The sequence below is a fragment of the Phyllostomus discolor genome, chromosome 3 (assembly GCF_004126475.2).
Source record: "Phyllostomus discolor isolate MPI-MPIP mPhyDis1 chromosome 3, mPhyDis1.pri.v3, whole genome shotgun sequence".
NCBI lineage: Eukaryota > Metazoa > Chordata > Mammalia > Chiroptera > Phyllostomidae > Phyllostomus > Phyllostomus discolor.
Window position 1 is genome coordinate 106411499 of NC_040905.2, and position 144179 is coordinate 106555677.

The 144179-nt window shown below is 38.5% G+C and overlaps 2 protein-coding genes and 1 non-coding gene across 4 annotated transcripts; all 3 read right to left on the minus strand.

Moving 5' to 3' along the window:
* Positions 1 to 6386: 6386 nt before the first annotated feature.
* On the minus strand, positions 6387 to 86448 carry ATF7IP2 (activating transcription factor 7 interacting protein 2). Of its 2 annotated transcripts, XM_028515716.2 has the most exons (11): positions 86252 to 86448; positions 57991 to 58829; positions 56691 to 56815; positions 52657 to 52791; positions 51543 to 51641; positions 45067 to 45227; positions 20384 to 20454; positions 18266 to 18330; positions 17751 to 17820; positions 9079 to 9164; positions 6387 to 7910 (listed from the first exon to the last, which is right to left on the minus strand). In XM_028515716.2, the coding sequence occupies exons 2-11, from the start codon at positions 58817 to 58819 to the stop codon at positions 7497 to 7499; spliced, it is 2055 nt and encodes a 684-aa protein (XP_028371517.1). In that variant the 5' UTR covers positions 58820 to 58829; positions 86252 to 86448; the 3' UTR covers positions 6387 to 7496. The 2 variants fall into 2 exon arrangements, with proteins under 2 accessions (XP_028371517.1, XP_035876829.1); XM_036020936.1 differs by lacking the exon at positions 52657 to 52791 and having other exon boundaries at positions 6900 to 7910.
* On the minus strand, positions 73751 to 73857 carry LOC114513800. Its single transcript, XR_003685874.1, has one exon. It is a non-coding gene; the product is annotated as a U6 spliceosomal RNA (small nuclear RNA).
* A 53693-nt stretch (positions 86449 to 140141) lies between the features above and the next one.
* LOC114502336 (plasminogen activator inhibitor 1 RNA-binding protein-like) lies at positions 140142 to 142050 on the minus strand. Its single transcript, XM_036020087.1, is given in 1 exon segment — positions 140142 to 142050. A coding segment is annotated over 1 exon segment (1200 nt). The 3' UTR covers positions 140142 to 140850.
* Between the last annotated feature and the right edge of the window lie 2129 nt (positions 142051 to 144179).

Sequence of the window (144179 nt, forward strand, 5' to 3'; positions counted from 1 at the left end):
GCTCTCCTCTAAGGATCCTGTGACAGGTGCTGGGCCAGGGGCCACAGCAGCCTTGGTTCCCCTGTGCAGGTCCTAGGAACATAACTGCCCCAATGCAATCTCCTTACCATCTGTTTTGTCAATGTCCTCTACAGTTTTGGCCTCCAAACCTTATATAAGCTGGGATTCCATTGACTGTTCATTCTGTTCCTCAGAAGATTGGCTAGGTTTTCCAGCTGAGTGAAGGGGGAAGTGGGCTTGGCTCCCACCTACCTCGCCACCATCTTTAACCTCTTAAATTCCATTTTAAACCAACCTTTCCTATAAGGAGAAGGAAAATGTAGGTAAGGGGTTTGGAATTCAGTGGAAAAGTTAATCAGATAAAGAGCTGCAGCATTCTTTTAGCTGTGCCCTGAGTGGTGGTCTTTATCTGTGTCCTGGGAGGGGGACATCTCACCCTGGAGCACAGTGGCTCAGGTACCATCTCGATGTCTTGCAGTGCTCCTGAGGCACAACGGTGGAACTGCTTATGGCCTCCTGAGTGGAAATGAGTCATATCTTCAGTTCCTGAAATAATAGCTTTTTACATACATTGATTACAAAGCTTAATACCTATTACCTGAAATTAAAACTTTTCCAACATTAGAGTTCCCCATCAGCCTTAGCCTAATTTGAATTATGGTAAGTATTGTAAATGAGTGCTCTAGGCAGGCACCTGTTAGAATGATACTCCCTGCGTCTCATTGTTTCTGAGTTGCCTAGCAAGGATTTTCGTGCTGTGTATGCTGTGCTCTTCCTCAACTACCTGTAAAGCACCCATTTTCATTTCTAATATCTAATAACCCATTCTCCTCCTTTCTCCTTTGTCCAGAAATTTCTTATATACTCAACACTGCCTGTGTTTGGAATTTTCATGCCCTGTGGCTTCTCCATTGCATGTATTAAAACCTTGATTTTTCTTCTGTTACACTGTCTCTGTTAATTTGATTTTTGTTCCAGCTAGAAGAACTTAGGAGGTAGAAGAAAAAGTACTCATTGTTTTTGGCCCCCATAATAGGTAAAGCCACCTCCTAGCCAATGTGTCAAGGAGCACTTAGGAGGAATCACCTCCATATCATAATGGGTAAGGACCCAGTGTCTTTGTTTTGAACAGATGGTTGTCTCCAGTGGCTGTATTTGTTCTTGTAGGGCTACTGTAACAAATTTTCACAAAAGTGGTGGCTTAAAACAACAGAAATGTACTTTCTTACAGTTCCAGAGGCTAGAAGTCAGTCCTCAAGATATCAGCAAGGCTGTGTTCCCTCCAAAGGTTCTATGGGAAGAGGATCTTTTCTTATCTCTCCCAGCTTCTAGTCACTACCATGTTCTTCGGCTTGTGGCTGCATCACTCCAACCTCTGGCTCTATCTTCATACTGGGAATATGTTCACATGTGATTTTTAAAATAATTTTCTTCTGTGTCCATGGCCTCCTCTGAGTGACATACCATCTTCTACTAACCCTCTTGCTCCAGTAAATTACCAGCTGCCCAGGAAAAATGGTATTTCTAATTCCCCATCCCTTAGCAAAGTTTTTATTATTATTATTATTATTATTATTTTCTGTCTGATGTTGCTAAGGGAAATTGCATTCTTTCATGCAGTTGCAAGAAAAGTGTTCTGGGAGATCCATGTATGGGAGGATGTGGACTAGTGGTAAAATTTATTTGGGTCGAAATAGAAGGCTGCCCTCAGGTTCCCAATGTCTCATCTCCATTTGTCCCTCTGTGAAAAAAGTTCAGTCTTGTTCTCAGCAGGCTCAGAAATAGGGCCAGTGTCCAGATACTTTGTGCCATTGGTTCAGTCCATGTCTCTGTTTTTGGCACCATGTGGTCAGCTGTGTTCCCAGCTATGCGCTGCCTGGCTGTGTACCAAGGCCTGCATGGTCTACCACAGGCTCCAGGTGGCTGCTAGGACCACATGGCTCTGTGTCCTGGGAGGTGGACATCTCACCATCTCTATGGAGAGAAAATGCACAAGCAGACGGCCAGCATGTGTTACCAAGTGACGCACACACACACACAGTGGGGAGGGAAGGAGAAAGGGAGAGAGAGTCGGGGAGAGACACACACACATGTACACAAACACAAATTCTTTGTTAAACTGAGATTATATTATCTTGGGTTTGGGAGGGAAAGATGGAGAGAAGGGTGAAAGACACACACACACACACACACACACACACACACACATTATCTGTTAAACTGGTATTATGTTATCTTGGTTTTGGGAGGGCCAGGCTCTCCTTCAAACTAACCAACCAACTTCCCAAGGTTTTGTGGGCTGGCACTGGATCCTCCCACTCACTAATTCATTTCTTAGATCTTCTGGGGTTCTGTGTCCCTTATCCAATCCAATCCTTTTCTCATGCTAGACTGACAGGTCTTTACAGTCACCATTTTGGTTCCTACCATGCATGCTTTATAGTCGAAGCACCTCCTCCTGTGCTGTGCCATCGTGACTTCTACAGGCATGCACCCAGCAGAGAAATTTCCCCTGCTGTTTTTATTCCTTCCCACTAGTGACTGGTAAAGATGGTATTCCTGCTCACCTGGGGGATTAGGTCTGGAGGGTGGAGGATGTCCTGAGCGTGTGGAGCTGTGGCTTCCTAGTAGATTAGGTTTCTTAATGTCTTATTCTCTTTGCTTCCTTCTCTGATTAATATCTAGCCACATACACTATCATTTACTAATAAGGGCTTGCTTTGTCCCAATATGTTATCTTATTAATTCCTTATGATGACCCTATTGCTGCCAAAAACAGCACCAGAATGTTACCAGCATTTGAAACTCGGTTCAGCGACCTTGGTACTTGACTGAGTTCTGGCTAAGTAAGAATTTAGAACCAAGACTCAAACTATAAGAGAAAGGTTATTTAGAAAGTCACAGAGGTTGAAGATGTGAGCCATGAAACAAACTAGGTGAGGTGTGTGGGCTTGTGGAACAAGTCACAGATGCAGAAGAAGGGCTGTTGGAACTTAGGAGAAAGAGAGAAATGCCCCTGGGGGAAGAAGGTGGGAAAAGGTGTGGGCATGCCCCATAGAGAGTGCTGTGCTGGGTCCCCCATCCTAAGGGCTTTTAAAGGTGGGGATTTTTAGGGGTGGTCCCAGGGAAGAATATCAACAGAATAATCATCAGCTTTCCAGGTGTTTTCTTTCAGGATCGTGGTCTCCACCAGACTGGTCAGCACCAGGGGGCTCCTTTTAATCCCTTGAAAAGGGTTAATTGCTTTCTTCTTTCAGCAGACCTATTGGGACCTGTCTTGTCATCTCTTGCCCCTGTGTGGAAGTCGGATGGGACTTTTCTCCAGCTCCCTTGTTTTTTCTCCAAGCAGGGGGAATCTACCACATGATTAGGTACATGCCAGGGGAGAAAAGGTCAGGGGGAAGACCTACCCTGCATGACTGCAGACAATCTAGGGGAGGAAAGGGTGCCTCAGGAGTGAGGTCTTAATGATACTTATTTCTAATACTTGCTCTCCTAGTTCTGCCCATTGCTAGGTATCTGTTGCAAGGTATCTGCCCTATTGTCCTGCTCTGCTCATGCCTGTCTGACTGTCTACCATAGTCCTATCTCTATCAGGGTTCTTGGTCTCACACAGTAGAACCAGTTAAGAAAGAGAAAGGGAGGGAGGGAGGCTATTAGAAAATGTAGGAGTCAACCAAAGGAGGCACAGAGAGATGAAATGGGTTGCCCAAATCACAGTTAATAAGTGTTGGAAGTGGCTTTCAGACACTGTTTGTGAAGTTCATACTGATTACAGAGGATTGAGTCCCTGTTGGGGACTCGAGCCCCAAGCTAAGAAGGTGATTGGCTCCATGCAAGAAAGAATTCAAGAAGAAGCCACGGCCCTGGCTGGGTAACTGAGTTGGTTAGAGCATCATCCCGATACGCCATGATTGCAGGTGTGATCTCAGTCAGGGCACATACAAGAAGCAACCAATGATGTATAAATAAGTGGAACAACAAATTGATGTTTCTCTCTCTCCCCCTTCCTCTCTTTCTAAACATCATTTCTAAAAAAGTAAATGACAACAAAAATGAACCTTGGAGTGACATGAGGTAGCAAGTTTATTGAGCAAAGTGGACAAGTAAGAAAAGCCACTCCACAGAGTTGTGGTCTTGCCTCGCCAGTAAAGAGAGAGGAGAGACCCCACCCCAACTTTTCTAGAGATTGAGCTTGTATCTGTTTGTAATTTCTATTAAAAATTACTGGTATGGAGAAATAGAGAGTGGAAAAAAATGTTGGGCTTAACTTTTATTTTTATCCTCACCTGAGGTCATTTTTTCCCATTATTTTTAGAGAGGGAGGGAAACATTAATGCAAGAGAAACATCTACTGGTTGCCTCCAGTACATACCAGGACTGGGGACTGGACTCACAACCTGGGTACATGCCCTGATTGGGGATCGAAACTTCAACCTTTTGTTTACAGGACAATGCTCCAACTGAGCCACACCAACCACGGCAACTTTAAATTTTAAAAGGTACATTTTGTGGTCCATTTTATTTTGTGGTATTAGTAAACATTTATGGTATGAACAAGCTACTGATAGTAATCTTTACAAGAATTTTTTAAGTTCCTTGTGATTTGATTTGATTAACCAAGTCTATACCTGGTGGCATGTAGCAGGCTCTAACATGACTTTACTTTGGTCTATTTGTTTAGTTCTCATGCCCCTCCCCTATATTAATACTCTGTGAGAACCATGTATGAAACATGTTACTTTGGTGGGTCAGTTGGACAAGTTAGGGCCCTACTCAAATCTCCAGAGTGAGCATACCACACAGTCTCAGTGATGGAGCCATCGAAGCTACAGAACAAGGAATTTATTATATGGCTACACTTGGCCCAATGTGACAGAGCAAATGACTATGCAACCTGTTCCCTGAATCTAGTATTGAGCCTGGAATCACTAGAGGTCAGGTAGGTGGCAGTGGTGAAGAATGGATGTGGTAACAGCAAGTACACACAAATTCGAAGTGCTTCTGTATATCATGACATTCACCCTTGAAGCCATGGGAATCACAGGACTGTAGGAAAAGCACAGAGCAACCCACATATGTGCCCTGCACTTAGACAGGTGGAAGGAGGCTCTTGCTGAAGCTGCAGGATCTGGAGGTCCATGGTGCAGCAGTTCAACTACACCCAGCTGATGTGTTCTGATGTCCTGTACCCACCTTCAGAACGTAACACACAACTGTTATTTCACTTCTGCTTCTGAATTTCATGCAATGTCTCATGGCTGACACTAATCTTTAGCTAGCCAGGGAAGGACCTCTTGGGAAAGGTAGTTTCAGCTTAGTGACAATGGACACAATACAAAGCTACCACACTTGCCTTGAGTGTCAAGGGCAGCACAGTGCACCCCTCATTGACCAAATATGCCAGATGTTGGCTTTCTTGTTCACTTTGCAGTTTCCATGTCTGCCTGGGGGAAGCCAATCAGATGCATGGTTTTCATCCTGAGCCACATAGCAGCAATGACAGTAGTGAATTTTTCCACTTGTCCAGTTTCCATGAGGCAGTAAGTATAGTGTGGTGTATATAGCAGGAACACAGGACCATGGTGCTGGGTTTGAATGGGCTGGGTCTGTGATTTTTGCAAACCATCTAAGCTCATTGGGCCTTTTTCTCCATCTTTAAAATCAACAAATGTCTTAACACATTACTTGGTAGAATATGAAGTGCATAAACTGTCCCAGGTTTGAAACTTTATGGATTTGTTGCAAAGTATTTTTTTTTTCTGTTCTCCAAGCCCAAGTCTCTCAGTTCCCTGGTGATTCCATACACTACCCCATAGCCATTTTTCAATTTAGCTCATCAGAGTTCAGTCCTGTTGCTTAAAGGAGGCATAAAGATTTCCCACCAAAAGTACATAGTGTTTCACAGAGTGGGGTGGTGGTTGTTCTCTGTACCATGTACTGGATCGTGTCCTTAGGCTCTCTCTCTTTTGGTGTCACTAATAGGTAAGTGGAGAATCTGGCCCTTCCAAAAGTCAAGAAACATTGCCTTTTGAGCTACCAGTCCTAAGATACTTGCTGTCAGCTTTCCTCCCTCGTCCTATTACCATGAAAGCTCTTTTGCCGAAGACTGTGTCTATCAACACTGCAGATTTGCTGGTTGGGGACGTAGCTTCACTTTGGTGAAGCGCACCAAATTCTTGTTTATGGTATTAAGTTTTTTGGCTCAATGAGTGAATATCAGTTTACATCAACCCAAGGGTACAATCCTCCCCCAAGTGAAGCCCTTGTCCTGTACCTCACTGCTCTGAGCCCAAAATGGGACCTCACAGAGGGCAGATCATCTCATCAAACTTAGTTCAGAATCTGGCTCTTTCAGTTGTAATATTTTAGAAGGGCACAGAGACTGAAAAGTAACAGCTTTATTTATGACTGAAGATGTTAAGGCATTTATAAAATGCCAAGGAAAACTATTTCCTGTTCATTTAAAAAAAAAAAAGCTCAGCACCTCTGAGGCCTATACTTTCACCATGTAAATGAAAGAGTACCTTTTTTGAATAGACTATCTTTCACAGTTTTGTTTTTTCAGCATCCCAGATTTGTCCAATTGGGCCCTGACTTACTATACTTATCAAGTTTGTTCACTTGTTGAGTTCGATGGGCTGCTTGTGCTAGCCATAGCTTCACCTCAGTGCTCCTTCAGGTAGGGGTATGCACAGTACACATCTATTGGAGTCATTTAATGTTATGTTCTTCCTTCAACTAATAATAGCAGCCAGAAAATGAGCGAGGGGTAGCATTAGGGAATTAGCAAATTAAAGCCTTAAATCTAAGGCAGATAATTCCATTTTCCTCAACTGAAATAGCAGGTTAGATAATGCTTTTTATAAAAGAGAATGTGTGTTTTATGTACAAAGCACACAATGCTTAACTAATTTTATTTTATATATAAGAATAGAAATGGATTTAGGGAAAACTTCCAAGCTTTTCTCCAAATGATTGACATAGCAACAACAAAAGAGGAGGTAGGGGCACAAATAGCCCTTAGAATTTCAACAGAACAGGAAGACGTTTATTTCCATAAAATCTTGGAGACGAACCCCAGGGATGATTTGTCCTCAGTGAAGAGCTGATTTTTCCTGCACTTATAGTGACAACAAGCAGATCATCAAAAGTTGACTGTTACTAGAAAAGAAGGTGGCTGCCTGTATTCTAAGGCTTCTGATAGCAGCAGCAGCTCCACAGTGATCAAAAGTATTGTACACAATACAGCTCACCAACATGGATCCAAGATAGTGCATGTTTTGGAATATATCCATGGGAAGTACTTATTGAGTAAGAAATTCATGACAATAGAGACCACCATAACATAGGGAAGATGACTGTCCCTATATAAAGGGTTCACAATCTTAATTGGCCCTGTAAGATAGCGAATAGTGTTAGAATAATATTGTAAACAAACAAATATAAAACAAAACAAAATGTAGTACAATATATAATTAATGAAGTTTGTTCTTTTAGGTAAGAGTTTCAGAAAACCCAGGGATGGATTTTATATCACAAAATGGTCCATATCGTCCAAAAATGTCTTTTGACTGGACAGTAAAATAATATTTGTTGGAAGCTAAAAATTGTGATAAAGTACAGGCCATTGGGAGTGGTAAAGCTTTAATTTCTCCAATTTTCTTCCAAATCAACTTATTAGTAGGGTTCTCGTGGCACAGGAAAAGGTGGTAGCTTTCCACTGGAGCACACTTGGGATTGATTTTGGTGATGTTCCAAGTCAGGGCAATGCCCTTGGGTCTCAGCACCCGTTTCACTTTGAGCTCAGGCTTCTGGGGAGGCAGTGTGTCTCGAATTTTTTCTATCAGTTCAGGCAGTAGGGGTGGTGGTGCTGGGAGAGGTGGCAGATGCTCAAAAGACTCAAGAACCTAAAACAGATTTATAAAAAGTTTAGTGAGCTGAATTGGTGGGCTCTAATTATTTTAAAGTAGTCAACTGCAGTTCTACAATACATTGTTTCCTCAATCCATTTATCAAAATCATACTGGGTTGGCTAAAAAGCTTGTTTAGTTTTTTCTGTAAGATGGCTCTAAGTAGCGCTTAGTTATCTTTAACTTTGTTTGAAACAGTTTTGTTAGATTGTATTGTGACAGCTGTCATATCAGTATACATTAAAAATAAAAAATTATCAAAACTGGTGAATTTTTGTGCAGCCATTTTAATATTGAGGATGGAAGAAAATACACAACATTTTTGGCATATTATGATTTATTACTTCAATAAAGGGAAAAATGCAACTGAAATGCAAAAAAAGATTTGTGCAGTGTATGGAGAAAGTGCTGTGACTGATAGAACATGTCCAAAGTGGTTTGCAAAGTTTCATATTGGAGATTTCTCACTGGACGGTGCTCCACGGTTGGGTAGACCAGTTAAAGATGACAATGATCAAATCAAGACATTACTTGAAAGCAATCAACATTATACCATGCGGGAGATAGTCGATACACTTAAAATATCCACATCGATAAAGTGTTTGGTGAAGATGAAAAATGTGTCTTTTATTTTATAGAAAAAACTAAAAGGACTTTATAGCCAACCCAATAAGAACAAAGGGATGTTTCAAGAATATGTAAGGCAGAACCCTGTCTTTTCAAGCTTAGGCTTCTTTTGGAGTTAAACAGCCTAATTTCTACATTCTGGAATATCGCTAATCCATAATGGGTTAGGGCCCAGACATTTTGGGTAATATTCTATCTTCTATCTCATATCTAAACTGTGTTCCCCAAAACTGTGCTAATTTACACGAAAAGTGAATGCCCATTTCCCTCCATTTCATCAAAATGGCTGTTACTACTCAAAATCTTTTCCAATTTGTTGAGTAAAAAATCATATTTATTTTAATTTCTGTAGCTTCTGGAAAATTCAATTAAGTTATTTTAATTGTTTAAGTAGACTCACAATAGCAATTTCAAAAACACATTAAAGTGCTTTTTAAGCTAAAATGTAACCCAAGTATTTCTTCATGAGTGAAAAGGGCACTTCCATTTCCACTCAATTTAGAATGACTAATCCTTACAGGGCATTTCCTATCAGTACCTGGGCTGCATTTTGTGTCACTGGGGTTGTCTCTTTTGAGATTGAAACAGATTTCATAGATGACTCCAGCATGGATACTGGATTTTCTGTAAAGAAATAAGGTTTAAGAAGTTAAATTTATCTGCAATAATGGATCCCTTAGCCTTTTAGCAAAGAATAGTTTATACTGTGTGTGCTAATTAAATGTGAACTAAAATTATAAAGCTGTGAAGATAAACTTTTGATAGAAGTTCAAGATACAGAGTTAGCAAATATAGAGAATTTTCCTTTAATGTGATAAATTCCCTACTTAAGGTAAACACTTAAGTCATTGTGTAACTTGGAACCAGACAAATTACACATGGGAGAGGGCTCTCTCTGCTCAGTGGTCTTAGAGGGGGATTCTGCTCTGTAGGCCAATAAGGATATCTGCAAACACAGAGCTATTTACAGTCCTGTTTAAATATGTGACACACACAGTCCTGGGAATTTAAGCTAAAAATCATGCAGGCTGGGGTTGAAGGACTCTCTGCTGTTGAGGTGTATGTTAGTCTTGAGGGAATTAGATTGATGGAAATTGTGGACGGGGGAAGAAGGAGGACAGAAGGGACAGTGGAAGAGAGATGGTGAGAGGAAGAAAGAAAAGGGGGAAAATGTGTGTGTGAGGAAGAGAAAGAGAGTTTAGTAGGTGCAAGAATGGTTTGAGCCCTAGTTGGTGTGGTTCTATGGATTGAGTGCGAGCCTGCAAACCAACGGGTCTCTTGTTCGATTCCCAGTAAGGGCTCATGCCTGGATCATAGGCCAGGTCCCCAGTAGGGGGTGTGCGAGAGTCAACCACACATTGATGTTTCCCTCTTTCTCCCGCCCTTCCCCTCTCTCTAAAAGTAAATAAATTAATTAATAAATTTTTTTTTAAAGAATGGTTTGAAAACAACTAGGGAGAGTATATATGGGGATGGTAAGTAAAGGGGCTTCATGTTGGAGAGGTGTAGGGGCTGGACAGAATGCTAATTTCTAACCATTTCAAAATTTGAACATTTCTAATAAGCAATAAAACTATTTTAGATCAATTGTGACTGCAGTGATATAACTGTAATATTCTTTATGAATCTCTCCAAATGAAATATTTTATTTGTATTTTTCTTTTGACAGACAAGGATAATTAAGAGTCCACATTGTGATTTATTTATTAACCACATTATTTACTGGTGTTAAAAAAATCTTTTTGGAAGAGGTAGTGACTATAATTATAAGAGTCTGTACAGCCTTTTTAAACTGCTTTAATTAATTAGAACTAGATTTTTGAAATCATAATCTGTAGGTTAAACATCACACAAGAGCTGACACAAATAACTTAAAATTTCAAGTGTACAGTTTCATACAAAAAATTCTAACAAATACGACTTTCCATAACATTCCTTCTATCAGCAGTTTGTAGAAATAAAGCTAGAGAAGTTTTCAGGGTCTGAGTCATTAATGATTTGTATATTTTATTATTAGGAGTTTAGATTTTTATACTAAAGATAAAAACATTAACTAGACTTATATATAAGAAATAATATTTTAGTGGCAGCTTGGAAGATTCATTAAAAACAGTAAGTTAGGGCAAAAATATTAGTTAATAAGTTATGGTAATATAGGAGGCTAAAGGTGCTAAAATTCTGAAATAAGGAGACAGAACCAATAGGCTTGAAAACTGACTAGATAGTGGAATGAGGCAGTTCTAAGAGTCAAAAGTGACTCCTTCACTTCTGGCTTGGGAAACTGGGTGAGTTGGTGAAAATATTCACCAAGACTGGGAACATGGGAAATGGTTCAAGTGTGATGTGACTCTTAATCAGAACTGGACACTCTGTAAAACAGACTCACAACTCCATGAGTTAGCATCATGAATTAGCATGATTTATCTTTCCAAACTGAAGTCCCCAAATAAAAGGGATGACTCACTTTATTAAGCAAATTAATATGCATTCTTACTTTTTATTTTACTCTATCTCAGATCCTATACCATGTAGTTTAGAAACAATTGAGTAATAATTAAAAAGTAACTGATTCTGGTCAACATGGTGACACAGGCAGACACAGCTCCCTCTTTGCACCACCACATCAATATTACAACTAAAATATAGAATAACCATCAATCAGGAATGTCAGAAATTGAGTTGAATGAAAGTCCAACAACTATGGAACTGAAGAAATAACATCCATTCAGACTGGTGGGAGGAGCATGGATGCAGAATGGGCTGGCCCCACACCCACATGGATAAACATTCGGGAGGGATGTCTTGGGAGCCAGGAGTCCCAGACTCACACCAGGCCCCCAAGCCCAGGATTCTAATGCCAGGAAGATAAGTACCCACAACTTCTGGCTGAGAAAACCAGTGGGACTGTCGATGGAGGAGGCTGCTGGAACCCTAAGTAGTTCCTCCTGGGGAACCCACAAATGGACTCACCTACTTAGACTTGCTCCCTCTGAGCTCCATTACCGACGTGGCAGCTTGAAGGGCACCAGTAGAAGACTGGGAAAGGCCAAAGTGTTTGGCATAAAAGTCACTGTCCCTTTGCTGAGCCCTCCCTGCACAGAGCTGGTAGGCTAGTGCCACACATATCTGAGACTCCATCACCCTGGCTAACACTGTGTGACCCACCTTGGAGATCCACAGAAGCTCTACCCTACCCAACTTATGGGTGCACCCAAGTTGCTTTTCCATAGGAATAACTGGTCTTGGCTCCTAAATCTTGTCAAACAAGCAACACTGGTTTCAGTGAACCTTAAAGGCACCCAGCCTAGATTTACAGCTTGGCTTTACCTGGGAATCTCCAAGCCCAGCACAAAAAGCAGCCATCCCAAATTACTTTACAGGGTGCACTGGGCAAAACACAGGTTGGGGCTGACCATGGGCTGCACAACTCGGGAACCCCCAGAGCCTGCCCACCAGTGGACAGCTACAGACCATGTTGGAGTACCAGTACCCTGCCCCTGAACAGCTGATCCTCCATGGAGGGTAGAGGGAGGTGCTCAGTGGTTACAGCCAGTCCTTGCAGCTGAATTGCTTGGGTAAATCCCTTCTATTGATCTGCCAACAGCAATTGAGGCTCAACTACAAGAGGGTGTACTCAGCCCACATAAAGGGTACACTCTGAGTACCCAACTCTGGTGATAGGGGAGGCTGTGTCACTGGACCTTACCAGGACACCTACTACATTAGGCCACATTACTAAGATATGGAGGCAAAGCAGCTCTATCTAATACACAGAAACAAACATAGGGAGGCTGCCAACTGAGGAGACAAAGACCCATCAAAAAGAACAAGTAAGAAACAAACAAAATATTAATTGTGCCCTAGCTGGTGTGGCTCAGTGTTTTGAGTGCTGGCCTACAAACGAAAGGGTCGCTGGTTTGATTCCCAGTCAGGGCACATGCCTGGGTTGCACGCCAGGTCCCCAGTCAGTATGGGGCATGTGAGAGGCAACCACACATTAATGTTTCTCTCCCTCTCTTTCTCTCTCCCTTCCCCTATAAAAATAAATAAATAAAACCTTTTAAATAAAAGAAATGAAGGATACACTAATTGAAATAATGAGCAATTTACATGGAAACAATAGTAGCTGAGAATCAAATTAATTATTTGGAACATAAGCAACAACAAAAAAAAACAACCATGGGGAACAAGAAGAAAACAGAATCCCCCCCAAATGAGGATAGTATAAACAGCCTCTGGGACAACTATAAGAGATCCAACATTCCCCCTAATAGGGTGCCAGAAGGGGAAGAGAAAGAGCTAGAGATTGGAAATCGACCTAAAAAAATAGTGAAAGACAACTTCCCTAATTTGGTGAAAGAAATAGACATGCAAGTCCAGGAAGTGCTGAGAATCCTAATTATGATGGATGCAAAGAGGCCCACTCCAGGACACATCATAATTAAATTGCCAAAGGTTAAAGACAACAAGAGACTCTTAGAAGCAAGAGAAAAGAACTTAGTTACTGGAAGGTTGCCAGATGGGAGTGAAGAGGGGCAGAATGGATCAAGAGGTAAGGGGATTAAGTATAAATAGGTAGTTACAGAATAGCCACAGGGATGTGAAATACAGTATAGGAAATGGAGTAGCCACAGAACTTATATGCATGACCCATGGACATGAACAATGGTGGGGGGATAATTGCCTGAGGGAGTGGGGGGTACAGTGGGGGAAAAACCAGGATAACTGTAATAGCATAATCAACAGAATATAATTTTAAAAAAGCAACTGATAACCTCATAATGGACTCAAATTCATTTTCCTTTTTAATTATAATTTATTGATTATGCTATTACAGTGTTTCCAATGTTTCCCCTTTTGCCCCCCTCCAATCCAGCACTGCCCACACCACTGTTCATGTCTATGGGTCATGTATATAAGTTCTTTGGCTGCTCTATTTCCTACACTGTACTTTACATCCCCATGGCTATTCTGTAACTACCTATTCATACTTCTTAATCCCCTCACTTCTTCACCCATTCTCCCACACCCCACCTCCCATCTGTTCTTCATATCCATGATTCTGTGTCAGTTCCTGTTGTTTGCTTAGTTTGTGTTTTAGATTTAATTGTTGACAGATTTGTAATTTTTCCCACTTTTATTGTTCATAGTTTTGACTTTTTTCTTAAATAAGTCCCTTTAACATTTCATATAATAATGGTTTGGTGATGATGAACCCTTTAGTTTTTTCTTGTCTGGTGAGCTCTTTATCTGCCTTAATTCTAAATGGTACTTTTTTTGAGATACAGCAATCTCGACTGTAGGACCCTGCTTTTCATGACTTTGAATATTTCTTGCCAATCCTTTCTAGCCTATAAAGTTTCTTTTGAGATATCAGCTGACAGTCTAATGGGAATTCCACTGTATGTAACTAACTGTTTTTCTCTTCTTTTCTCTGCTTTTAAGATTCTCTCTTTACCTTTAACCTTTGGTAATTTAATTACAATGTGTCTTGGAGTGGGCCTCTTTGCATCCATCTTTTTACTTGCATGTCTACTTCCTTCACCATTTTAAGCAAGTTTTCTTTTACTACTTTTTCAAATAGATTTCCAATCTCTCTTGCTCTTTCTCTTCTTCTACAACCCCTATGATGGGAATGTTGGACCTCTTAAAAGTTGTCCCAGAGATTGTTTATACTATCCTCATTTTAGGGGGTTCTTTTTTCTTCTTGTTGTTCTGCATCGTTGTTGTTGTTTTTTTTGTTCCTTATGTTCTAAATCAAGGATTTGATTTTTGGCTTCATTCACTCTACTGTGTTTCACTGTAAATTGTTCATTATTTCAATTAGTGAATCCTTTGTTTCTGATTGGATCTTTTTTTACACTGTCGAGGTCCTCACTAAGTTCCTTGAGTGTCCTTATAAACAGTGTTTTGAACTCTGCATCTGATAGATTGTTTGTCTCCAATTTGTTTAGCTCTTTTTCTGGAGTTTTGATCTTTCTTTCATTTGGGCCATGTTTCTTTGTCTCTTCATTTGGGCAGCCTCCCTGTGTGTTTTACTATGTATTCACTATAGCTCCTATGACTCTGTGTCTTGGTAGAATGGCTTAGCATAGTAAGTGTCCTGTAGGGTGCAGTGGCACAGCCTCTCCTATCACCCAAGCTGTGAGTACTTGAGGTGTGCCCTTTGTGTGGGCTGAGTACACCCACCTCTTGTAGTTGAGCCTTGACTGCTCTTGACAGGTCAATGGAAGTGATTTACCCAGGCTAGTCAGCTCCAAGGACTGGCTATGACCACTGACCACCAACCTCTATACTCCATGGATAATCACCTGTGTGGGGGAAGGGTAGTGGTACTCTGATGTAGTCTGTAGCTGTCCACTGGGTGTGCTGGCCCCGAGGTTATCCAGGTGGTACAGGCCAAGGTCAGCCCCAACCTGTTTTCTGCCTGGAGCCCCCCTGCATGAGCTATACAGCAATCTGGGATGGCTGCTACTTGTGCTGGCCTTGGACATTCCCAGGTGAAGCCAAGCTGTGAATCCAGGCTGGCTGTTGCTAGTGCCAGGCCTGTGGCCTCTTAGCAAGTGGTATGGACATTGGGGTGTTACTGAGGCTGGCTGTTGCTTGTCTGAGAGCATTTAGGAAGATGTGAAGCATGAGCCAAAACCAGCCATTCATACGGAAAAGTCACGGTTAACAGTTTGGGTAGGCCCATAAGTTTTGTGGGATAGAGTCTCAGGGGATCTCCAGGGTGGGGCAAATAGTGTTAGCCAGGTTGATGGAGTCTCAGATACAGGACCTGCCTGTTGGCTCTGCAGCTTTGTTAGCGGAGGGCTCAGAAAAGGGACAGTGTACCTGCCCACATTTGTCCGGGAGAGAGCTGTCTCCCCACTCCCACTTTGAAACCAGATGCTTCACTTCCTCTCTGTATGCCACTGGTGCCTTTCAAGCTGCTATGGAGGTGCTGGAGCTCAAAGGGAGTGAGTTTGAGTAAGTTCATTTGTGGATTCTTCAAGGGGAACTGCTTGGGACTCCAGCAGAAGTTTCTTCCACTGACTGAATCCCTGCTAGTGTTTGCAGTGAAAAATTATGGGAACTTATCTTCCTGGCACTGGAACCCTGGGCTGGGGGGCCTGCTGTAGGGCTGGGACTCCTCACTCCTGAGATATTCCTCCTGAATTTTTACCCACCACACATGAATGTGGGACCAGCCTGTTCTACATCTCTACCCCTTGATGGATGTGGTTTAATTCCATAATTGTCAGACTTCTGTTCAACATTTATGAAATAATAAAAAATTATTTATTAAAAATAAACAATAAAATAAAATCTGAAAAAATTTCCCATTTTAAAGTTTTTTTTCCAGATTTTATTTATTTATTTTTAGAGAGAGGGGAAGGGGGAGAAAAAGAGAGGGAGGGAAACATCTATGTGTGGTTGTCCCTCATGTGCCCCCTACTGGGGACCTGGCCTGGCCTGTTACCTAGGCATGTGCCCTGACTGGGATTTGAACCAGCAACTTTTGGCTTCACAGTCTGGTGCTCAATCCACTGAGCTACACCAGCCAGGGCTCAACTCAATTTCTGATGGTTGCTTTAGTTGTAATTTCAATGTGGTTATGTGAGGAGGTGAGCCGTGTTCACCTATGCAGCCACCTTGACAGGAAGATTCTCCAATTCATTTTTTAAATCTTCATTTTTAAACCAGAAATTGAAGGGTTTTACAATCTATCATGAGATACCTGGAGACTCTAATGGTTCCAACTTTTGTTGGATTCACAGTTGAAAAAAGAAAAGGAACTGAACCGTACACTCCCTATATTAACTTCCATTTTAAAAAAAATTACATAATTTACTCATGCTAATAAGTAGAATTCAAACATTTCATGAAAAAGTACCATAAACATTCAAATATAGTTATAAAGAGATGAAACTGTGTAATTGATTACCAGCCTCCAAAGCCTGTACTTTATTTCTTCTTGTTTAAATCTGAGAAATAGGCACTGCTGTCACTCTCTCTACACTTCCATGATATGCCTGTGAACGCCAAGAAGGAATTCATCTACTGAGAGGGACTCAGATTCCCTCCCTACAATAAAGTGGTCCTAACTTCAAAATTAACAATCTAGATGTTTACTGACAGGGCCCTCCATGAACCACAAGCTGAACTCTTGGTTTCCCCTGTGTGTTTACCCTGCTGCCTGAGTCAGTCACTGCCGAGAAGTTCTTTGTTCAGTTATTGCCAAGTTACCATCCAACCAATAGTCCATGGCCTGCCCCAACCAATCAGAATTGTACAAAATCTACCCTTATTTAAATATATACCATCCCCACAGGGGTGGCTGGGGTGGGAGGAAAAGGCAGATAACTGTACTTGAACAATAATAAAATACAAAAGATGCAAAAAGAAACCCCGAAAGGTATACCGAACAATCTAAATTGTAAATTTGGAAACCTCATTTACATGAAGCAGATTAAAATGGGAACTATGGATTGGAGGTTTACCACACACAAAAAAAATGGCCTCTTCTTTATCTCAGGAGAGCACACTTTGTTTGTAATCAAGGCCTTGTTTTCCAGGTTTGCAAACTGTTATTTCAATAAAGTCTCTCCTTTTTTCTCCAGTGCCTTTTGTTGGATTTATTTACATGCTCTAGTGTAGTCTCACAACTGCCATTGTTATGATTGAGGAAATAAACTTGTGTGTCACAGGTAAAAAAAAAAAAGATATTCATAATAGCCTTAAACAACCTAGATATCTTTCAATGAGTGAATGCATAAACTATGATGCATAAACAGTTGTACATGCATATCATGGAATACTACTGGGCAACAGAAAATAACACTACTAATACACCCAACAACTTAAATGACCCTCACAGGGAATTATGCTAAGTGAAAGACGCCAATCTCAGAAGGATACACACTATATCATCACATTTATATAAAATCATCAAATAACATAAGTATAAAGGTAAAAACAGATTCATGGTTGTCCTGGTTAAGGGACTGAGGGCAGAAAATAGGTGTGCCTATAAAATGGTAAGCATGAGGGAATCCTATAGTGAGAGCACAGCTGTGTAATTTGATTGTGCTGACAAATAAATGAGTCTATACATGTGACTAAATTGCATAGAGCTATAAAAGACACGCACACAAAAACAAACTTAACAAACAAGCCAAACACATTTTGAGTTGTTATTCTTCCCTCTTTAAAAGACAAATCCTTTACCTGTGTTGCAGTTTGATAGGCCTTCTTTTGTCAGATCAATCACAGAACCAAGTTTCTTTTTCTCTATAGCCTGAAAAGTTAGATTTAAAAAATTAGATTTTTGCCTCAATAATAAAAATGGTTTTTAAAAATAAAATTCATCATTTTAAACTACTATACAGAAGCTAGAGACTGAACATTTTTTTTTAAGTTTTTATGGTTTAACTTAACTCTCCTGTGACAAAGAAACTCATGAAATACTGTATAGTTTCTGAGAATATGACTAGGCAGAATCCAAATAAATTAATTTGGTATGCATGACTGTAAAATATGTTTATCATTAGCTGTTTGCTTTTTAAATGTTTAAGCTAGACTGGAACCTGGTTATACCAACTAGTCAGACAGAAATATCTTAGAGAACAAATCTCTCAAAGAATGAATAACAAAGCTAAACCATCCAACATGCAGCAAACTAAAGTTCCTAGAACTAACATATTCAAATAAACAACATTTCAAGGACAGTATGTATTACCTACCATAATAACTTCAGTATCAGCATTAGGTAAATTATTAGAATTTCCTGATGTAACTTTTCCAGAGCCTGAAAGAAAATTATTAAAATGTGATCATTTGACAAGTTCATTAAAATATTAAATATTTATGGACTTCATTATATATGAATTCTGAAACACAATAAAGGAGTGCTAATTATCAATTTATTATACAATCATAAAAAGTAACTCAATTGACTTTATTCTGAAGACTGACGAGCAAGTACAAAACAAAATCCAATTTTGGTTCAAAAGATGTTATCCTTCTGTAACTTTACAACTGTATTAGTAACTCTTAAAAGAGTCAAATCCTAATAAATAGGATTTGAGAAATAAACTTGGAAATGTACATATTTTCTATTCAGTATCTTTGGATTAGGCTATCTGAGATGGCTAAGCATTCTTCACAGAACCACTAAGAAAGCCTCAGATAAATGTTTACTGTTCCTTAAGCTATTTTATTCACAATCTTTAAAAATTATTTTTCTTTTATTGATTCCAAAGAGAGGGGAAGAAACAGAAAAAGAGAGGGAAAGAAATACTGATGTGAGAGAGAAACATCAATCAGTTGCCTCTTCCATGTGCTCCAACCAGGTATTGAACCCACAACCTGGGCATGTACCCTAATTGGAAATTGAATCCACAGCTTTTCGGTTTGTGGGATAACACTCAACCAACTAAGCCACACAAGCCAGGGCTTTATTCATAATCTTAACTGCCCATACCAAAGGGACAATTAAGTAGCTATATAAGCACAGGCAAAAATTTCTGAAATTAAGATGCAAATATTCTAATATATCACAAAAAATGAAAAGAAAATGGAGAACTTTGAATGAAAAATTATGGGCCAACAAAAGAGTTTTTGATGAGTAGGAGCTCCTTCTTTCTTTCTGCTGCATAGTATTCCGTTGTGTAAATGTACCATAATTTTTGATACATTAATTTACTGATGGGCGCTTAGGTTGCTTCCAACATTTGGCTAGCATAAATTGTACTGCTATGAACATTGGGGTGCACAGGTTCTTTTGAATTGGTATTTCAGGATTCTTAGGGTGTAATTCCAGCAGTGGAATTGCTGGGTCAAAAGGCAGTTCCATTTTTAGTTTTTTTCAGGAAATTCCATACTGTTTCCCACATTGGCTGCACCAGTGGGCATTCCCACCAACAGTGCACTAGGGTTCCCCTTTCTCCACAACCTCTCTAGCACTTGTTTGTTGATTTGGTTATGATGGCCATTATGACTGGTGTGAAGTGATATGTCATGGATGGAGCTGGAGAGTAGAATGCTAAGTGAAATAAGTCAGGTGGTGAAAGACAAATACCATATGATCTCACCTGTAAGTGGAACCGGATTAACAAAACAAACAAGCTAGCAAAATATAAACAGACATTGAAATAAAGAATAGACTGACGGTAACCAGAGGGGAGTGGGGAGGGGGATAATGAGGGAAAGAAGGGGAAAGGTCATCAAGGAACATGTATAAAGGACCCATGGACACAGCCAAAGGGAGGTAGGACTGAGGGTGGGGAGTGGGAGATGGGGGAAAATGGAGACAACTGTATTTGAAAAACAATAAAATAAATAAAAAATAAAACGTTATTTTGAGAGGAAACTTACTGGAAATTTAAGGTTAAAGATTTTTTATATAAGTGTAACAATAAGTGTAACTGTAAAGAGCAACAACAGTATTATAAAAACACTGAAAATTAAAAAAGTAATTAAAGATACTGAGGAATAGCCAAACTATAAACCTTAGGTAGACTATGAGATAACTTTAATAGTCAAGACAAAAAACCACCAACACAGGCTAGAACAAACAAGTAAAAATAATGTATATAAAAGGTAAGTAGTTTTATAACTTACAAAGCCATTAAACAAACAGTACAGAAAGAAAAGGCCACACATTGATAAATACAAGTTTAAAAAGAAACCCCAATTATATTAAGAGGTCACTTATTTACTTAAGTAATATAAATCAAATATAACTTAAAATATTTTTGAGAGAATTTTATTTTATTGAAAGATGATATTCAATTATCTAAACAAATGCTGATTTGAAGCTCTCTAATTTGATAGACTATATTTTAATCAATTTAAGATACCTGTTAGATTTGATGTGACTGGTGTTTTCAAACTAGGGCTTTCCACAGAAATCAACATAACATCATCGTTACTAAAATGAAAAAAAAAATTAAAAATGAAAATGAACTAAACATGCATTATTAGGCTTAAACATACAATCGATGGTTACAATTCTTTTAACATAACCTTTTACAACTGATCATCATAATCTCATAATCGTGTGTGGGGGTATGGGAGTGATAAAACCAAACACCCAAGAAACCCCATGTATTACCAATTAATTATATGACCAAAAGTTCATGGACATCCAATAATAATGGATCTTGAAAACTCTGTAGAAATCCACTTACAATGAGCCCAAATACATCATCTATAAGTAGACAATACACATAGTGTTGAAAGTATAAAGTCACTCTACCACATATACTTGCCTTCATGAAAATAAACCAACATTTAAGTGAATAAAAACTTAAGATACTCTGACTTACAGATATAGGACTGTAACAAAGCTATTAAAAATTAATTCTGCAACTATATTTTATCACTATGGTAGCAATATTTACCACACATTTACTAAACTGAGGCATTGATGGTAAATGATGCTTATAGTTACAGAATATCCTGAGTCAGAAGACTAATCTTCTGTTTCCATTTGATGCTGACACCAATTCTATGAGCTGACATTTAAATCAGTATTTTTTAAGAACTTGACACAAATTTCATTAAGCCCATAAAATTGCTAGATGAATTTTCCATACCACTTCCTTACAGATGTTTTTAATTTTTAGTTTTTGTACTTAAATCTGTAATTCATTTCAAGCTATTTTTGTATATGGTGTGAGGTAAGAGTTGAGTTTCACTTTTCCCCTCTGGTTAATTAATTCAACATTTGTTGGAAAGACTACCTTTTCATTATTAAATTACTTGGCATCTTTCTTGAAAACCAGTGAGCTATATGTATACTTTCTAAGCTGTCCATTGATTTATATGTCTATTCTTATGTTGACACCATTGTCTTAATTACTATAGCTTGAAAGTAAGTCTTAAAACTCAAGTAGTTTATGTCTTCCAATTTTGTTTTTCTTTCATAACACTGTTTTCATTTTCTAGGTCTTTTCCATTTCACTTAAGTTTTCAATCAGATTGTTAGTTTCTATAAAAAATGCTGCCAAGATTTTGACTGAGATTGCATTAAATGTACAGAACAATGCAGGAAACGTGACATTAATACTTAATTTTAATTTGTGAATATGGCATATCTCTATACATTTAGGATCTTTACCTTCTCTCAGCAAAATTTTGTACTTTAAAAGTAGTAATACTTTAGAGCAGTTTTAGGTTTATAAATCTGGTGGAAAGTACAGTGAGTTCCCTATACCCTGTTCCCTACTCGCTTTCCACCACCCCAAGTATCAAAATCCTGTACCAAAATGGTACGCTTGTTACAACAGATGAATCTGCACTGACACATTATCACCCAAAGTCCATAGTTTATAGTAAGGTTCACTCTTAATGTGCATGCTATGGGTTTTGACAAATGTATAATGACATGCAACCACCATTATGGTACCATATGGGATAGTTTCTCTGCCCTAAAGAATCCCATGATCTGCCTATTCATTTCTCTCTAGTAAAGGCATTACTGGAAACAATTGATCTTTTTATTGTCTGTTACTTTTGTCTTTTCTAGAGGGTTTTATGCTGGAATTATACAGTATATAGCCTTTTAAAATTGTCTTCTTTCACTTAGTAATACACATTTGTTTCCTCCATGTCTTTTCAAAGCTTGATAGCTCATTTTTCTTTCTTTTTTTAAGCAGTGTTAATATTCCATTGTCTGAACGTACCACAGGTTATTTATCAATTCACCTACTTAAGGACATCTTGGTTGCTTCTAAGTTTTGGCAATTATGAATAAAATTTTATGAATAAAGTTTTGTATGATTCCACTTTCCTTTTTTAACATATCAATTATACTTCTTTTGCTGGTGATTGCTTAGAATTTGTGATCCACATATACAACTAATTCAAGTCCACTTTCATGCATAACATTATATACTTTAGAAACAGACCTTTGGTAATGTAGTGGTAAGATGAGGGTGGAAGAGAAGCATTCTATTAGTCCTATAATTAGGTCTCAGTCTTCTAGTTAGTCTATGTCCCTGGAATGTGAACTTCACCAGTGCTTCTCAGTACCCTTCCTTCCCAGCCCCCTCTTAAGTCCGACAGTTTGGCTACAGGGGCTTAGAGTTGGGTAATTTTCCTTCCTCCATGTGGAAAGCTACAGGGAGCAGGGGTTAGGTATTTCCTTTCCCTTAGGTAGGTTAAGTTCTGACAAGAGTGTCTCCCAAGGGCAGCCTTGTTAAGAGACAGCTCTGCTGGTGTATTTCAGAAGGTTCCTTTTACCTTCCTCCTACTGGAAACATGAGATTTCCCTCCAATATTCACTGTGAGGCCCTGGCAGAGCTTCTGGAGGTAAAACTCACAAACCTGTGGGTGTCCCCCATAACTGTCTCCCCATCCCCAGAGTTTTAGATTTTCATATCTCCACACTAGTTCTCATGGACGTTTCTGCTTGTAGGTTTCTGTTTCAATTCCAGTAGGTTGTGATTCTCAGTTTCTGATCCTCCTGTTTGTCTCTCCAACTTTTGGGTCAGTAGTTTGCTCTGTGACCCTACTTCTCTGATGGAGCTAAGAAGAGTGGGTGATATTTTCAGTTTGTTCAGCTTTTTAATTGTTGTTTGAATAGTTATGACTCCTTACATGCTGGACCGGAAATCTGAAGCCTACTTTGTAGTTTTGAAGTTAGGTCTTACAGATATTTTGGCAACTTTATCCCTATGTATATAATTCTTTTATATTATATTGCTAATGGTACCAATTTTAAATATGAGATTCCAACTGCTTATTGCCTGTACATAGAAATACCAGAGAAACAGTACAATACATACAAATGCTACATAATATAGAGGTAGTATAATACACACATACACATCTATATATAAACAGAAAATTTTATATTCATCCACAAACATTTAATTTCCAGCACTTTCATTACTTTACCTGTATAGATCTAAATTTCCATTTGGTATATTTTTCCTTCTGCCTGAAGAACTCCCTTTAACATTTCATTTACAATATATTTTTTAAAATTTTACTTATTTTTAGAATGGAAATATGGGAGAAAGTGACAAGAGAAACATTGATGTGAGAGATGAGAAACATCAATTGGTTGCCTCTTGCATGCCCCCTCCCCCACCCTCAACTGATGCCCTAACCAGGAATTGAACTAGGACCTTTTCGTTTGGAAGCTGATGCTCATTCACTGAGCCACACCAGCTATAGCTTCTTTAACACTTCTTATAGTGCAAGTCTGCTGCTGATGTATTCTTTTCACTTTCTTTTTAGTGCGAAAAATCCTTCGTTCCTTTATATGTCTGAAATATATTTTCACCACATGTAAAAATTTGAACAGTTTTCTTTCAATGCTTTAGAGATATCTTCTAGTTTACGTAGTTTGCAGGTGAGGTTTTCTGATGTTCTTATTTTTTTTTTTAATCCTTTCTACGTAATGTGTCTTTTCTCTCTGGCTGCTTTTAAGATTTTCTGTTACTACTGACTTTCAGCAATATGATTATGATGTGGTTTTTCTTTACATTTTTTCTGCTTAAATTTGTTAATTTCTTTTTATATTTATGGATTTAGAATTTTCACCAAATTTGGAAAAATTTTAAGACATTATATTTTTCTGATCCAATCGCCCCTGCCTAGTGATACTCCAATTTTATATATATATATATACATATATATAAATATGGAGTATATATGTGTGTGTGTGTATATATATATATATATATATATATATATGACTGTTTGATAGTGTTTCATATTTCTCTGATGCTGTGTTCATTTTTTGGTTAGTCTTTCTCTCCTCATGCTTTTGTTTGAATAGTTTCTGTTGCTATTTCACTGATTTTAAAAAATCAGTTATTATGTTGTTGGTCTTATCCAATGTACTTTTCACTTTATTGTCTTTTTCAACTCTGAAGTTGAAAAAGCCCTCCAAAGTTGAAAAAGCCCTCTGAAGTTGAAGACATAGCCCTCCAGAATCCATGGAGGGCTATGTCTTAAGAACCAGAATGGGAGATGGAAGATAGCAGCAAGGTAGGTGGAGTACAGCCCAGTTATCCCTGTGCCCAGCTGGAACACCAAGCTGATCTTCTGAGGAACAGACTGAACAGCCAATGGAATCCCAGCTTATATGAAGTTTGCAAGCCAAAAGTTGTAGAGGACATTGAAAAACAGATGGTGAGGGGATTGTGTTGGGACGCTAAGGTCTCTGGGATCTGCCCAGGGAACAAGGCCACCCACCTGGCATCTGCTGCAGGATACTTGGAGGAGAGTTAGATCACCAGTTCCCTCCCCTACCAGAGAAGGGAGGGAAGCCCAGCACTAAGAGGGACCTGGATGCTTAAAGTAGCTGGGAGCAATAGAGATGAAGTGGGAGACACAGAGGCTGTGTACACCTGCTGGGACTGGGGATGCTGGCTAGGTCATTACCAGAGAAATTGGGGAAATGGGTGATAGCTGGAGAAGGGAGAAGAATTGGGCCATTGTGGACACTGACATGGATAGCCTCCAGTCTGGTTAGAAAGTGGGGCTGTATGAAAAGCCCAGCAATGCTTGTTAAGAACGGTGAGCTTAAACAAGAGGCTTTTACTCAAAAATAAAAAAAAAAAAAGAGGACCGCAGCTGCTTTGTAATGAACTCTTGCCCAGTGGCTGGCTCACACCACTCACTCTGAGGGTGATTGGCTGATTTTCCAGCAGCAGGCTCCAGCCACAGTGGGCTCACTGAAAGCAAGGAGGAAGCACACTATATGGACCTTGGTGCAATTGGTGGGTTAAAGGTGCTTGCCTGACACAGATGGACAGTGGGGACACAGCACCTCACAAAGGACCTGGGCTAAGGCTGGACAATGTGAATATTGTGGCCCACACCTGGCCCCCATACTCACAAAACCTCAGGGAGGGAGAAAAACAAAGCCCACCCACCCTTCCTGTGGCATCCAGGAAGACTAGCTAAACTCTCTCAATGGATTAAGTCAGCAGGAGGCTTAGTTTTATCTTTCCTCTCTCTCTCTCTGTCTCTTTTTCTTTCTTCCCCCAAGTGAGACAATAAGACCTGGACTTGTGAAAGGACCACAGACAGATGCAAGGAGGGAGTACAGGCTAATCCCCAAAACTGAGAAACTAGACAAATTTCACTTTGCCACCCCATAGAATTGGCATTTTATTGTTTATTTGAATTATTATTATTTTATTATTTTTACTTCTCTTACCATTTTTTAAATTTCTCTTCTTTCTGTTTACTTTTCTTCCTTTTTCTTTCTCTGTTTAATTGCATTGTTTGATTAGTTTTCCTTGTTCTCTCTTTCATAGTGTATTTCAATTTTCCTTCCTTAACCTCACTCATGTTCCAATAACACACTATTCTTGATCGTGTACTTTTTATTCTTGTTATCTAAATCATGTATTTCTTGTCATATTATTGTTGTTCCAATACTACTGTAAATAATTGTTGTTCCATACAGTTGTAAACACTACATGGCATACCTGCTGATCTTAGCCCATTTACCTTATTCTCCTGAGCTTCATCATTGTTGTGGTTAAACTCTATTCTCTCACACACTACACCTACTTTCCATTCTTTACTCTCACTATATCGCACCATCTAACCTTGCACAAGTAATCTGTTTTCTGGATCGACCTCACAATCCTCCTTCCCTCTAACAACAGTCTTTCTCTCTTTCACCTATTATAAAAAGTGGCTAGTTGGGTGAAATATCATGGTTAATGCTATATTTATCCAAAGGATCTCCTATCTCTTCTCTACTTGTTAGAACTTAAATACTATAGAATACTCTCCAACTGTCTTAATCCATTTTGCCTATCCCCTGCCACTGATCACATGCAAGAATATGTGGGAGCCGTGAATATCAGTATACCTTCTGGAGGAGAGAACCCACCAACAAAGGAACCACCAAAAGGTAAAAGCCTAAATACAACAAAGGAGCCCACACAAACAGAGGAAAGGGCAACCCTAGAGCATCCATACATGGAGATCAGAGAGACCACACCACTGAATCCCACAGAACTCCTAAAATAGAAGTTAACCCTACAAAGACAGCTAGCAAAGCAGAATACCAGGAAGCACAGAAACAAACAAAAAGAGTCACCTAAAATGGGGAGACAAAAAAAGAACTGGCAGTCAAAAGGAATGGAAGACTCCCGACTAAAAGAGCTAAATGAAATGGAGGTAAGCAAACTATCAGATCTAGAATTCAAAAGAATGTTTATAAGGATGCTCAAGGAGCTCACAGACAACTACAAGGCACTGAGTGAGAACTACAACAATATGAAAAAGTAAATGGAAACCATAAACAAAAACCAAGAAGAAATGAAAAATACAATTTGGGAAATAAAAAACACACTAGGAGGAATTGCAAACAGGCTGGATGATGCAGAGGACCAAATCAGTGAGCTGGAAGACAAGGTGGAAAGAAACACCCAGGTAGAGTAGCTGCAAGAAAAAAGACTTAAAAAATATGAAGATAGCTTATGGGAACTCCAAAATGGCAGGAAATGCAACAACATTGAAATAAGAGGGATACCAGAAGGAGAAGAAAAGGAATAAGGGATAGAAACCTCATTTGAAAAAATAATGACAGAAAATTTTCAGAACCTGAACAGGGAAAAAAGCATGCAACTTCAGGAAGCACAGAGAGTCCCAATCAAGATGAACTCAAAGAAGTCTACTCCAAGACATATCATAATTAAAATGCCAAGTATTAAAGATGAAGAGAGAATTTTAAAAGCAGCAATAGAGAAACAGGAACATACAAAGAAGTTCTAATAAGGCTAGCAGCTTATTTCGCAATAGAAACACTCCAGTCCAGGAGAGAATGGCAAGAGACATTCCAAGTAATGAAAAACAAAGGCCTGCAACCAAGATTACTCTACCCAGCAAGACTCTCAATTAAAATGGAAGGTGAAATAAGGAGTTTCCCAGACAAAAGAAGGCTAAAAGAATACATCTCCACCAAACAAGCACTATAAGATATGCTAAAGGGAATACTACAAGAAGAGAAAGGAAAAAGTGAAAGAGAGAGGAACACAGGAACCAAGGGGGGGGGAAATGAACAAATACCTATCAATAATATCCTTAAATGTTAATGGATTAAATGCTCCAATCAAAAGACACAGAATAGCTGAATGAATAAGAAAACATGACCAACACATATGCTCCCTACAAGAGAACCACCTAAGAACAAAAGACTTACAGACTGATAGTGAAGGGTTAGAAAAAAATATTCCAAGGAAATGAACAGGAAAAAAAAAACCCGCGGTAGCAATACTCATATCTGACAAAACGGACTTAAAAACAAGGACCCAAAATAGAGACCCAGAAGGACACTTCATAATACTCAAGGGAAGAATACATCAAGAACACATAAACATTATAAACACATATGCACCCAACATAGGAGCACCCAAATACATAAGGAAAATCTTGGAGGACTTCAAGAAAAATATTGACAGAAACACAATTATAGTGGGGGATTTTAACACCCCACTGTCAAAAATGGATAAGTTTTCCAAACAAAATATCAACAAAGATACTGTGGCATTGAACAAGGTCCTAGATCAAATGGACTTACCTGATACATATAGAGCCCTTCATCCCAAAGAAGCAAAATACACATTCTTTTCAAATGCACATGGAACTTTTTCAAAGAGACCACATGATAGGACACAAAACAACCTCAACAAATTCAAGAACACTGAAATCATATCAAGCATTTTCTCATGACCACTAGGGACTGAAACTAGAAACCACTCTCAAGGAAAAACCTCAAAAACATTCAAATTCATGGATATTGAATAGCATGCTATTAGGCAATGAATGGGTTAAGAATAGGATCAAGGAAGAAATAAAAAAGTTTCTGGAAACACATGAAAATGAACTCAAACTGTCCAAAACTTATGGGACACAGTAAAGGCAGTCCTGAGAGGGAAGTTCATAGTGATACAGGTCTAGTTAAAAAAGATAGAAACATTTCAAATAAAGAACCTAACCCTACATCTACAAGGACTGAAGGAACAACAACAAAGATAGCCCAGAGCAAGTAGGAGAAAGGAAATAATCAAGATCAGAGCAGAATTAAACAATATAGAGACTAAAGGAACGATTCTAAGGATCAATAAATCCAGGAGTTGGTTCTTTGAAAAGATAAACAAAATCAACAAGTCTTTAAGCAGACTCATCAAGAAAAAAAAAGAGGGCCCAAATAAAATCAGAAATGAAAGAAGAGTGATTACAACTGATACCACAGAAATACAAAGGGTTGTAAGAAATTACTACAAAGAACTATATGCCAATAAATTTGAAAACCCAGGTGAAATGGACAAATTTCTAGAAAGATATAATCTCCCAAAACTGAATGAAGAAGAAGCAGAAGTCCTGAGCAGACCAATAGCAGCTGAAAAATTGAGGCAGTAATCAAAAAACTCCTGGCACACAATAGCCCTGGAATGGATGATTTCACCGGAGAATTTTACAAAACATTTAAGGAATAGCTAACTACTCCAAAACATTTTGGAGTAGCTATTCCAAAAAATCCAACACAGAAGACTCCCAAACTCTTTTTATGAAGCCAGCATCAGCCTGATCCCAAAACCAGATAAAGACACAACAGAGAAAGAAAACTATAGGTCAATATCACTGATGAACATAGACGCTAAAATCGTCAACAAAATATTGGCAAACTGCACCCAGCAATACATTAACAAGATCATATACCATGATCAAGTAGGATTCATCCCAGGGATGCTAGGATGGTACAATACTCGCAAATCAATAAATGTAATACATCACATAAACAAAAGCAAAGACAAAATCACATGATCATATCAATAGATGTGGAAAAAGCATTTGATAAGGTACAGCACCCATTTATGATAGAAATGCTCAGCAAAGTGGGAATAGAGGGAGCATTCCTCAACATAATAAAGACCACACACAAGACACCTACCGCCAACATCATACTCAATGGGCAAAAATGAAAAGCTTTCCCACCAAGATCAGGATCAAGACAAAGTTGTCCACTTTCACCATTCCTATTCAACATAGTATTGGAAGTTCTAGCCACAGCAATCAGGCAAGAAAAAGAAATAAAAGGCACCCAAGTTAGAAAGGAGGAAACATAACTGTCATTGTTCACAGATGACAGGATGATATACATAGAAAATCTTATAGATGCCACCAAAAAACTACTCGACCTAATAAATAAATTTTTCAAAACAGCAGGATACAAAGTCAATATTCAGAAATCAAAGACATTTTTGTATACCAACAATGAAATATTAGAAACAGAAATCAGGAAAAAAATCCCATTTGATATAGCAACAAGAAAAATAAAATACCTGGGAATAAACCTAACCAAGGAGGTAAAAGACCTGTACTCAGAAAACTGCACAACACTAAAGAAAGAAATTAAGGAAGATACAAAGAAATGGAAGCATATACCGTGTTCATGGATTAGAAGAATTAACATCATCAAAATGTCCATACTACCCAAAGCAATTTATAGATTCAATGCGATCCCCACTAAAGTACCAATGGCATACTTCACAGATATAGAACAGTTCAAAAACTTATATGGAACCATAAATGACCCCAAATAGCTACAACAATTTTGAGAAACAACAACAAAGTAGGAGGTATCACAATACCTGATATCAAACTGTATTCCAAGGCCACTATAACCAAAACAGCCTGGTACTGACATAAGAACAGACACATAGACCAACAGAATAGAACAGAGAACCCAGAAATAAACCCAAGTCTCTATGGTCAATTAATTTTCAACAAAAGGGGCAGCAACCTAAAATGGAGTAAAAATAGCCTCTTCAACAAATGGTGTTGGGAGATCTGGACAGCTATATGCAAAAAAATGTAACTCGATCATCAACTTACACCATACACAAAAATAGGTTCAAGGTGGATAAAAGACTTAAATATTTAAGTCATGACACCATAAAAGTCCTGCAGGAGAACATAGGCAGGGAAATCTCCGATATTCCACTTAGCAATATTTTCACTGAAATGTCCCCCAGAGCAAGGGGCATAAAGGAGAGAATAAACAAATGGGATCTCATCAAATTAAAAAGCTTCTGCATGGCTAAAGAAAGCAGCATTAAAATGAAAAGAGAACCAACCATATGGGAAAACATATTTGCCAATGATACTTCAGACAAGGGTTTGATCTCCAAAATATGTAAAGAAGTCACATGACTCCATCTAGGAAGACAAAAAAAAAAAAATGAACTACGAAATGGGCAAAGGACTTGAACAGACACTTCTTCAAGGAGGACACACAAAGGGTCCAAAGACATATGAAAAGATGCTCAGCTTTACTAGCCATCAGAGAGATGCAAATTAAAACCACAATGAGATACGTCTTCACACCGGTAAGAATGGCCATCAGAAACAAATCAACAAACAACAAGTGTTGGAGAGGATATGGAGTAAAGGGAACCCTAGTGCATTGTTGGTGGGATTGCAGACTGGTGCAGCCACTACTGAAATTCCATACAGAAAACTAAAAATGGAACTGCTTTTTGACCCAGCGATTCCACTATTAGGATTATATCCTGAGAATCCTGAAACACTAATTCATAAGAACCTATGCACCCCAATGTTCATAGCAGCACAATTTGCAATAGCCAAGTGTTGGAAGCAACGTAAGTGCCCATCAGTAAATGAATGGATCAAAATACTATGGTACATTTACACAATGGAATTCTATGCAGCAGAAAGAAAGAAGGAGCTCCTACCCTTTGTGACAGCATAGATGGAACTGGAAAGCATTATGCTAAGTGAAATAAGCCAGGCAGTGAAAGACAAATAGCATATTATCTCACCTATAAGTGGAACCTAATCAACAAAACAAACAAGGAAGCAAAATTTAACCAGAAACATAGAAATTATGAACAAACAGACAGTAACCATAGGGGAAGTGTGAGGGCGTAATGGGGGAAAAGGATGAAGGGTTTTTAGGAACAACTATAAAGGATGCATGGGCAAAACAAAGGGAGGGTGGCATCTGGGTAGGGGGGTAAGGATGGCTGGGGTTGGGGGGAAAGGCAGACAAATGTACTTGAACAATAAAATAAAAAGAAAATGATAAAAAAAAGAGGAATCAGAATGTACAAGAAATAGGAAAATTATTATCAAAATGAAAACAAGCACCAATTTATAGTTCCCTGAGTAGATTACATGATGAAGCCCTACTTTATTTGCCAGAAAGAGAAAAATCTTATCCCACCAATTTTTCAGAAATTATCAAGTATGGCAACAGAAAAAATCAAATGACCAGAAACCAACAGAACACCAATAGAAACAGATGCATAAATGGTCCATATACTGAAGTTATAATACAATGGAATTAAACTATGATTCATAGTTTTAAGAATACTGAGGAAAGATAGAGAACATAGTTAAAACAAATGGAACATTCATCAGAAAAGTGGAATCTATGAAAAAGAGTACACTGAAATTAAGAAGAGTCAATTTACATAAAGACACAGAAGTGGGAAGATTTGGGTTGGGAAAAAGATATTTACAGTTAATGTATCTGATAAAAATGTGAAAAGAAAGGCATCTCAAAAAAAGTGCAAGTCTCAGAGGAACTTTATAAAAGAAAGTATCCAATGGCTAATAAACATACCAGTGTGGCTAAAATGAAAATAGGCAGATAATACCAACTGTTGGCAAAAATATGAAGTAACAGAAACCTTATATTCTTTAATTGAGAGCATAATGTGGTACGACTTCTTTGGTAAAGCGTTAGATAGCATCTATAAAATCTGAAAATACACATAGCCTATAGGTCTACCGATTCCACTTCTGGGTAATTGTCCAAGAGAAATGCAGTATGTAAGTATATTCACCAAAAGACATGTCAAAGAATGTTCACAGCAGGGCTATTCATAATTTCCCCCATCAACAAATCCAGATTCCTATCAAAAGTTGCAAATGGGTAAATTGTGGTGAGTTCATATTATGGACATTATATAGCAGTGATAATGAACAAATTATTGTTGTTGAGCAATGGCTTGGATGAATTTCACAACATACAATGTTAGGCAAAAGAGGAAAAATAGCAGAGTTCATGTAGTATGATTCCATTCATATGAAGGTGAAGAGCAAACATAAACAACTAATGGTGTTAGAAGTTAGAATGATGGTTACTTAGGTTGGTATGGTAGGTGTGGGATTGGTGACTGCAAGTGTGGTATAAACCAGACTGGATACCAGTGCTATTGTTTTTAATCGGAATGATAGTTCACGTTACTTGGATTTGTCAAAATTCACCATGCTATACACTTGCTGTTTGTGTAGTTCCCAGTACGTATTCCATGTTAATTAACTTTGACAATAACTGTGTGTCCCCTGGCCAGGTAGCTAGTCAATTAGAGTGTTGTCCCAATATGCCAAGGTTGCCGATTTGATCTCTGGTCAGGGTACATACAAGAAGCAACCAATGAATGCATATAAATAAGTAGAACAACAAATCAATATCTTTCTCCCCCTCAAATCAAGAAATAAAAAATAAAAAAAATAATTGTGTGTGTGAATAAAGCTGTTAATTTTTATTCTGAAGACTCTATCTATAGACCTGGAATCTATTCAGAATTCCATGAGCATTTAAAAATATATAACTTTCATGAAACTGTTCTACTGACTGGTTCCAATAATAGCTCTTTTTAAAATGAACCATGTCTGGGAGGAAAATTAAGGACACTAATGATTTTCATGGTCATCTGGATGCACTTAACATGTTTTCTATTTGTATTTTACCTTGGAGAAAAGTTTCTGTGTCTAAAATTAGTAATTAGAATTCTCCAGCTATTATAATAATATAGAAGATTAAGAACATGAGTTCTAGAGACAAAATTGCCTGCATCTACATTTCTGGCTCTTTTATTTACTAGCTAGAAATATGCCTTGGTTTCCTCATCTGTAAAAGAGGGATAAGTTTATTATTAGGACTAAATAAATGCTATTAAAGAATAAATAGGAAAGAACACCTGAAAAATAGAAAATCTCTTAAAATACTGTGGCTGGTAACTACTTTTTTCTCCTTTGTATCTTTGTAAACATTTCTTCATGAGAAATTCAATGCAGGACTTATTTTTTAGACAATATTAATGTTTCAATCAATAAGCATTGGTGAACTGGTCTGTTCTTGGGTGCCTTAGACCTTGATGCTTACTTTTGATCTTTGGAAATGACAGCACATAAAAATAGTTTCTTCCTATTTAAGCACGTTCCTTCTTTATCAAATAAGTGTTCTGGTCCATTAGCTTTCTCTTCTATGAGATTCTTCAGCTCAGCTGTTATGCCTTTCACATTCTAAAAAGAAAAATGCCTGAATTTCTAAATCCAATCATTATTATATATACAAAGTTAGTAATGACATTAATTCCTTCAATACTTGGGCTATCAGACAAAACAATTAAACCTGGCTTTCTCTAGATTTATGATATGCAAACAAAGTTTCTTTTTTTTGTAAAAAAATCTTCCTTTATTTCTTAAATAGTTCCCAAAAGAACATAAATCGTTATGTAGAATTGCTACAGTGTAGCCCCACACACTTGAAAAATTTGAAAAGCTCTATTAAAATTTTTTTTAAGATTTTATTTATTTATTTTTATAGAGGGAAGGGAGGGAGATAGAGAGAGAGGGAGAAACATCAATGTGCGGTTGCTGGGGGTTATGGCCTGCAACCCAGGCATGTACCCTGGCTAGGAATCGAACCTGGGACACTTTGGTTCCCAGCCCACGCTCAATCCACTGAGCTACGCCAGCCAGGGCTCTATTAAAATTTTTAAGAAAAAATTAAAATATCTGTTTGAAGAGATCGGAAAGCTGTGGTTGAAGCCAGGACCTAAGGAACTAAGATCCCAGGGAAGATGAGGGTATCAAGATGTAGACTAGACACCTGCCAATAGTATTTGTTCCTCTTAAGGCATTTGTCAAGCCATTCAGGAATACTAAGAAGCCAAGCATAAAGTGGCTGAAATTACAGTGAAATGTACTGGGGAGATCAACATTGGAATACAAGACCAGCAATAGAGAAGGGGAGCCATAAGAAATCCCCAGGCATCTTGGTGGAACTTTTGAAGGGTGACACCATAGAAACTGGGGAAAAAATCAGAATAGACTGAATCTTATAAAGATTGCAAATCAGCCTCAGTTCTGCTCAATTCCCTAGTGGATTGAAATGTATGATTTATCTACCGCTATACAATAGTTTATCCCAAAACATAATGGCTTAAAGAAATAAACATTTATTGTTTCAAGTTTTCTGTGGGTCAAGTAGGAAGCAGTATAGTTGGAGGGTTTTGACTAAGGATCTTTCATGGGTTGCAGTCAGGATAATGACTTGGCAGGGGCTATACTCATGTGAAGGCATGACTGGGGCTGGAAGTTCTGCCTCCAAAATGGCTTACTCATATGGCTGTTGGCAGGGTGCTTCCCCTTGTGGAACTCTGCATAGCTTGCTCAATGTTCTCAACTATCCTGTTTTTGCCATGCTATCATGGCTTGCCCCAGAGCAACCAATCCAAGAGAAAGCAAGGAAGCTATGATGTCTTTTATGATCTAATTACATACTGTCACTTTTATTATATTCTATCTGCTGTCACTAAGCATAGCCCAAGAAAGAGAATTAGGCTACACCTTTTTAAAGGAAGGCATATTAAAGTATATGTAGGCATGTTTTAAAACGATCAAGAGAGGCTGTGTCCCTTGCTGCCTGCCAGAATATAGGCTGAACCCACTGTGATGGAAGGTAACATCATTTAGGGCCTCTACAATTTTCAATACACAATGTCCAAGATTCAAATTTTTTTTAAAAAGCAGGTACAATTAAGAAACAGGACCAAGGTGAAAAACTGCAAATAGAAATAGAGCTCAAAGTAACCCAAAGTCCTGAGAATGGATCAGAAAATAAATGATAAAATGTTTAATATAGGAATGACAAAAGGAAGAATTTCACTAGAGAACTTGAATCTATAAAAAGGAATCCAATGGAACTCAATACATGGGCTTAACAGCCACTTGGATCTAGCTAAAGAGAGGATTAACAAACTGGAAAAGAGGCAGTAGAAAATACCCCGACCACAACATGGAGAACAGAAAAGGTGGAGAGTACAGAGGAGCATGTAATTAGAATATTAAGAGGGGAGGAAAGATAGGATGGTGCAGAAGCAGTATCTGAAGAGATAATGGCTAACAATTTTCCAAAGACAGTGAAAGATGTCAAGCCACAGAATCAAGGGCTATGAGCCCAAAGCAGGGTAAATTAAAAAGCAAAACAAAACAGTCCCTAACTAGCATCATACTAATGAAAAGCAAAGATAAGAAGAAGATCTTAAAAGGAGCTAGAGAAATACAGACACGATCCTCACAGAAGCAACAGAAAACTGATGTCTAACTTTTGAAAGAAAGTATAGACGTCAGAAGACAACATACTGACACTGAAAGTGCTGAAAAACAGTAACTGTCAATCTACAATTCAATACTCATGTTAAAATATCCTGTAAAAATGAAGACAAAATGAAGGTATTTCCAGACAAATAACCGACAGAACTTAACCTGAGAAGACCTAAATAAAGAAATAACGAATGGAGTTCTTCAGGCAGAAGCAAAATTATCCCAGATGAAAAGATGAAAATACAGGAAGAAATGAAAAATAATGGAAATGGTAAATATTTGGGTAACTCTAAGTGACTAATGAGTTTACGAAAAAGTGATATTATTTTGTGAGATTTAAAATAATGTAAAATTAAAGTGCATGAAAATACAAAAGATGTGGGGGAGTAAATGGAGTTAAAATGTTCTAAGGCCAAACACTGCCTACAAAATGGTAAAAGCAAAAATTAATATTATACTCTAATATTAGAACCAAGAATCCATACCATAATCTTTAAGATAACTTCTTTTTTTTTAAAGATTTTATTTATTAGCCCTGGCTGGCGTAGCTCAGTGGATTGAGTGTGGACTGGGAACCAAAGTGTCCCAGGTTCGATTCCCAGCCAGGGTACATTCCTGGGTTGCAGGCCATAACCCCCAGCAACCACACATTGATGTCTGTCTGTCTGTCTCTCTCTCCCTCCCTTCCCTCTCTAAAAATAAATAAGTAAAACCTTTAAAAAAAAAAGATTTTATTTATTTATTTTTAGAGAGGGGAAGGAAGGGAGAGAGAAACATCAATGTGTGGTTGCCTTTCATGTGGCCCCCACTGGGGACCTGGCCCGCAACCCGGGCATGTGCCCTGATTGGGAATCGAACCTGCGATGCTTTGATTCGCAGCCTGCGCTCAATCCACTGAGCTACACCAGCCAGGGCCAAGAGAACTTCTAAAGGAACAATGAAAGATGTTTACTTAACAAGATAATGGGGAAAGGAAAAAGAAGATCCACAAGAATTCTAAAATAGACAGACAGACGTATATAAGGACAAAGGACCATAAAAATAGATGGGACAAATAGAAAACAAGTAGTAAGACTATAGTTATGAACTCACATACATCAGTAAGATTATATAAAATACACGTGATTTAAAATTTCTAGTTTATAGGTAATTATTTTCTAATTGAATTAAAAATACATGTTCAGCCTAATAATAAAACTAGCACTCACATAGCCACCACACATTTTAAATTATCAGCAGTTCAGAAATTTGTGTGCCTTATCCTATATCATAAATCTTCTCTAAAATTAGCATTTTTAGTATTAATTTTCTTGTTTTCTCTCTGAATTCCTAAGTTATATAAATATATATATTTTTTCCCTTTTTTCCTGGCTATTTTTGAACTTCATTGGAATGGAATCATACTATTCTTTCATGTCTGCTTTTCAATGCCTTGTGGGAGTTACTCATATTGTATGTGACTGTACTTCCACACAGAACCCCACTATATGGACCTGCTGCAATTTTTCTTTTCAATTGTAGATGGACATTTTTTCCTTCCAATGTTTGGCTTTATGGAAAATGCTCCGAATAAACATTCCTATACATATATCTTATTGCACATGTGTACTTATCTCTAGCTGGGGTATATATCAAGGGATGAGGCTACTAGGTAAAAGGATATTCAGATCTTCAAAATTTCTAGACAAAACCTTATTCGTTTTCTAAAATACTATACCAATTTACTCACCCAACGACAAAATATTCAATAAAACCAATTCCTTTTATTTCCAAACCACACCAATACCTGGTAAGGTTTTATTTTAGGATGTTTTACTTTTCCTTACCTGTTATGAAATAGTAATCTTGCTGTGGTTTTAATTTGCATTTCCCTGATTACTAATGAAGATGAGCACCTTTTCATATATTTATTGGCCATTTGACTTCCTCTTTTGTGAAGCAGATGCACAAGTCTTTTGCCCATTTTTCTTTTGTATTATCTGGTTTTACTCATTGATATTTGAAGTTCTTTATAAACATTCTGGGACTAGTCCACTACAGGTTATGTGTGCTGTGATTATCTTCTCCCACTCGATGGCCTGTCTTCTCACTATCTTTATTGTGCCTTTTGAGAAAAGAAGTTTCTAATTTTAATGTGGTAAAACTGATCATTTTTTTCTTTTGTTGCAAGGGTATTTGTGTCTTAAGAAATCTTTCCTTATCTGAAGTTCATGACAGTATTTTATATTACCATCTAAAAGCTTCAGAATTTTCCTTTAGAGAATTCTTTAATCCATGAGACTGATTTTTATGTATAGCCTGGCACTGGGATCCAATTTCTGTCATATTTCACCCAAAATGAATAGCAAATTAACAACACCATTTACTGAAAATCAATTACTTCCTAAATGACCTGCCAAACAGTCTCCATCACATATCACAACATATCACAAATACATACATGTATAGGTTTCTCGGCTCTGCTACACTTCTCTACTTGGCAATATCACATTATCCCATACTTGCCAATATTACATTATCCTAATTACTGCGTTTTTTTTAATGTTTTGACCTCTGATGGCAAATTCCTTCCATTTTCTTTCTCTACTTAAAGAATATCTTGGCCTTTTAAACTATTACATTTACATATACACTTAAAAATCAAATCAGCTTGTCAAGTTCCATAAAACTACACACTGAAAAACTGGCTGAAATGGTTCTCTATAAATTAAACAAAAGTAGCCCTGGCTGGTGTGGCTCAGTGTACTGCGAGTTGGCCTGCGAACCAAAGGGTTGCTGGTTCAATTCCCAGTCAGCGCACATGCCTGGGTTGCAGGCCAGGTCCCTAGTAAGGGGCATGTGAGAGGCATCCACACATTGATGTTTCTCTCCCTCTCTTTCTCCTTCCCTTCCCCTCTCTCTAAAAATAAATAAATAAAATCTTAAACAAAAAAAAAAAATGGAAACAATTTAAGTGCCTAAAATAGAGGGTTTGACATTCACATAATGGAACACTATGGCCTTTAAAAAATATTAGGTAGATCCCAATGTGCAGATTCCCAATCACTTAAGAATAGTAGAAATATCAATTCTTCTTTCTTTTTGAATCCTTTTATTTTGGTTTTCTGTCATTTTTTTTCTTTTTGCATTAGGCAAGATATACAGTATAATAGTGTAATGTTAAAGTGGTAAGAGTAAGCATCCTTTTATTTTATATCCTAAAGGAATATTTCCAATATTTCAACATCAGATTTGTTTTAGGGTTTTTGTAGATGGTGTCATCCCCCACTCCTCTAGTTTCCAAAGGCTTTATGCTTTAGAAAAAATCAATCCTATTGCTTCTAAGTCAATGGAATGAAGAGCTGTGTCCAAGGACACATCCAAGTGGAGCCAAAGGGGACTGATGCTTTGTCTACATCTTGTTCATATAGATCCAGTCAAAAGCACAAGGCCTGTAGTCAACCAGTTCTTGGGCTTAAACCATAGGTACTTTTTACTCACTCACTGCTGTGAATGACATTCCTGCCTACTTGAATGCAAAAGTCTCTGCAAATGATGTCTGGCTTAAAATCTGCTGGATTGGTCTCCCCGAGCATCATTCTCCCCTTCATCACATTCAGCCCCTGACCATCACTACCATAGGCCCTGAGTTCATGTACTTCACCAGTCTGAGATAGAATGGGTGGTCTTTCAGGTCAATGTAGTGCTGCCTCAGGAGCTCCTCAGAAGCTCAAGTAACTTCATAGCCATGAGGTGGATTCTGCTCAAAGCACTTGATTTCATCCACCTGACTGTACCATTTGTTCCATGTTGGCCATGGCCCAAATAATGGGCCAGCAGCATCTGTGCTGGGCTGCTGAGCCAGACCAGAGCTAGAGCAGAGACCTATAGGGACCACCAGAGTCAGGAGTTGCCCTCCAAGGAGCTGTAGGTAGTTGTTTGTTTTTTTTTTTTTAAAGATTTTATTTATTTATTTTTAGAGGGGGGCGGGGAGAAAGAGAGAGAGAGAGAAACATCCATGTGCAGTTGCTGGGGGCTGTGGCCTGCAGCCCAGGAATGTGCCCTGACTGGGAATTGAACCTGTGACCTTTTGGTGTACAGGCTGATGCTCATTCTACTGTGCCACACCAACCAGGGCATGGTGTTTACCCTTCATTTTATTGTAAGCTGACTATTCTTCTCCTGGCAAATTATTTTTTGTTGGTTGAACCAATCTTGCAGCATTTCTTGGACAAGCTCGGCTTTTGTGGATTGCTGATTTTGGTTCACTAGTATTTTACTTAAGACACCTGCATTTATTTCACAGATAAAAGTGGACTGAAAGTGGACTGTAATTTTCATTTCTGTAAAATTTAAAAATTTTCATATTGGTGTATCACAGTTATACTAGATTTCAGGATCTGATTTCATAAAATGAATTGAAGAACATTCCCTCTTTTTTTATTCTTTGGAATATGGTAAGTCCTCATGTAACACTGTCAATAGGTACTGTGATTTTAAGGGAAGAAACTATAAGAAAATCAATTTTACCATAGGCCAATTGATATAAACAAGAATTAAATTCTCACAGCATCTCATTGACATTAGAAGAAAACAAGGTTAAACAAAATGACATTATTCAAGGACCTGCTACAGTTTGTTTAAAACTGCTGATGTTTCTTCCCTATTTTATAAAACTCACCATTGAGCTCTTCATCAGAGTCAAGTTACACACTTGTGACACCTATTCTCACACTCACCATGGGCTGAGAGTGCTGCCTGAAACAGTTTCATAAATTGTACGTTCTTTATTCACTTTGGTGGAGCCAAGGGGGATGGTTCATATCATAGATATAAGCCATTGATAAATTTGATGTATTAGTCAGTAGATGCAATTTTAATGGTGTTGTCTTCACTTTTTCACTTCTGTCATCAGTATTTTTCATTTTTGTCTCCTTGAGTTTTAGCATAGGCATCAACAACTGGAAACAATAAAGACTCAAGGAAATGTGACTCGTCTTCACCAAAAAAATAAATGCCTTCTTTATAGCAGCTTCGTGGATTAAAACTAAAATATGGGCTTCAATATCACAAAATATTAAGTTTTTTTCCCCAAAGAGTCAAAACTTCATGTATATTCCCAAACATCAAGAATCTACTGCAAATGGTATAGATCAGGGATGCCCAATCTTTTGGTGTCTCTGGGCCACACTGGAAGAAAAGTTGTCTTGGCCCACACATTAAATAAAAACACTAACAAAAACTGATGAGCAAAAAAAAGGTCCATGCATAATTTTCGTGGTATATGCCACCACAGATAAGCAAAAAGGTCCTCACATAATAACCCTAATTATGCAGCGGTCCTTTTGATAATCTTTTGAAATTGTCAAGCAGGTCCCAAGTTTGTGATCACTAATATAGAAAATATACATATCTAAGTAATATCACTGATTTAAAAAAACTTTATTATAAAAGTAAAAGGGCAACATAAAACTACTGGGATGTTTGACACTGAATTTGAGAAACTAGTGCATCAATATCTGGTTTGTTAGAAGTACTTGCAGTTCTCAGTGAGCTCTCAAGGTATCAGATATTTTGGCTCCAATTTTACTCTTAATGTCTTTCATTCTTGAAAATAGTTGCTTGCAAATGTAGGTGCTGCCAAATAGCAATGACATGAATAAGGCGTGATTGTGAAGCAAGGGGTATTTGTCTCTGGAAAGACAGGACCTATAAAAGTCCAGTAAAGAGACACAATCAAATTTTTATGTTGCATGTCAGGTTGCAGCTCTGTGCATTCCATTAGAAAACTGGCAGGTAACATATTTTTGTTGATTGAAAATGGAGTCACAAATATAGCAAAATATTATTTTCCCAGAAATCTTGAAGTCTGTTTTCAAATTTTGTATCAAATCAAAAAGCAAGGCTGCATTTTTTGCTGTTCACAGGACTGTGTTTAGCCAATGGTTAGGTTAGCCAGCAAAATACATAAAATTGTTTGCCATAATTTCAGATTCATTTGGAACATTGTTATGGTTTGAAACATGGTACTGATGAGGTTTTCACCTTGAAAATACATGTTTAACTCATTTAAATGAGCAGTTAAATCCACTAAAAATGCTAAATCTGTAAGCCAGTTTTCATCATCAAGTTCAGGAACAATTTGTTTTTTGATACCATAAACGACTTGATGACATGTCGCAAATCATAAAATCTTTTCAACATCTGGCCTCAACTTAGCCATCATACTTCTGAAAAGTAAATGATGTTGCCATAGTCAGCATCAATACTTCTGTGGAATTCCTGAAGTGGCGATGATTCAATCCTTTGGCTCTTACGAAATTTAGTCTTGATGATGATTTGCATGACATTATCCATTTTTAAAACTTTTGTGCATAAATTGTCTTGATGTTCCATGTAATGATACTTCATTGAATGTGAGTTTTGGTGGCAATTGCATTGTCTCCTATTAATTTTACAAGTCTCTTTCTTTTACCTACCATGGCTAGGCCACCATCAGTAACTCTATCAGATATGTTGGCAATGGACAAAGAAAATCACTTGAACATATTTTTTACTGCTTCATATAAATCTCTTGATTTAGCTGTATCTTTTAATGGCATTAAAGAAGCCATTTCTTCAGTGACATTATATTCATCATCAATACCTCTAATAAGAATGGTAGGTTAAGTCGTAGCTGTAGCACCAGTGCTATCATCTATCGCCAAAGCATAAAATTTAAAATTAGCAGCTTTACTCTCCAAAGTTCTTTCAATAGATTTTCTAATTTCTACAAATTTGCTTGGCTATAATCTGGTTAGACAAACTGATTTTAGACATATCCACCCTTTTTTCAGGGCAAATTATATCTGCCACACTTTCTATACATTGCTTAATAAACTTAGTATCACTAAGTGGTTTTGATTTTTTTTTGCTATTAAATATACTACCACATAATTAGTTTTACAATGGAGTCCACCTGAGTTGTAACTTCTTAAGAAATTTTTGTTAAGACAGACTTTCTTCAGTTCCACCATTTTGTCCTTACAACACAAATCTTCATATGCATTGAATTTGGCAGCATGTTTTTGCATATAATGCCTTTTCCAATTATAGTCTTCGAAAACTTGCACCAAATTCCCCACAAATTAAGCATAGTGTCTTACTATTAGCCTCAACAAAAAACTAGTCATTTGTAATTTTTCCTTTTGGGGTTCTTTTTTCTTTTGCGGCATTGTAGATGTTAGGCTGGGATTTAAAAAATAATAGATAAGGGACTTTATTTACTTTTATTATGAAAATTGTAGTAGACCATTCTACATGGCATGGGCCCAGCTTCCACTCAGAGATGCACAGGACCCACGCCCATGGATAGGTTCTCCTGTGGGGAATCAGGCCTGCAATGTACGTAGGCTGCTATGAGTCTTGCTTTTTGCTAAAACTTACTCACCCTGCATTGAGGACATTTATTGCAAAGCAACTTCCTAAAAACCATGCTAAACCTTCCAAGGATGAGTGGACCCAGTTCAACTACTTTTGCCTTTTCATTTGCAAATATCCCTCTTCTGTGATGTGATTAGCAGCACTGGCTCCTTTGTTTTCTGTAAAAGGTAACCATCTTAAGTGAACCTGTGCATAGTAAATGAGGGCCATCATGTAATGGGCAGAGAAACCCAATAAAGGCCTGTCGTGGCAGAGGCAGGGGCTTTTTGCTCCCCTTGAGAGAAAAGCCATGCTGTCCCTTTTCCTCCACCAGACTCAGTAGTCTGTATGAATGTCTCATTTCATCCACAATGATGCGGACACTGCAGGCTGGTGTTTGCATCAGAAAATTAATTGACAGGAAAATAAAAAGCAAAGTTTGGGCCCTTCCACAGCCCTCTTGGCTGCCAATGCAGGGTGAAATAGAGGGCTGCTTTGAAAGTGTGGCAGGAGGTGTGTGAGATGCCACCGAGGTATGGAAGTACCTTTTACAATCAAATATGAATGCTTACCTGACTTCTAAATAACATTATATGCCTGATATTGCAACGGGGGGTTGAAATATTACTGATAATTGCTGCCTTGCTAAGTCACCACGAGTACATGTGTAACATCTGATGATGTCAATTCTGTCTGTGCTTAGAAGATAATACAGTGGAAGCCGAACACTAGCATGAAACTGAAGCCACTCATGCATACAAATAGTGAGAGTGTATGTCTATTTATTTTACGTGACATTGCAACATGTAATTACTAGAAAAACTCAAAATGTTTTACGTAAATTTATGATTGTGTTTGGGCCACATCCATAGCCATCCTGGGCCACATGTGGCCTGAGGCCAAGGGTTGGACACCCCTGGTATAGACTAAAACAACTTCTCCTTTGTTTTATTCATCCTTGAGTAAGCATAGTTATTCAGAGGAAAGGGTATATTCCTCAAACAATGACCATCATTTAATTCACTTAATTTGGTTATATATATTCTTCTTTTTAAAAGCTGAAGTATAAATTAACATATAAAAACAATACCACAGGATATTTTAAGAAGTAAATTTTAAGAGTAAGTAAATAATAATACTATAAAACTTCAAACTGTTAAGAATCGATAGCGAAGAGAAAATAATTTATTAAAGTGCACCCCCACCTTCTTGAAAATTAATCCAGGCCAGGACCACCAATCATGTTTCTTTGTTAAACTAAACTACTTCTTCCCTATAAGCCCAAAATCTTTTAAACTACATCAGAGATAAAGTGTCTCAGCTGCTTTGTGACTCAATAATGCAAATACTTTAACCTGTTCGTTCCCTGTAATTTGAAGTTATGATACTACTTAGGCACTTTTTCCCTAATCTTACTCCTTTGTGTAATTTTTTTCAAATCACTGTTTCATGCAGCCTTGACTTTTCCATGTGCAGAACTGGAAACTAGGGGAGTGCTCCAGTTGATCACTCCAGTCACCATACCAAAGATGGAAAGCATCACAATAAAAACCTGACACCTAACCAATTCAAAATTTTATTTAGTACTGTGAAAACAAAAATAAAAGCTTTGAAGAACCAACTCTAGTCCTTCATAATATAATAGCGTTCATATAAATATGAAGCTTTAAGCTATTTTATACTTAACTGACAAAGGGGTATGTGTTTATAAGCAAATATTTAGATAAATAAGTTTATGCATTTTTGTGGAAATGCTTACCTTTCAGAAACAGCCTCATCATGATCCTGTGACAAATCAATCTTTTCACTTGCTTTTTCAGAAGGGTTAGAAGGTGCAGAGTTCAGAGAAGTCTTTCTTTCATCTGGACTATTAATGGACTCTGGGTTCTTATCCAAATTTAAAGTCTCTGAATTTGCAACCTGTTAATTGGGTGAGGTAAAAGCATTTGAGGAAAGGGTTACTAATTTTGTTTTTCCACACAAAATTAATGATAGGAAAAAAGTTTCTAAACTTTAACTTAGAAAATGTTCTTAAAATAGTCTTGCATACAGATGACAAAAATATGTTAAACTATATGTATTTCAATGACCATGACTGCTTTTAAAAAATACTTCAGAGAAATAAAAATAATGGTAGTACAAACTAACTTCCCAGTTTGAATGAAAGGAAGAAAAAAGAAAAACCTAGGTCAGTGATTTTCAACCAGTGTGTCACAAGAAAATTTAAAAGATGCAATATGAATGGAGGGGGGCAAAGAGGAAAAGAATGTGACAACTGTAATAGTACAAACAATAAAACATTAAGAGTTTCAGCAAAGATGGAGGAGTAGGTAGATATGCTTAGCTTCTCGCACGACCAAAAGAAGGAAAGAACCAATGTAAAACAAAAAACAACCAGAATTGCCAGAAAATTGAACTATATGGAAGTCTGACAACCAGGGAGTTAAAGAAGAAACATTCACCCAGACTGATAGGAGGGACAAAGACAGGGCCAGGGTGGAGAGGATGCATGGCAAGGTTGCCATTGGCAGACTGGGCAGTCCCACATTTGCATGCAGATAAACTAGGAAAAACAACTGGGGAGCGAGGCAGTCTAAGCAACCCAGGGTTCCAACTTGGGCAAAATAAAGCCTCAGAACCTCTGGCTGTAAAAATCTGTGCAAGTTGTGGCAGTGGGAGAAACTGCCAATCTCTTGAAAACAGGGCGAGAGCTAAGCAAGTGGCATTGTTTCCTCTCTGAACCCTCACCCACATACTGTGCCATAATGCAGCAAAGTGGGTTGTCCTGCCTTGGTGAATACCTAAGGCTCTGCCCCTTACAATATAATAGGTGCATCAACAAATTGAAGAGACAAAGAAGTATGGCCCAAAAGAAAGAATAGATCAAAACTATCTTTTTCAAAGATAGAAAAAGAACTAAGTGACCCACAGGGATAGCCAACCTATCAGATGCAGAGTTCACAACACTAGTAACCACAGAAATGATTGACTATGACTAAAAAATAAAGAAGTGAAGGCTATACAAAGTGAAATAAAGAAAAATATACAGGGAACCAACAGTGAAGGGAAGAAACTGGGATTCAAATCAACAATTTGGAACAAAAGGAAGAAATAAACATTCAACCATGACAGAAGAAAGAAGAATTTAAAAAAATAAATGAGGAGAGGCTTAGGAACCTCTGGGACAACTTTAAATGTTCCAACATCCAAATCATAGGGGTGCCAGAAGGAAAAGAGGAAGAGCAAGAAATGAAAACTTATTTGAAAAAATGCTGAAGGAGAACTTCCCCAATCTGGTGAAGGAAATAGACATGCATGTCCGGGACACTCAGAGAGTCCCAAAGAAGTTGGATACAAGAAGAAACACTAAGAAAGACACATCATAATTACACTACCCAAGATTAAAATGAAGGAGAGAATCCTAGAAGCAGCAAGAAAAGAGTTACCTACAAAGAAGTTCCCATAACACTATCAGCTGATTTCTCAAAAGAAACCTTGCAGGCAAGAAGGGACTGGAAAGAAGTATTCCAAGTCATGAAAGTCAAGGACCTACATCCAAGATTACTCTCTCCAGCAAAGCTACTGTTTAGAATGGAAAGGCAGATAAAATGCTTCCCAGATAAGGTCAAGTTAAGGGAGTTCATTATCACCAATCTGTTATTATATGAAATGTTAAAGGGACTTACCTAAGAAAAAGAAGATAAAAACTACGTACAGTAAAATGTTAACAAACTCACAACTACCAACAACTAAACCTAAAAAACAAAAACAAACTGAGCAAATAACTAGAACAGGAACAGAATCACAGAAATGGAGATCACATGGGGGATATCAGCAAGCTGGGGCAAGAGGAAGAATGGGGGGAAGGTACAGGGAATAAGAAGTATAATAGTAGGTATAAAACAGATGGGGGGAGATTAAGAATAGTATAGGAAATGGAAAAGTCAAAGAACTTATATGTATGACCCATGGACATGAACTAAAAGGGGGAGAATGCTGGAAGGAATGGGGGTACAGGGTGGAGGAGAATTATGTGGAGAAAAAGAATAGGACAACTGTAATAGCATAATCAATAAAATATACTTAAAATAAAACATTAGAAAATAAAGGGAAAAAAGATGCAGTAACTGACTAGTCAGGGGCACTGACCTCTTTTCCTTCAGGTTGACAAACAAAAAAAGGACAACAGTCCACACAACAATCGGTGTCTGGTGTGAATGAATCAAAATTATAACTATTTTTTTGCCAGGTAAGAACTGTATTTTTTGATGTGTCGCATAATTACTAGTTTATGTGTGCCATGAGGTGAAAAAGGTTGAAAATCACTGACCTAAGTATTTAGACACATTTTATTCCTACTAAACTAAGTTTTAAGAACTAATAAACATTAGAATTTAACAAAGAAACTTTTTAATTTTGTTCATTTTCAATAATGAGTGAAGACCATACATAAAGAAAATTTCAACTTGCTCTTCTAGTCAATGAGTTTTGTTTAAAACTTGGAGCTGAAACCTTTAGCCTATGCTTTGTTTGAGAACTTGCAGTATTTAAAATATGTACATATTAATCAATACAAAAGGATCAATTGATTGTCCAACTCATGGGCTTTTCTGATGGGTAACATGAACAAAAATGCTGATACACAGGGCAGAATTCTGAAACACTGTATTACATGTACAGATTTTATATGTAGAAATAGGTTTAGACAATGGAAAGTAACTTCAAAAAGCACTGGTATTCTATTAATTCCAGGACAACATGGCACAGACTCGCTTTACCCTACTCCTCCCTTCAAAGCACAACTAAATGTCTTATAAATAATTCAATGGGTAACTTGAATTAACAGTAAACAGGCCATCATAAATTGCCTCTGAAAAGTGGAAACAAAAGGGTAGGCTGCCTGGGGATCTCAAGATTAAGCAGTAACACCACAGAATTACCTGAGTTTTCTTTTTATTATCTATATATCCTGCGATGTATGCCAGAAAGGCCAGGGACCTGTCCTACTCCTGAAACCCAGAGCAGTGTTGGCTAGACCCCCACTGCACACCTGCAGAATCAGCAGCCAGATTCACTGTAGCAGTAGTGTTACCTGGGTTCCTAGCTGACACATGTGGTAGCATGGGCTCTAACTGGCTGCAGTAGCAATGTTATCAAAAGATAGGCAGGAACCAATCCCCAGAACTCCACACCTGGAAGAGCAGTGGGCCAAATCCATTGCAATGTCAGTAGGGCCATCATCCCATACTTGGAACAACAGTGGGCATGGACTACTGAGGCATCAGCAGAGTCCCTGCTCCACATCTGGGGCAGCTGCAGGCCTAATCTACTATAGTGGCAGCAACCATAGGCCAACATTTCCTAAACTTCCCACCCAACATCACCAGGAAACCCAGGCAGGACTTGTAGGGATTATACAGGAGAGCCAGTGGAGCCAACAGAATAAAGTCAACCATGACAGCACTGCAAAAATTTAAAAAAGTAAACTGTCATTGAACTATGACTCACATAAGGAGTCCAGGATGTACACTCTCAATATAAACAGGGTAACTGCGTGCTGAAAGACAGTCCAATGCCTACTCTCTTCAAAGAGCTCCATGTGTAACTGAATGCTCTGAGCTTTTGATTTTTCTAAGGCACTGGGCAAAAGCTTGTCCTGATACACCACTGGCATTCTCTCCAGATAATGTTTTAGGATCTTCTGCAATCTGTAGAAGCTCAGAATTTTCCAAATCAAGTCCCCCTGGATCCTTTGGCTAAACAGTTCCTCCTTCTATTTACCTCTTCCCTCTCAGATTTTATTATAAGCAGTAAGAAACCAAGCCAAACCTTCCATACATTGCTCAAAAATCTGTTAGCCTAATAAAAATCAAGTTCATTACTTACAAGTCCTGTTTCCATATCACTGTAGGACACAATTCAGCTAAGTTTCCTGCTACTATGTAGAAAGAATCCCCTTTCCCCATTTCCTTTTGAGTACTCACCAACTGTGATTTTAAATGTTCATATTTTACCAAGTCTTTTTATGAAGATTTAGATACTCTCTTTGACTATATAGGTTTTCTCTAAGGTGCTCCTCATTTCATTTCTGAGCCCTCACAGTATTTAACATCTACATTTCTACTAAGAGTCTGCTCAAGGAAATCCAGGATTTTAAAAATCATGCTCCTCAATATTCTTCCAGCTTCTACCCATTACCCCATTCTACTTCCACATTTTTAGCTATTTGTTACAGCAGCACCCCACATGCCCTGGTACCACATTCTGTATTAGTTTCCTGAGGCCACTGTAACAAATTACCACACACTGGGTAGTTTAAAACAGAAATGTATTCCATCATAGTTCTGGAGGCTGGATATTTGCAATCAGTTTCACTAAGCCAAGATCAAGTTGTTTGCAGGGTTGCATCCTTTCTGGAGACTTCAGGGAAGAATCTGTATCCTTTTCTCAGGTTCTAGAAGCTGCCAGCATTCTTTGGCACACAGCCCCTTCCTCCATTTTCAATGCAACCATTCCACCTTCTGCTTCCATTGTCCCATCTCTTTCTTCTGTTGTGACCTTCTTGACTCCTGTTTATAAGTACTTTTAGGAGTACCAAACCCTCAGAGTAATCTCCCGATTTATATGGTCCTTTTATCATGTAAAGTACGATAGTCACACATTCTGAGGACTAGGTCATGGACATCTTTTCATGGCCATTATTCACCACTCTCAATTACCTTGGCAATTAACACAATTAACTCAAAAGTGACATTTACAGAACATTACACCTAACATTCTTTTCAAGAATACATGAAACATTCACCAAAGGAAACTATACCTGGGACTACAAGAATAAGTGTCAGTTAACTTTCAAGTTTGAAATTTTGCATAGTATGTGCTCAGATCAAAATGAAATTGAATATCAGTAAAAACAACATACCTAGAGAAGCACCAGATGTTTGGAAATTAAACACACACTTCTAAATAGTCAAAGAACATGAGTCAAAGAACAATACCCCTAGGGAAATCAGAAATTACTTTGCACTGATATAAAACAAAAATACAATTTATCAAATATATCATCTTCTGTACTGAGATGTTGAGAAGATACAAGAAAAAGCAGTGCTTAGAAGGAAATTTATAGCTTTAAATATTTTCCAGTAAAAAAGGGTAAAAATTAATGCTCTTTCTTAAGAAGCTGGAAAAAGAAAAAATTACATCCAATGTAAGAGAAAGAATCTAATAAAAAATAGAAAAGATACAAGTGATAGAGAGTTCATAAGATTTTAAAATTCCTAGCAAGACTGATTAAGGAAAAAACAGCTTATAAGTATCAGAAATGAAAGAGTGTATATCACTACACACCTACAAATATTAATGAGACAAGGGAATTTAATTTCATCAATAGTTTTATGCTACAATACTCAACAACTTAGATAAAATGAACAAATTCCTTCCAAAAAGTAGCTTAGAAAACTGATGCAAAATGAAATAAAAAAATCTGAATTGCCTTACACCTATTAACTGAATTTTGAAGAGAAAGTTTTTCTATAAAGAAAGCTCAGAGGTGGATACTATCAAACATTTAAGGAAGTAATAAAAATCTTACACACTTTCAAAAAACAGGAGAAGGAATATTTCCCAATTCATTTATTGAGGATAGCATAAATATGATACCAAAATAAATAAAGACACTACAAGAAAAAAGAAATCCAGTGAATGTACACTGAAGATTACATTTGAATTTTATGTAAAAATATAAACAGACACTAAATTCTACTTAATGACATCTATGTTAACATGTTTTATGTGTACATTGCAAAGTGTATTTTGATACAAAATATATTTGTACCTAATGTATCATATATAAAGATGGCTTAACAGATGACCAGATTGACAGATAATGAGAAAAATAAATATATTAAAATAGGAAAGGTAGAATTTAGGTGCTTAGTATACAAGGGTTCACTGTAAAATTACTTCAACTTCGCTGTGTATGTCTCAGCATGAGAAAATGGTGGGAAGGTGGATAATCTAGGCAATCAGAAATCCCCTCTCTACTTACTTTATTAAAGTAATACATGTGGCATTTACTTTTGGCTACCTCAGGGTATCTTCCCCAGAGATAAAGTTACAGGAACATTCTAAGTATCAATTTATTATCTTTTAATCCCTCTGAGTTCGGAAACACATAATCCAACAACTATAATGTGGGCTAAAGAAGTTAGTAAAAGTCCTATGTGTTATACCAACCTTACAGTCTGTATTACTGGGTAACATGTTTGGATCCAAACAACTCCTTTGAGATAACAATATCTTTTTAATACGCCTTTGAAGTTTTGCTACTCTTGCCTAGAAGAGAAAAACAAGTAAATATGTAACCAGAGTACTAGAAATATAGAGAGATGGAGAGAAAACTATTTTCCAAAGCAGTTTTGAGAGACTTAAGCATACACTCAAATAAACCAGAAATTGTTATATAAGCCAAAGATTTAAATCCTACTGATGAATGGATCAAGATGTGGTATATGTACAATGGAATAGTATGCAGCATTAAAAAATAAAATATTGTTATTTGTGACAACGTGGATGAACCTTCAGGGTGTCATGGCTAAGTGAAATACGTCAGACAGAAAAAAAACAAAATTGTATTAATTTCACACAGACAAAAACCAAACAAACAAAACAAAAACTCTTAGCTATGAGCAATAGATTGGTGGTTACAAGAGGGAAAGGGTGGGTTGGAGGAGAGTGAAATGGGTAAAAGGGGTCACAGTATGGAGATGGATGGAAACTAGACTTTTGGTGGTAAGTGTACTGCAATGTATACAGATACTGAATTATAATGTACATCTGCAACATTATAATGTATAATGTTATAAACCAACGTTAACTCAATGAAAAAAATCATGTTTGATGCTAGTATGACACTCTAGAATGGAAAATAAAAATACCAATCTTCTAATTGGTCCATGATAAAATTAAGTCCATGATAAAATTGGTCCATGTTGGTAGAAACACCAACCAGCAAGTAATCCTAAAACAAACACACACACACACACACACCCCAGCCCTTGAAACTGCTTGTATAAACTCTAATACAGAATATATTTTGAATTAAAAGAAAATGCCTATGTATTAAGCCTGTCAGTTGATATAGAATAGCTAACATTTCTAAAACGTTTGTCAAGGGCCAATATTGCTGGCATAATATCAATTCTTTACCTATAGAAATCTGGTGCATCAGGCTTGTGGCCAGGGATATTTGGGTCTGCCTTATTGTTTTCCTTTCCTAATGTATAAAAATACCACCAAATTCTACTTTTTAAAAGGACTCAAGTGAAATCAAATGAAATTAGAAACTTACGATGAGTTCATCAGCTATTGCTTCATGTTTATTCCTGCACTGTATCTTCCCAATGCGTTCGGTCAATTCTCTCAGTTTGTTATCAAATAGTTTGTAATTTATACTACAGATCTCCTGTTGAATCAAATGTCTGACCTAGAATTTTAAAATAAAAACCAAAACACCCCATGTTTCAAATTTAAAAGCAATTTTATTCTCTACTGCTTAAAAATAGCTTTGCTCTCTTCCAGATTTTCTGTAACCAATATACTTATATATATTTATACTTATATTATTATACCAGTTTTATAAAATTTGAATATCAAATTCAGTAAAACACACCAATAAATTTATTCTCCTAGAGCTTATTTTAGTTTCCTATAGTTTCAACTGAATTCCACAATACATATTAAAGGGCAATAAAAGCCTGTATCCCATTTATATTTTTTAATGACTATGGTCATTAAACCTACTATTCCATTGAAAGGAACTCCACTTATCTGAAAAATAGAGCCCAATGAAAATGGTTAATTGGCCTCTAATAGAGATCTAGCAAATTATGAAGTCTGACCTTTGACCCTGCCATTAACAGTTATATGACCTTTGGGAAGTCACAACATCTGTGAGCTTCATTTTCCTTGTTCACAAATGGGTAGGTGATACAATATTGAACGAGAGATGCTCATAGGATTTTTATAAGAACATTATACACAACATGTGGAAGAGCTCCAAAAGATAAAAAACACTGAATTGACATGAAAGGAACTAAATATACAAGATAATCCTTATAAATATAGTTTTATAGGGGGTGACTTATTGTTAAAATTGTAGGGACAATTATGTGGTGTTATGTTATCCGGCATAACGCGTGTTATTCAAAGAGATTATGATAGCCATAACACTAAATACTGATGCATTTCATTATCTGGCTGTTTTTTAGCAAACAGACTAGCTTATTTTCAAGAAGCATATTTAATCTCAGTGCCCAATGATATGAACAGCTCTGATTAGAGATATATTCAGAAACATCTACTATAGTTAATTGGTCAATGTGTATGATTTTTAAGCAACTTTTGTACCAGAGAAGGTAGTCTATCATAATGACAAAACCTGTCATAATACATTTAAAGTATTTAATAGTTATATTTACAACTTTATCCTATTACCTTATTTTTCAGACTATAAGACACACCCCCCCCCCCAAATTTGGGAGGAATAATGGTTGTTAATGCTGCTGTTGAGTTCTGTTTATATTTACATTGGTGAAATATTATGTTATTTATGTTATTAAATATTTTACCACATTTTTTGCTTCAAACATTTTTTTTTCCTATTTTCCTCCTCTAAAACTTAAGTGCTTTTAATGGTCCAAAAATTATGGTATTTGCTTCTTGGTGCTCAAAATTGAAACACAACGTTTCTACCTTAAACTCTTACATACTAATATCACCTGGATGATTAAGTCACATATTCAGCAATTTTGATTATTCCCAAGGATTTTCCTCCTCATTTTCAACTGTTCTTGCTCTTCAACCCTATTTCTACTTGATTTCTTCTGTAGTGCTTTATTAACATTTCTTCAACAGTTTCTCAACATTAGACATGATTGTCATTACTTTCACAACTCTTAAATACTTAATTAAATTAATAAGTGCTTAAAATATGTGTTATGTAAATAAATGCTTAAAACACATACTATTTTCACTGACAGCCATTATCTGTCACCCATGTGTGGTTTTTATGGATTATTGCATGCTTGCAACTTTACTAGCCAGGGTCAATATGTGAAGTTCATACACAGATGAACCTTGGAGAAAGATCTGTTTTGAATATGGGAATACTGTTTTGATAACAAGCAAACGCCACACGGTGTTTGTGAAACTTCCCTGATGAGGAAGAACCACAGGGTTACTTGTTATAATCACAAATTCCTAGTCCCTTTCCTGGGTTCACCAAACAGAATTTCCTAGAAAGGGGACTGAAAAGTTATATAATTAACAAGTATTACTAGTGATTCTTATCAGTTGAGTTTGAGAAAAGAGCAGCCTAAAACAATAGTCTTCAACTATTTCTTGAGTGAGCCCAAGAAACCACAATTTAAACAAGTACTCCTAGTAATTCAGATGGAGGCAGACTCTGATAACTTATTTTGGATTAAATGCCACCAAGGGGTAATTATCCTTGGTTAGGTTGACATTTGTTCTCATTTAGTGGTGTTGTTCCGTATACAGAAGGCAGACACAATAACCTCCACCAGATACCTCCTGAATGTCTTCTGCCAATAGTAATGTGTCCAAATCATAAAATCAGATGGAAGTCCTAGGTCCAATTTGGAGAAGACGAAGTAGCCTAAAGAATGGAGTAAGACTGGCAATTTTATATCCCCTATATGCCTCAACTTTCTAAGATGGTGGGTAGTGTAACGAACTTGTGTATTAGAATAAAACCCCCTCTACTTCAGTAATTTAATCAGAACCAACTAGGCAAAGATCCTTAAGAAATCTCAAAAGAAGAGTCACCAGCTCCAGGACTCTCTCAGCAGGGAAGAACAATGTCAGAATGGGAGACCCTATTCCACTGGGATTCAAACAAGAAAAAACCATGTAGTTTATTTAATTTAGATGCAGTTTAGAAAGTTTACTGTTTGGACAGGAATCAAAACATCAAATGAGGGTAAGCTAGCCTAGTAATTTAGAGATAGATAAAAAGATAGGAATTAGCTAAAACTCAAGTTGTCTCTGGAGATTGTGCAAGAAATTTCCAGGTAGGGGATGGATGGAGGTAGAGTGGGAAGATAAATTACATTCCTTAAATATCACTGGGAAGGATTATTTTCTGTGCCAACTTTGACCAACTACTTTGTGAGGCAGATAATAATGAATGAAAATTCTAATTTTTCCATGCCACTGAAACAATCACTTCCAAGGATTACTTTGTAATTATGTGTCCATATTTCTGAATTCAGTCACCAATCACTGGAAATAAGCCACAGCGATAATTGCCAACCTTCTGCTTAAACTACATCCAGCGCTTAGCATTATTATGCTACTTGTTCCTCGCAAACAACAAAATATTTACATATTTTTTATTAGTGTCTCTTTTGGTCTTCATGGAAGAGAGTAAGAAGTATAAAGGGAAAACTGTTAACTCATCTGTTAAGCTGGTTCTGCATGAGTCTTTCAAAAGACTTCCAGGTATTATGTGGATATATATTTTTATAATACGTAACTATATAATTTTAATGGTCTGTTTTTTAAAAAAACAGTAGTGCTTTTGTTTCTCATGCAGTTAGCAGGATAGTTTGAATTGGGACATTTTTTTGTTCCATTACAACTGTCAAGGCATTAATTTACTACTTAATGACTTCTAGTCGTGGCATTCTAGTGGTAAATATGCACAGTAAAATAGGAAAAAATGATGATAGAAACAGGACCTACTAAAATTGAATCTCATTACACTTAAATTCAGAGTTGGTAAGACATGTATAGAAATTGTAACACAATGAGATGATATGGAGCAAAAATGAAAAGCAAAACATGCATTTAATGATACTATAAAGCAAAATGTCAGCTAATAACAGCATATCTGTGTAAATTTGGAAATTAAGGCAAGGAAACCTGAATGTAACAGGACTTTGCAATGAACTTTTAGGTTGTCTGAGTCTAGGAAATAGTGATCAATTGTGATAATGTCTACAAACAGCTATAGATGCAGACCAAAGAACCCCATTACCAGTACAAAATAGATTTTTCAGCAAAGCTCAAGGTCATGCAGTATCTGACTCACACAGAGATTTAAGCCCCTTCTCTTTCTACCAGAGAACTCTACCTTGGTTACTCTGCATTGGATTACTCTCAGGAAACTAGCAATATTTTGGAAATGTAAATAATTATCTTCCCCTAATAACTCCATCTGCTAATTCAGTTTTAATATACCAGTTTTGCATCAAGTGAAAGTCATCTGTACTAAGTCATGGAGATTAATTAAATTTTACCATTTTTAACTAATCAAACGTAAAAATTTCTGACGCAAATATTTAAGTACCAATATTTTACCTGTTCCACCAATGCTGTTTGCTTTTCCAGAGCTACACAAATATTTTCATTAATTTGCTCTGAAGTTTTCATGCGCTTAACATTTTCTTTGTTTTCTGAAAACATCCTCTTCTTTTGATTATGGCCTTGGGGAGATGGAGAGATCAGAGATAAAAATATTCCTTCTAATGAAGGAAACAGGGACATTCTCTAATTTAGGAACCCTCTAAGCAAATTAAAAAACTAACATGTGATCATGGCAGCAGTTTTTAGAAAATGCAATTGTATGAAAAATTGCGACAATCTTTTTTTTTTTTTTTAATGAATATCCTAGGTAGGGTTCTGGTCTCAGATACACTTTCCCTCCAGCCTTATTTAATACACACATATCATCTATTTAATAATGACAAAAACTGAATAAACTGTATCATTTAATCCTCTATATATTTATAGTTACTTAAGTGGTCACAATATCTTTATAAACATTTACTAAGGTAGTCCTACATATTTTTAACAGGTGACCCTATCTTTAAGCAATTTTAAATTCATCTTGTTCAATGATCATTCTGTAGCCTAGACAAAAACACAAGATTTATCCTATAAAATCAGTTTTTTTCATACTTCATTAAACTACAAAACACCTATTTCTAATGAAATATACTTTAGGTATTTTAATGATCTCATAACCCTAAAGCTTCACTGGTTAATTATTTGATGTGTTTCACTCTACACACACATCCATGTACATATGTATATATTCTTACCATACATCAGGTCAAACTTGGCATATGATTTACAGGTCAATTCTATGAAAAATAATATGGGTTCACCAACAATTAAAAAAACCCACAGTTTCTTTCAATTAACCTATTAATCTAATAAATAAAACTTCAAAATAAAAAAGGATGTAGATGAAATAAACCAAACAAATGCCATGAACTACCTTTTGATTTTTTTGCACTCTCATGGAAAAGTGACTGATTTCTTCTTTGACATAATTTACCTCCCTTTGGACCTAAAAGATACCATTTCCCCACCCCACCAAGAATGGTTCAGAAACAAGATACTCAAATAATTATTTTCATTGTCTACTTTTTTCCCTATATAAGGTGGAGAAAAAGTACATTTACAGTTGTGAGTATTCAAAACAGTTTACTCTTGTACAATTATTTATTGATTATTGTTATCATTTTCCATGCAAAAAACTATAAACCTACTTTTCCCCCACCTTGAATGCACTCTTTCTACATCTGAGACTATAAAATCCCCCCAAAGAGTGATTATTTTGATTTGCACAAAAGGTGTACAAGCATACACTTACTGTTACTCCTATCTGTGTCAAGTGATGACAGCCATGTTGAGTCTGTATTTTCACAATCTGAAATGCTGGAATGACAGGCTCTACAGGATTCTTCACCTTTCAAACTGTCAGCAATACAGTTACTAGAAATGATTGAATTCACCACCATACGTGTTTTATCAACAGGGACAAAACGGGTGTCTGAACTTAAAGTCAAAATGTTATTTTGCCTTTTATAATGTGTTTCTAATTGGGAAACCATCTTATCAATTCTCTTATCATCCAAGGAATTGATTACTGTAGACTCTGGCATTTGAACTATACCACTCAATACACTGTGTGGATCACTAGTGGATTTCAGATTACAATCCACTTTGTGTTGTTCAAAAACGGATCTTGTTACATTTGCCTGATATTCAAAATGGTTTTCAGAAGTGTTTTGTGAATCTTTTGCATCTTGTGTAGACAGTTTCCTGGGAGATTCTATTGGTTTACTTGGCTTTTGGTAAAGGCATACAACTTGTTCTTCAATGTATTGCAATCTCGTTTCCAAACCAAATTCTAGTGGTTTTATTACATTCTGAGAAACTATATTACTTTTTTGCGAGCATATTGAATTTTTGGTAGAGTCCAAAGAAGGAGCATCATTTTCAGAATGTCTACACTTGTTATTTATGACACCAATACTTGAATTCTGATTATCACTTGACACATTATTTCCAATTGCTGCTGTTTTCAGTGCTTCAACATTCTTTGACTTATTGAGGATCTCTATTTGCTTCCGGCAACTGGCAGGCATTGTTTTTTTTGCTTTTAATATCTTCCGTTTACTTCTATCTGGACTTGCCATCTTTCATATCCTAGAATTTAAGATAGCATATTTAAATGCATTTCTTCAGAAGACTAAAGCTAACATTTATTTATAATATTAAAACAATGTTGACTTCAAATAAAATAAAACATGTACGAATAAATTTAACCAGGACCTATACTTGGAAAATTATAGGACACTGAAGAAAGGAATCAAAGATGATACAAGTAAGTGGAAGCATATACCACGTTCATGGATAGGAAGAATTGACATCATGAAAATGTCCATACTACCCAAAGAGATCTATAGATTCAGTGCAATTTCTATCAAAATACCAATGACATATTTCATAGAAACAGAACAAATATACCTAAAATTTATATGGAACTACAAAAGACCCTGAATGCCAACAAAAATCTTGAGAAAAAACAAAGTTGAAGGAATCATGCTATCTAATATCAAACTATACTATAAGGCTATAGTAATCAAAACAACAGGATACTGACATAAAAACAAGACAGATTTCCAGACAAGATGGAGGCATTGATAGAAACACTTAGCTCCCTTGCACAACCAAAAGAAGGATAACCAACTTAAAAACAATAAACAGCCCTGGCAGGTGTAGCTCAGTGGACTGAGCATGGGCCTGTGAACCAAAGGGTTGCTGGTTTGATTCCCAGCCAAGGCACACGCCTAGCTTGCAGGCCAGGACCCCAGCAGTGGGGGATACGCAAGAGGCAACCACACATTGATGTTTCTCTCCCTCTCCTTCTCTCTCTTTCTCCTTCCCCTTCCCTCTCTCTAAAAGTAAATAAATAAAATCTTAAAAAAAATAAACAACCACAACTGACAGAAATTCAAACTGCATGGAACTCCAACAACCAAGGAGTTAAAGAAACATTCATCCAGACTGGTAGGAGGGGTAGAGACAGCAGCGGGGAGGAGAGGACCCCCAACAAGGCAGTGGACCACATGGGCTAGGTGGGGCTGGCTGATTGGGAAACTGAAGACTCGAAACTTCTACCTGTAAAATACTATGGGGGTTGTGAAGGCTGGAGAAATCCCAGTCTCACAAGAGAATTTGTTGGAAAGTGGGGCTAGAGCAGAGCGAGCCAGCAGCATTGTTCCCACTCTGATGCCTCCATGACAGACAGCACTACAATGCAGCAATGAGGGTTGCCCTACCCTGGTGAATATCTAAGGCCCTGCCTCCTTACAACATAACAAGTGTGCAGAGACAAAGAAATACCACCTAAGCAAAAGAACAGATGAAAACTCCAGAAAAACAACTAAGCAGCAAGGACATAGCCAACCTATTAGATACAGTGTTCAAAACACTGGTAATCAGGACACTCACAGAATTGATTGAGCTCAGTTGCAAAATGAAGGAAGAAATAAAGGCTACACAAAGGAAATAAAAGAAAATATAAAAGAAACCAAGAGTGAAGGGAAGGAAACTGGGACTCTTAACGATTTAGAACACAAGGAAGAACAACTGGAACAGAATGAAGGAACAAGAATTCAAAAAAATGAGAAGAGGCTGAGGAATTTCTGGGACAACTTTAAATGTTCCAACATCCAAATCATAGGAGTGCCCAAAGGAAAAGAGGAAGAGCAAGAAATTGAAAACTTATTTGAAAAAATAATAAAGAATTCCCCCAATCTGGCAAAGAAAATAGACTTCCAGGAAGTCCAGGACACTCAGAGAGTCCCAAAGAAGTTGGATCCAATGAGGAACACACCAAGGCACTTCATCATTAAATTACCCAAGATTAAAGATAAGGAATTTGAAAAGCAGCAAGAGGAAAGGAGACAGTTACCTACAAAGGAGTGCCCATAAGACTATCAGCTGATTTCTCAAAAGAAAACTTATAGGCAAGAAGGGGCTGGAAAGAAGTATTTGAAGTCATGAAAGGCAAGAACCTACATCCAAGATCACTCTATCTACCAAAGCTATCATTTAGCATGGAAGGGAAGATCAAAGTGCTTGGCATGGCACCAGAAACCTTGGAGGAGAGCCAGCTCAGTGATAGCAGTGTAGCAGCTCCCTCCCCTCCCAGGGCAGTGAATTCCCAGAATCATGCCAGGAGTAAACGGGTAAAGTCGCTGTGGGGGAGGGCGAGTAACAAAAAGACAGCAAGTACACCCACTGCTGACTATATCCAAACTGGAGCAGAGGTCATAGGTTGGATGGTGCCACATCCTGGTGGCACCTGGAGCTGGGGGAAAAGGTGAGCTGCGACTGGCTGAGACTGAGATAGACTCTAGACTTGTCAGTGAGTTGGAAAGTGTGAAAAGCCAGGCAGTGGCAAAGAACAACATCAGCGACAACAAAGACTTTTTTCCAAAGGGGAACTGAGGTACACTGGGCAGGGATCTTGCACTCGCAGCTGCTAGGTCAACAAAGGAGGAGGATTGCGGGCAAGGTTTGCTCCCACTCAGTGCTCCTCACAGATTGATCAATGGGGTGCAAAGTGAGGTGGTTTATCAGCACCAGCATGGCACATCTGGGTAGAGAGTGAGGGCCAAACAGTGCTATGAGGGCATGGGCTGAAAACTGGGTATCTGTAATTGTTGTAGCTCAGACTGAGTACCTCCATCCTTGCCAAACCACCTGAGAGGGAAAATAGCCCAAACCCCCAATGCCTGCAGGAGCCAGGCAGATCTGCAAAACTGGCTGGGAAGGCTTAACCAGCTGGGAGGGGGCGCGGTTCTTTTCTTCCCTTTATTATTTATTATTATTATTATTTTTTTTTGCAAGAGTAAGATAGTAAGAACTGGAGCTGAGAGAAAACCAGAGACAGACCCAGAAAGAAGTCACAAGGTGAACACCAACAGCTGAGACAAATTTCACCTTGCTCTTCATAAGAATATCTTGCATTTTTAAAAATTTCTCTTCTTTTTTGCCCAGCTGGCGTAGCTCAGTAGATTGAGTGTGGGCTGTGAACCAAAGTGTCGCAGGTTTGATTCCCAGTCAGGGCACATGCCTGGGTTGCAGGCCATGACCCCCAGCAACTGCACATTGATGTTTCTCTCTCTCTCTTTCTCTCCCCCTCCCTCCCTTCCCTCTCTAAAAATAAATAAATACAAATCTTTAATAAAAAAAATAAACAAACAAAAATTCTCTTCTTTTCCTTTTTATTTTTGTTTTTCCCCTTTCATATTGATTTTAATTTTTCTTCTTTCATTTCACTCATATTCCAAATAACTCACTACTCTTGGGTCTTTTACTTTTTATTCCTTTCATTCATATTATATATTTTTAAATCATATTATTGTTATTCCAAATAATACACAGCATCCTTCCCTGGTTTTAGTCCATTTTGCCATCTTCATGAGCTTTATTACAGTTGTGATAAACTTTATCTTCTCTCATTAAATGCTATGTTGCTATCCCTTACACTCACTATTTCTCTTCCATCTAACCTCCCATAAGCACTCTTCCTTCTTAAGTCAGCTCATATTCTTTCCCCCCCCTTAAAAGAGTCATATTTCTTTTCCACCTTTTATAAACAGTGGCTAGTTGAATGAAATACCATGGTTATTGCTGTACTTCTACAACAGAACTCCTATTTGTTCAGTACTTCTTTGTACTTGAAATACTACAGATTACTCTTCCTCTGTTTTACACCATTCTGCCTTCCCCTGCCCCCGATCAGTTGAGGGAGGAATTTTATTTCATTCCCTCCCCCCCTCAATCTTGGCTTTATTCCTTACTCTTACTAGTTTGCTTCCCCCATCCTCTCAAAATCATTTTTCTTTATAGTACACATCTCATATTCACTTTTTGTTTTTGCACAATATTCTTATTCCTATCCCACCTCTATTAAACTTCATTAAGCAGTTGTTGCTATTGACCATGTTGTGGTTTTTCTGCAATTTTGATTCTGTTGGTCTAATAACTTTTCAATTTTACTTCAAACCTCAGAGTATACTCTTCCCTTTTCTTAACCCATTGCTCCTATCATCCTTTTGTGTTTTACTTATGTTTTAAATTTTGTTCTCCAACTTTCTTCACCTTGGTTCTATACCTATTCTTATCAATTCTCCCTCCTCTTACTACTCAATATTTTCCCCTCTTTTAGTCATCTCATATTCAATTTTTCATAGCTTGTAACATCTGTAATCTCTCTTCACCTTTATCAATCTCTGCTCAATTGTGGTTGAGATTGCTGATGTGGTAGGAGGGTTCTTTTTGCTGACATAGGATTGGTTGTTTGGTAATACTGCTTTGTTAACTAATACCTGTACAACAGTAAGCCCACTGGAAGGGAGAACCCACAAACAAAGAAGCCACCAACAATTAAACCCAAGTATAACAAGACAGCCCACATAAACAAAAGTGCAACCTAGAGTATTTAGACAAGGAGATCAAAGAGACTGCACTACTGAGTCCAACAGAATTCCTACCATGTAAGTCCACCCCATAAAAACAGGCAGACAAAACAGAGCACCCTGAGATACAGAAACAAACAAAAACAATCACCTAAGATGGGGAGACAAAGAAAGAAACTGCAATGGAAAGGAATTGAATAATCCCCAGTAAAAGACATAACTAAAATTGAGGCAAGCAATCTATTAGACATAGGCTTTAAAAAAATGCCCATAAGGATATTCAAGGAACTCAGTGACAATTACAAGAAACTGAGTGGGAACTACAACAGCATGAAAAAGGAAATAGAAACTATAAACAAAAACCATGAAGAAATGAAGAATACAATATATGAAATAGAAAATACACTAGAGGAATTACAAGCAGGATGGATGAAGCAGAGGACCGAATTAGTAAGCTGAAAGACAAGGTAGGAAGAAATACCCAGGTAGAGCAACAGCATGAAAAAAAGACTCAAGAAGTATGAGGACAGCTTAAAGGAACTCTAGGACAACATGAAACAAAAACAACATTCAAATCATAGGAATACCAGAAGGAGAAGAAAAGGAGCAAGTGACAGAAAACCTGTTTGAAAACATGACGACAGAAAACTTCCCCTACCTGGAGAGGGGAAAAGCGATGCAAATTCAGGAAGTACAGAGGGTTCCAATTAAGGAACCCAAAGAGGCCCACTCCAAGACACATCATAATTAAAATGCCAAATTTTAAAGACAGAGAATCTTAAAAGCTGCAAGAGAAACAGACAGTAACATACAAGGGAGCTCTGATAAGGTTATCAGCTGATTTCTCAACACAAACACTACAAGTCAGAAGGGAATGGCAAGAAATATTCCAAGTAATGAAAAACAAAGGCCTGCAATCAAGACTACTTACTCTACCCAGCAAGGCTGTTATTCAAAACAGAAGGAGAAATAAGAGTTTTCCAAATAAGACATGGTTAAAAGAATACACCTCCAAACCAGCACTGCAAGACATGCTAAAGGGACTGCTTTAAGATAAAGGTATAGCATGAGAGAGGGGAACACAGATACAATATGAAAAATTGTAGTGAATAAGTACCTTTCGGTAGTAACATTAAATGTAAATGAATTAAATACTCCAATCAAAAGATACAGGGTAGCTGAATGGATAAGAAAGCATCACCTGCTTATATGCTGTCTATAAGAGACCTACCTCAGAACAAAAGACCTATACAGACTGAAAGTGAAGGCTGGGAAAAAATATTCCAAGCAAATGAACAGGGGGAAAAAACCCAAGGTAGATATCAGACAAAATAGATTTCAAAACAAAGGCCATAAAAAGAGACACAGAAGTCCATTTCATAATTCTAAAGGGAAGCATCCATCAGGAAGCTATAAACAGTGTAAACGGGTAACACCAAACATATGAGCAACCAAATATATAAGGAAAAGCTTGGAAAGCTTCAAAAAAGATATAGATAGCAACACACTTACAGTAGAAGATTTTAACACCACACTGTCACAACAATGGACAGATCTTCCAAATAAAGAATGAACAAGGCCATTGTGGCACTGAATGACACACTAGACCAAATGGGCTTAACAGGACCTTTCACTCCAAAGAAGCAAAATACACATTCTTTTCAAATGCACAAGGAACATTTTCAAAGATAGATTACATGATAGGACAAAAGACAGGCTTCAAAAATTTTGAGAAAATTGAAATCATATCAAGCATTTTTTTGTGATCACAATGGCTTGAAACTAGAAATCAATCTCAAGGGAAAAACTCAACAGTGTAGACTACATTCCTATCACAATCAGGCTAACAGGCAAATGTTACCTGTGACTATGACCATGAATGTATCCTATTAAACCTGTACTAAGTAGATCTCCAATCAAAAAATGCCTGAAGCCACTGTGCTGCCAAGAGACAAGTGAAGAAAAACCAAGATGAAGAGAAAGCAGTGTTAAATTAACTATAGTTAAAATATCTTACTTTTAAAAACCTTACAGAAACAACTAACCATATGAACACACTGCAATGGTCCTTCTCAGGGCTTTTGGGAAAAAACCCAAACTACTGAAAAATCCTAAAACATTGAGGTAAATATGCCTTTACATTTGATGCATATAAAAGCATGCAAAATCCATTAATCAAAGTATATCTTAAAGAAAATACTATTTTTGAACAACCTACCATTCAATCAAATACTACCAGTAATTTGCGTTTATGAGGTCCCCCAAAACCCCAGAAATATCTCCTGGGGGGCGGGGCCCTTCTGTTACAGGCTTGGGCTGCTAGGTGAGTGTTCTAGGAACCCATCGGGATTGGTATACCAGCTGACATTGTTGTGAGAGAAGCTATGTTCAAGTTCGGTTCATTATTTTTGAAGACAACACAGTTGCCTATTTCATGATGGGTGATTTATGAGTGCACCTGCCCACACCACCCTGAGTATTCAGCAGTTTTTGACCCAAAACGACATGACTTCTGTGCCCTACCCTCCCTATTCACCCAATCTCACCTGAGAGACTTTTGTTTTCCCAAAAGAAAAAGGTCAAGTGGAAACGTTTTGCTAATGTCGAAGAGGTGAAAAAAAAATGGCAGAAACACTAAAATGCAACAAAAACAAGTTCAAAAACTGTTTTAAGCAGTGGAAAAAAGTCTCAATGGGTGTACTGCATCAAATTGCAAGTACTTTGAAGGTACTGAAGTTTAAACATGTAAGAATAAACACTATTTTTTACAAATAAATTCCGGGCTTTCTTGGGTCCCCCTTTGTATGCCTATTTCCCCACTCCATGCCCCCATCTCCTCTGTTCACCATTATAATTGTATTTTTAAATTAAGTTTAGTTTCATTGCTGTTTGTAAATTAGAGTTTAACTATAAATGCGAGGTAAACTATACACAGCTTAACTGTTTTTTTAGCAAAGTATAGTTTTTCAATACTTGTTTTGTCACTCATACAGAATTCATTCACTTCATTGTGTATAGTAAAAATTCTTTTACGTTCATGGTATAGTAAGACGGTGGAACCTCAGTTCTCAACTTTAATTCATTCTGGAGTGCTGTTTGTGAGAAGACTTTTGTTTGAAAACCCAATCTTTTTTTTTATTAGAAATAATGTAAATTGAATAAATCTGTTCCCTGCTTTAAACTTTCTTATACACAGTACCTGTTCAATATATTGCTTAATGAACACACCCCGCCCAGGGTATGGGTTGGGGGAAGGGACAAATGGAGCAGGGCCTTTGAGAGCTGTTTCTCATAGCAACAGCCTTTCAGCTAACCTCTGGCGTGGCCATTTAACATATCTATAGCCTTTGGCTGGTCGCTTAGATATGTTAAATAGCTGTGGCCTTGCTCACAGCCAAGGGAATGGAAGTAACTTCCCCACCAAGACGTAACTGGGGGGCAGGTCCCCTGAGTTATAGCGCTTGCGTGGGAGCTTGGAGATGATTGGCTCCAGGACTTGGGGCCACACCTGCCCAGACTCATGATGGCAGCCCAGTAAAGCTGGAAGAATATGAGTTCTGGCATGTGAGGCCGAGTGTGGGAGGAGTCGGAAATGGGGCTGCAAAGGAAGATTGGCCGCGGGGATTTAAACGGAGATGCAGCAGCCCTGAGAGACAGATTCACCATGCGGTTTTAGCAGAGAACCGCCACAGAGAACCGCCACTTGGCTTTGGCAGAGTGGCGCTCCCCCCTCCCCCCCCCCTTGCAGCCATTGTGCAAGGGGAGAACCATGCAGCTGTGGAAGTGCAGAGAAGATCACAGCCATTGAGAGAGAACCACGCAGCTTTAGCAGAGTGAGACTCCCGCAGCCCTGAGGGAGAGAAGCACGCGGCCTTGGCAGAATTGGGACTCCCATGGCCCGGGGAGAGAGGACCACGTGCCTTTGCCAGAATGGGGACCCCCGCAGCTTTAAAAGGGGGAACTGCCGCCTGGTTTTAGCAGAGATCCCGGCGACTCAGCTGAGGGTGCCGGGAACCCAGGGAGGTCTCCCAGTCGAGATCGAGTACTAGCTGGGAATAACCAGAGGAACTGCCTGAGCCATGGACTTCTATTTCCTTTCCTGAGATACGGTACTCTGGACTGGGCAAAGGGGGAAGGAAGGAAGGACTGTGTCTGTTTGTGGGTGTTCTAAGGGACTTTAGGATTTTTGATAAAGACATTAGGTCACTACTTTAAGTTTGTATAGCATTAAATAAACATTTCCTTTCCTTTTCATGAATCTCTGGCATTGAGAGACGTCTTTCCTCTGGCGGCGGACATGACGGACCTGGGGGCTTCTTTCAGTAATAGTATATCGTCCCAGGCCCCCCTTGTTTGTTCTGTAACAATGTTACAAATGACACTATTTCATCTTTTCTGTGGCTGAGTAATATTTCGTTGCATATTTGTAATCCAATCATCTGTCAAAGGACACTTAGGTTGTTTCCCTCTCTTGGCTATTGTGAATAATGCTGAGATGAACATAAGGCTACTTATATCTCTAAGATACAAGTGTTTTCAAATTTTGGGGGCATATACTCTGAAAAGGGATTATTAGGTCATATGGTGGCTCTATTGTTAATTTTTTGAGGAATCTCCAACTATTTTCCATAGTGGCTACACCAATTTAAATTCACACCAGTGGTGTATAAGGGTTCCCTCTTCTCCACATCTCCAATGCTTGTTATTTCCTGTCTTATTGATAATAGCCATTCTAACAGGTGTGTAGTGATATCTCAACTGGTTTTGATTTGCAATTCCCTTACAACTACTGATGTTGAACATCTTCTTACATACCTGTTGCCTATCTGTATGTCTTCTTTGGAAAAATGTCTATTCAAGGTCTCTATTTTTTAATCAGACTGTATTTTTGTTGTGCTATATGTATTCTTTATATATTTTGGATATTCGCCCCTTGTTAGAGTTATCATTTGTAAATATCTTCTCCCATTATGACTTTTTCTTTTGTTATTGGTTTCTTTTTTTGTGTAGAAGCTTTTTAGTTTGATGAAGTCCCATTCAATTACTTTTTCTTTTATTTCCCTTGCTGTTGGGGTCAAGTTCACAAAAACCCCTATGAGACCAAACTCTGTAAGTTTAGTGTCTGTGTTCACGCCTTATATCCAAGTCTTTAGTCCATTTTGAGTTATTTTTTTCATGGTATCAGACACCAGTTTCATTTCATTCTTTTGCATGTGGTTTTCCAGATTTCCCAACACCATTTATCAAAGAGACTATTTTCTCTCCATTGTGTTTTTGGCTCCTTTGTTGAAAATTAGTTGCCCATATATGGGGCTCTAAATTCTGTTCCACTGGTGTGTTTTTTGCCAATACCACAGTGTTTTGATTACTGTAGCTTTGTAACATGGTTTGAGTTGGGGATGTGGTATTTCTGGCTTTGTTCTTTTTCCTCAGAATTGCTTTGATTATTTCGGATCTTTGCCATTTCATTGAAATTTGGAGATTTTTTGTTCTATTTCTGTGGAAAATGCCATTGGGATTTTGATGGGAAGTGTATTAAATCTGTATATTGTTTTAGGTAATATGACCATTTAGCAATGTAAATTCTTTAATCCATGAATATCTTTCCATTTCTTTGTATCTTTAATTTCTTTCAATAATGTCATATAGTATTCAGAGTATAGAGTTTCACCTATTTGTTGAGTTTATTTCTAGGCATTTTATCCTTTTGTTGAAATTATAAATGGGATTTTTCTTCATTTCACTTTCTGATATTCCATTGTTTGTTAGGAAAATAATGGAGTTTTGTACATTGATTTTGTCTCCTGAAACTTTAACTTATCTGTTTACTATTTCTAAGTCTTTTAGTGGAGTCTGTAGGTTTTCTATAAATAGAATCATATCACCAACAAATATTTTTTCTTCTTCACTTCCAGGATGGATGCCTGTTATTTTTCTTGCCTGATTACTCTGGCTAGGACATTCATTACTATGGTGAATAATAGTGCTGAGAGTAGGCGTACTAGTCTTGTTCCTGATTGTAAGCATTTCTTGAGTGGATTTGTTGGGTAGCAAAAAGGTATACAAGTGTTCAAATTTTCAAGATAGCCAAATTATTTGCCAAAACAGTTGTACCAATTTACACACCTATTGACAATGAGTAAGAGAGACCACTATCCTAGCTACATCCTCCTTAGTCCTTAGTATTGTCAGAGTTAATTTTTACCAATCTACTTGGATATAGATGTTTATCTCACTGTCGTAATTTGAATTTACCTAATTACCACCATCTTTTAAAATTTACTGGCTATACAGGTTTCCTTGTCTGCAAAATTCCTCATTGTATCTTGCTCATTTTTTCTATTGGGTGGTCTCTTCTCAATTAGTTTTTATAGGACTTAATATATTGTATTTAACTAGCCTTGGTCAATCCTTTGTTATATGAGTTAAAAGTACCTTCTTTGGTTATGTGGTTTGACTTTGTTCCTCATTTTTTAAAAATCCTCAGTCAAGGATATCTTTATTGATTTTTAGAGAGAGGAAGGGGGAGAGAAGAAAAAACATGGATGTGAGAGAAAAACATTGACCAGTTGCCTCCTGTATGAACCCCAACTGGGAATCAAGCCCACAACCTTTTAGTGTATGGGATGCTTCTCCAAGCAAATGGACCACTTGGCCAGGGTGAAATGCATACATTAAAAAAAAATCCTCACCTGAGGATGTTTGCTTTTAGAACAAGACAAAGTGAAACAGAAAAGGGGGAGGGAGGATAACCCACTGCTGCTTTATTAACTAAGTTCATGTATTATTCTAAATCCTTTATTGTGACTTCAACAATCTTCACAGTATAGTTATAAGGAATAGATTCCATCTCAAGAAACCACTTTCTTTGCTAATCCAAAAGAAACAACCCTTCATCCATTAAGGTTTAATCATGAGATTGTAGCAATCCAGTCGTATGTTCAGGCTCCATTTCTAATCCTAGTTCCCTTCTATTTCCACCATATCTACACTACAGTTACTTCTTCAACTGAAGTCTTAAGCCCCTCAAAGTCATCCATGAGGGTTAGAATAAACACTTCCAAACTCCTGTTAATGTTTATAATTTGATTTCTTCCCATTAATTATAAATGTTCATAATGGCATCCTAAATGGTAAATACTTCCCAGAAGGTTTTCAATTTACTTTGTCTAGATCCATTACAGGAATCATTACCTATGGCAGTTATAGTTTTATGAAAGGTACTTCTTAAATAATAAGGCCTGAAAGCCTAAATTATTCTTAATCCGTGGGCTAAAGAATGAATACTGTATTGGCAGCATGAAAACAACATTAATCTTGCTGAACATGTCTATCAGAGCTCTTGGCTAACCTAGTGCATTATCAATAAGCAGAAATATTTTCAAAGGAATCTTTTTTTTCCAAGTGGGTCTCAACAGTGGGCTTAAAATATTTAGTAAACCGTGTTGTAATCAGATATGTTGTCATCCAGGCTTTGTTGTTCCACATATAAAGCACAGGCAAGCTATATTTAGCATAATTCTTAAGGGCCCTAGGATTTTCAAAATGGCAAGTAAGCACTGCCTTCAACTTCAAATTCATAAGCAGCATTAGCTCCTAACAAAAGAATAAGCCTGTCCTTTGAAGCCTTGAAATCCAGGCATTGACTTTTCTCTAGCTATAGTCTCAGATGGCATCTTCTTCCAATATAACACGGTTACATCTATACTGAAAATCTGTTGTTTAGTGTACTAACTTTCATTAATTACCATAGCTAGATCTTCTGGATAGCTTGCTGTACCTTCAACATCAGTACCTCCTGTTTCACCTTATACTTTTATGTTATGGAGATGGCTTCTTTCCTTATATTTCACAACCAACCTCTGGTAGCTTCAAGCTTTTCTTTCATAGCCTCCTTACCTCTCAGCTTTCACAGAATTGAAGAGAGTTAGAGTCTTGCTCTAAATTTCTCTTTGGCTTGAGGGAATGTTGTTGATCTTCTATGCAGACCACTAAAACTTTCTCTGTATCACCAATAATGCTGTTTTGCTTTCTTATCATTCATGTGTTCACTGGAGTAGCACTTAATTTCCTTCAAGCAAGAGACCTGGCTTTCAGCATATCTTGGCTTTTGATATACCTTCTTCACTAAGCTTAATCATTTCTAGGTTTTGATTTAAAGTGAGAGCCACACAACTTTTCTTTCACTAGAGCACTTTGAGGCCATTACAGCGTTGTTAACTGGCCTAATTTCAGTATTGTTGTGTCTCAGGAAATAGGGAAGACTGAACAGAGGGAGAGAGACAAGAGAAGGGCTAGTCAGTGGAGAAATCACAATGTAACTGAACACAGGTCCAACTGCCTGCCAGAATGAAAGCCAAATTCATGAGACAGGTGCTGGTGAAGAGGAAAGCGGTTTTTCAGATGCAAGCAATCTGAGAATCTGGGGGGGATTCATGTCTCAAAGCCCATCCCAACATCTCGGTGCCAACAGAGGTTTTTAGAAGAAGGGGGGGGGGAGCAGAACAAAGAGACTGAAGGGAGGGGTTGAAAACTTCTCCACGTGCAGACTAGCACAGGCCACTCTGATAAGGATCTCAAAATTGCTCAAGCAATGGTCTGGTTTTCGTCATCCTGGTTTTATGGTTGAAGGTCAGCTCATCTTCCAGAGCTAGGACGACTGAAGGTCAGAGTCTGTATCGTTTTAAGTTAGTTGCTAGGAACATGCTGCTTATCTACAAACTACATATCAGCCAGAGTTAGTATTTAGAGAAGCAATGTCAGAAGAAGGTGGGATGGATTGTAAATACTCACTGTAAGGACATACATTTATCAATCAAGTTTGCCATCTTACATGGCTGCAGTTCATGGTGCCCCAAAACAATTATAATAGCAACATCAAAGGTCACAGATCACTATAAAAAATAATGAAAAAGTTTGAAGTATAATGAGAACTACCAAAATATGACAGACACAAAGTAAGCAAATGTTGTTGGAAAATGGTGCTGATAGAGTTCTTTGATGGAGGGTTTCCACTAACCTTCACAACAAAGCAAAGCACAACAAAATGAGGGATGCCTGTAATAGGAATACTTGCTCTGAGTGAATTATTCCTAAAGGTTATAAACAGTATGAGATAATTGGTCAGAACAGTTTGCGACTTGCTAGTTGATAAAAGCATGCTGAGAGGTACTTCACCTGGAAAACCTCTGTATTAAAATATTTGGGGAAAACAAGTAAAACTACCAGTAAAAGGCTCTTGTGTGTTATTGGTAACTGCCTAAAAGGTGAAGGGATAGTTTACATGTTGGAGAGAGACTGAATAAAATGTAATTAATTACTAGGAGAAAAAGAAGCAAAACTTAGTCTATTGTGGGATCCTTGGCATCATTAGAACTCCTCTTCAATCAGCTTGAACCCTTTGCTGCCAAATAAACCATATTTCACAGAAATTGTATAAATCATAGTACTGTCCTGTAACACAAATTTGGAAAGATAAGCCATATGGGTTTTCTCAAATTTTAATGATTTGCCATTTATAATTCAAGTACTTAATTCATCTAAATTGATTTTACCATATATTGAAAGGAATCTAATTTCATTTTCCCTCAGATATATAATTGATAGTATCCTGTTTAATATTAAAGTATAATCTAATTTGTCCTTTTCATTGTATTTTGTTTGATGATATAACTCCTGCTGAATATATTACTATCCATCCCAAAATTTTGTTTTAGATATTTCTTTTAAAACTTCTTGAAAACAATTTAAGGAATCTGTCTTTTAATGGAATTCAAACCAATTACATTTATTGTAAATGGCATATTAAAGCTTTAATTTACATTTGGTTTTATGCCCTCTGACTTTTACAACTTGTTGCTTTTTGCTTTATTTTTTGTTACTTATGTTATTTCATATTACTTTAATATTAAAACATCCTTTTATTTTATAAGGTCTACGTATGCTTTACAATCCCATGGATTCCATTATATTTAAAGATTTTCTAAAAGCATTCTTCAGCCAACATTTCATTAACCACTGAGGTCAGAATGAAAATATTCTTTGAGTATTCCTTATCTAAAAAAATTTTTCCTTCCTCTCATCATTACCCCTTTTAGTATGTTTTTTCATTGAATTTAGAATTTTGTACCCCAGATTTTAGCTTCCTTTTACATTATATTTACTCTCAAAAACAACTTTGGGTATTTATAATACACTCTGCTATAAAACCAAATACAGCTACTATTAATAATGCTACTATTAACATTGATGTATATATTTTTGAGTGGGCCTGTTTTTATTTCCCTTGAATATATGCTTAAGTGTGGAATTGCTGAGTCATATGGTAACCCAATATTTAACCTTTGGAGGAACAGTCAGATTGTTTTCTAAAGAGTCTGGACCAATTTACACTCACACCAGGAGTATATAAGGAATCCATTTTTAACACCTCTTCATCAACACTCATTATCTTCTTTAGTATCACCATCTTGGTGCAAGTGATGTCGTACTTTATTGTCACTTTGATTTGCATGTAACTCATGGCTAACAACATTGGGTATCTTTACATGTGCTTATTGGCCACTTGTATATCTTCTTTGGACAAACATCTACACAAATCATTTGCCCACTTTATTTATTTATTTACTCACTTATTTAAATATGGAGCACTTCATGAATTTGTGTGACATCCTTGTATAGGGGCCATGTTAATCTTCTCTATATCGTTCCAATATTAGTATATGTGCTGTTGAAGTGAGCACTCATTTGCCCAGTTTAAAATTGGGTTGTTTTTTTTTAATTGCCTTATACGGGTTTTAAAAAAAAAAAATATATATATATACAGTGGAACCTCAGTTTTCAAACTTAAGTTTTCTAAAAAAATTGTTGGAGAAGCAATTTATTCAAAAATCTAATCTCCTTTGTCACCTGAGAGATGTGTGCCTGGTCACACAAGTTTCACCATGAAAGGAGTGTTGTGTGGAGAATCAAAAACTGAAGTTTTGTTGGACAACCAAGACGTTTTTTCCATAACAACTTGGTTGAAAATTGAATTGTTCCAGAACTGAGATGTTTGAGCCAAGGTTTGAGTATATTCTGAATTTAAATCCCTAATCTGATATGGTTTGTACATTTTTAATCCCATTTGGTGGGTGTCTTTTTGATTTCTTGATGGTACTCTTTTGCATGTGGACATACAATTTTCCCAGCACCATTTAAAAAGGACATTCCTTCCCTCCCACTGAATTGTTTTTGGAAGCCTTGTTAAAAACCACTATAAATGTGAAGGTTTATTTCTGCACTCTCAATTTCATCCCACTGATACACAGATCTGTTCTTACACCAGTACTGTTACAGAGTGGTCAGGCCAAATTGCTGGAGGGCAGGGAACAGGAAGAAAACCCCAAGGTGGTATTGAAAATTAAAAGCGGCTTGCCCTCCCTGTAAAGGGAGGAGCCACCAAAGGAGAGACATTGCCCAAGGCAGCAGGGAAGCTTGTGACTGCAGAAGGGAGCTTGTACAAAGCATTCATGACTGGAGACTTTGCCTCCTTATAGAACATGATGGACAGAAGAGGCAAAGGCAAACATGGCCAATACTGGCCCTCAGTTAAAAAGCTAGGCACTCCCTTGGCTTCTGGAGCACATGGGATTCTGGGAGAGGGCTTTTAAACAACAGATGGACAGAAGCTCACTCTCTTGGTCTCTTGGCCTTTTGGTTTCTTGGGTTCTTTCTTGTATTGCCTCACATGGGTGGGAGTGGCAGATGGTAGGGACTGCTTGGGTCTTAGACCCTGCATGGCTGAAAGCCAACCCCTAGAGGTAGGCCCTATGCTGGGATATGTGCCTCGCCGGGCTCCAGACCTCGGAACACTATGACCCACTGCAGCCTGGCACATGGGTCAGAGATGGCTTCAACTCTCTTGTCCTAGAAACAGCACACAAAGACATTAGCTGAGAAGTTCCTCACAAATGAAGCTCCCCCTACACGACCATAGAAGTGATTTGGCAGCACACCCCAGACCCTGAGAGAGAAAGAACTGCTGTGAGGCAATGGCAACTCTGACACCAGAAAGAGAGAGGGCCTAAAGCTAAAGAAATGTAGACCCATTTAAATAACAACCTTAGACTACAAATAATTAATGGGAAACTTCTAAACATGGATTTGGACATTAATCTTCCTGGGGGTAACTTTTTTCCTGTGCTTTGCAAAAAAGGTCAGCTCAGTTGACATGAAGCAGAAATATTCCCAGGTCCCTCAAATTAAAAACCCTATTAATAAAAATCATTTCCCCTCTGCACAAATCTTCATGTTATGCATATACATGGCAATAAGCAACCAGACCCCATGCTGCCTGGTTACAGTACCATATTCTTGATTACTATAATTTTCTGGTAAGTTTTTAATTCAGGATGTATAAATTCTCCAGCTTTGTTCTTTTTGAGGATTGTTTTGCTATTCTGAGTTTCTTGAATATCGATGTAAATTTTAAGATCAGATTAACAATTTCTTCAAAAAAGCCAGATGGAACTTTGAAAGGGATTGTGCTGAATCTGTAGATCAATTTAAGGAGCACTGCTACCTTAATTGAACCAAGCATTCTGATTCATGAATATGGGATATCTTTCCATTTATTGAGATCTTTACTTTCTTTTAATAATATTTTGTAGTTTTCAGAATTTAAATTTTGAACTTTCTGATGATTTTATAAATAAAACTTAATTTCATTTTTGGTCTGTTCATCACAACTATATGAAAATACAGTAGGATGCTGAATATTGATCTTGTGTCCTGCAGTATTATTGACCTTGTTTCTAATCTGTAAATAGGGCTCTTTTTTTTTGTAGATTCCTTAGGATTTTCTACATACAAAATCATTTTATTTGTCAATAGTCTTATTTTTCCCTTTCTAATCTTGGTGCTTTCTATTTGAAATGCTTGAAATAAATGTATTTTTTAATGCAGAATTTAAATGGGAAGAGTAGTTCAATAAGACAATAAGTCCTTGTCTTATTCTTGGTTTAGGGGAAAATTTTCAGTTTTGAACTATTATGTATGGTATTAGCTGTGAAATTTTTACAAATGCCGTTTATCAGCTTAATAAATTTCCAAATTGTACCTGCTTTCTTGAATGTTTTTATTATGAAGAAACACTGAATTTTAACAGAAAATGTTTTTTCATCATCTACTAACATGACCATATGGCCTTGTTCTCTGTTGTATTGATATGGTCCATTATAGTGAAGTATTTTTCGATGTAAAACCAACCTTACATTCCTGGGATCAATCCCACTTGATCACAATGTATAATTCTTTATGTTGCTGGATTGGATTTGCTAATATTTTGTTGATGATTTTTTATCTACTTTGATGAGGTATTATTCTCCAGTTTTCTTTCTTGTTATGTCATTGCCTGATTTTATCACAATAATACTGGCCTCACAATGATTAGAAAAGTGCTCCTTCCTATTCTTCATTTTCTTGGGCAAATTTGTGGAGCTGATACTTTTAAATGTATGGTAGCATTCGGCAATAAAGTCATCTGACATGGGGCTTTTCTTTGTGTTCTAATCCAGTCTCTCTACTTGTTATGGGACTGTTCAGATTTTCTGTTTCTCATTCACTTTTCTACATTTGGGTCTTTAGGGATTTGTCTATCTCCTCTATTTAACTTATTATACAAGTGAATTGTTCTACAGTTATTCTACAGTATTCTCTCACAATCTTTTTAACTTCTCGAAGGTCAGTAGTAATGCTCCCTCTTTCATTCCTGATTTGACTAATACAAGCGTTTTTAATGGTCAGTCTAAGTAGAGGTTTCTCAATTTTGTTTACCTTTTTAAAAACATTTTAGTTTGACTCTTTTTTCTTTCTTGATTTTATTAATTTCCACTCTAATCTTTATTATTTCCTTCATTCTGACTTTGGTTTAGTTTATTCTTCTTTTTGTATAAGGTTAAAGGCTTGATTACTGATTTGAGATATTTTTAAATGTAGGACTGATGACTACAATTTCCTTCTAAAAACTGTTTAATGCACCATGAAATTTTGTTACGCCCTATTTCCATTCATCTCAAAGTATTCTGTAACTTCCCTTTTGATTTCTTCTTTGAATGACTGGTTATATTTAAGATTGTGTTAATTTCCACATAGTTGTGAGTTTCTCCACTTTATCCTGGTATTGAATTCTAATTTCACTCCATTGTAGCCAGAGAATGTACTTTGTTATGACTTCAATCCTTTTAGATTTGTTGGTTTGTTTTATGGCTTAGCATAAGGTCTGTATTACAGAGTGTTCTAGGTACATTTGATAAAAATGTTGTACTGTGCTGTTTGTTTTCTTAGGTCTATGTAGTTAATAGTGTTACTCAAGTCTTTTCTTATTGATCTTCTGCCTAGTGTGCTATCTACAAGGGGGGACCCCCCCAAAACCCAGAATTATCTTCTGGAGAGCTTGTAGTACAGGCTTACCCTGCTACTACATAGTAACCCGTCTGGATCAGTGTATGAGCTGGCATTGTGAGAGGCTGTGTTTGGGTTCAGTGATTTTTTTAAAACATTCTTTCAATGCATTTGTCCATTTCATGATTGGTGATTTATGAACACATCTGCCCAGACCATGATGAGTGTTCAGCAGTTTTTGACCAAAATCAGCATGACTCTTATGCTCCACCCTCATTATATTCATCCAATCTTGACCTGAGTGATTTTTTTCCTTCCAAATGCAAAAAGTCCTCAAAGGGAAAGTTTTGCTGATGTGGAAAAGGTGAAACAAACAAGCAAACAAACAACAACAAAAAAGGCAGTAGCACTAAAAGGTATAAAAATCGGCAAGTTCAAAATTCTTCTGAACAGTGGAAAAATGTCTTGATAGTTGTATAGCATCAAATGGTGAGTACTTTAAAGGTGACTGAAGTTTAAACATAAGAATATAAAATTTTTTGTACATGAGCAAAGCTGTGTTGAAGTCTCCAACTATTGACATGTCTAGTTCTCCCTTCAATTCTTGTCAATACATTTTGCTTCATATATATTGGTACTGTCATTAGGTGAAACTATGTTTATAATTGTTATAACTTACCAAGGAACTGACCCTTTTATTATAAAACCTCCCTCTTTACCTGTCGGAATATTTTTGTTTTGCTTATTTTGCCTGAAATCAGTAGAGCCATCCTAGCTTTCTTATGGTTGTTATTTTCATTATGTATCTTTTTCAATCCTTTTACTTTCAACATATTTATAACTTTCAAGCTAATGTACAGCTCCTGTAGACAGCATATATTTGGAGGTTTTTTTTACTTCTAGTCTGACAATGTCTGCTATGTGACTAAATTGTTTTCCACTCACATTTGACATTCATATTGACACAGTTGTAATTGTTGGTGTTTCAGTCTTTGTTTTATGTCTCATGTATTTTGCACCACTATTCCATTCTTGCCTTATGTATTAGTTTCTTTAAATGCTTTGTAAGTTCTATCATTTTAAAATTTAGGGCTTTTTTTGCCTATTATACAGATATATAATCAGTGCTTTTTCATTGATCACATCTAAACCACTTCATTAAATTCACTTATTAAGTCAAATATAGACTCTTTTGACCTTTCTATGCAGATGCCATGATTTTTTCTCTCACTAATCCTTATTTCTTTTTCTTGTCTTATTGCATTGGTTAGAACCTCCAGTTGATATACATAGGTATGCTGTTAGTGGAAATCCTTCTCTCACTACCAATCTTGGATAGGGTGTGGGGTTTCACTGCTTTACCACTAAATATGATTTTTGCTATACTTTTAAAATAGACACTCTTGTCCCAGCTGGTGTGGCTCAGTTGGTTGGGTGTTGTCTCACAAACCAAAAGGTGGCTGGCTCAATTCCTGATTGGGGCACATGCCTGGGTTGCAGGGTTGAGCCTCAGTGCAGGGTGTGTTTAGAAGGCAGCCAAATGATGTTTCTCTCTCATGTTGATGTTTATCTTCCTCTTTCTCCCTTCCTTCCCTCTCTCTAAAAAATTTTTTTAAAAACCCTCTTTATTGAATTAATAAATTTCTCTTCTACTCCTAGCTAAGATTTTATCATGAATCTGTTTTTAATTTTATCAAATGCCTTTTCACATACAAGGTCTGTCCAAAAGGCACCAGCTACACAAGACAAAATATAGAGACATTTATTGAAGAAGATACAAGATTAAGACATTGTACATAGGAAAATGATGTCTCAGTCCCTTTCAAAGTAGGCACTTTGGGACCTCACATAGTTCCAGTCGCCATCAGTTGCCCCACTGTGTTTTTCTGAATCTCACTGATGGTCTGAAATCTCTTCCCTTTCAAAGGTGATTTTAGTTCTGGGAAAGGCCAGAAGTCACAGGGCACCAAATCTGGGCTATAGTGGGGGCTGAGTCACCAGGGTGATCTGATGCTTCACAAAAAAACTCTGCAGGAGATCTGATGCCTGAGTGGATGCATTGTCGTGATGAAGCTGCCAATCATCAGTTGCCCATAGCTGTGGCTTTCTGAATCACCGAAATAGTTCCCATGGAGGAATGTACAAGCTTAACAAAAAATCTGATGCAGACCTGTGGCTACACTTATTCAGTCATTTGGAAGGTGATGGCCACATAGTACACAGGCTCACTCAATGGTGTCTACCACTCTCAGTGATTAGTACAGTTATCATTGTTCATGCATGTACATTCCAGTTCACTCTCATTGGCTGCCAGGTTACATCGCTATTGCACAAACTGTTCTCATTATATTAACAATGGTTGGACTTTTTCAGGACAGACCTTGTATATTTATATGATCATATACAGTCATGCTCTGTGTAATGACATTGCGGATAGCAGACTGCAAATATGATGCTGGTCCCATAAGATTATAATGGAGCTGAAAAATTTCTATCACTTAACGATGTAATTGTCATAACATCATAGCACAAGACATTACTCATGTAATGTCTGTGGTGATGCTGCTGTAAACAACCCTTCTGTGCTACCAGTCATATAAAAGTATAACACATACAATTATGTACAGCATATAGTACTTGATAATGCTACTAAATGACTATGTTAGCAGTGTATGTATTTACTATACTATATTTTTAAACATTATTTTAGAGTTTAATCTTTCTACTTTTTTTTAAAAAAAGGTTGATATAAAATAGTATGGTGTGGTACACTGGCAGCAACCTCATATATCTAGTGGTTACTGCATCTCTTCATTGCATTATTTCTCTTGTGCTTCATTTAATCTCTTGTTGTTTCGTTCATCCCTGAAAGCATATAAAATTCACTCCTCAGGTTGCCAGGAGGAGGCTACATCCTGTGTCTGGTCTGGAAACAAAATTTAAAGTAAGGACTAAGAAGGTGGAAAATTGGTCATGGTTATTGCTTGCCTTTTGGGTATGTCCCATTCCACCAAAGATATGATCTTTAACAATAAGAACAGTGATGGAAGCTGTTAAAGGATCTGCTTCATTGAAGGCAATGAAACAAAAATTTCAGAAGGGCCTATATAAGGCATGGAGAAACTTCTAGTGACCTATCACTAGATGAGACACAGAAGTATATCACTCTTAGCACCACAACAATCATGGCTAAAGCAAAAAGTCTGCAATGTTGTAAGAAAAGGCTAGACCTATCTACGATGCTGAATTTACTGCTATCTTTGTGTGGTTTAAACAATTCAAGAATCATTATTCATTACATAATGTGCAAATGAGTACTGAGTTTGTAAGTGCTGATGTGAAAGCAGCTGAAAAATTTTTGGAAACTTTAGATAAGCTGATTATGAAGGAAAATTACTTGCCACAGCAAATATTCAGTATAGATGAAACCTCCCTATTCTGGAAATGGATGCCTGAAAGGATTGTCATCCACAGGGAGCCCAACTCAATGTCAAATTTCAAGGCTTTTAAGGATTGGAAAAACAGATTTGCCTAGGGACAATGCTGCATGCTACAAATTTAAACCCTTTATGTACTGCCAGTGAGAATCCCAGGTCTTCAGGCATATCAGTAAGAACATACTGCCAGGGTGTAACAGGAGCAATAAGAAGTCACGGATGACCCAGCTCCTCTTGCAAGATGACCCATTGAATTGCAAAATTGCCATGACAGCAAAATGGAATAAGTACTTTTTGGAGAATAAAAGACCTTTTAAGATTTTTCTTATTATTGATACATGATTGGTGGTGGATGGGTTTTTCTCATTATGAAATGTCTGTATCTCTAATTATAAACACAATAAAGGGCAATTCTTATTAGATTTTTTAAAAAATCCACTGAACCCATTTATTTTTTACCATTACTTTTTCTAAAAAGTAAAAACTTAACAAAAGAAATCTTGAATCTAAGGTAGGTTATATTAACATCTTCAAGGAAACAGCTGAGAGCCAGTATTTGAACCCATGATCTGAACACTCAAATCTCATAACACAAGTACAAATCAGATAAGGTAGTGAGAGAAAAGGTTTACCTTAAGGGGTATGTAGTGGTCAACAAAGTGACAAAACTTGACCAATATGAGCCAGGAGACAATCTCATAATGAACACAATCTTATCCTTACACTGGTCTATAAACCAGTGGACTATTGTCTTTAAAATTTTTTATCAATGTAATAGCATAAAATAAAGCAGTATAAAATGCTCCTAATGACATAAAGTAGTTGCGTGCCAGCACTCCTTAATGCCTAGTTGCAATCACATGTAAATAATTAAAATAACTAAAATAACTTGTTGTTTTAACTAACGTTCATACTTGTATTTCTTGAGTTACACATTTTAGTCATTATCAAGTTCCTACAGAGTTGAGGCTTTAGCTTTTTTCTATACCCTGTACTCCTTTCCACATTTGTGTAGTTAAATCAATACTTAAGTTGTTATTGGCAAAAATTCTCTATATAACCAAATTATCATGATTGCATTATCTTTCCTAAAAAGATATTTTGTTTTTCTTGAAGCTATCAAAATTTATCTCCTAATTTCCTATAAATCTGTTCTTCACTGTTTTCAAATTCATCAGAACTGCCATATATCAACATCTGCCCATTTTCCCCCAACCTTCAACATCAAGTTTAAAGATCACTTCTTCAAGAAAGGCTTCATCCAAGAGAACTACTCCCTTATCTGAATTTCCCATCACAAGTATACATACAAAAAGAGATGTGCTTACTTTTATATACTAAGTGAAATGTCTTTCATATAGTTTTATTGAACGTTGCTTAAATGAATACTCAACATAAAAAATGAACCTCTGGAAAGCCATCCAAGGTTTATTCTTTCCTTATTAAAGAGAACCAAAAAAAGCCCTCAGCAACTTTTTGCTGTAGCCATCCCATAAGCTATTTGGTATCAGCTGCACTATACACAGTAGAAACTCAAGGGTATACTTATGGTACCACATTTAGTAGATACATATATGAAGTCTATCCAGAAAGTATGCAGCCCTATAATATGAAAAAGACATTTATTGAAGAAGATACAAGATACAAGAAATGTTGTGCATTGGCCAACGATGCCTCAGTCCCCTTCAAAGTAGGCCTCACACAATTCTTCCAGAATCATTAGCAACTGCAGCACGATATTCCTTCTGCTCTGGTAACAGAAGCCACAGGACAAACTTTGCCATGACACGTTTCATGCAAAGAAAACTGCATCAAAATCTAGGACACAATAGTTTTTGGAATCCCCAGACCAGTTTCTAGTTATCACACTTTTAGTTGCCAATCTTTGTTGAATGCAGCCTGTATACTTTCAACATTCTCAGGTGTTTTGCTTGTTGCAGACCTTCCAGAATGTGGGTCACTTTTGACAGATTCTTGACCATCTTTGAAGCATCTAAGCCACACTTTTATTTGTGCTACACTCACTGCATCATCCCCAGAAGGCTTCTGAATCATCCAAATAGTTTCCATGGAGGCATGTTCAAGCGTAACATAAAATCTGATGCAGATTTGTTGCTCTACTTGCTCAGTTATTTTGACTGTAATGGCCACACAGTACACATGCTCCCTCAATGGCATCTACTGCCCCCATCAACTAGTACAATGAAGTTGTCATTGTTCATGCATACACATTCCAGGGCACTGTCCTTGGCTGCCAGGTTACACTGATGTTGCACAAACTGTTGTCATATTAACAATGGCTGGACTTGTTCTGGACATACCTCATAATTAATGATTAAGTTTTAAAAGATCTGTATATAAGCATCCCATAATCCTTACAAATTTAAAAATTCAAATTTCAAAAAATTTCAAAAATTCAAAAGGAGTTCAAAAATTCAATATATGCAATGATCTGCCCTACCTAGAGAATGCTGGTTATTACTCCTAGCTCTTGCCTGACTACAGTCTTTCTGTCCTACTTAAATTGGTAAAGCTAAAGAGGGATAAGTTGCCTGAGTCTATAGGGATGCATTTTTAAAGGTAGGGGTTAAAGTTTAATAAAGCCTCAAGAACAGCCCTGGTTGGTGTGGCTCAGTGGATTGAGTGCTGGCCTATGCACCAAAGGGTCGCCAGTTTGATTTCCATTTAGGGCACATGCCTGGGTTGTGGGCCAGGTTCCCAGTCGGGGGTACACAAAAGGCAATCACACATTGATATTCCTTTCTCTTTCTCCCTCCTTCCACCTCTCTCAAATAAATAAGTAAATAAATAAATCTTTAAAAAAGAGAACAGAATAATGATTTAAATGATGTAAGAATGTGAGAGAATTAGAAGAACATGGCCCTTTGTATTTTTTTTCTCCTTACCTGAGGACATTTTTTTCACCAATTTCAGAGAGAGGGGAAGAGTGAGACTGTTGGCAGCCTGCAACCTGGGCATGTGCCTTGCCCAGGAATCAAACCTGTGACCCTTGGAGCTTCAGGATGATGCTCCAACTAACTGAGCCACACCAGCCAGGGCATGGGTTTTGCATTTTATATTTAATTTTGGGTTAGTCAAAAGTCTGTTACATTTTTTCCATAAAATAAAGACACATTTTTCATTTTCACTAATAGCTTTATTGATTTGGATATTTTGAGTATGTCAGCTCTCTCCTGTTATTGGCTTCTAGTGGGTAGAGTCTAGGTGTGCTACTAAATATCTTCCAATGTGTAAGACAGCCCCACAGCAAAGAATTATTTGGCCAAAATGTCAATAGTACCAAGAAAATTAACAAACCACTTTTGATACAGTTGATCAGTCACAGCATCACCTCCATACACTGCACAAATCTTTTCTTTGCATTTCAGTTTCATTTTTACCTTTCTTGAAATAATAAATACATTAAAAAGTTGCATATTTGCTTCCATCTTCAATATGAAAATGGTTGTACAAAAATTCACCAATTTTGATTTTTTAAAAAATATACACTGATATGCCAGCTGTAACAATACAATCTAATAAAATTGTTCCAAATGAAGTTAAAGACAACTAAGCACTACTACAGCCGCTGTACAGAGACAACATAACAGAATTTTGGCCACCCCAATATAATCTCAATTTAATGAGAACTAATACTCTTGTGCATTTAAAGGTACAAAATTTATTTTTATTTTTAACAACTATACAATATATTACTTAAAATTTGTTTACATCAAATGAAATACATCTGTACACACCCACTGTAAGAGAACTACCTGACATGAACCGGCAAAGGTGCAGGGATGGTGCAGTATTTTTATACCAGAATTAAACATATTAAATAGCAGGGAAGTACAGTGGAATTGAAGGTTGAGGTTTAGTACAGCAGTCAAGAAGGTAAGACTAAGTGTTAAGTACATTAATTTGATTAGGGTCTGATTCAGCATTTGTAAAAAATGAAGGATAAACTAAGGTGGCATTAATCACAAAAAGCTGAATTCAGTGTAATCAGTCCTTCATTCAGATGCTTAATGTTTGCATTTCAATAGCTTTCCTGTGATATAAATTATCTATTTTGAATGTTCTTCCCCTTTTGTTTTGCAAATAGTTACATTGCAGGTCATTTATTGGCTACAAGTGAATACATGACAGAATCATAATGAAGAGTATTAAATCCCAATACAGAAAAATCAGTCTGTTTAAGTGAGTATGATGTAAATCTTCCAATGAATCGTTCAGCACAATGATCTTTTTCTACATCTTGATCACATCTAAGTTTTCAGCAGTGAAAACTAGCTTGTCAGGAACTAGAACACAGGCTCTCGCCAGGCAACCAATCTGCTGGCGCCTTATCTTGGACTTGCCAGCCTCCAAGAACTACGAGAAATTTGTTGTGTATAAGCTCCCCCCACCCCACAAAAAAGAAACCCAACCAAACAACAACAGTAACAAAAAACTAGCTTATTCCAAAACAAGCCAGCTGTGCAAGCTTACATTAGAAACTTCATCCTCAGCATACTAACATAGAAAAGTGGAAGTCAGTTTTCCATGTATAGCAAGATTTTCGACAAAGCAAAAGAATAGCTTCCTTTGTACTGGACACATTCTTGAACTTGCCAAAATTGGGGAAAGTAGGTGGGAAAGGGACGGTAAGTAAATAGTCTCTGATATTTCCCCCTAATTTACAAATATGAACTTCTAGGATAAAGACCATCCTTGTACTCAGCTTTCATCATTAAATTATAGCATCCCTACGCTGGGCGAGTGAACAGGTGCAGATTACATGGTTGTGCTCCAAGTTCCTTCATTAACAAAGGGATTTTGGCATATTGCTCATAATTTTATAGTACTCCTGATATGTTAGTGTCTGGTTCCTAACAGCATATATCAAGGAACGCCTCCTTGCCACCTGGTGAAGTCCAGCCAACTGTTCCGGCACCAGATTATTCACCCGACTGAGTAAAGCACCTCAAGTAAACTGGGTAAGCGATTACAAAAACTGGGGCTGGGGACTACATTTCACCCATTAACGCGAAAAAGTAGTCCGGTGTAGTCCGGCATAAGCCGGTGCAGCCCAAAGCTTTACTGACTCGGCGAGTAAAAAAAAAAAAACCTCTAGGTCGATGTCCCTACGCAGCCCCCACTGCCACGACGGACCGCTACACACACCAGAGCCACAAACCACTACCATGTAACCCGCAACTCTCCCGAAAAGCGATGTAGAAGCATCCTTTCGCCCTTCGCGGGCGTCTTCCCGACCAGCTCCGAGCCCCAGAACCTCCACAGACGCCTCTCAGCCAGCCCCGCCACAAACTACCTCAGCAGGCGCGGCGCGCCGCCGAGGGGTCCTCGGCCGGGCCTCAGAGATGCTCCCGGCCTCAGAGAAACAGCTGGGTCGTCCAAACGCTGCACCCCCAGGGCTCGCGTCCGCCCCCAACGTACCTACAGCGGTGCCACACCCCGCCAGCCGCCTCCTCACAGCTGTTCCCAAGTTCCAACGCCGTGCTCTGTAACGCTCCCAAGGGGGCTGGGCAGAGGTTAGTCTCTCTGACTCCACCCCTATGGTCTCCAGGCCAATGGCAACAAGAACGTGCGACAGTCTAGCCAATCAGAGACGACCGGGTGGAGTGGGTAGAGAGAAGGACTACTGCGAGGTGAAGTTGGCTGAGGGGTAGAGGAGTTCTGGTACCTGAGGATTTTTCCCGTCAGTCTTCGGTCCTAACTGCCCAGTCACGCGACTAAGTGCCAGAGCTAGCCCTTTGAGTGATTTGAGCAACGATTTGTAAAGTTTTCCGAAAATCATTCGTAAAATTTTATTTACAAAGCTGCCAGCAGTCTGAAGCTTACCAATTCGAATTTTCAAATTTTTAAAGTATTGCCTTTAAATATCACTTATGTTGATTAAAGAGTTTTTAAACAACTTATTAAACTTTGCGACTCAGTCGAGTGGTCCTGGCCTAGTTGTGTTTTCTTCAGTTTCCTCAGTTGCCCCAGAGACCTGCCGCTCTAGGCCGCATCAGATTTTGTGAGACCTGCCCTGCTGCCAGGTTCATCGCTCTCTTGGTGATTATTGCGCTTCAAGTAGGTGCAGGAATTATAACCGTCAAAAGCCCTTATCATCCTGGAAGGTAGAGCTACTGGCACTCTACTAGTAATTACTGGCTACAGAAAAAATGAGATGGTACCAGGCAATCTAGAAGTCTTGATCATGACGAGAATAACATACTCTAACCCAGTGGGTTGCCAAAATATGGTCTGGGGGTCTGCAAGCTCAATACAATTTTCGTAAATGGAGGAAGATACTTGCCTTTTTCATTCTCAGAGTTTCAGGCTTGTTCAATAGAACTTTCCAGAATGTGAGAATCTAGGTGTCTCATATCAAACACTGAGGAAATTGGAGAAAATGTAAGACAATGCCAATCATCACACAATTTTTTTTTGTTTGTTTAGGAAAATAACAATCTTGAATATATTTGAAGGGGATACATAGGGTTGCTGAGAAAGAGGTGTTGTGGGAGGATGTAGGAGGCAAGTACGTTTTATAACACAAACCAAGGTCCTGCTACATGCTACTTTGAAAGCAAATACCGGAGAGGCAGGTGCCAATGTAAAGAAAAGTGGTTTTATTTAGGTGCTGGTCACCCGGAAGATGAGGGACTCTCATCTCAAAGCCCATTGTAACATCTCAGTGCAGGCAGGGGTTTTTATAAGAAGGGAGAGGAACAAGGAGAACAAAGAAATCAGGAGGAGAGGCTGTGGACATGCGGGCAGTGTCCTTGGTGGCCTGGACATGAATCTTTAATGTCAGCATCCTGGAACTGGTCAGTGTCAGCCAAATTCCTGCAGGTGGGCAACCTGCGTCACCTGAAGCTGTGGTCAGGGCCATTTCTTGTACAGGCAGGGATTGGAACTCTGCTGGCATTTGCAGTATGCTTACAAAGAAACTGTCAGTGTGTGAGTTCTTTTTATCAATTTGTTAGTACATCTTATTTTAATTCCATTTTATGGTAAGTCTTCCATTTTAGAATAGTATAAAGTTTTTATTCCCTATTACAATTTGACCCTTGAGCAACAGGGGTTTTCAATTGACTACAGTTCAGTTGACCCACACGGTTCAAACTGGAATTGTTCAAGGGTAAACTCCCTTATTGATAAGCCACATGTGCTGAGGGCTAATTATAGTCATATTAGAATTTTCTACTGCACAGGAGGTAGGTGCCCCAACCCCTGAGTTGTGCAAGGGTCAACTATAAATTGGAGCCAGGAGTTTGAACTAAATTAATTCAATAGTAAGTAGCTTTTAGAAATCTCATGTCTATTTAGGGTAATAGGATATCTTGTGTCATTAATAACAATAATAGTTAAAATTTACTGGGCATTGTGTTAACCAAGTTCATTGCATGCAATATTTTAAATGTATTCTCATATTTGAAGTTGAACAATATTTATGGAAGCCATGCTAGGTCACTGAGTCATGTGGTCTTAAGCAAATTAGGTCACCCCTGAGAGCCACAGTGCCTTATCTTGAAAATGGGAATAACAACAATATGGGATTTATTGCGTTCTTAGCATTGCACTGACCACTTCATTTAAACTAATTTTGAAACACACTACATGAAGTACCACAAAGTCAATTTGCTATTTGATTTTTCTTAAAGAAATACATGTCTAACATAGATAACATCTTACGTACACGTTTTCAGGCTTATGGTAGACATTATTATTATTAAAGTTGATGAAGCTAAGTAACATGAATGATCTTTAGCAAATCTAGTTTCTTATGTTGGAATATTTCTTGTTTATTGCTTTCTTCAAATGAGGATTGTGCTAGGCAGAATTTTGACTCCCATGATTTGTCCCCTGGTATTCCTCTTACTGCTATGTTGCATTACATGGCAAAAAGACTTGGGAGATGTAATTAAGGTCACTAACTAGCTGACTTTAAGATAGAGGGCTCAGTCCAGATCTTCTAGGTGAATTCAATGTAATCACATGAACCCCTAAAGGTAAAATTTAAGTCATACAGATGCAGCAGAAAGGAACTTCATAGAGATTTGAAGCATGAGAAGGACTCAGCCCATAGGTACTGGCTTAAGGACAGAAGTACCCACACAGAAACCACATTAATGAAATGAATTCAGCTTACAACCTGAGCAAGCCTGGAAGCATATTCTTGCCAAGTGTTTTTGCTGGCTGACACCTTGACTCCAGCTTTGTGAGACCCTAAACAGAATCCCCAGCTGAGTCCACTGGGCTTCTGATTAATAGAATTACTGTCAGATAATAGTGGGTGTTGTTTTAAGTCATTTTGTTGATAAGTGTTTACTGCAACAATAGAAAACTAAAACAAGCATTCTTCTCATACTCTTAGCTCTCCCTAAGGCAGTGCTGGAATCCAAGGAACTACATTTCCCAGAGTCCCTTATGGCCAGTTTTCTGGATTCATTTACATTTTGCCAAATGGGATGTCTATTCTAAGATTTGGAAAATGGAAGAAAGACATAAATTATTGTTTTGTGGTTTTTTTTTGCTTGAGTTTTGACTTGCTTTCCTACTAGTCTCTGCCTCAGTAATCTAAGACAGCTGTGACAATCATCAGCCGTTTTCTGAACTTTTATGGCCTCTGAGTGGCAGTAGTAGCAGCAGCAACAGCAATTTCTTATTCTCTGGAGCACAGAAGCAGTGGTACAAACGAAAAGTAATGCGATAGTTGCTCCTCCAGTCCTTCCAAAGACTTTTAGGCACCTAATTCTTTGTACTAAATAGTAATGCTTGAAATATCAGGAGTGGTTTCTATTCTTCATGATTGCACCCTAAGTAATAGATGTCCATGCTTCAGTTCCCCCATTTGTAAAGTAAAATTACCAATAATGAGTGATACATGTTATCAAACCTAGAATGGGTTAGCCTCTTGTTGAGTGAAGAATGGGAGACTATAGCCCTCACAGGCATGGCACAGTTGGTTGAGTGTTGTCCAGCAAAGTGAAGGGTTGCTGGTTCAATTCCCAGTTCAGGGCATATGCCTGGGTTGCAGGTCCAGTCTCAGTTTGGGGGCATGTGAGAGGCAACCTTTCAATGTTTTTCTTCATCTCTTTCTCCTTCACTTCCTCTCTCTCTAAAAATAAATAAAATAAAAACTTAAAAAAAAAAGAATTGGAGAGTACACCAAAGGTAGTTACTACTGTCAAGAGAGATCATTGGTGTCAATCCAACATCAGTAGGAAGTTTCAATTTTGGGTACAGTCAAGAAGGAAACTTTATTCAGTGCAAATAGCTCAATTGTAATACAACACAGCTGCAGAACAACTCAATCGTGTTACAGCTCAATTAAGAAGCAGCACAGCCCTGGCTGGTATGGCTCAGGGGATTGAGTGCTGGCCTGGGAACCAAAATGTCACTGGTTTGATTCCTGGTCAGGACACATGCCTGGGTTGTGGGCTAGGTTCCTGGTTGGGGGTGTGTAAGAGGCAACCAATCAATGTTTCTCAAATAAATAAGTAAAATCTTAAGAAAAAGCAGCACAGCATGCTAGACTGCTCTGCTCTTTCAAGACACCTTTGGGATTTTCAGTTCCAGTCAGGTATCCTTCAGTGGAAAACCACACTCTACAAACCAGGGGGAAACTGCCTTGTATATAGAGAGAAGTCCCTGCCTTTAGTCCCTGATTGGTCTGTCTTCATGCAAATGAGGACTCCACACCCTCACAGTCAGAGTAGAGTTACTCTGATCAGTTGGTGAAGATGCGGATGGGGGATATAGCTGCACAGCTCCAATTTGATGGAGAAAGCCTCAGTTCTATTGGTTGAAATACAATTTCAGGAAATCCTTTAAAAGGGCTGGCTCAGATGACAGGAACACAGTGCAGGAAGGCAGTTCAGTGCAGGACCAGGCGGCCTAGTGCACACCTCTCTCTGAAGCACAGCTTGGGTGAGACACCCCTGTTTATAAATGGCTGCTAGGATCTCTTTTTAAATTTGAGGCCAGTTAGCCACCAAGAGCCCTTTTTGGTAGGTATCTTCTTTCTCAGGGTCTACACCACACAAAGTAAGGAGCCCATGAGTAATAATTTCCAAAGCCATGGATCTCCCAAACTGGGATGCCTCTGTGCTTTTATCCTGTCAAATTAATACATATTCAAGATGGAAATTTTTGCCATAGCATGTATAGTATGTAAGGAGTGGTGTTGGGTTGGTGCAGGTACAGAAGCAGGTCATGCTTCTTCATGTGTCACATGTTCAGCAAATAGTGTCCACATTGCTCCCAGAGGCAAGGATTTTACTATTATAATGGACTCTCAGCCACCTTAAATTCATAATGGCTGCCTTAACCAGTTTGAGCCAGTTTCCTTTTTGGCTTCCTGTAGTGGCTTCTGCAGGGGTTGTCTAGGAGCCCAATCATTTACTAGAAAAATATGCTGACAGAGCAGGTAGCGGAACATTTAGTGACTTTTTCAAAATTAGTTTGGCGTAACATATAGTAAAAAGCAATCTCTTAGAATTATTGTGTGGATTAAATTACAGGGGTAAAATCTATGTAAAGTGCTTTATAGACTATGTAACACACAGTAAGTGGTCAATAAATGTTTGCTACTGTTTTTTTCTATAGAGCTATTCATATGATTACCAAAAGGCCATTTTATGCTGCCTTACCCTAACCTATCATTAACATTTGTACCTTGAAAACATACACATTTGAACAACAATGAAATAATTAAAAAAAAAGAAATGTCACTGTTAATTGGGAAATTTTAGCAGCCACAGAGTATTTTATAACACAATGTGGGGTTAATGCTGGACATGGCCCCTCTACCACCCATGCCAGAAGGCTGGCCAGTTGGCCACTGGCCAGAAAGAATGTGTATTGTCCTGGGAATGAAATGTGGTTCCCTCCTTGTCTCCCCTGGGGATCCGTTTCTTGTGTGGTGACTGCTTCTTGACTCTTTCCTTCTGCACATACACACTGATGTGATATAGCTTCGGGCCACATGTAAGTTTGTATAACTTGGACTCATGCCACCTTTGTCTGGGACTCCTAGTAAGGAGCCTCGGACTGGAGGAGATGTGGTCCTGTTTTGCCAATCTGCCACCATTGATGCGCCCTGTAATGTGTGTGATAAAGACTATGTCTGCTCCATCAGGTCTTCCTTGTGGTTTTCTCAGCTTATCTGAATGAGCAGTCGAGATCTCCAGGCTCAACCTCCTGTATTACACATAAGAATTCGATATAATATGTTTATTTTATACCATTTGTTACTGGATCTTTTTCAGAAGCCATATGAGAAATTTGGAAATATAGCAAATGTAGAGAACAAAAACATTTTTTTGATAACTTTCTGGAAAACTTACCCCTGCCTGGCTTACCACTCTCCCTTGTAGTTCCCCCATCTCCAACTTCTCCAGAGGCTATATTATTATCGAAATTACATCAAAATTTTGGAATTTGCATTTGTTTTTCCAACTATGTGGAAAAGCCTTTTTTCCTTTTTTTCACCTGGTAATGTTTATTCACATTTTAAGTCAAGTGGTTTCACCTTTACCCATAGCATAATGCTTATTATATTATACCACGAGTTTTTTCTCATATGTCTCTTCCCACTGATTATGAACATCTTGAGAGCAGTGACTTTTCTTTTATATGTTATGTGAAATAAAGTGTCCCTGATTCAGAATAAGCGTTTTATAAAAGTTTATAAGTACTATTTAATAAAATAATCATTGCCACCCTCTCATTATTATTATATATTCCCATTTCCATTATCCGATATAAAATAGGTGCTCAATAAAAGTTCCTAAAATGAAAGCCAGTGGATTCATTCAGAAAGAATTCTTCAACATATCACTTATTATATCATTTCCACTAGCATACGTCAAAATAAGACAACTAAATTTTATTTAAGGGATAATTACAGACAACAACATAATTGTTGATTATGCATGCAGATTATTTATAGAATAAAAGTTTTATCTTGAAGAATTTTGGGGGGTATGATTATTGTGCTGGTTAAATTTTTTAAGTATATTTTATTGATTATGCTATTATGGTTTTCCCAATTTTCCCCTTTTATCCCCTCTCCCCCCTGCAGCTCCCAACCCTCCAGCATCCCCCCTCAGTTCATGTTCATGGGTTGTACATATAAGTTCTTTGAGTTCTCTGTTTCCTATACCATTTTTGATCTCTCCCTGTCTAGTTTATGCCTACCAATTATGCTTCTTCTTCCCTGAACCTCTTCCTCCCTGTTCCTCCCTCCCCACGCCCCCCACTGAAATCCCTCCATGTGATGTCCATTTCTCTGATTCTGTTCCTGTTCTAGCTGTTTGCTTAGTTTTTGTTTTCATTGTTTTTCTTCTTTTTTAGGTTCATTTGTTGACAGTTGTGAGTTTGTTGTCATTTTACTGTTCATATGTTTTATCTTCTTTTTCTTAGATAAGTCCCTTTAACATTTCATATAATAAGGGCTTGGTGATGATGAACTCCTTTAACTTGACCTTATCTGGAAAGCACTTTACCTGCCCTTCCATTCTAAATGATAGCTTTGCTGGATAGAGTAATCTTGGATGTAGGTCCTTGCCTTTCATGACTTCAAATACTTCTTTCCAGCCCCTTCTTGCCTGCAAGGTTTCTTTTGAGAAATCAGCTGGTAGTCTTGTGGACACTCCTTTGTAGGTAACTCTCTTCTTTTCTCTCACTGCTTTTAAGATTCTCTCATCTTTCATCTTGAGTAATGTAATTATGATGTGTCTTGGTGCGTTGCTTTTTGGGTCCAACTTCTTTGGGACTCTCTGGGCTTCCTGGACTTCCTGGAAGTCTATTTCCTTTGCTAGATTGGGGAAGTTTTCCTTCATTATTTGTTTAAATAAGTTTTCAATTTTTTTGCTGTTGTTCTTCTGGCACCCCTATAATTTGGATATTGGAATGCTTCAAGTTGTGCCAGAGGTTCCTAAGTCTCTCTTCATTTTTTTTTGAATTCTTGTTTCTTCATTCTGTCTGTTTGGATGCTTATTTCTTCCTTTTGTTCCAAATCATTGATTTGAGTCCTGGTTTTCTTCCTGTCACTGTTGGTTCCCTGAATATTTTGCTTTATTTCATTTTGTGTATTTTTCAGTTGATCTTTCATTTTTCAACCAGGCTCAATTGGTTCTGTGAGCATTTTGATTACCAGGGTTTAAATTCTCCATCAGATAAGTTGGCTGTCTCCTCATTGCTTAGCTCTCTTTCTGAAGTTTTGCTCTGTTCTTTCATTTGGGCCCAATTTCTTTCTCTTGGGGCACCTGTTAAGCTGTAAAGGGGGTGGCTTAGGTATTCACCAGGGCAGGGCAGCCCCCCTTGATGCGCTGTGGGGGAGGGGCCAGAGAGGGAACAATGAAGCTTGCCTGCTTGGCTATAGCCCACTTTCCAATGAACTCTCATGTGAGACTGGGAGTTTCTCCCACCTCAGCAACCACTGTTGTCCACAGTCAGCTCTGAGTCTCAGTTTCCTGTTCAGTCAGCCCTGCCTGTGTGGTCCACCACCTTGTCACGGGTTCTCTCTGTCTGCCATCTTACCAGTCTGGTTGTTCTAGTTGACTGTTTCTTTAATTCCTTGGTTGTTGGAGTTCCATGCAGCTTGATTTTCTGGCACTTCTGGTTATTTATTGATTTTAGATTGGTTGTTATCCTCCTTTTAGTTGTGCGAGGAAGCAAAGGGTTTCTACCTATGCCTCCACCTTGGTTGGAATTCTGTGCTGGTTAAACTTTATGAATCAATTTGGCAAGTCTATAATGCCCAGTTGTTTGGTCATATACTCTTCTAGATGCTTCTGTAAAGGTTTTGTATATGTGATTAACAGTTACAAATCAGTTGACTTTAAGTAAAGGCAGTGTGTAAACATGAAATTTATGATACCAACAGCATGCAAGGGGAGGGAAGGAGCTATATAAGAGAAGTTTCAGTATACTATTGAAGTTAAGATGGCATTAATACAAAATAGAATGTTATAAGTTTAAGAGTCTAATTATAATCCCTGAGGGTAACCACTAATAACTTAAACTTTTCACAGAAAAAGATATGAAAAAGAATTAAAAATGGTGTATATTTAAAAAATCACATAAACACAAAAGAAGTAATGGAAAATTGAGGAATAAGGGATAAAAAGAGAAAAATAGCAAAATAACAAAAATAAGGCCTATCTCATTAGTAACTACTTCAAATGTGAATGGATTAAACTCTGCTACTAAAAGTGGAGACAGAATGACAGAATAGATTTAAAAAATGATACCCCCATGTGCTATAAACACAAATAGGTTGAAAATAAACAGATAAAAATAGACATCAGACAACATAGATTTTTAGTCAAAAAAAGTTGCAAAAGTCAAAGAAGGGCATTGTATATTGATAAAAGGTTCAATTCATTAAGAAGATGTAATTGTACAGAGAGATCTGGTCAGATCACTGGGGAGGAATAAGGAGTGGCCATGGAAGGAGGTTGCCAAAGGTAATGTAAGCAGTCTAGGACAGGATTGGCTGAGAAGCTGAATGCTTTGAACTGGATGGAATAAAAAGATGGTACAGGCTGGCTCTCTGGCTCTCTCTGTCTCTCTTCAGCTCTCTTCCTTGAGGATGCCTGGATGATCATGCTGCAGCTGCCTGCATTTTCCAATGGATGGTATTTTGGATGGGAAGAAACTTCGGGCACAGACTAGGGGTGGGCTGGCCTGGTTATTCTTTGGGTGTTCTAGAGGGGAGGAGCTCTGAGGCAGAAGCCTGCCATTCTTCCAAAATTGTGTAGCTTTTGTATCTTATATTGTTTTAGAAATAGGATAATTAAAACTAACAGGGGGAATGATAGAACTCAGTTGTTAGAATTCTAAGTGATTAAAGCTGTAACTAAAGAGTTTAGCCTTAATGATAAGCTTAATTGACTAATACATGTGGAAAGCTGTTATTAAAAAATTGTGAAGCTTTTGAATAAAGACTTCTTTCCCTTATCACCAAATCTTAGCCTCTGAAATTTTGCCTAGAGGGTGGCACAGGCAGCAAGTCTCCAATCGCTGTTCAGTAACATGCTCATACCTAACAACAGGGCTAAAAAATATACAAAGAAAAAAATGGACAGTATTAAGGGGAGAAACAGACAATTGTACAACAATCATCAGAGACTTTAATACCCCATCTTCAACAATAGAGAGAACAACTAAAGAGAAGATCAATAAGGAAGAACCTGAACAACAGTAAAAATAAAGCAGTCCTAATAGATGTATACAGGACATTCCATGCCAAAACATCATAAACAAACATTTTTCTCAAGTGTATATGGAACAATTCTTTGTAATAGACCATATATTAGGCTACAATACAAGTTTCAGAACATTTGAGAGATTGAAATCACATAAAGTATGTACTCTGGCCACAATGGAATAAAATTAGAAATCAATAATAGAAACAAAACTGGAAAATTCCACATATGTGAAAGTTAAACAACATGTTCTGGACAAGTCAGTGGGCCAAAGAAGAAAGCACAAGGAAAATGGAAAAATACTTTGAGACAGATGAAAATGAAAACAATATATTAAAACTTATGGGATGCAGTGAAAACAGTACTCCAAGGGAAGTCTGTAATGTAAATGCCTACTTAAAAGACAAGAAAGATCTCAAATAAATAACCAAAATTTATATGTTAAGGAACTAGAGAAGTTCCTAAATCAAACCAAAAGCCAAAAGAAGGAAGAAAATAATAAAAATTGAAGAGAGATTGATGAAATAGGGAACAGAAAATCAACAAAACAAAAAAGTAGTTATTTGGAAGGATCAACAATATTGACAAATCTTTGGCTAGAATGGCCAAGGGAAAAGTAAAGGTTGACATTACTAAAATCAAGAAAGAGTGTGGTGATGTTACTATTGCTCTTACAGAAATAAAAAGGATTATTAGAGGACACCATGAAAAATTGTATGCCAACAAATTAGGTAACCTAGATGAAATAGACAACTTTATAGAAGCCCACAAACTACCAAAACTAACTCAAGAAGAAATAGAAAATTTGAACAAGCCTATAAGTATAAGATGTTAAAAAAAATCAGTAATCAAAAACTACTCAACAAAGAAAAGACTAGGGCCAGATAGCTTCAATGTTGAAGTTTACCAGTTATTTAAAGAAGTACCACCTATTCTTCTTAAACTATTCAAAGAATAGAAAATGATATTAGTGCCTTGGAGACTAACCCTTGATCCCTTTAAGTAAATGGTTAAGAATGTGCTGAGTTGGTTTGTGCTGATCACCAACTGACAAGCGTAAAGAAATGTAAATGTTTTGGGTTGTGCTGTATTGATTTCCTATGAGTTTATTGGAATATGTCCTAACTCATTCTAAGCCAGAATTACTCTGATACTAAAGTCAGATAAAAATATGACAAGAAAAGAAAAAAGTCATAAAAATATGACAGGCCAATTTTCCTTATTAATATAAGTGCAAAAATCCTCAACAAAATGCAAGCAAACCAAATCTAGCAGCATATGAAAGGCATATACACCATAATCAATTGGCATTTATCTCAGGAATGCACATATGGTTCGACATAAGAAAATCAATGACTATAATACATCCCATTTAAAGGAGTGAAGAAAAAAACCAAACAACTACATCATTACCTTGATATAGAAAAGGCTTTTGACAAAATCCATCACCCTCTCATCTTCAAAACCATTAAATACTACAGGAATGGAAGGAACATCCTCAATATGAAAAAGGGTATTTATAAACTAATCCCCAGACATATCTCTCTCACTTTTTCTGCCATGTAAGGACACAGCAAGAAGATAGCTATCTATTAACCAGATACCAGGCCTTCACCAGACACCAAATCTGCCAGCGCCTTGATCTTGGACTTTACATTATCCAGAATTGTGAGGAAATAGAAAGCTGATGAAAGCTGTTAGGAACATGAGATTGTCTTCCTTAATATTTTCCAACCAAATCTTCAGGCTATAAAGCATACGTATTTCAAGTCTAATCTTGATAAAAGATGATCTGTGTAGCAACTAAAATGAAAACAGCTTGTATACATTTAGAATAAACTCACCCTGCCAACTCTGAAATTATTCCATTCTTATCAAAGGTTTAGTTTATTGAGGATTCACAAGATGTGGGTATCACAGTTAGGAATAGTGATGTGGTTACAGAGTATAAGGTGTCTTTGATGGCCAACTTAATGGGAACATCCATAGGGTGATAACTATGTAAACAGGTAAAGGTACCAAATTCTAGCTCCCTGGACTTCCTCAGTGGTTGCATGGCTATTGATTAGAAGACTCAGCTAGAGTGAGGATTCTGCCAAGCTACAGATGCTTCTCTCCTTCCTGATTTGAGAGTCTTTATAAATGTATGTCCTCTCCCTAGAGAGAAGACTTAGGTTATAAGCCTTCATGTTTACCATGTGCTGTTATAACTCACTGGTTTCCAGTATGTTGATGGAAAATCAATACAGTACAACCCGAAACATTTACATTTCTTTATGCTTATCAGTTGGTAACCAGCACAAACCAACTCAGCACATTTCTGACCATTTACTGAAAGAGATCCAAAGTTAGTCTCCCAGGCACTTATATCAGAAATATACTTCAGACCTAAGGTCCATTTCTGCATAGATTATTTCAAAGTTTGTACTAAAGTGAGACTTTGCTTTTATATTTGTTTTCATTGTAATAGTTCAAGTTTGATTCATTCCAAATCTTTTTTTTACTTTTAAAATTAACTGCATGGATGTAAAAATTAAATGAAATATGCACATCATTTTTTTTAAATCCTCACCCAACTACGTGTTTTTGAAATTGATTTCAGAGAGAGAGGTTGGTTGGGAGAGAGAGACAAACATTGATGTGAGAGACAGATGTCAATCAGTTGCCTCCTGTATAAGGCCCAACTGGGGACTGAACCCTCAATCTAGGTGTGTATCTTGACTGAAGATCAAACCCACAACCTTTTTTTTTGCCTATGGATGACACTTCAACCAGCTGAGCTACCTGACCAGGGCAAAATGTGAACATTTTAAAGGTACAATGGGTTCTGAGAAATGTAAACAACACCATAGACAAGATTGCCTCTCAAAATTTCCTGTGCCCTTTGCAGTCACCCCCTGGTGTCCTGCCCCAAGGACCCCCTGATCTGCTTTCAATCAAATTACATTAGTTGTACCCATTCTAGTATTTCATATAAATGAAATTATACAGTGTATACTCTTTCATATCTTATTCAATATAATATTTTGAGATTCATCCATGTTGCTGTATGTTTAGTAGGGTATTTCTTTCTTTTTTTTCTAATTTTAATGGGGAGTGGCATTTTATTGTGTAGATGAACCATACTTTGTTTATCCATTCACCTGCTGATGGGCATTTTAGGTTGTTCCCAGTCTTGTTTGTTATGAAAAAGTTGCTCTAAACATCTGTATACAAGTCTTTCAGGGAACATATGTTTCTTTTCCACCTGGGAGTGGAATTGATAGGTCATATTATGAGTATATTTTTAACTTCAAGGGCCTGTGAAAGTTTTCAGTAAGGACCAGCAAGTAAATATTTTATGTTTTGTAGGCCAGATGGTGGTGTCTGTTACAACTACTCAAATCAGCTATTGTAGTGTGAAAGCAGCTATGGCAATATATAATTGAATGAGCATGATTGTGTCCCAATACAATTTTATTTGCAAAAACAGGTCAGATTTAATCCACAGTCCATAGTATGCTGAACTCTGGCAACCAGGGTTGCAAAAATTCACTTCTTTGTTTCCCTTTAGGAGTTTTATAACTATAGCTTTTATATTTAGACCCAGGTTAATTTTGAGTTAATTTTTATAGATGATGTGAAGTTTGGATCAAGATTCATTTTTTTGTTCATACTGTTTCTCTTCTTGTTTTAGTAACATTTGTTGAAAAGAATTACTTTCCCTCTTTGAACTACTTTTAACATCTTTATCAAAAAGCAGTTGACAATGTATACATATGTATCTATTTCTGGACTCCCTATTTGTTTGTGTTGATTTATATATTTATCCTCATGCCACTATCCCATGGTTCCACTTACTTGGGATTTATAGTAGGCCTGAAATTTATAGTGTATAAATCAGAGGATTTAAAATCTTCTTTTTAAAAATTATTTTGCCTATTCTAGGTCCTTCTCATTTTCATATAAAGAATTCACTTGCCACTTTATATTTTAAAAAGTAGTGATTTTTTTATTTGAATGTATTGACTATATAGATAAATATTGTGAGAACTGATATCCTAACAATACTGAGTCTTCCAATCCATGACTAATTAACACACTGACATGTATTATGTATTTATCATGTGTATATTGATGCGCTTCAGAGCAGGCCACCCCAGAATATATTATACCACTTCAGCTGGGGGATTGTTTTGAGCTGAAGACAATCAAGGCCCAAAGACTAAAGAAGAGCTTTTTACTTCCTCCTTAACTGCCTAAGAATAATTATAGAGGGGGCCTGTACCAGGAAGAGAGCTATTATTATGACATAAATTTTTAAATCAGAATGTCTGCATGGCATGGTAAACTTATACCAAACATTTGCTCTTCCTGTCTTCCTATAAATTGTCTTTCTCCCCTTTAAAGTCCCACATTTTAACTCAGGATGGCATATAAACTCTATCGCCTGACTGTTCAGGAGTCTCTCATATCTTTGTGTACTCCCATACATACGAAATTAAATTTGCTTTTCTCCTGTTAATCTGTCTGATGTCAATTTAATTATCAGGCCAGCCAAAGAACCTAGAAGGAAAAAGTTTTCCTCCCCTACTCTGCCTCAAAAATATTTTAAAAATATGTAGCTAGACCAAAAAAGACACTAATTTCAGTTATGAAAGAACCCAATTTAATTTGAATGATTCAGAGACAAGTAGCTATATTAGAAAAAGAGGGGATAATTGTTTCTGTCATTCCAACTAAAAAATTCATTATCACAAGAAAAAACTCTTTCATAGTGTGTCCTTAACAGTTGAGTTTTATAAAGGTAATTAGAGAGAGAAGAATATGAGTCTGCATCTTCATCTCTATCATGAGAACACCTTTAACCAAACATTCTTTTTTGTTCATTGTGAATTCATAATCTGTTTTGTTTTTTTATAACAAAAATATATATTTCTAATTTTTTCCACTGAAAAAAAGCAAGAAATAATGACCAATCCAATGGCCATAAATTCCCTCAGTGTTCAGTCTACATATTGTTTTTCAGAAGCTCTGGTTTCTTAGAAAAATAATTGATTCCAGGTCTGAGCAGAAAACACCCCATATTCTTGAGGAGGGGAATTAAATTTTGCCTCTTAAATGGAAGAATATTCTAGAATTTGTGGACATATTTTAAGCTCACCACAAATCCATTAAGATTTTGATTTTTAAAAACATATCTAATTATTTTCTGTATGCATCTTTATGAAACACAAACCATATAGAAGTATATTTTATACAGTAAAAGTTGAAATCCCCTCTTCACAACTAAACTTACCACATCTCCAATCTAACCTTTCTGGAATGATTTTAGACTTTTTCATATTTACACACATGCACACATCACCTACACATATACACATACAAAGTTAGAGTTTTAATTGTCTCATGAATGGGCTCATCCTACTATACTGTTTATCAATCAGAACATGACATGTCTTGAAGCTCTTTCCACCAGCATAGAGCTAGCTCATTCTTCTTAAAAACTGCACTATATTACATTGGGTTGATGTACAAAAATTATTACTGGACAACAAGTTTAACTGAAGGACACAGGATGATGTCCCTTCTTTTTTTTCTATTATAAACATTGTTATAATGGATATCTTCTTAATATTGTTCCCATAGTTCTATAAATTAAAGACCTAGGACTGAAAAAAATGCTTAATTAAATGGTATCTGTGTATTGAATTTTGACAGTAATTGCCAAATGATGGGATCATGGGGAAGTTGCTATGAAAGGGAAGTTGTTTCAGGAAGAAAGGGTAGACATTTATCAGTTAGGATGTTTTGCAAGGAACAGAAAACAACCCAAATTAGTTCATAGAAAAGGGAAAGGTATTTATTAAGAGAGAAAAAGTAGCCCTGGCCAGGTAGCTCAGTTGTATAGAGTGTTGTCCTGGGACACCAAGATTGCAGGTTCAATCCCCAGTTGGGGCAAATACAGAAATCAACCAATGAATGCATAAATATGTGAAAAAATAAATCGATGTTTCCCTCTCTCCCTAAAATCAATAAATGAAAATTTTTTTTAAAGAGAGGAAAAATACAGCCAGGCTTTGGTGACATAAGGGAATTTGGAATTGAAAAACCATCAGGATTGTTTTCTATCTGTGCTTTTCTCTATAGTCCAATTTTCTCTGCTTTCCCATCCTTATAGCAGGCAGAGGATGACTACCTCGAAGCTTCCATATTTATACTCCTGTCCAAGAGACTCACTTAAACTAACTAGAACTCCAGAGTCAAGAGAGAGAGAGAGAGTGAGACAGAGAGAGAGAGAGAGAGAGAGAGAGAGAGAGAGAGAAACCTTGACTCAGGGTCTGGTGAACAGAAGTTGGGGAATGGTCCTGAAGCACAAACATGGCACCTCCCACTGCCAGGACGTATCCTTCTACTCTTTTTAAAACATCAGGATTGATGGTTAAAATTAATAATTTTAATTTCATGGGAAAAAGAGATTCCCAAGAAAGACCAGATTAAATAGATTAAAACTCAAATTAAGTAGTATTTAAATTAGCAATTGTAAAATATTGTTTCCTTTAACTTACCTAGTGCAGTGACTAAGATCTTGTGGATTCGGAGTAACTGCAAAATGAGAGGTGGAAACACAAGGTTATTTAGTGTTAACAACTTAAACTGACCCTGTTTGAGGATCAGTTTGCTGCAATTAAAAAAAGAAAACAAATGTTACTGGTTTCTGGCAGACAGAGCAGTAAGAAGTGTGTCCTTTGCTTTGCTGCCCTAATGATCCTGCAGCCAGGCCACAGGGCCTTAGATGGCTACAGCCCACCACCTGGCCCAGGCCCTGAGGTAGCAGCAAACTTTCCACCCCCAAAACCTGATGGGCATGGTCACCTCTTTGAGCCCCAGACTGGGCCCCACAGGTCATCCAGTCTGGGTTGGGCTACAGTGAAACCCCTGCCAGGTCATGGAGGATAGAGCCTGTTTGGGCAGAGAGCATGGTGAGATGAGAACAATGGGGCCACAGGAAGGTCACTGAGGGTGGAGCAGGCAGGTTGTGAAGTTGGTCACCATAGCATTAGGTCATGGAGATGTGTGAATCTAGGACCTGGGGTGACTGCTGCGTCTCAATAAAATGGAGCAACCCTTCATCTAGACAAATGGAGAGGGACCTTCAGGGCCCAAAATGAAAAGAATCCTGAGACAACGATTTTTGGAACTGTTGGCATCCCTCAGGCAAGATAGGTCCCTGGAACTCTGGAAGCTAGAAATGGCAGAATAATGATCATATTGCAGTGGGTCAATAGGAAGTGCCTACAACCCCTGGGGAAGATTTTGTGGTCATGTTTTAGAAAGCCTGTGAATATAATATGGAAGAGCTGCTCTCCATTTGCAAGAACCTTTTAAAAGAAAACATCTGCTACATCTAAGACTTTTTGAAAATGTTGCCCACTTGTGATAAAGTAGAGTTAGAAAATTGCATGACTTGTAAATGAACATTTGAAAAAAATTATGGAAAAGATATAGAAAAGATAGAATCACAGAAAACTCATTCTAGAAATGACTTTTGATATGGAATTTTTAAATTATCTCTAGAAGCAACACCAGTTGGACACTTGTCTATGTATGTTCTGTGGGTTAGAGAACATGGAGTTGAAGGTCTCTGGGGAGAAGAAAAGAAGTTTCTATGCCAGACTGGTCATATTTAGAATAAATTTTCATATTAAAACCATTGTTTCATATATGCATTTTATTCTTCACTATATATAGTTGACAATGCTGAGTACTTTTTGGAAATATGTATTCTTTTTAGATGTTCTGAAGTACCTGATAACATACTCAAAGTAGAGGTAGTAAAATAACACATTTTGTAAATATCTTTTTATTTAAATTTATAAGAAATTGTTAGTTTCAGGATAGACAAAAAACTTCTTTGAGTACACATGGTGTTTGTGCCCCGGTTTGGGGGAGGAGAGAAGAGAAGCAAATGCAAAGAGTTCTGTGCCAGTGTATTTATATTGGGTTGGCCAAAACAATTATTTAGTTTTTCCATAAGATGGCTCTAGTAGTGCTTAGTTGTCTTGAACTTCATACAAAACTATTTTGTTAGACTGTGTTGTGTCATATCAACAGGCATTTTAAAAAACATCAAAATTGGTGAATTTTTTGTGTAGCCATTTTAATATTGAAGATGGAAGAAAGTAAGCAACATTTTTGGCATATTGTGCTTTATTATTTCAAGAGAGGTAAAAATGCAACAGAAATGAAAGAAAAGATTTGTACAGTGTGTGGAGAAGATGCTGTGACTGATTGAATGTGTCAAAAGTGGTTTGTGAAGTTTTGTGCTGGAGATTTCTTGCTGGATGATGCTTCACAGTCAGACTACTTGAAGTTGATGGTGATAAAATCAAGACATTAATTGAGACCAGTCAATGTTACATCATGCAGCAGATAGCCAACATACTCAAAATATCCAAATCAAATGATGAAAATCACTTGCATGAGCTTGGTTATGTTAATTGCTTTGATGTTTAGGGTCCACATAAGTTAAGTGAAAAAAACCTTCCTGACCATATTTCCCTATGTGATTCTCTACTTACATGTAACAAAAACATTCTGTTTTTAAAGCACAACATTCTGTTGTGAAAAGTGATGAAAAGTGAATACCCATATCTTGTCATGTATGTAATGCATACTTTTTTTGCCCAAAATTTTTGGGAAAAACTAAGGATGTGCATTATACATTGGTATAATGATTACATACCATCAGTATAATAATGGGTACAATAATCAATCCCATGTATAATGTGCTCAAAAATGTGGGTGCACATTATACATGGGAACATGTTTATACATGGCAAAATATGGTACTTTACAATGATGTGGAACAGAAAAGATTGTGGGGCAAGCAAATGAACTACCACCAACCACACCAAAGGCCAGTCTTCATCCAAAGAAGGTGATGTTGTGTCTATGGTGGGATTGGAAGGTTGTCCTCTACTATGAGCTCCTTTTGGAAAACAAAATGATTAATTCTTATGAGAACTGCTCACAGTTAGACCAACTGAACATAGCACTCTACAGAAAGTGCCCGAAATTAGTCAAAAGAAAACACATAATCTTCCGTCAGGATAATACAAGACTGCATGTTTCTTTGATGACGAGGCAAAAACTGTTACAGCTTGGCTGGGAAGTTCTGATTCATTCACCATATTTACCAGACATTGCATCTCTGGGTTTCCATTAATTTTGGCCTTTACAAAATTCTCTTAATGGAAAAAGTTGTAATACCCTGAAAGGCTGCAATGGGTACCTGGAATAGCTCTTTGCTCAAAAAGGTAATAAGTTTTAGGAAGATGAAATTATGAAGTTGCCTGAATGATAGCAGAAAGTAGTGGAACAAAATGGTGAATACGTTGTTCAATAAACTTATTGGTGAAAATGAAAAATGTGTCTTTATTTTTACTTTAAAACTGAATGAAAAATTTGGCCAGCCCAATAGTTAGGCAAGATTACCCATTATTCCTTAGGTTCATACATTTAATTTACATTGCTGTGTATATTATAATGCATGCAATGGACAAACAATTCCTAATTTACAGCATCAATTTTGAAAAGTTACAAAATGCTATTCAGCTACTTCTAATTTCAGATATATCAAGTACTTCTAAACATCTAGAAAGACTAGATATTGTAAACAAGAACTTAATTGTCCATTGTAGTAGTCCCCATTTAATTGCAGTATCCTTTCCAAAGTTTCAGTTACCTGTGGTCTTCTATGGTCTGAAAATATTAAATAAAAATTCATGTAACTTTTATTACAGTATTTTTAATTGTTCTGTTTTATTACTAGTTATTGTTCATCTCTTACTGTGCCTAACTTATAAATTATACTTTATCATAGGTGTATAAAGGTAAAAACAGAGCATATATAGGGTTTGGTACTATCTGCATTTTCAGGCAAGACCACATTGGAGGTCTTGGAATGTATCTCCTGTGGATAAGGGGGAAGTACTATAATTTAAAAATATTTTTAAGTGGAATATGTTCACATCTATGGGGCAAACTCTAAATGTTGCTCTCAAGTGTTGGTCTGTGTGGTGGTAAAGGCAGCAGTCCAAGAACAAGGAAGTTGTTTGCTTTACGTCTGGTTCAGTTTTGCTAAGCAACTTAGATGCAGGGCTATAGCTGTATTATATTGATATCTTTTTTCACCTCTTTTGTTACTTTAAATTATGTTTTAATTTTTAATTACAGTTGACATACAATAGTACCTAAGTTTCAGGTGCATAACCCAGTAGTTAAACACCATATAACTTACTAAGTGATCATCCTGATAAATCCTGCACCCATCTGACACCATACATAGTTACCAGAACATACTGACTATATTCCCTGTGCTGTACTTACATCCCTGTGACTATTCTGTAGCTACCAATTTGTACTTCTTAATCCCTTCATCTTTTTCATCCATTTCCCCAATACCCCTGCCATCTGGCAACTATCAAAATGTTTTCTGTATCTATGAGTTATGCTTATTTATTTATTTTGGTTTTTAGATTAAATTGTTGATAGATATGTATTTATTGCTATTTTATTATTCATATTTTTTACCTTTTTTTATTCTTAAAGAAGGCCCTTTGACATTTCAGGTAATACTGGTTTGGTGGTGATGTGATGCAGACCCCAGCTCATGGGGTCTGCCACATTGTGGATGAGATGGCAAGACAAATTCACATGGACTACTGAGTCCTGTGAAGGAAAAGGGATGACATGACCACTCTCTCAAGAGAAGAGCGCCCCGACCCTTGCCTTGATAAGCTCTTATTGGGTTCAAGTTGCTCAGGAATAAAGCTCATCAATCATTGTCAGGCAGAAATGATTAAACAATAGATAACATTAAATTCTGAGGGCTTATTCTGAGTCAGGGTCAGATAGTTAAAGGGCCATAAAACTTTGGGGAACAAACTCACTTCCTGCTTGGACCCTTATCATTTAAATTGAGGGTATTAGCAAAGGAGGTTTTATAGGATATTATGCATTCATTCTTAGGCCTGATTGCCCTAGGGAACCCACCCTTTCCAGTACAGGGTGGCACCCACCTCCAGCATTGTTTCAGGCTTAAGTCAGGCAGGGGAAGTAAGGCAGCCAAGAGATTAGGAAAATTCTTGCAGACCGAATTCAGGCTATGTCAAAGCCGAGGGGCAAGGGTCCATCACCCCCTTTCTCTATAGCCCCCAAGTCCTTCCCTGGGGGCCCCCTGTGATCATGCCTGTCTTAGGTCATCCCTCCCTTGAGGAATCTTACCCATCATTGGCTAACCCATCAAGCATTGGGGGCCAGGCAGGGTAGAGGCGGTGCCCCTGCCAGGGAGATAAGCTTTGTCTCCTTAGTGGCTTCTGGTCCCAAGGTCTGTCACTCAGCCTTAGCCATGGGGGGTTACAGCTTCTGAAACCAGGCAGGGAAGTTCCCAACAGTGATGAACCCTAGCTTTTTCTTGTCTGGGAAGCTCTTTATATGTCCTTTGGTTCTAAATTATATTTTTGCTGGGTACAGTAATCTTGGGGTAGATCACTGCTTTTCACCCCTTTGAATATTTCTTGTTGATCCCTTCTGGCCTGCAAAGTTTCTGTTGAGAATCACCTGACAGTTCTATGAGAGCTCCCTTGTAGATAACTGCTTTTCTCTTGCTGCTTTTAAGATTCTCTCTTTGTCTTTAACCTTTGGCATTTTAATTATGATGTGTCTTGATGTGGGCCTCTTTGGATTCATCTTGTTTGGGTCTCTCTATATTTCTGAGACTTGTATGTCTATTTCCATCACCAGGTTAGGGAAGTTTTCTATCATTATTTTTTTCACAATTCTTTGCCCTTTCTTTTATCCTCCTGGCACCCCTATGATGCAAATATTAGTATTCTTGAAATTAGCCTAGAAGGTCCTTATACTATCTTCATTGTGGGGGGGGGGCAGTGTTCTTTTTTCTTATTCTTGTTCTGACTGGGTGTTTTCTGTTTCCTTATCTTCCAAATCTCTGATTTGATCCTCTGCTTTACCTACTCTACTGTTGGTTCCCTGTAATATATTCTTTTCATTTAGTATATTCTTCATTTCTGACTGGTTCTTTATATTTTCTAGTTTTGTTCTTATATTTCCTATCTCTTTGTTGAATTTCTCACTAAGTTGATCTACTCTTCCCCTAAGTTCATTGAGCATCCTTGTAACCAGTGTTTTGAACTCTGCATCTAGTAGATTGCTTGTCTTTATTTTGTTTAGTTCTTTTTCTGGAGTTTTGTTATATTCATTCATTTGGGACATGTTTCTTTATCTCCTCATTTTGACAACTTCCCTGTGTTTCTATGTACATTCATACCTTGGTACTCATCAGATTCAGAACTCATCAAACCATGTACTTGTTGCATTTTGATGTGAAAATATGTTTCAGCACTTGGCCCTTCCTTGGGACTCATAGCACTTGCTAGAACTTGTATGAGTCACAGCACCACCTCACAAGAGAAAATACTTCATCATTCATTGCTTGTTTGGTACTTGTCGATTTTGGCATTCGTCATGAGTTCCAGAATGAATTAACAATGACTACCAAGGTACCGCTGTATTAAATAGAGCTACTATGTCTTCCAGGCCTAATGCAGTATAGTGGCCTAATAGGGTAGGTGTCCTGTAGGATCTAGTGGCTCACCCTCCCTGTTAACCCGAGCTGGGCACTCCAGGTGAATGTCCACCTTTGTGTGGGCTGTATACACCCTCCTGTTATGCTTGAACCTTGATTATTTTTGGCATTTCAAGGGGAGGGATTTACCCCAGGCTGATCAGCTGCAAGGGCTAGCTATGAACACCCTGGAGGATTAGCTGTGCATGGGCTAACTCCATGAAGCAGGACTTATTTCATTGGGGCTCTGGTGCCTGCTGAGTCTGCCCCTCGAGTGTGTCCCTTGTGGATGTGGTTGGGTGGTTCTTTAACAAGGTTTGAGGCTAACCACCAGGTGTGCCAGCTCTGGGGCCTACTGACAGGAGCAGACCAAAGTCAGCAACTGCCTTTGTTCTGCCTGGGGCCACTTGGCATGGGCTACAAAGCCATCTTCAGCTGACTGTCACTTGTGCTGGGCTTAGATGCCCAGGAGAGACCAAGCTGTGAACCAAGTTCAACTGCCACAGCTGCTACTAGTGTTGGGCCTATAGTTCAAGACGTATGCAGCATATAGGCCAGATGCTGCTTCTTTGAGAGATTTTAGGAAAGTTCAAAGCATGAGCCAAGATAGACTATATGTAAATGCCACTGGATATGACTTGTGTTGGGCTCACAAGTTTTGTGGCAAGGTCTCATGGAATCACCAATGCAGGTGAAGAGTGACAGCCAAGTTGATGGAGACTCACATATGGTGTCTGCCTACTGGTCTTCTGGGGAAGGGCTCACTCAGCAAAGCAACACTGGCTTCTGCCAGCACTTCTTTCTGGAAGAAAGCTGTCCCTCCAGCTCTCATCCCAGTGCCAGACAACTTAGACCCTTTTCATATGTCCCTGGTGGCCCACTGTAACTCAAAACAAGTGAGTCTGAATATGTCTGTGCACAAGCCCTTTAAAAGGAACTGCCTGGGATCCAGAAGCCCTGTCTCAGCCACAATCTTCACTGGTTTTTACAGCCATAATTTATGGTGATTTTTACACTGGCACTAGAACCTTGGGCTATGGGGTCTGGTATAAAGCCTTCTCCTCAGGGGGACCTCCACAGCCAAGATATCCCCCCTAATTTATATCTACCACATATGGGTGTGGAACCAGCCCTTTCTGTGTCTCTACCCCTCCCACCACTCTTGGTGTGGTTTCTTTAATAAAATTAGCTGTTCAGGACTCCTGTTTAGCTAGATTTCATGTGGTTCTAAATTATGGTTGCTCTGTAGTATAGTTGTAATCTTCATGTGGTTATGGCAGGATATGAGTATATTTACCTACATGGCCATCTTGATTGGAGGCTCCTATATTGTTACCTTAATGGTAGAAATTCATAGTAATTTATTTCTAAGACTTGGGGAAGCAGGAAGGGATTTACCACTTGAGGAAATGGGCAAGGTTATCCAGTAGAGGCATGTGGCCTTTAAAACTATTGACTAAAGGTTTTGGGGACAATTTGGAAGCTTGTGTACTTTCGTGGCTTCTTTGTTTGCATTTTGCCTTTATTTTAAAGTTAACTTATTTTACTTCACCTAAGGATGACCTATAAAAGACATGAAAAGATACATAACGTACTTGGTCATCAGGATATACCACATAAAAACCATGATAAAATGCCATTATATACCATCGGGAACGGCAAAAATTAAAAATACGATGCCAAAGATTGGTGAGGATGTGTAGCAACTGCATTCTTATACACTACCGGTAGGAATGTAAAATAGTACAACTACTTTGCAAAACAGCTTGACAGTATTTTTAAGTACATTTTATTGATTATGCTATTGCAGTTTTCCCAATTTTCTCCCTCTATCCCCCCTCCACCCTGCACCCCCCTAAACCTCCAGCATTCCCCACCAGTTCATGTCCATGTATACATATGGACATATACAACGAACATGTAAGTTCGTTGACTTCTCTGTTTCCTATACCATTCTTTACCTCTACCCATCTATTTTATGCCTACCAATTATGCCTCTTATTCCCTGTACCTTCTCCCCCATTCTTCCCCTCTATCTCTCCACTGATAACCTTCCATGTGATCACCATTTCTGTGATTCTGCTCCTGTTCTAGTTGTTTGCTTAGTTTTCGTTATTTTTAGGTTCAGTTGTTGATAGTTGCAAGTTTGTTGTCATTTTACTGGTCATAGTTATTTTTTAAATATATTTTATTGATTATGCTATTACAGTTGTCCCATTTCCCCCCTTCATCCCCTCCACCCTGCACACCCTCTCCCACCCACATTCCCTCCTTTAGTTCATGTCCATGTGTCATAAGTTCTTTAGCTTCTACATTTCCCATACTATTCTTGCCTTCCCCCTGTCTATTTTCTACCTACTGTCTATGCTACTTATTCTCTGTACCTTTTCACCCTCTCTCCTCCTCCCACTCCCCTGTGATATCCATTTCTGTGGTTCTGTTCCTGTTCTAGTTGTTTGCTTAGTTAGTTTTTGTTTTTGTTTTAGGTGTGGTTGTTAATAATTGTGAGTTTGCTGTCATTTTACTATATACGTTTTTTATCTTCTTTTTCTTAGATAAGTCCCATTAACATTTCATATAATAGGGGCTTGGTGATGATGAGCTCTTTTAACTTGACCTTGTCTGGGAAGCACTTTATCTGCCCTTCCATTCTAAATGAAAGCTTTGCTGGATATAGCAATCTTGGATGTAGGTCCTTGCCTTTCATGACTTGGAATACTTCTTTCCAGCCCCTTTTTGCCTATAAGGTCTCTTTTGAGAAATCAGCTGACATTCTGATGGGAACTCCTTTGTAAGTAACTGTCTATTTTTGATGTCTCTGTCAGATGCAGAGTTCAAAACACTAATAATCAGGATGCTCACAGAATGACTGAGTGCAGTCACAAAATAAAGGAAAAAGTGAAGGCTACACAAAGTGAAATAAAGAAAAATATACAGGGAACCAACAGTGAAGGGAAGGAAACTGGGTCTCAAATCAATGATTTGGAACAAAAGGAAGAAATAAACATCTAGTCAGAACAGAATGAAGAAACAAGAATTCAAAAAAATGAGGAGAAGATTAGGAACCTCTGGGACAACTTTAAACTTTCCAACATCCAAATCATAGGGGTGCCAGAAGGAGAAGGGGAAGAGCAAGAAATTGAAAACTTATTTGAAAAATTAATGAAAGAAAATTCCCCAATCTGGCGAAGGAAATAGACATACAAGTCCAGGGGTCTCAGAGAATCCCAAACAAGTTGGACCCAAAGAGGAACACACCAAGACACATTATAGTTAAATTTCCAAAGATTAAAGATAAGGAGAGAATCTTGAAAGCAGCTAGGGAAAAGAAGAGAGTTCCCTACAAAGGAGTTCCCATAAGACTTCCAGCTGATTTCTCAAAAGAAATATTGCAGGCAAGAAGGGGCTGGAAAGAAGTATTCAAAGTGATGAAAAGCAAAGACCTACAACAAAGATTACCCTATCCAGCAAAGCTATCATTTAGAACAGGAGGGCAGGTAAAGTGCTTCCCAGATAAGGTCAAGTTAAAGGAGTTCATCATCACCAAGACATTATCATATGAAATGTTAAAGAGACATCTAAGAAATAGAAGATCAAAAACTATGAACAGTAAAATGACAACAAGCTCACAACTATCAATAACTGAACCTAAAAAAACTAAAACAAAAACTAAGCAAACAACTAAACAGGAGCAGAATCACAGAAATAGTGATCATATGGAGCATTATCAATGGGGATGGGAAAGGAAGAGAGTGGGGAGAAGGTACAAGGAATAAGAAGCATAATTGGTAGGTACAAAATAGACAGGGAGAGATTAATAATAGTATAGGAAATGGAGAAGTCAAATAATTTATATGTATATCCCATGGACATGAACTAGGAAGGGGGTAGAATGCTGGAGGGAATGGAGGGAATGGGGTACCAGGTGGAGGGGGGTAATGGGGAGAAAAAAATGGTACAACTGGAATAGCATAATCAATAAAATATACTTAAAAAAAAGAGCTATCCCAGAAGTAGAAGGCACCATGCTAGCAATTGGTTTGCTGTGAGAAGCAATGAAGAGGGCTAAATAAAGAGTGACATTCTGGTTTCTGTTTGGACAGTGGGGTGGATGGTGGTGCCACTCATGCTAAGGCACATCAGGATGCTCTTGGCTATAATGTCAAATCCCAGGTGAGAGCTTCATGTAGTTCTCATGAAGGTGATTATTGAAGCCTGGGAATGTGTGAGATTGGCCAGGAAGAATGTTTCCAGGAAGGGGGAGGGGGGCATGGGGAAGGAGCTATAAGGGAGTTAAAGAAGGGGAGAATGTAATGAGGTGCAGAGCAGGGGTCCCCTGATAATAGGGGAACACCCCCACAATCTTGCCTACAGGCAGGATTGGGAGAAGGGAAGAGTGGATGGTACAATGTTTAGGCACATTACATAACAAAGGCAAGATTAACAACTGTGCCACCCTGAAGGGAAGAAGTCTGCTGTCCAAAGTTAATTGTGTACTTGACTATGAGAATGTGCACTGGCAGAGTGACTCGTGACAGAGCCAGTAGCAGGGTGGGGGTTCATATGGTGCCCCAGATGTCCATTCATTGCTGGGAATTCTTGCCCTGAATAAAGATGACAGCCAAAAGAGGGTCAAAGACACTGTGGAACTGATAAAATGGTGGACACTAACATATCATAGAGGTCATATAGGAAGTTCTGAGTCAAGCATTTAAATTAGGACAGACTGAAGATCAGTCAGGGAGAAGGGAGACACAAGGTCAGGTGTAATCTGTTAGGTCTGCCTATAGATCTGTCTACGGGTCTGCTTGTGAGGAAGTCAGCCAGTAGGTTGCAGAGAGGTCTGCAGAGAAGGCAGCCATGAGGTCTGTCTGCCTGGCAGGTCTGCCTGGGGAAGATGGCAACAGAGGTGATGCAGCTACAGGGATTTGTCTGGCCAAGCACAGAGACACATGAGAGGTGCTTGGAGCTGAATGGTAACCAGAAATCCTAAGCCACAGACTTCTGCTTCTCTGAAGAATGTACAGAGAAGGCATTCTCTTGCTATGGGGACTCTTGGCATGGGACTTTAGAGCTTCATGTAAGCTCTCTTCCTCTCTCTCTCTCTCTCTCTTTCTCTCTCTCTCTCTCTCTCTCTTTTGGGGGGATTTAGACATTCTGGACCTTTGGTCCTACTACCCACATGGACAGCAGAGCTTGTGGGACCAGGAGATGCAGGGCCCACTAGGGGCTTAGACCTTGCAGAGGATGAGAACCCAGTCCTGGAAGCAGGGTCCTATGCTGGGACATGTACCTCCCTGGGATTCACCCTCTGGGACAGTATAACATGACACATGGTTTCCTGAACTGCTACATGGAGGCTGAGGACAGCACACCCTGGATCCTGAAGGAGAGAGTTGCTGCAAGAGGATGGTGACACTGAAACCTACTTTGCACATTCCAGAGAGGATGGAGATCTGTTTGTGTGACCGGCTAATGAACAGATAAAGATGTAGGGAACTTCTAAGAATGGTTTTGGTTTGTAGCCTTTTGGGAAACAAGGAAAGTTCTGGGTTTCATGGAAAAGGAGGGCTCTGAGCAGGAGTGCTCTCAGCTCCCACCCCCAGTATTGGAACCCTGTTAGTAAAAACCTATTTTCTTCAACACAAATTATTGGGTCATATGTAAAGGCACTAAGTGGCTGAGCCCCAGTTTGCATGGTTATAAGAAGAGGCACCCTTAGTATCTTTTAATTTGTCAGAATTCTATACAAGCTCAGAAATCTTAATCAGATCTTGCCTTTATCATAGACCTCCTCCATCCATTGACCAACTTGTTGAGCTTTGCAAACTTTTACTTTCAGATCAAATTCCTTATAAATAAATTAAAATCCTCATAAGGTACCTAGACTTCAATGCTCATGGGCTTTAATTTGAGGGCCACAACCACCTTTGAGGTGCAAAAGACCCAAGAAGCCACATAAATCTACCCAACTTGTCAGACCACTTCTGTCTTTGTTTTTTGGAGGTTCATAAAAAACAGGTCAGAGTCCCTTCCTTAGGGAGAAATTGGGGTAGGGCAGGCTGTGGGTGGAGGAGGAGGGAAAAGAAGGAAATTTTATCTTTTAATTCTATATAATTCATTATAATTTAATTTTTGAAAAACTTGATAGGAATGTATTAGTGCATTATGTCTGTAAATATGTGCACATAAAATGTATACCATAAAAACAGATTCTGTCAATTTTCTTATGATTTGCTCTATCACATGATTAATAACAGTTGCTTTGATAATAATTGTTATATTTTGACTTATGGTGCACTTCCTCAGTTTTTCTTGCAGGAAACTTTTCTACCTGTACAATTGCCTTGGGTGAGTTTCTTGGTTAAGGGATGGGAAATAAAGTAAGGCTCCTAGGTGAAAATGGAGTAGGAGAGGCAGCTTCAGGCCAGAGGAAGGATAGGGTGATCAATCAAGCTTTCTTTTTTTTTTATTTTAATCATTGTTCAAGTACAGTTTTCTCCCTTTTACTCCCAATCCAGCCCCCCTCCCAACCCTCCCCACTTCCCTCCCATTACTACCCTCCCCCTAGTTTTTGTCCATGTGTCCTTTAAGTTTGTTCCTGTGAACCCTTCCCAATGTCCCCTGAAATTCCCTCTTCTCTCCCCTGTGGTCACTGTCAGCCTGTCCTCTATTTCACACAAGGAATCCAATTAAAAAATGGGCAAAGGACTTGAACAGACACTTCTCCAAGGAGGACATACAGAAAATCCAAAGACACATGAAATGGTGTTCAATATCGCTAGCTATCAGAGAGATGCAAATTAAAACCACAATGAGATGCCACTTCACACCAGTCAGAATGGCCATCATAAACAATCAGGCTTTCTTTTTGCACCTTGGCATATTGACTAGTTTAAGCTGAAAAAGTTTGGGAAAAGAGCAGAAGCAGGAAGGTCACTCTGATCTACTTACCCCTCTGGCCCTTCTTTTCAGAAACAGACGATAAAACTCTCTTGTGAGGAGTGCCTTTCTTATACCCTGAAGGAAAGGAGCATCCCTATCTCTGAAGACAAAGGGTCTTGGGGAAGAATCTTAAGAAACAGGCCTTGCTAACTTTCCCCATTTACTACAATTACCTCATGTCCCTTAACATGCCCCATTCATCCATGACTGTCCACTCTTCATGAAACCTAGCACAGCAGTACACAGTTCTGTTTCTTTGGGTCTTCATTTCCTTATGAAGGTGTCTGAATCACATAAAATTTATATTAAATAAAGTGCTTTTCTCTTGTTAATCTGTCTTTGTCAGTTAAATTTTTAGACCTAGTCAGCGACTAACTCTTAAGAGGTTTGAGGAAAACTCTTGTCTCCCTTATACCTCTTTCCCTTTCCTCCTTAAGATGTCTCCTTCTTTAAATCATAACAGGCCCCATAAGAGGGCCCACCTGTTACTTTGCAGTACAAAATTGAGATCCATGGAGCCTCCAGGGCTAACTTAGAAAACTCTCTCAGGTTATATGGAGAAAGTCACAGAGATGAGTAGTGGTGTTAAGTACTTTCCCTTCCACTTTTCTGTGTACATTTATGTAAAATTTTTCTCAGATTTTTTGGTCATTTTTGCACTACTTTACATGCATATGAATACTCTCATAATTACTTGATATTATATTGTGTTCTTATATTGGTGTGGAAGGGTCTTTGTTGGCAGGATTGTTTTACTTCCCCACAAAATGATAGACAAACTGTAAAATAAGCTAATTAAACAAAAGCAAGATTGTCAGGAAAAATCACACAATAAATCACACTAAGCATTTAAGTGAATAATGCTTAGGAAAGGGAGACCAAGAACCAGCAAGAATACTGTAAGTATTGCCCGCAATTCTGCCTGCCTTTCCACTCAATGACCTGGGTTCAGCCCAGATTGAACTTGAATAAGAGTATAAGGGAACAAAATTTGCTATTCCCAAATGTATCTCTTTGGCATTGAGGCAGGAGATAGTCAGAAAGGAAGAAACTCCAGAGGTGCCCTGGGGCTAAGATAAAGGACATCAATACAGGACAGAGGCCCTGTTCTAAAACCAGTTGTTCCCGATTTCTGAAAAAGCACTGAATCATGGTGAATCAGGAATGCACCTGCACAGAAGATGTTACATGACCCCTGCTTCATTATAATAGCATTATCATAAATTTACATTGTGTGACCCCTTCTCTGGTGGCCAAAGAAAATCATGGGAGACCACATGTGCAGTAGCTTTAAAGTAATATAACTACCTGTACATGCACAATAAAACCCAACCAAAACTAGCCAGGATATATCTGCCCTACAAGAATAGAATCCCTCCAGCCCAGGAGGTCAATCTCTTCTTATAGTTGGCCCATTCCCATGTTTTGTGGAGTGTATTATTGCTTAATAAATCTGCTCTCTCTTTCTGCTGTAAACTCCCTGTGTGTTCAGTTTGATTATTTGTCCATAATCACCAAGAACCTGATTACCTGTGCCCACCTGTGACAGCATGAGTAAATATTTAAGAAGCAGGACTCAGGAAGTTTTTCTTTTTGCCTCCCCCTTAACTGCCTAAAGAAAATTTAGATAAAGGGGTTATTCCAGGAAGAGAACTATTATCAGAGATAACTATAAAGAATATGGGCCAGGTGTGGTGGGCTGGGGGGAGCTAGGCAGGTCATGGAGTTCAAAGTAATTTTTTAAAAAAGTTTTTATTTATTCATTTTTAGAGAGAGAAGAAGGGAGAGAGAAAGAGAGGGAGAGAAACATCAATATGAGAGAGAAATATTGATTGGTTGCCTCTCAGGAACTGAACCTGTAACCCAGCACTTGTCCTGATCTAGAATTGAACCAGTGACCTTTCACTTTGCAAGATGATGCCCAACTAGCTGAGCCACACCAGTCATAGTTAAAAGTCCTGTTTTTGCACCATTGTCTCTGCATGTCATGACAAACATTTGTTTACCAAACAGTTGCTCTTCCCATATTCCTGTGTATTGTTTTTCTCCTCTTTGAAATCCTAAGGAGAGACCCCTATGCCCTCTCCTTAGCTCAGGATGTTATATAAGCTTCAGTTACATGGATGCCTTTTTGTCCTCATTCTTATTGAGCCCCTGTACACATAAACTTGTATTTGTTATTTTCTCTTGTTAATCTTCCCTATGTTAATTTGATTATCAGACCAGCCAAAGAACCTAGAAGGGTAGAAGGAAAAGTTTTCCTCCCCAACAGGAGACAGGAATCTACTATTGCCCCAGGCCTTACTTCTGAAGTGGTGCTTGTCACAGAATGAGCACCTTGTCTTCCTGAATGTGACTCTAGTATGTGAAAAGCTGCCATTTCTGTTTGGCATGCCTCCAAACACAAGCCAAGCAAGAATTTTGATATAAATGGAAATTCAACTTAATCTAAAGTTGGAGAAAAGACTTGCTATACTGATTGTTTTGAGAAAAGGTTTCTTGGACTTCAAGATGGGACATCAGTCTGGAACCATATGTGGAGGGGGGAAGTTGGCCACCATCCCATGGTGTAGAATGCTGGGCATAGAATGGCCTATATCCAGCATTCCTAGCCCATTGACATATTTCATTATGTTACTCTACCCACTGCCAGTGAAACCACAAAGAACAGACCCAGGTCCCAGGGCCTAGTGGGTCCTACAGAGTACCTGGTCTTCTCTCCAGGCCATGTACATTTCCCAGTCACAGCTAGAGATTCAAGTACACTCAAAACTTATGCCCACCAGTAGAAACAGCTCTGACAATTGTCATGAATGATTATGACTTCCTGGAATGGACAGTTCTAACTGCCACGCAAGTAGCCATCTCTGATATGCCTTTAGTAAATTTAATCTTCACTCTGGGGTGGTATTCCAGGTTTCCCAGGACTCTCTTCAAGGATCCACAGCCATCCCAGGGCCTGAAATTGGTTGTTGTGCATGGTACATAATACTACAACTTCACATTGGGGCTTTATTTCTAGGAGGAGGAATTAATGAATTGGTGAGTTTTATGTGGAATCTCTCACCTGCTGAACTAAATAGCCAGAGAAGTGGCTCAAGTCTTAGGGTACAAGCAAATCAGTCTGGATGTTTTGGTCAGCATGGTCTTAAACAACAGAATTATTCCTTCTTCTCTGTTGACCAACCAAGGGGTGAACAACTGTATCTTGACCAAACTATTGTTTTTAGGTTAACAGTGGAGGCAAGGTAGAAAAATCAGATTCCTGTATATAGAAAGAGGTAGAATGACTGACTAAGGGACCTTGATCAGCAGCCTGAAACATCTTCTCTTGTCTTCTCTGGAAGCCCTTGGTCTGTTGTTTTGGATAGGACTTCAGGTATTATTAATGACCATGCTTTTCCGACTTGCTGTTTTAAACATCCTTCAGTGTATCCTGTAGCAAAGCCAGAGACTAGCATCACAATCCTTATGGGTTCAACAGCTACAGGTAAAAGTTTACTAATGGAGTGGAATATGACAATAGAAGCTATCATTTGAAATCAGGAAGTGAGTTGAGGAACAAGGATTAACTTGTCCGGAGATTGTTCCCTGCAGACTGGTCTCCTAAGGAAGAAGTTGGCTCCCTGTGGAAAGAGTTTGTTTGGGCTACAGAAAGTGGTTAAAGCTGAGAGTGAAAAGAATAAGCATTCTGGCAGAATGTTGATATGGTAGAACAGGGCTGAAGTGTAATGTCATAGCAAATGGCTGTACCCACAAGACTTAGACTACAGCCCAAGATTATATTAAGGGGAGGCAGATGCATCCTCAAACACAGAGTTGTAAGTCCAGAGGCTAGGGTTCATCTCCTGGACTCTTATCTGGCTTTGTGAAGTCTGAGTTCTATCCCATATGGCAATGGGCATTGGAGGGGAGAGGGGTCACATACCTGCCACTGCCCACCTTCATTATTTTCTCTAATCAACACTGTTTCAGGCTTGGTGCATGTTCTGTCAGCCGTCTACCCCATTTGGCCAATAATGCCCATAAGATCATTCCTTACTTTCACCCTGCATTCCAGAACCAGCTAAGATTCCCCTAACCTTTTTTATGAATGAAAAATGGTGTGAGGTATTTCCTCAAAATAAATTAAGTTCAAAAACAGTGAAAAGAACATGCTTAAATGGCATCAAAAAAGATTAAATGGCAACAAAAGAAAAGGGCAGCCTTGTCCAGGTGGCTCTGTTGATTGAAGTGTTCTGTATACCAAAAGGTTGTGGGTTTGGTTCTTAGTCAGGGCACATAACCTAGGTTGTGAATTTGATACCTGGTCAGGGTACATTCAGGAGGCAACCTATCAATGTTTCTCTCTCTCTTCCTTTCTCTCCCTTCCTCTCTCTCTAAAATCAATAAACATATCCTTTGGTGAGGAATAAATAAATAAATAATGAGCAAATGAATAAATAAATGGCATATGGAAACCAAGAGAGAGAAAGAAGGGAAGAAGGAAGGAAGGAAGGAAGGAAGGAAGGAAGGAAGGAAGGAAAGAAGGAAGGAAGGAAGGAGAAAGAGAAAGAAAGGAAGAAAGAAAGAAAGAAAGAAAGAAAAAAGAAAGAAAGAAAGAAAGAAAGAAAGAAAAAAAGAAAGAAAAGGAGGGAGGGAGGGAAGGAAGGAAGGAAGGAAGGAAGGAAAATGAAAAGAAAGAAAAGGGCACAGGACCAGCTGGGTCATTTGATGACTTAGTTGAAAAAAAGATGTTTGCATTATTATCTGCACACTGTAGAAGGAAATGAGAGGCAACATATGGTAAAGACAAGGACAGCATTTCCTCCTCACTCACATGTGGTGTGAATAGAAGTACTTCTACAAAGCTTTCCACTAGTATTTCAATTTTTTGTTCCAATGTGTTTTAGAAGGCAGAGGTACAGTCTATAGCACAGGTGACAAACACAAGGCCTGTGGGCTGAATCTGGCCCCCCACCTTGTTTTATCCAGCCTGGCGCCTTGTTTCTACCCAGTGGCAGCTCTGAGCTCTTGCTTAACTATTTAGGAATAGTTACATTTATACAGTCCTATAATTACATTTGGCAGTTTGAAGACAACTGCAAGGCTGATGTGGCCCCTGGTGAAAGTGAGTTTGACACCTTTGGTCTATAGGATTTCACAGTTAAAAATTAAGGCGTTATTGAATTGAATCTTACTGCTTGCTTCCTAGCACCCACTCCTTCCTGTTGGCATCAGTCCACTGAATTTCCTTGAACAAAATTAGCCAAATAGTTTGGGTGGGACAAGTCCCACAGACAGATTTGGGGATGGTAAAGATCAGTTTAAGGCAATCAGCAGAAACAGTTTTACTCCCCAGGACTTGTGGTTGTCTTAAGACATGACTGGATTTGGGCCTGCAAGAGCAACTTCCTTGGGACCTCTTAGGATCTATAGCTGAGCCTAAGAATTAAATTCGCATGGGACAGATTAATAAAAGAAAAGCACACAGATTTTAAGTAAAATTTTGATGTGTACATGTGAGTCTTCAAAAGGAAAATTAAGACCCAAAGAAACTGTTAGATTGAAAAGCTAACACAAAAAAACCAATATATTGTGGGTGAGGCAGGAGATAGTCAGGAAGGAAGCTCCAGAGGCCCCACAGGACTAAGGTAGAAAACATCTATACATGACAAAGGCCCCCTAAGACGGGTTGTTCCTGTTTTCTGGGATAACTCTGAATCATGGAATGCGCCTGCGTGCTACCCCTGATTCATTATAATATCATTATAATGAAATAACATTGTGGGACTCCCTTCTCCAGTAGCCAATCAAGAAAATCATGGGAAACCACACATGCGCAGTAGCTTTGAAATCCAACTCCTTGTACCTGCGCAGGAAAAGCCCACCAAAGACTAGTGAAGGTGCTTCTGCCCCTATAAGAATAGAATCCCCCAGCCCACATGCCCCTTCTCTGCTCAGAGTTGGCCCACTCCTGCGTCCTGTGGAGTGTACTATTACTTAATAAATCTTCCCTCTTTCTTTATGCTATAAACTTTGTGTGTTCGGTTCAATTCTTTGTCCTCCATAACTAAGAACCTGGCTACCTGTGCACACCTGTGACAGTTTTTGGCGAGCCAGCCTAGGAGAAGACACCGGAGTGGTAAGCCCCCTTTGCTGCTCTGACACCCGGGATGCCCTTTTCCATTATGACCTATTCTGTTTCGGTGACTCTGATGTTCCGTGATGGAAGGTCAGCTGCTAATTTGTGGGCACAGGTCGGGCAGTTAAAAGCCACAAGGGCGCCCGCCTCTTGAAGACTCCTGTGATAGGATAACTTGGATGCGGAACGGGGTTAGCCTTATTCCTCGCCAGGTACAAGAAAATGTCCGCACAACTGTCAGGCACACTGTGGAAAGCACAAAACACTGCCCCACCCCGCGGCCACTCCCCCAGTAGGCATAGTCAGACCTTCCATGTGGGATATCAGTCACCACCTCACCTGCGCTATGACTTCCTTTTGCAGTCTTTTCATCAGGCCCACGGACAGTCTTTTATGCTTTTCCTCCCCAACTGACTTCTGGTCTTTATACCTTCACTCATACCCCACTTGCCTTTTATGTATGAAGGGTTCCTGCTGTCTTTGTACTAAGATATCTACCTTGGGGTCATTGATAGGCTACCACTAAGTACAGTTGCAGGAATGAGCCACTCCCATCTTTGCCACGTGTATACTATCATTGTAAGCAGCAACATCGCTCAGAACGGCACAACAGGTGCCTGCTGGTCGCTGGTTACTAGAATGGCTGCGTACAGCCGCTCTTACCTAGTTAATTGAATTTGGAATTCTAAGGTGGTTTACTTGTTCCTATAAGGGTATTTTAATTTCCCCTCTCAGTTCATTGTCCCTCTATGAGATCTGCCTCCAGTATGAAGGGTGGTGTTTTAGACATCTCTTGAGGTCCCTTCTGGGAGATTTCAGATGCAGGTGCAATTTCTTAAAGCTCTGGAAAATTACATAAAATATTTAAGGGTCTTCTTTGTGATCTGGAAAAGAGTCATTTTATAATAAGATCATCTTGGTGCTCCTCTTAATGGTTTACAGGGCCAGAAATTATTTTTCTAGTAAGACACTTCCTTTGCCCCAGATCTTAAAGCTTACAGGAAAATGAGGGTCCCCATAGATGAAGAATACAGAAATGGAAATGTACTCAGGCCACAAGGGTAGAGTCTGGGATTGTCAGGATTATAGGCAATTGCTCAAGAATGCAGGACTGGTTCCTTCCCAATAGTTAGAAACAAAAGTAGACTGTGGTGATTCTCTCAAGTCTTTTAGATTTGTGTCAGCCGATACTCACTAGGATTTCTTTTGCCAGAGACGTCTGGTAGTTCGGTGGGATCCCAGGGGACGCCCATGGCCCACTAGGAATCTCCTAAGGGCAACAAAGAGAGGGATGCCTCTAGTCTGCAAAGGAGTATCTTTGTGTTTCTTTTCCTTCTCTCTTAGGATCACCGCAGTTGAGATGGGAACTACATCTTCCACCCCTTCCAAATCACCATTGGGTTGCATTCTTAGCAACTGGGATAAATTTGACCCAAACAATTTAAAAAAGAAGAGGTTAGTTTTCTTTTGTAACACTGTTTGGCCCCAGTATAAATTAGGGGATGGAGAGATATGACCCGAGAATGGGAGCACAAATTATAATACTATCCTACAGCTAGATCTATTCTGCTGGAGGGAAGGCAAATGGTCTGAAGTTCCTTACGTGCAGGCGTTTATGGCCCTGTACCGAGATCCCTCGTTTTGCTCCAGCCCCACCCTGACAAAACCTACAGGCCCAAGTGTTGATCAATTAGAAGATATCCTCCTTAGCTCCCCACCTGTCTCTCAAGGGAGATTAAGGGAACCCCAGAGTTCTGGAGTCTCTGCCCCTACCTTAGAGGGAGCAACCTCTCCACCACCTTCTGCTATGGGCAACCTAAAGCCACCAGCTGAGGAAAAACCCAGCCCTGCAGGACATACTAGGAGTGGCGCCTCTTATCTCCCTACCACTCCTGCACTCCTACCCTTGAGGGAGGTAGCAGGCCCTGAAGGTGCTATAAGGGTACAAGTGCCATTCTCTGTAACTGATTTACAACAATGTAAAGACAGGCTAGGGAGTTTTTCAGAGGACCCTTCACGTTTCACTAGTAATTTCCAGACTCTTACTCTAGCATTTAGTATGTCGTGGAGGGATTTGTACATAATTCTGACCACCTGCTGTTCCCCAGATGAGAAACAGCAGATCTGAGAGGAGGCCCGTAAGTATGCAGATCAGCTGCATACCCAGAACCCTGGCACTAACCAGCCAGCTGCCCAAGTTGTCCCAGACCAGGAACCTGACTGGGGATACAATACTCAGGCAGGGATCTGGAGTAGGGATGCAATGATAGATTGCTTACTGATAGGAATGAGAAACTGCATCAAGAAACCTGTAAATTATGAAAAGGTTAGGGAAATCTCTCAGGGCAAGGAAGAGAACCCAGCTCTCTTCAGAAACAGACTAGTAGAAGCCTTCCAAAAATATACGAATTTGGACCCTTCATCCCCGGAGGGTCGAATCTTGATAGGACAGCATTTTATAATTCAATCTGCCCCTGATATTCGCAGGAAGCTTCAGAAATTACAAATGGGCCCACAGACCCCCTTAGATCAGCTCATGGATACAGCCTTTTCAGTCTTTAACAATAGGGATTTGGAGGGAAGAAAACAGGGAAAGAAGGAAAGGGAGAAGCAAGCAGAGCTCCTTGCACTAGCCTTTAGTAGTGCCATTGGCAGAAACCAGCCCCGTCAGGAGAGCTCGGGGAGGCCTCAAAAGAATCAGGGGCAAAAGGATCAGACCTGTTATAAGTGCAAGCGCTCTGGACACTGGTCAAAGAACTGCACTCAGCCACCTCCGAGGCCCTGTCCTCTATGCAAGAACTTCAGTTCTGATCCCTGGCACTGGAAGGTAGACTGCCCCCGTTCCCATAGTGGAAAGGGGTCATCTCCCAAGGCCATGGCTACCCTTGAGGACTGAAGGTCCCTGGGGAACAGGTCAGCCCCAGGGAATACTCATATTCCCATCTCTACCGAGGAGCCCCGGGTAACTCTAGATGTGGCAGGTAAGAAAATCAACTTTCTCGTTGATACAAGGGCCACTTATTCTGTCCTTAACTCTTACTCTGGACCTCTTTCCTCCAAATCAGCTAAGGTAATGGGGGTCGAAGGAAATCTTAAGGCATATTTCTATACATTCCCTATCACTTGCCAATTTGAGAGTCAAATATTCAAACACTCCTTTTTAATTGTTCCTCAGTGCCCTATTTCTCTGTTAGGCCGGGACCTTTTAGCTCGGATGGGAACCATCTTGTTGTTCCCTGAAGTGCCACTTGAGTTAAGTAAGGTGATGATAATCGGTAGTGTTCGAAATCAGGAAGAAATCCCAAGTTCAGTTCTGGATGCAGTAAACCCACTAGTTTGGGAGTCAGGGATTCCTGGAAGAGCAAAGACTGCATTACCAGTTAAAATCCAGTTAAAACCCAAGTCAGATTACCCTCACAGGAAGCAGTATCCTATTAAACAAAAAGCTTTGGAGGGGTTACAGCCCATCATAACTAAATTTATACAACATGGGCTCATAGTCCCTTGTCAGTCTCCTTGCAACACTCCCATCTTACCAGTGATGAAACCTACAGGAGAATACAGGCTAGTCCAGGATCTAAGGTTAGTCAATGAAGCAGTAGTCCCTTTACATCCAATAGTAGCTAACCCTTACACCTTGCTCTCAGTAGATACCAGATGATGCTCAGTGGTATTCAGTATTAGATTTGAAAGATGCCTTCTTCTGCATCCCTTTGCATCCTGACTCTCGGTATTTATTTGCTTTTGAGTGGACTGATCCAAAGACGATGATACATCAGCAATATACTTGGACTGTATAGCCGCAAGGGTTTAGGGACAGTCCCATCTCTTTGCTAGGGTATTAGAAAAGGATCCTAGAGATTTACAGCTACAAGGAGGGGCCATTTTACAATACGTAGACGACATACTAATCTGCAGCCCCTCCAAGGAGGCTTCTGATCAAAATACCATCCAGACTGAATTTCCTAGCTGAAAGAGGATATCGGGTATCAAAGAAAAAGGCTCCGATTACCAAACAAAAAGTAAATTATTTAGGGTATATTTTGACTCCTGGATGTAGGCAATTATCACAGGAGAGAATTAAAGCGATTACTGAATTAACTCCACCTGCTACCAAACGGCAGCTTCCCCCTTTTTTAGGAATGGCAAGATCCTGTAGGATTTGGATCCCCAACTTTGGGCTAATCGCCAAACCTCTGTATGAAGCTACTAAGGGCCCAGACACTGAACCCATTATATGGGAAAAAGAATGTGATCAGGCTTTTAATAAAATCAAGCAGGCTCTAGTCGAAGCCCCAGCCTTAGGCATCCCCAACTTAAACAAGCCTTTCTCTCTATACATAGCAGAGAAGCAAGGAATAGCTTTAGGGGTCTTAGTCCAATGACTAGGGAATGAACCTCAACCAGTTGCATATTTCTCAAAAAAACTGGACACTGTAGCAGCTGGGTGGCCTCCGTGTCTAACAGCAGTTGCAGCCACAGCCATGCTAACTGAGGAAGTTAGTAAACTAACTCTCGGGAAGAAGTTAGAAGTCTTAACTCCACATCAGGTACAAGGGGTGTTAGAAATGAAAGGGCACCTCTGGCTAACAGGAAATAGACTGACCAAATATCAGGCCCTTTTTCTAGACAATCCTGAAGTAACTATAAAGACCTGTAACACCCTAAATCCAGCCTCCTTAATGCCTACAGAATCATCCCCAGATTTGATCCATTCTTGCTCAGACATTATTAGTCTTACTCAATCAAGCAGGACTGACTTCTCAGACCAGCCCTTAGAAAACCCTGATGATGAGTGGTTCACTGATGGGAGCAGCTTTGTACAGAATGGGCAGCAAAAAGCAGGATATGCAGTAGTTAGTTTATATAACACTATTGAGGCACAACCCCTTCTACCCTCAACCTCGGCCCAAAAGGCTGAAATTATAGCCCTTACCCAAGCTCTCATCCTAGGACAAGGAAGAAAGGTCAATATCTATACAGACTCCAAATATGCCTTCCTTGTTCTGCATGCTCATGCTGCCATATGGAAAGAAAGAGGGCTCCTCACCACTAAGAATTCCCCTATTAAACATGGACCAGAAATCTTAAATTTATTGGAAGCAGTTAGGCTCCCTAAGCAAGTGGCAGTTATGCATTGCAAAGGCCACCAAAAGGATATGTCCCATATCTCTCAGGGAAATAGGAGAGCAGACCAAGAAGCAAAGAAAACAGTGCTAGGGACTGAGAGACAAATGGCTTTATTTCCCTTTGTAAATGTCTCAGATATCAAGCCCAACTATACATCTGAGGAAATATCTTGAGCTTTGGAGCAAGAAGGTGTCCATGAAGGACCCTGGATATATATTAGCCAGAGGCTCTTCCTTCCTCAAGCCCTGCAGTGGAAGTTCTTAAAGGCTTTGCATGACTCCTTCCACACTGTGGGGGATGCTACAATGACAATGGTTAACAAATTATTCATAGGTAGGGGAATAGCCACTACCATAAAGAATATTTGCCAGGCTTGTACTCTTTGTGCCTATAACAACCCTGGGCAAAAGCCATCCCTGCCCCCGCTAATAGAACCTATTCAGCGAAGAGGGACCTATCCTGGAGAGGACTGGCAGATTGATTTTACCAAAATGCCTCCTTGTAAAGGATACAGGGGGACTTCCGGCAAGATGGAGGAATAGGTGGACGCACCGTGCCTCCTCGCACAACTAAGATTAGAAAACCAATAATTTACAACAATAATTTACTATCAGAATAACACCCAGATCCGGCAGAGGATTTATCTGAATGGAAGTCGGGCAGCCAAGAAGTTGAAGTAGACGCGTTCATCCGGACTGGTAGGAGAAGACGAGCCGGCGGGGCGTGGAGGTCGGGGGAAGGTTTGGCGCGAAATCGGCGCAAAAGCCATCCGGCACGCAAGAAGGCAGCAGTGATCCCTGAGTACGCAAGCTGCGGCTGGCAGACCCAGAGGGGTAGCGACTGTGGACCAGGGCAGAACTCGCGGCCCAGAAGCCCAGACAAGGGTCTGGGTCCAGGGGAACGGAACTACCGCCATTGTTTTCTCCCGCCCCGCCCCGCCCCCACTTATAACGTCACAATCTAGCGACTGGGGTGCCCAGCCCCGGCGAGCACCTAAGGCTCCGCCCCCCACCGTAACTAGAGCAACCAGACCGAAAAAAAAAAAAAAGGAGAGATAGGGGGAAAAACAAACAAACAAAAAAAAACTATGTTTTCAACAGAGCAGATCAGTCCCCCAGGACTCATCCTTTTGAGCGACCAAGAACTAGCCAATCTATCAGATGCGCAGTTCAAAACACTGGTGATCAGAAAGCTCACGGAACTGGTGGATTTTGGATGAAATTTAGATGAAAGAATGCAGATTACCATAAAACAGATGCAGGAAGACACGCGGAGGAGAGCCAATAGTGAAAGGAAGGAATATGAGTCTCAAAACAATACAGTGGACCAGAAGGAAGATAGAATCAACCAAGCAGGAAAGCATGATGAAATAAGAATTCAAAAAACTGAGGAAAAGATTAAGAGCATCCAAGACACCTTTAAATGTTCCAATATCCGAATTATAGGGATACCAGAATCGGACGGGGAAAAGCAACAGATTGAGCACGTATTTGAACAAATAATAAAGGAGAACTTCCCCAATCTGGCAAAGGGAACAGTCTTCCAAGAAATCCAAGAATCTCAGAGAGCCCCAAAGAAGTTGGACCCAAGAAGAAACACACCAAGGCACATCATAATTACATTAGCCAAGGTAAAAACGAAGGAGAGAATCCTAGAAGCAGCAAGAGGTAAGGGGACAGTCACCTACAAAGGAGTTCCCATCAGACTGTCAGCTGATTTCTCCAAAGAGACCTTACAGGCAAGAAGGGGCTGGAAAGAAATATTCCAAGTCATGAAAGACAAGGACCTACATCCCAGATTGCTCTATCCAGCAAAGCTCTCATTTAGAATGGAAGGGCAGATAAAGTGCTTCTCAGATAAGGTCAAGTTAAAGGAGTTCATCATCACCAAGCCCTTATTTTATGAAATGCTAAAGGGACTTATCTAAGAAAAGAAGATAAAGAAAAAACATGTATAGTAAAAGGACAGCAAACTCACAAATATTAACAACCACACCTAAAGCAAAACCAAAAGAAACTAAGTAAACAATTAGAACAGGAACAGAACCACAGAAATGGAGGGCACATGGAGGCTGAGCAGCAGGGGGGTGGGAGGAGGAGAGAGGGGGAAAAAGTATAGAGAATAAGTAGCATAGAATGTAGGTTGAAAATAGATAGGGGGAGGGCAAGAATAGTACAGGAAATGTAGAAACTAAAGAACTCATAAGTATGACACATGGACATGAACTAAAGGGGGAAATGTGGGTGGGAGGCGGGTACAGGGTGGAGGGGAGAGAAGGGGGAAATGGGACAACTGTAATAGCATAATCAATAAAATATATTAAAAAAAAAAAAGGATACAAATACTTACTAGTCCTGGTAGATACCTTTACTGGATGGATTGAGGCCTTTCTAACGAGGACAGAGAAGGCCACAGAAGTAGTAAAGGCTCTTCTAAAGGAAATAATACCCAGGTTTGGTCTTCCACGATCCCTACAAAGTGATAATGGGCCATCCTTCACTTCTAAGATCACTCAAGCAGTTTCTGAAGCTCTAGGCATAAAATATTATCTTCACTCTGCTTGGAGACCACAGTCCTCTGGAAAGGTAGAATGAGCAAATCAAACTTTAAAAAGGACATTAGCAAAACTCTGTCAAGAGACTTCTGAAAACTGGGCTAAGTTACTACCTATACCCCTCATGAGAATTAAGGGCTCCCCTAAGGCCAATACTAAACTCAGTCCATTTGAAATGTTGTATGCCCAGCCCTTTTTGACTCTAGATCTAATATTCAATACAGAAACCCATCAAGCAATTAAGTATATAATAAACTTAGGAAAAGTGCAGAAAGCTTTACAGGAATATGGAAATAAAGCTTTACCAGCCTCAAAAGGGAATTTTCAAACTGCCATATCTCCGGGAGACTGGGTACTCCTTAAAACCTGGAAGGAGGGATCACCAGCAGACTGACTCAACCCTAAATGGAAAGGGCCTTACCAGGTAGCCCTGAGTACCCCTATGGCTGTGAAACTCTTAGGGGTCGATAGTTGGGTTCATATTTCCAGGGTAAAACTAGCCCCCATGGATCCCAATCTGACTCAGGACCAGCTGGAGACCCAAAGCCCAGACTATACCTGCGAGCCACTGGAGGACCTCAGGTTCCTGTTCAAAAGGAGGAAGCCCTAAAAAGATACGTAATAACCAATAACAGTGCACTAAAATCACCATTGTTCTGGATAGTTGCACTTCTTGAAAACTTCCTATTTGTACTGGTCCTCTGCTTCATATAAAGGCTTGCTTACCTCCTTCTGGGTGGAATCATATCTGGGTGGATTGTCTAGAATAAAAATGTCTTTGTTGTTTCTATTAACCATTCCCTACTTGCCTGCACCCTGTATAATGGAATGGGATGCAAATTTTCTAGTGAATGCTTCTCGAACCTTAGCAGCAGGAGAAAACCTGGCCCAATGTTAGATATGTCATCCTAACCCGAAAACTCCTTCCAGATATAATACTCATATAAAAGCCTACCCAATAGCTAATGAGTCCTTAATCAGTGCTTTGAATTCCTCTGCCAATTACATGCGTTCTTCTTTTTCTTTAAGAGTCAGATGGGAACAAAATCCTCCTTTGTGTTTCCGTATGACCCCACTAGAATTAAAGCCATTTAATTACTCCAGCACCTCTCTTAAGTGCGACAGTACGATGGGATGTACCCCATGTTATAATAATACTCATACAAGGGCCATTGACCCATTTAAAGCCCTGGCTTCTCTTTCAAGTTCCAGCTTTCTAGAGAATCTTTCTGAGGAAGAAATTTTCAACCTTTAAATTGGTCACATATAGTATGCTACCCGAATTATGATTCTAACTGTATTCCTAATAGTACCCATTGTTGCTTTGACAAAACTCACAATGCAGATACAAATGATACTTCTAAATGTGTTACTTGGAAATTGAACCAATCTCTTCAAGGAGTATTAGCAAAATTCCTACCACCTCCTGCAGGGGGGAAAGATCAGGGAAGTAACTTAGGCCTTTTTAAGGACTGCCTTTCCCCCTTGCCATAGGCCCTCCTTAACAAATATAACTCCACTAATGCCACAGTTATTGCAGCACCCCTGGGGCTCGTCTGGCTATGTGGGACTCCCAATAACTGGCTAACGGATCATTCAGAACTTCAAGTAGCTATTGCTTATACACATCTCAACAACTCTAAACATGGGGGTGACTGTACCTTAGGGACCTTGGCACCCCAAGACCTTACCGTTATAAATATAACCACGGGTCCTGGGAGTCCATCTCTCAGCAGAAAACGAGCTTTTGGTCTAGTAGTGGCTGGAGCTGCTGCCACTATAGCTGCTGTAGCCCCCTGGGGAGGCTTCACCTATCATGAGGCCACTCTAAGGGAACTCACTAAGATTATAGAAGAAATCTCCAAAGATACTGCTGGTACTCTAGCTGGACTCTCAAGATCAGTAGACTCATTGGCAAATGTAGTCATGGATAACCGCCTTGCCCTTGACTATCTTCTAGCAGAACAAGGAGGGGTATGTGCTGTTATCAATAAAACCTGCTGCACCTATGTAAATAACTCTGGAATGACTGAAACTAACATAAGGAAAATTTATGAACAGGCAGAATGGCTACATAAGTATAATCAACAGGGTCAAGGCATTAAGGAAGCCCTGACCTCCTGGTTCCCTGGCTTAACATGGTTATTACCCTTCTTAGGGCCCTTAATAACACTCCTGGTTTTACTACTTTTAGGACCTTGCTTATTTAATTTACTTGTTAAATTTGTTTCTTCTAGACTTAAGCAGTTCCACGTCAAACTGATGACGCTCCAAGGTTTCCAACCAATCCCTGAGAACGATGTCAAAGCTGACCAACATACAGCATCTGCGGTGGCCTCAGGAATTCCTCTTCAACCTCTAGATAGAATAGGGCGAGAGTTCCGTGGTTCTCAATAGGCAGGGTCTACTGTCCAATCCAAGCCTGAAGCAGCTATGGAAGACTGATCTTCATCCTTCAACAACCCTAAAAAGATTTTTGAGAACCATGTCTCTCAGGGGGAAGTTGAAGCAGGAGATAATCAGGAAGAAGCTCCAGAGGCCCCACAGGGCTGAGGTAGAAAACACCTATACATGACAAAGACCCCCTAAGACGGGTTGTTCCTGTTTTCTGGGATAACTCTGAATCATGGAATGCGCCTGCGTGCTACCCCTGATTCATTATAATATCATTATAATGAAATAACGTTGTGGGACTCCCTTCTCCAGTAGCCAATCAAGAAAATCATGGGAAACCACACATGCGCAGTAGCTTTGAAATCCAACTCCTTGTACCTGCGCAGGAAAAGCCCACCAAAGACTAGCAATGGGGCTTCTGCCCCTATAAGAATAGAATCCTCCAGCCCACATGCCCCTTCTCTGCTCAGAGTTGGCCCACTCCCGTGTCCTGTGGAGTGTACTATCACTTAATAAATCTTCCCTCTTTCTTTATGCTATAAACTTTGTGTGTTCAGTTCAATTCTTTGTCCTCCATCACTAAGAACCTGGTTACATGTGCACACCTGTGACATGGGGATGTGACCAGAAACAAAGGAGCTTGGGTGAGGGGCAGTAATTGTGGAATGGTGACAAGGAAATACATGGGGAAATGAAAGAAAGATGAATTATGTTAAGGCTGGTTTGGAAAGATCCATTTCAGTGTTGACTCCCACCCTGTCTTTGGTGATAAGAATGTTCTGTTTCTGGTGCAGAGAGAACCCCTTTCCCATGGGAAGTTCTATGAGTTGTTTTTAGGTAGAAAGGGGAAGTCAGACAGTCCTTCCTGAAGCTGCTCCTTCTCAAGTGCCATCAGCTAAAGGTAATCAACATGCCAAACTGGCATATTTGGGAGTGGCATGTTCTGAACCCTTTAATAGCTTTACTTGGAAGCCAACTTTAGAGAAGGTGAAAAGAGTGTGAAACAAATCAGGTCACTGGTGACATGGCTGAGTGGCTATATCAGGCCTCAGCTGAAGTCTGCTCTACCATTGGGCTTATTAATTTTGTGAGGCAATACATTCTCATTTTTGTTCAAGACAGTGAATATGGATCTCCATTGCTTACTACTCATAGGATCCTAACAGATACACCAATTATGTTTGATGTTATGACAAGAAGACTACTAAAAACAGACCAAGAAAAAAGCTGGAAAGGCAAGGAAATTATGATTTATATTCATATGTGCTCTTCTATGTCATATTAGAATAAAGAGTGCTACAAATAGACTTGCTTGATAGAAAGATTTTATATGCCATATGTTCAACAGGCCTTACTTTCCACAAAGGTACATTTACCCAAGAAGCCAGGATGTGGAAAGTGACTGGGGATATAAAAAGGGATATGTGTTGAGAGGATTAAAATTTGTCTGAAAACTGAGTGAAGGCCAATTTACATTGTGCAGATAAGTGGTAACAAACTTGAATGATTTGTTGAAAGTAGAATTTTGTTGTTTGATGTCTTTGTTAATTGGTGGTCTGTCTGATTAGCAGCCCCATCTATGAAGTTAGAATTCACCCCAAACAACTAATAAAAGTCATGAGTTTTATGGGCTAACAATCTAACTGGCTTTCTGACTAGATATCACAATCTTTTAAACCAGGTATTTCTGGATCCTAATCTTGCATAGATAATCATCTCATCTCTCCACCTTCTTTTTTTCTATGAAGACCTCCCTCTGCAAAAACATTGTATTAGCTTCCCTTTGCTTTATTTTTTCAATTGAGGTATAATGGACATATAATTTTATACTATTTTCAGGTGTATAATATAACGATTTGATATTTGTATACATTGTGAAATGATCACCACAATAAATCTAGTAAACATGGGTGACCTTACATAGTTTCTTGTGATAAATCTTAAGATCTATTCTCTTAGCAACTTTCTAATATGCCATACAGTATTATAAACTATGGCCACCAAACTCTAATTACATTCCATGACTTATTTTATAACTGGAGGTTTGTACCTTTTGACTGACCCCTTCTCCCATTTTTTCTTTTCTCCTCTACCTCCCACTCCTCCCCCACCTCTGGCAATCACTGATCAGTATCTATGAGCTTGATTTCTTGAGATTCCACATATGAATGAGATCATACTGTATTTTTCTTTCTTGGTCTGAGTTATTTCACTTAGCATAATGCCTGGAGGTCATCCATGTTGTTGTGAATGGCAGGATTTCATTCTTTTTTAAGGCTGAATAATTCTTTTTCTTTTGTTGGTTCCTTTTTTTTGTTCTTGGTTTTTGGCAAGTCCACTATAATGTTGATACATGATTTGTAGTAGTTTGTAAGGATGGCTGCAATAATTTCTCCCCTCCCTGTATATATGCACATTTGCAACAGGGCACTCTTTGTATCTAAAGGTAGAGCCTATTTCTCTTCCACCTAAATTTTGGTTAGCCTATGACTTGCCTTGAGCAATAGAATGTGGTAAAGGGAATGTTGCACAACTCTCAAGCCCAGGCCTCTAGTAGTCTTGCATCTTCTGCCTTTGCTGTCTTGAGAAGGGGCAAGGACTAACCATGTCAGTAGTCACCCACCAGTGACAGAAGCCTAGGACCACCCTATCCCTGCCCCCTTACCCACATTTAATAAAAACTTTCCACCCAGCCCTGGCCGAGTGGCCCTTTTGGGGTGGAAAGTTTTTGGAGTGGCCTGATAGAGTCAACCTATACACCAAAAGGTTGCAGGCTCAATCCTAATAGGGGCACATACCTAGGTTGTGAGTTCAACCCCAGGCTGGGGTATATACAGGAGGCAACTGATCAATGTTTCTCTATCACATCAATGTTATATTCTCTCTCTCTCTCTCTCTCTCTCTCTCCCTACCCACCCTTCTTTTCTCTCTCTCTAAGATCAATAAACATACCTTGTGTGAGGATTTATAAAAAAAAACATTGCCCTTGCCAGCACGGCTGAGTTGGTTGGAGCGTTGTCCCTTACACCAAAGGGCTGGGGGTTCAATTCCTGGTGGGGGCAGATGGCTTGGTTGTGGATTCAATCTCTGGTCCAAGCATGTATTGAAGGTAACCGATCGATGTTTCTCTCTCACAGTGATGTTACTCTCTTTCCCTTTCTCTCTGCCTCCCTTTTCCTCTCTAAAATCAATAAACATAAAACAAGTTAAACAACAACAACAACAAACCTTCCATCCAGACCCCATCTGGGCATCTCACTCTCTGAGGTTGCCCACTCTCACTTCTCAAGTGCATACTATATCGCTTTAATAAAAACATACTGTTCTTTGCTCAATCTTTCTGTCATGCTCTCTAATTGTTTTTGTGTTCCATGACAAAAACCTGGAGCCTGATACTGGGTTGAGGCCCAACTTGGCCCCCCTGGGTGCCACCTGGCATCAATGTGAACTCTCTTCCCAACTACACCTTGACTTTGCATTTTTGTGTTCTTTGCATAGCTCAGTTTTTAGCAAGAATCCTGTCAAGCCAGTTTAGCCAGAATCTTCTGCCATCAATGTCTGATTATGATTGGTATCTGCCCAAATTCCTTATGATAGGGGACTCAAGAGTTGGAAAATTTTAGATTAAGGTAGAAAGTTATGAGTCTAGCAAGTAATGTGTACGTTAAAGCTTTTGTTTCAAAAACTACAGATAAGGCCCATCCTGGTTCCTGGGGAAAAGCCCTCACCGTACCTTGTTTGTCCTCCCCCACCCCCTCATAAAAGATCTGGCCAGGAAAGAGAAGGAGATGGTTTGTTAGGGTATGAACCCACCAACTTCTTGGATCGCTGGCCATCTGAATAAAGTGCCCATAAGAGACTCAATCGCTGTCATTGCTTATTGGATTTGGTAGTGGCAGGCAGCCCGAATGCCGGTGTCTTTTCCAGTTTCACTTATACTCCCCCACAACACCCACCTTAGCCTGCCTTCAGGAAGAATACTGTCCGGTTTGATTTAGCCAGAATCTCCCCTGACCCCTGATGTTTCCACTTAGTAATTTTCTACTGACCCCCCCTGCTCCTGGGCCATACATTCCCACTTACTTGTCACTGTTAAATTTGGAATCGAAACCTGTCCTACACTAAGGTTTCTTTTCCTTTGTTGCACCAGTTCCTGAGTAAACCTGTTTTTGCCACTTTACTGTCTAGCTCTAGGTTTTCTTTGACAGGTTTAAATGAGTTAATATATAAAAAACACTTAGAACAGTACCTGGCACATAGCAAGCTTTATATGTCTTAGCTTTATTATTAATTTTGAAGCTTTTTACATCAGTTTCCCAACTGATAGAAGCAAAAACACATCCCTGTTACTGAAGGCCACGAAGCAGCTGTAGACATGACTTATTGATCCCTTACCTGCCCCCACATTCCTTCCTCTTTCTAAGTTGCTCTTCCCTGGGCCCTGAAGACCAACTACCTATCTCCTCCTCTCCCTGCCCATAGGGTGGAATCCTGTTTTCTATCCCAACCCAGACTCTGAGTGTTCACTTGTACTATTATGATCTTTCTCTTTCCCAAAGGCACATGATATTTTTCAGCTCCTTGTTACTGTTTCAAGGAACTTTATCTGCTCCACTCCCTTCTATTCAAGGGCAAACACATTTGTTATCCTCAGAGACATGCCTATTATCTATTTTCCCCATATAGAGCAGCTGGCTCCTAAATGGAATAACTAAATTCTCATGGCGCTTTTAGGAAAGAGGCTTGTAAGAAGTGGGGACTGAGAAGGTATAAAATTGAGAACCCCTTTTAATAAGTCTTTGAAGTCTGGGTCACATGGAAAGCCAAGGACTTTATAACAGTTCTACAGTACATTCCTTTTTGAGTTTTCACGGCTGACAGAGCCACAGATTTCTCTCCTCTCCCCAGACTGACACTCTCCCCACCCCACACCAGTTTTTAACTACAAGTGTATTTCAGGATTAACACACATCTCTAGTATGACCATCGTCAATAACCATTTCTGGGGAATCTCTGTAGAAAGACCCTCTAACCAGACAAAAACCTTGCCTGCAGATAGGGATTCAATAGTCATTTCAGAAGCAAAGTCTATAGAAAGACATTAAAATTAAAGAATATATACACCACTACTGATAGGGGACTCAAGACTTGGAAAATTTTAGCTCAAAATTTTAGCTTGGAAAATTTAGCTTAAGGTAAAAAGTTATAAGCCTAACAAGTAATGCATATGTTAAAGCTTTTGTTTCAGAAACTGCAGATAAGGCCTGTACTGGCTTCTGGGAAAATAGCTGACCTCCTGGGGTACTGCTAAAGATTACCCCCTGGAAACAAGTGGAGGCATCCAGGCCATTGTGTTTCAGGGGGAGACAGATGACCACTTGCCCCTGGGAACAGCTAACTACCCAGGACAGGAATATTGCAGCTTCTATCACCTGATCCTCCCTGAATCTCAAAGCCCTCACCACACCTTGTTTATCCCCTGGTATGAAAAGTCTGGCCTGGAAAGAGAAGGCAAGATGGTCTGTTAGGATGAAAACCCACCATCTTCTCAGATCACTGGCCATCTAAATAAAATGCCCATAAAGATTCAATCACTGTCATTGCTTATTGAGTTTGGTAGTGACAGGCAGCCCGAACGCCAATGTCTTTTCCGGTTTCACTAACTACAACAACAAGAAAATAGTGAAAGTGATTTTTTTTATGGCAAAAGACAGACACAAGCCAGACTGGCTTAGGCAATAAATGTAGAACTTTTGACACATAGTTGAAAAATCTAGAGGAACTGTATTCAGGCACAGCTGGACCTAGGTACTCAAATGATGTGATCTTACAACATTTTTGCTCTCCTTTCTCCCTCCCTTTTCTATTTACTTCTCTGCTGGCTAGACCTTAATCATTCATTTTGTTCAGTAAATATCCTTTGGGTTTAGATGTGGCAGGAATTAGGGATATTTCACTGAACAAGACTGACAGGGTTCCCATTCTCATGAGAGTCATATTCTATTGGGAAAAAAGAACAATATTTTAGTGAACATAATATACTTATAATTTAGAGTAATTATAATGTAGCTGGGATTTGAAAGGTGCAATGGCTGGGGGAAGATTTATGGTATCCAGAATGGCAGAGAAGGCCTCTCTGTAGAGGTGGGATTTCCTGCGACTTGATAGTCAGCCATTACATTTCTTGGAGGAGACCATCCAAAGCAGAAGGAACAGCTATGCAGAGGTAGACAAAACCTTCCATTAATGAGAAACTGGTTTTGGGGAGATTGGCACAAGGAAAAATTGGCAAGAGAGCCATAGGCCAGGTTATGGAGTTAGGCTAATATAGTGAGTTGGCATTGATGGGTTTTGTAAAAGGGGGGTGACTTATGTAGATAATGATTTACCTTGTTGAAGATGGTGCTCTTTGCTGCATGAAGAACATTATGCTAAGTGAAATAAGGCAGTCAGAAAGATGAATACCATGTGATTTCACTCATATGTAGAATCTAATGAACAAAGTGAACTAAGAAGCAAAACAGAGACACACTCATAGAAAGAGAGCAGGCTGACAGCTCTAGGGTAGGGGTTGCAGGGTGGAGGACCGAGGAAAAAGAATTCATGAACACAGACAACAGTGTGGTGATTATGGGGGGAAAAGGGGGTGGGGGAGGGTGTGGTTGGAGGTGAAAGATGGTATAAATTGGATAAATGGTAATAGAAAAAATACAACAAAAAAAGTTACACCTCAAAAAAAAAAGAATGGAATGGTGGTGCAGGGTGGAAATAAGCCTTCCTCATTATATCAGCAAAAAGATATAATCAGAATTTCTTTTTTTTTGAGCATGAAAATAAAATCTTTATTTTCAGTCATTACCCACCAATAAAAGAAAGTTAGGTTCACAGTTTTAGATCTTGACACAAAATGAACTAGGAGGCAAATTTACATCCACCAGATACAACTAATGGACCAACTTTTTAAAGTTCAAGCTATCTTGAAAGCTTGCAACATATCAGATATTGCTGTGTAGTCTCTAGTGACAGAATGCCAGCAATGGCTGACAGTGAGTGGAACTTATGAAGTGTTTTTAATAGGTGTTTTCTATATGTTGCTAGAAATTAAGAGGTTTATAAACATGTTACACATCCAGAAATGAGTTAAGATACTTAAAAGTCCAAACATACTAACCTATTAGGAGGGGTCAAAAGTCCACATGGATTAAATTAATACTTGCCTCTGGGTAGCAGGTATGTTTGTAAATATAAAATCATATTAGACATTAGCACCAGTACAGAACATGCTTGGCATCATAAGATCCAAAACACCAACACAAGTTATTTATCATTTAAAACCAATTACCTCCTTCCTAATATATGTCAAACTGGTAGGTAACTAGATTAATAAATCTATTTCAACTGATTAATTTTTGTACTGTACAATTGCTCTTTTAGAAGTATACTGAGAGAACTAATCAGCAAACAGCAGACATTTAATGATTTAAGATTTTCAATATTTTAAAAACTGGACATTACCACACACAGGTAGAAAACTACTGAAAATTAATGAGTGACAAAGTTTTTCAACCTCTAAGTAAAATTCCTTTTTCTGCTTATCAATAAATATTGCAGAAAATAAAATCCTAGAAAAACTGTTTATTGATCATTCTATGTATGTTTTACTAAGTGCACTGCTGCTCCCATTCAGGAACCCATTATTAACCTAATTTTCTAATAGAGGAAGAGGTAAAAGATACTTATCACCTTCTGTGGAACAGTCCAAAATTAATAGCAGTACAGGAAATTCAGAAACAGTAAGATTTTTGGTTTATATTTCATGGATGGTGCTGCTGTTCCAACCTTATAAAGTAAAGCTGTCTGCTTTCCAAATTCCAAATATTAACACATTCCTGCATCTCACCATACTAACCAGTGCCCTTTGGTTTCTTTAGAACAGGAAGGGTTAAAGGGTCATTGATTATGGGTGTACAACTTTGATTTGGGACCTTTCCACACACACAAATCATACCAAGTGGCCAGACGCAGTTTAAATATCATGCATTAGCCAAATCAACTTTGTTACACCCACCCTGCTGGAGGAGGAAAAGCCCAACACTCATAAAACTACTTTACCTGACAGGATGTGTTTGCTCTTCAACCATAAGTAGCTTAAACATCTTACTACTAGACAGTAAGGAAACTAGTTTGGTTTTTAAAATGGGAAATTCACACATTTTAAAATATAGTTCCAATTGTCAATTATAATTTGAACCTAATGAACCATGCAAGAAGAAGGATTAATAAACCAATGTGCTTTGAATTTGTTCAAGTCATATTTCTGTATATAAAGATTTAGCATATAACAGCAATCATGAGAAGTGAAAAAAGATTTCCCCAGAAATGAAAATATTAAAACTAAGTTAAAATACATAGTCATTAGTATTCCACACAGCATAAATTTTAACAATCAAGAGTTTACATGTCCCAGTTGACCATGTGTGTAAATGCAAAGCAGGTACTAAAACTGTTATTATGTCCAATATTTAAAACCAGTCTGTAACTGGGGGAACATCTAAATTCTTAATTAAAAAATACAAATGAAGTGAAAGCTTTAAACTGGTACACATGTTCACACCTATATTTCAAGTTTGGAAATGCATATTTGCAAGCAGCAATACAAAATTTTCATGAAGAATGCATAATCTCTGAAAATTATGAAAACATCCCTGCTACCAATACATTTCTAAATACAAAACTGACTACCATATTGTTACTTCCATGTAGCAAGAGAAGTTCATTTTCAAAACAGATAAAATTCAGTCTGTAGGTGTGAATGGTATGAATGACAGTCTTTTTTTTTTTTTAAACTTCTTGGTTGGGATCCTTAAGCATACAAAACCTCAGAGAATTAGGGTCCACAAAGGAACCAGGGTTGTCTTATGGCATCCAGTTAAGCCAGAGCTGGGAATGCCTCTGGGTCATCTATATCAGGAGCAGAAGCACTTGACTTGTCAGTCCTGCTGCCACAGTTTGGACGTCCACCACGTCCACGGCCACCTTGTCCTCCCCTGCCACCACGTCCTGGGTGGCCAAGGTCTCCAAAATTGATCTCCAGCTGAGAAGTTATATCATTTGCTGGCTTCCGGAAATGATGGTCCATAACCGAATCTTCAGCATGAGCCTCTTCACTCTTTGACTTATGAAGAACAAATCCCTTCTTCTGCTGCCCATCAGCACCTTCATTTGGTTTTCTGATATTAAATTCTACTTTTGCCTGGTCCTTATTTTGAATAGCCTTCCACTCATCCAAAGTCATTTCTTTTGGACCCTCTTCCTTTACTTCTTCAACTTTGTTTTCTTTATTTTCAGTGTCCACAACTGGATGTTCTTCACCTTCAGGTGTTTCCTCAGTCACATTTGATTGCTCCAAGTCAGTTAATTCATCTTTGACAGTTCCCCAGTTATGAGATCCACTATCTCCACATTTGTCCTCGTGCTTCAGGCCACTATAATGTGAAAAAGAAGATCTATCACTTCCACTATGCCTATCAAATTCTTGTTTGCCACAAGAATCAAATCCATCTCCTCGGCCCATTCCACATCCTCAGCCTCCTCGACCTCTTCCAAGACCACCACAGCCTCGGATAGGTCGGTCAATAATTGGTCTATCAACTGAGAATTCTCCTCCTTCACCCTTTTCTTCAGGTGGCTTTTCAAATCGTCGTTCACGAGGTGGTCGTCTTTCTGGTCTCCTATCAATTATTTTCCCTTCGCCCTGAAGTTGTTGATCAGGTCTTCTTCCAACATGTCTTATTCCTTCTTTCTTAAGCGCCACTGGCGGCTGCGTGTCCTCTTTCTTGTCAGCCATGCCAACGTTGGACGGCAGTGGGTTTTTGCGATCTTTCTGGGACTCTTTACGCAGCTGTTTGCCTGCTGCATTGGAGTTGGTCTGGGCCGCGGCCTGAGCTGCACTCTTGGCCCCAGGGCCCCCAACACCGCTCCCGCCGGCTTCTTTTTTCTTGATTTCTGCTGCCTTCAACACCTCGAAGGGGTCCGATTCGTTGTCAAATAGCTGATCGAATCGGTTGGTGACTACGCTGCCGAAGCCTTCCTGTAAATGCCTAGGCGTGATGGTGGCTCGGCGGCGCATTCCTCCACAGGTTGCAGCGGCCGCGCCAAGCCAAAAGCGCCTACTTCAGCTGTTCCCACAAGATGGCCGGGCCGAGAAAGGGGGGCTGTCTTCTGATATAATCAGAATTTCCACCTACATTAGTTTATTACAGCATTGGCTGAATTCACCATGTTATGGTGCAGTTGTCTTCCCTAAAGAGAGAAATGATTATCTTAGGAACAAAGAAAACACTCACAATTCATAATCCTACCCTTGTCAATAAACAAGAAAAAAAGTCACATTACACAATTTTCTTCTCATAGGGTATGCCTTTTCATGTTTATTGACTTGGTATAATACAGCAATTTTACTAAAATGTCAGAAGCCATTATCTTAAACATTCAAGGTCCTAGGAAAAGTACTTGTTCTTGCGAGCAGTGCATGAAATCTCTAATTATAGCCCTTCTGAATTCCTTGTCCTTATCTTTAAATAAAGTGTCTAGCCATATGTTCAAATCAGTAGTATTCTAAGTTTTATATCTTGCCTCATTTTCTTTGGAATCTGTCAATGTCAAAGCTTTTTATAGTGTTACTGTAAAAATGCACTGTATCTTGGTTGAGAAAACTGGCTCTCTGAAGTTAAAGAGATCTTCAAAAGAGTTTGTGTGGGAGTCGATGTCCTGCTTGCAAAAATAGTGAAATCAGACCTTTCAAATGATTCCCTACTTAGAATCGAGCCAGCTTTTTCAGTGTTGTGCTGATTGTTTTGCTTGGATGTAAACCCGCTTTGTTTGCAGTTCAAAATCATCTCATGCTGTTAAGAAGTAAGGTCATAGAATATTTCACCCAGAGATAGCCAGAGTTGGAGAGAAGTATGGGCTAAATATGTTGAATATATATGAAAACAGAAACCGACATAATTTCCTGTCCATGAATTAAACCATCCTGGGACCAGGAATACTTTTCCATGCTTATATTAAGCAATATGGAGACCAGGCATAAAATATTTAGCTATTGATTCCAGGCAATACTTGCTCTTGGGAGATAAGAGTATGATCTAGAGAAAACAAGTTGCTCATCAAGATTTGCTTCAAAATTTTGGAATCACTGGCCCACCTACCCAGAGGCATTAAGATATAAATTATGCCCAATCCCAAATGGTCCTCTACCTGGCAAAATCTACATTAAAATCACCCAGCCCCAAAGCCTTAAAATGTTTCAAATATTCTTTGCTAATAAAGATGATCAGAATGTGCCACCCCCAAATAAGCCACGTTGGTTTAAGGATAATTTTGCACTGAAGTCAATTAAGAATCAAGGAATGCAGAAAAAGTTCTCTCGTCCTTCCCTTATCTGACTTGAAAGCAGGACACAAATTTCCCTGTGAGGAAGGCACCCTTCTGCCCTCCACCCAGTATGAGGGAGAGAAAAATGACTCATCATTATAGATGGCAAGTCTACACAAAAATGAGTTAACAAAAACAGACTTTACTAAAATAACTCTTTTCTCCCATTGATTATCTCCAAATACGTACTAGTCATTTCCCCATAATTTATTGTCCTTTGAAAATCAAATCCTCTTTCCTTTGTTAAGAGGATATATAAGCCCCTGAGTCTCACTGCTTCTTTGAGTTTTTTCTTTTCATGCATGGAAATATTAATAAAATTGTGACTTTTTCCACGTTAATCCATCATTTGCTAGTTTAATTCACAGGCACCTAGAAAAAGAACATAAGAGTGTAGAGGAAAAGGTTTCCCTCCCTGACACTGACTTCCTCATTTTGAAATTCTACCAAGACCCTGCCAAGATAATGTTAATCCTTACTGCAGTGAATCTGATAAACTTAGATTTGCTTGATCAACAGGTTTTACTGCAGGTCATTAGAAAATTGATAGCCAACTTTTATATACTGTGTGTGTGGTGTGTAAATGCAATAAAACTCCCATCAAAATGTGGTGGTCCAAATGATATAATTGCATAAAATGTGGAGCTGTATGATTATGAGAATAGTGAAGTTCCCTTTTGCATGTTCAATCATGCCATCTCAGCTGTGATCCATTTATACTTATAAATATGATCTAGCCTTACAAACATGCTCAAAGTTTACTCTATGCTGAAAACATATAGTGGATTTGATTGCAAAAACAACCATCTTTATCTTTTTACC

Bases quoted from the DNA above. Each gene is read 5' to 3' on its own strand.
- ATF7IP2 (XM_028515716.2), bottom strand. From the start codon at position 58,819: ATGGCAAGTCCAGATAGAAGTAAACGGAAGATATTAAAAGCAAAAAAA. The intron at 52,792-56,690 runs GTAAAATATTGG...TTAAAATTCTAG, and splicing joins AAACAGCATTGGTGGAACAG to GTCAGACATTTGATTCAACA. The intron at 17,821-18,265 runs GTAGGTAATACA...CTAACTTTTCAG, and splicing joins CTGATACTGAAGTTATTATG to GCTATAGAGAAAAAGAAACT.